General features: G+C 35.9%; 1 protein-coding gene across 1 annotated transcript; it reads right to left on the reverse strand.

Annotated features, from left to right (window-relative positions):
- Positions 1-30,016: 30,016 nt before the first annotated feature.
- SLC7A11 (solute carrier family 7 member 11) lies at positions 30,017-105,845 on the reverse strand. Its single transcript, XM_059395542.1, has 12 exons — positions 105,274-105,845; positions 101,665-101,791; positions 97,676-97,791; positions 90,082-90,207; positions 85,414-85,513; positions 77,817-77,861; positions 50,019-50,142; positions 47,788-47,891; positions 46,826-46,922; positions 45,133-45,282; positions 43,716-43,893; positions 30,017-32,608 (listed from the first exon to the last, which is right to left on the reverse strand). Exons 1-12 carry the CDS (start codon positions 105,548-105,550, stop codon positions 32,541-32,543), a joined length of 1,512 nt encoding a protein of 503 aa, XP_059251525.1. The 5' UTR covers positions 105,551-105,845; the 3' UTR covers positions 30,017-32,540.
- Between the last annotated feature and the right edge of the window lie 33,565 nt (positions 105,846-139,410).

The following is a 139,410-nucleotide window of genomic DNA, read 5'->3' on the forward strand; positions in this document are numbered from 1 at the left end:
AAGAAAAAAATGATGAAGAAAGATGAGGCCATGGGCAAAGAGTCAAAGAGTCAAATTAAGAGAGCCATTTGCACTACATTTTGTTTCAATTATTGGCTATTAAATATTTATTAGAGGTAGCTTCCCTGTTTATCTTGCCCCCAAAGTGCCAAAAAATGGCTGATTTGTCTAGTGTAGATTTGGAGTATTTGTGTGTTTCTAGGACTAACGCCACCATAAGATCACACTAACACCTTTCAATACTGGGAATTATGAGAAATATAAAAATGAAAAAGGTACTACACATACTCATAAATGAACTGGAATTAATTCTGATTTCCTTAATGCCAGTTTTTCCTAATAGGACTCTTTATTTTCTCTTCTATTGTTTTTTTTAAATTTTACCAAATTTTTTTCTCACATTTTATTGTGTTTTTTCTAAACACGAAAGTATGATGTATTTATTGTACAATAAAAATTTGAAAAATTTGGGAAACTACAAAAATAAAAGAAATAAAAACTCATATATAGTCTCCCAGTCTAGAGACAATCACAGCATTTTAGAGAACCTACTGGTTGAAGTCTAAAAGTTCTGCAGCTAAACTAAAGTGTTAAATAGGAAATTTCTTTCTACTTCTAGACCAAAGCCCAAATAATGGTCCCATGTGTTGCATATTCAAATCAAGGAGAAGGCCACCATTTCAAAAACAAGCAGAAAGAATATTTAAGATAGTCAAGAGAAAAAGAATAGTTACCTTGATTTTTACTGAGGCTGATTGGTCCTATCCCCATTCTACTCACCCATCCTACCTGGTTACGTGAGAAAAAGATCTAAAAGGGGGAGAGAGGGTAATATAATTGATCCAACCATCTCTAAGAAAGCAAATGCTTCAGGATGCTTCAGGCTACCCATCTTACCAAACCACTCTACTTCATCATGAAGAAATCCCCAACTATTTTAAAGTGAATGATAACATATCCTCAGGGGCTCATTAAATGAAGTATTTCCATCTCTTCTTGAATAAGAAGTCAAGAGGTTGTGTGGGGAAAGAGGATTTGAGCTCCTCTGAGAGGCCAAAACCATAGCCCAAGATGTGCCTTGAGTACGGATAATTAAAATTGGAGTAATGGCCAAAATTATTTAATATAAGACACTGGAAGAAGTGAGAGATGAGGGTCACTGTTTACTATGAGATCACACGTTATTACTCCTCTTCGCTCAGTGTCCCTCTTAAAGGGATGCTTCCATATTCTCACTCTTGTAAACTTGGACTTGTTTAGACCAATTAAGTGTGCATGAAGTGGTGTGAGTTGATGAGATGTAGTCTCTAAGAACCTGTGTGTGGTTTACCTTGTCTCTTTTCTCTCTGTAGTGACAACTTCCCAGAGAAAGATACCTCTATTACCCTGAATTCTAGAGGAAATACAAGAGTACTAGAGCTCAACAGTGCAGGACATTAACATAAGAGAAATAAACATTTATCATTACTAGTTAACAAGATTTTTGTGTTGTTGATTACTACAATGCAGAATGACTTATTCTGATGGATGTAGGCCAGGTGCCAAAGCTTTCAGGAACTAATGGGGGATATAATAGAGAACACTAACAATAAAGGGTAGTGCAAAACAGCTGTAAGAACTGGGCTGCAAAAAAGATTTGGTTTTTTACATAAGAGTAAAAGATACATTTCTGGAAGCTGTGCAGATTCAGTTTTTGCGCTATGTATTTGATTTTGACTCCTACATTATTTTTATTCAACATAATATTGTGAGAAGTTTTGGGGTTTAAACACTTTTGGAAAGCACATTTTTAATGGTTATGTCTTATCTCATTAATTTACTTATTGTGCTATTGACTTCTAGGTTGTCTCCTATTGTTTATCATCATCAATGACACTATGATTAATATCTTTATTTTGATACTCAAATTTGGAATGTAATTTTACAGCTTTAGTTGACTATGGATTTTACTTATTTAAAATATCTTTTTGTGTTGTACTTTGCATTCGATTGTAGCTCCTTATATGCACATATTATGTTCATTATTTTCTCTTAATTTCCCTTGATACTTATTCCAGTAAATTACACAGAGCTAATGCATACAATAATTATAACTAGCCAACTAACCAAATAGTACTATAAACATGCTTTTCTCTGACTCATAAGGACAACTGAAATGATGGTGGAACATTTTCTTAACAGTAGCTGCTATATGGGTGACCTAACTGCATAAATATTTACATGTATTTATAGGAAGGCTAATGTCAGCATGTGAACTGAGTTTTATTCTACATTTGGCACAGATGGCCATAGGTTTTCATCAGAATTCTTTGGAAGACACTATAAGGAAAATAGTAAAAGCCAATATTATAATATATTCAAATTCTTACTTCCCTCCTTATTCAATAACTAAACACAATGTGATTTTACAAAGTCAAGATCACGATTAATTCAATTGTGAAACAAAAGTAATGTAAATAAAAGAAAAACTGAAGTCCTAGAATTAATCGTCTGTAAACGGTACACATTTACACAATCTAGATGATTCTAAAAGGGGCTGAAGTGACAGAATTTAGCTTCGCCCTAATTACCTTGTATGCTATACAATTAAATGCTACATTCACTGAATGCAATGTATGAGACAGAGTTGAGAATGATAGCCAAACTTCTGATGTGAGCAACAAGATAAATGGTGATATCATTCTCCAAGAGAGGGAAACCCAAGGCAAGCAGATTAGGTAAAAGGGAAAAAGTCTCGTGTAGTTATGGACATGCATAAAAATGTGACAATGGGGTATCTGACAAATGGATAAACATATACATACACAACAGTGCGACAGTAATTTTGTATACTTATCAACCTAGTTGGTATAGGGTCTAATTCTGTTCATTAGCTAGTTACATCCTGTGATTTAATTTTACAAGAGAACAGAAAAAGAAAGTGGAGAAATAGGAAAATGTCTTACCAAGGCAGTAAAGTAGTGAAAATAAATGCTTACACAATAATATGCTTTAACTCATTTGGAGTAAGTGCTGGCCATTAAATATAGTCAAAACAGATACCATGCTGTGAATTACTGGGTCTTAAACATCCCTTTAACTGATATTTGACTTGTTAGAATGTAATGGTGGGTGGAGAGGGGACTATCACAATAAATAATAGAAGATAAATTTTAGGCCTGTCAGCAATGATTTCCTATGTGTTATTTTCACTTAAACACATAAGGAAATGACCAAGACATAAATAAAATGAAAGCCAACTTAATAAAGTCTTTTTTATACAGTTTAGTAACATTGAATCTAACCAGCTTCCAGGCAAGACAATTTGGCACTAAAATCAGACCTCAGGACTGGTTTGCTGGGATCAAAACTGAGATGCACTTCGAGTTGTCTTTATTGGAATGAGTCAAAAGGATCAGTGTCTTCATATTACCTACTTTTTTGCACTTTTCAACTTGATGGTGTCTGCAAAGTTCTTTTCCATTTTTAAGGTTTATTCTGTAGTTTAAGAAGGTGTGCTGCAGATTAGGGCATACTGAGACACTTCAGACTTTTGAAGATAGCCATAAATCCAACATAAAGAAACATTATGGATTTCCAAAGGTGAAAGGGCCTTCAGTACAAGCTAGTCTACCTTTCAGCTTCTAAAAGTCATTCTCTCTGAACTACCATTGATCTAAAGTTACGTTGTCATTGTGAAATCAAAGCAAGTCAAAGATTAGGCTGTGTTAACCTTCCATACACTCATAATTATCTAAGAACAAAAGTTACTTCCAGAAAGTCAACTGGTACTGGATTAATTCATTTATTCGACCATTACGTTGAGGATTTATTTAATGCCAGACACCATGTCATGTATTAATATAATTAAAATATTATATGTATATCCCTTGTCTCTCTTAGAAACCTAGATACATGGCTTGAATCACAAATTCTGAAAAACTAGGAAAGTCAAGTGATTCTTACAACTGCTGGGATTCCAGAGCCCTCCTTATTCCTGGCACCATCTATTTTCAGACCTATTAATACCTGAAACTTAGATGCTTTAACAGGAAATGCACACATTTACACACACATGCACACACACACATTTTTGCCTATTCTCAAATGCAGCAATGCTATTAAACATTGAGTACCCACAAGGATTGAATGACAGGGTAGAACGCATGGCTTCCCCCAGCTCTCTCACTCCCTGCCTCTCTCCCCATTTGAATATTCACCTTCCCTGCACTTTCATCTCCTCAAACCAAAACAAATTATTTTCCTTGTCGCATGCTTGACGTCTCTGTGTTATTTTATTGGAATGTTCTAACTCAAAGTCTCTCTTTAGCTTGTGACATTCTATTTCCCAATTGTTTCTTTAATTCATCAAGCAGTGTTGTTCAACAGAACTTTCTGCTCTGATGGGAATGTAGGATATTCATCTTGTCCACAGAATAGCCACTAGTCATATGTGCCTATTGAATATTTTAGATATAGCTAGTGCAAGTAAAGTCCTGAATTTTTATTTAATTTTAATTAATTAAAATTTAAATAACCATATGTGGCTAATGACTACCATGTAGAACAGCACCACTATAGCTGAAGTAAGCTTTGCTAAGCAGTCAAGTACTTGCTTAATAATTGAGACTATATTAACAACCAAGTTATTAGGCTTATCTTCGTAGACTTCATTTTCTTCATATTAAATATTCTATCCTCTTAATAAAAAAAGAAAGGACTGAACTATCAAACCAGACTCACATGAATCAGAATTTCAAGCTTTAGTAATAATTTTGAGTTTTAAAATAATTCATGACATGAGAGACTCTTCATCTCACAAACAAACTAAGGGTTGCTAGGGGTTGGGGTGGGGGAGAGGGTGGTTGCATGATGGACATTGGGGAGCATATGTGCTATGGTGAGTGCTGTGAAATGTGTAAGCCTGACGATTCACAGACCTGTACCCCTGGGGCAAATAATACATTATAAGTTAATGAAAATAATTAAAGAAAAAATTCATGACACAGGGGCACCTGGGTGGCTCAGTGGATTAAGCCACTGCCTTCAGCTCTCAGGTCATGATCCCAGGGTCCTGGGATGGAGTCCCACATCGGGTTCCCTGCTCAGCAGGGAGCCTGCTTCTCCTTCTCCCTCTGCCAGCCACTCTGCCTACTTGTACTATCTCTCTGTTAAATAAATAAATTAAATCTTAAAAAAAAAAAAAATCCCTGGTGTGGTTCCTCGTGCTTTCTCATCATTTCAGAATACCTTCTGGCACTGATTATATATGATGTAAGTAAGGATATATGTAACTACACTCCTTACACAGAAGAAATCTCTTTTAATTATGAAATATATACATTTCATGCCAAACGGCTTTTATGACATGGCCTAGAAAGCCATGTCCTCACATCCATAGATTTCATTCTCCAAAACTCCACAGACTGCCAAAGGCAATCATTGACAGCCCAGCTGCAAAGATGACAAAAGCACCATACAGGATGCAGTTCCATAATTGGTCTCAGTTCAACAATCGCAGAGGAGCACTGAAAATGAAATCTTAATATGGGCTGCAGGTTATCTATACTATGGAGGTCTAGAGTTTAGATGTCTAATATGGAAGCCACTAAACACGTGAGGCTATCGAGCCCTTGAAATGTGGCCAGTTCAAAATGAAATGTACAGAAAATATAAAATGCACATCAGATTTTGAAGATTTAGTACAAAAAAAATAAATAAAACATTCCATTGATAATTTTTATAATGACTGAATGCTTGCATGAAAATATTTTGGATATATTTTGTTAAATAAAGTTTATTATTGAAATGAACTCCACTTTTTATTGTTACTTTTTCAATGTAACTGTTAAGGACATTTAAAATTACATATGTAATTTGCTTTTTGTAACTCACATAATATTTTTATTGAGCAACACTGACCTAAAATATCTTATTTCAAATACCCTTCACCTCTTACAGTACAAAGCCTCTTCACAATCTCCTCAAATTCTCAGTATATTACATTTTCATGGCACTTTTGTCAAATACCTCCTCTGAACACACTGTTTCTATTTTGCTCCATATAAGCCAAAACTTCATTGCGTCTATCAGAATTAATTTAAAGAGAAGGATTTATAAGCATAGAAACATTATTGATAATTTACACACCAAAGGCGCATCATCATATCTGACTTCTCTTTAGGATCTTGCTTTTTTCCTTTATTCTTTGTTCATTCTTCCTTTCCCTCTCCCTTTGCCTCAGAAACAAAAAGTTCCTCCTACATAGCAGTTTAGGAAGCATCATATCACGTTTGAGCATGTTTATGAGGTCTGTCTCTCTCTATCTGAAGACAGGTAGTTTTCTTGTTAAGATGAGGTCTAGTGAACACATATTTCTTCATCTTTTTACACTTGCAATACAAAGAGGAAAGTCACTGGAGAGATTTTTAGTGTGTTTTCAGTCTACAGGGGGAGACATAGAAGGTAAACCAAAAAGGAAAATAAGAATGTGAGAAGGGCCAGGCTAGAACTGTAGCCAAGAAGCTCTGAGAACACAGGGAAGCAGTGACACTCGTCATCAATTATATAGATATATACAAGCAATCAGTAGCTGCACAGTTTTGGCAGGATGCTCTAGCCAAACAACCATGGGACATTCATCATTCACTCTACTTCAAACTCTCTAGAGGCTTTCCAAATGTAAATGCAGTTTTATCGCAAAACGCGTTACTTAAGTTAAACCCCAGGAAAAAATATAAACCAATTACCCAAATAAAAGCAGCTATTCTAATTGTGGTGAGAGCTGTGGAGTCCCATCTATGCCCTCCCTTTTCTATTGTGAAGTGCAGCGACCCCTAGTGGGACTTTGGGGAGCACAGGGGAAGCTGTAAGACACACTCTTCTCCAGATGTTCCATTTCTGACAAGTCCTCCCCATCCAACGTTGAGAGCTGACCATTATCCAAACACTCCTTGTGTTTCCTATTATCAATCTCTTCCTGTGTATTTTCCTCCAACATAGATTTATCTCTACTCTCTAGAGACTGAGAACAGGCAAATCTAAAACTCAATGCAGCTTTCCTCCAGGCTTCGGAGATGCTGGACATCTCCTATTGGCTTGAAGTTTAACAGGTATCCCCAACTCCACATGCTCCACACCTGAATGAGGTTTTCCCCCAGTAGTCTTCATTTCAGTTGGTAACATTTCTTAAAATCAGGTAAGTTAAATACCTGGGCGATTTCACTTTGTCTCTCCCTCATCTTGTACCATCTCCATAAATGACCAGTCTTCCCAAATACTTCTTTAATGTGTTCCCTTCAGTAGAGAGAATAAGGGCCTGCCAAAGATGCTGCATCCCAATCCCTCACTCCTGTGAATACATTACCATACCAAGCAAAAGGGACTTTGCAGATGTGATTAAGGATTTTGAGATGAGGAGATTATCCAGTATTATGTGGGTGAGCCAAATCCACTGTGATCACAGTCATTACAAAAGGGGAGCAGGGCGATCACAGTTGGAGGACACATGACAACAGAACAGAGGTCAGAGTGATGCAAAGAAGAAGCCGCAAGACAAGCCAAGGAATGCAGGAGAGCTCGAAAAGGCAAAGAAACAGATCCTCCCCTAGAGCAACCAGAAAAAACACAGCTCTGTTGTTGCCTTGATTTTAGCTCCCTAAGACCCACTTAAAACTTCTGAGCACCACAACTGTAAGATAACAAGTTTGTATTGTTTTGGAGCCACTAAGTATGCAGTAATTCATTATAGTACCAATAGGAAACCAACACATCCCCTTACCTCAAGCTCTATGCCCACAGCTCTGGTTTTGCTCTCCTCATGACTGGAACACTGTCACAACTTCTTCTTTGTAACCCTTCTTACATGTTGATTCTCTAGAATCTAGCCTCTGCTCAATATAGACATTTCTGAAAGCTTCCCCTTGCTTACCATCCAAAGGAGTCACATAAACAATGCTCACCATTGTTATAGGGCCTATGTGGTCCTGTACAACCTGGCCCTTGCCTATTTCTCTCCAGCCTCATGTCTTTCTTTCTGCCTCAAACTCAGCGTGAGGTCCCCGTGCACTCTGCACAATTCCTTCCCTCCTTCCTTGATAGTACACATGCTGAAATGCTTCCCACAATCACAATCCTTTGCGTTCAAAGGTAAACCTGTAACCCTTTGCGTTCTTAGCCATTAATGCTCAGTTTACAAATCATCCCTCCAGGATTTCATCTCTACTCTCCTTAGATGGAATTAGGTATTAGTATTATAATGCCCATGCGTGCTTCTACCTTAAAATATTATCTTAGATCTGTTTATGGGTCTCTTTCATCATCAGACTCAATTACTTGAGCAAAACTGGGCTTTACCTTTGAATGCACAACACTCAACCTGACCCGTCGTAGTGGTTTATTATTTGTTGAATGAATTAAATTTTTGAATTAAACTACATCATATTGCACATTTCTCATTTTCTAGCAAAGGGAAGGGGCTTATTTAGCAGCAAATTGGAATAATACTGAGAAACTGTGATAGAAACATATGTCATTGGCAAAAGAAATTTGAATGCATGTTATAAAACAGTACAACTTATTCTGTTATTTACAACCTAGAAAATTCATCTATGACAGGAAATGTTGTATAAAGCAAATCAGGGTTGCAATTGTACATTTCCTACTTAAAAGTATAAATTACCTTTGCACTTGTATTATGGAGATAAGACTCAAGTTTGGTAAATGAAGGAAAAAGATTTTATAGGATAAAGCAGTAATTTAAAATCCATATTCATACTGGAACTCAAATGAAAGTCTCTGAAATGATTTTCCACTACCACATTTGTCTTATTATATAGCTAAAAAGTTAATAAACTCATCTAAAGGCTTCTTTTTTTCTTCCTTTACTATAGAATTAAAGATAAATTGTGGAGAATATCTTATTATTCATATGATACTAGTACTTAAAAATTATACTATAGAGAAACTTCTAATTATTAGGTCAGAGATTCTGTCAGGGAAACTGAGAAGTAAGAAAGTTTGTTCTACACTTGGTTTTTCTCTGAAATCTGGAAAGCAATAGTGATTTCCCTGGACAGTGAAATAGTGAATGGCACTGATCTACAAGTAAGATAGATTAACCATCCTTTTTTTTTTTTTTTAACTTTATTTTGTTTTTTTTCAGTGTTCCAGAATTCATTGTTCATGCACCACACCCAGTCATCCATGCAATACGTGCCCTCCTTAATACCCACCACCAGGCTCACCCAAGCCCCCATTCCCCTTCCCTCCAAAACCCTCAGTTCGTTTCGCAGAGTCCACAGTCTCTCATGGTTCATCTCCCTTTCCGATTTCTCAGAATTTCATCTTCTCCTCTCCATCTCCCAGTGTCCTCCGTGTTATTCCTTATGCTCCACAACTAGTGAAACCCTAAGATAATTGACTCTCTCTGCTTGACTTATTTCACTCAGCAGAATACCCAACTTTCGTATCAACATGGACGGTACTTGAAGAGATTATGCTGAGTAGAATAACCATCCTTATTCTTCTTTATTTTTTCCTTTCTCATTTATGGATCTCAGATGCATGAATAACTGAAAAAGTTGGGGTACTTCACCACATATCTTGACAATGATCTCATCGGTAAATGCATTTCCATCATTGCACCTCAGCAACATTTTAATTTCTTTTTTTTTAAAGATTTTATTTATGTGTTTATTTATTTATGAGAAAGAGTGCAAGTGGTGGGGAAGAGCAGAGGGAGAGGGAGAGAGACAATTTCAAGCTGACTCCATGCTAAGTGCTCAGCCTGAAGTAGGACTTCATCTCACAACCCTGAGATCATGACTGGATCTGAAACCAAGAGTTAGTCACTTAACCAACTGAACCACCTAGGATCTCCTTAATTTCTTGTTAAATAACTTCCCTTCTTTTCTAAAAACCGATTTTAATGGAACATATTATTATTACATTATTACAGCTAATTTGCACAAACTGTTATCTTTTTAAAAAAATACTATTAGCTAGTTCTTCAGTTCATAATCAGAAGGGATAGTAGGCCTCCTGGTTTTAGAGCTGCTGTTATGCTGTGCTGTCCTTGAGATTTTCCACTATACCTAACTCTACATTCCTCTTTCCTTCCAAATTTCCTCCTTGGAGTGCTTCAGCTGCAGCCCAAAAATGTTGGCTTGTTTTCTTCATTACTATCTCATTCCAAGTATTTTGTAAATTTCTTCTACCTGGGAGTTTCTTAGCAGTCTATTTTTAAGATATACAAACTTTTTAAAGCTATCCTTTTATTACTGATTTCCACATAGTCTCTCAAATATTGATTCCTTGCAATTTAGTTGGTTTTCATCAAGTCTCAACAGAAACTCAGTTTTTGTGAATGAACCATGAATGATATTATTATTATAAATAATTAATAATAATATAAATAGATTTTATAAATAATATTTCCCTACTGGGTATTACATATATATACACATAATTTTATACATTAATATATAACCTACATATAATTATATGTGATTATATATAAATACATGATTACATGTATAATTCATTATGATTTTCAAACATTCTATATCTTCCTGTGTTGGGCACAGCAAAGATGGCGCTGGCCTGCCTTCTCTTCCGGCTAGAAAAGGCGCCACCGTGGCAGTATTGGCGCCAACGTGGCGGTTTTGGTTCCGCATATCTCTGATATTTCCTCCTCTCGCCCAACACACCGTAAACCCCATAGGCTCTCTCCCCGCTGACCTCATTTCCCATCCCCTACCCAATATAAGCTGCAACCCCGCTCAATAAAGTGAGATCCTGCTTCGACAGATCCCCGAGTCTGGTGTGGTTCGTTAATGCGCCTGGACTCGCGACACTCGCCATCCCGCTCAGCCCCAAGGGGAGCTACCGGCTGGCCCGGACGCTCTCCTTGTGCCTGTCCGCCCTCAAAACCTACCGGAGTCCGACAACTGGTGCCCCGTGTGAGGACCCTCTCCTCGTTCTTCTCGCTGACGGGCCAATCGGTCTTCGGGTGAGTGTACCCCCATAAATTATGGGGCAGTCATCTTCCAAAAGTGACCCTGCCCTCGAATCCCTGCGTTTCCTTTTGAGAAGCCGCGGTCTTTCCCTCACCGATTCCCAAGCCCTTAAGACATGGGAGGCCTTTGTTAAGGTGGCTCCTTGGCTTCCGGAAGGTAACCTTTTTGATTGGGACAAGTGGGATCGTATTGAACAGCTAATCCATAAAGCCCACGTAAACAGGGGGGAGATACCCCCTTTGGATCCACCCAGACCCCCAAAGGGGCTTAAGGAGTCACCTTGCCCCCTGAAATCTTGCACCCCTCCCCCTTCCCAATCCGAGGCAACCAAACTCCCTTCTGGGACGCCCACTCCGACTATATCAGACAAGCCACAAGAGAAGTCCCCCACTCCCGCCTCAAACATTCCTGACGGCCCCTCCGCTAGACCCAAAAAACTCTATCCCCCTCTAAACCCTTTTGATGAAGCCCCTTGGCCCCCAGATCTCCAACCCAAACCTCGAAGTAAGAGCCCCCCTGTGCGACCCCCCTCCACTAACCCCTTTATTCAGCCATCAGCGCCCACTCCTCCGCCTCCTTATTGTCCCCCCCCCCTCCAGAACATACCTCCCCTGAGCCCTCCAGTTGTTCTCTCTTCCCTGTTAATGTTAACCCAGGGGGTAACCGTCCAGCTCCATGGTACCCATGGGAGCCTGGGGACCTTAAGGAGCTTAAAAAGGCAGTGTTTTTGGACAGGCTTTAATGGTCTACTCCCCTCCGTCCTCCCCTTCCTGGGACCCATCTTAACCCTACTCCTCCTAGTTTCCTTTGGCCCCTGCATTATAAACAAGTTGGCCCAATTCGTGCAAAAGAGGATGGAAGCCATTCAATTAATGAATGTCCAAGTACATTATCAGAGATTGGCCGCCCATGATGAAGACACCTACTAATAGCGCCAACGACCTTTATCGGCCAATGACGGGTAAGACCCCATGAAGACCGGGGCAACCTAAGACAGGCCTTAGAGGAAAGTTCCCCTTGTAGCTGCATGATATTCAATGACGGGTAAGACCAATGGGAGGGACAGAACAACCTAAGACAGAGGACATACCTTTGCTGTATGACCCTCAATGACGGGTAAGTCTGTTACCTCACCACTGGCAACCTAAGACAGAAGTCATGCCTACAAAAACAAAAGGGGGAAATGTTGGGCACAGCAAAGATGGCGCTGGCCTGCCTTCTCTTCCGGCTAGAAAAGGCGCCACCGTGGCAGTATTGGCGCCAACGTGGCGGTTTCGGTTCCGCATATCTCTGATATTTCCTCCTCTCGCCCAACACACCCTAAACCCCATAGGCTCTCTCCCCGCTGACCTCATTTCCCATCCCCTACCCAATATAAGCTGCAACCCCGCTCAATAAAGTGAGATCCTGCTTTGACAGATCCCCCGAGCCTGGTGTCGTCCGTTGGTGCGTCCGGGTTCGCGACACTCGCCATCCCGCTCAGCCCCGGGAAGGGGCCTCTGGCTGGTCCGGTCGCCTCCACCCCTCCGAGGGAACCCCAACATTCCTGTCTTGTGGGTTTGAACCAAACAATTTCTGAAGAAGCATTAAAAATCTCCAACTAAAATTGGTAATTTATCCAAATCTCCCTGTTGTTCTATCCACAGGTCACCTACCAAAAACAAAATAAAACAAAAACAAAAACAAAACCACTCTGGAAGCAAGACACTAAGAAGAATATGGAATTGTTAATTAGAATGTGAAATCATTTTTACTAGTTATGGCTTCATGGCAGGATGTGGAAATGATGACTGTAATTTGTCCTGAAATCCATTACTATTTGTAGGATTTTTCAGTGATGAGAGAATGCCCCAAATTACACTTCCACTCCTAACATCTTCCCACAGCTAAGTAAGGCATTGTCCAGATAAACACTAGTATGTCCCATTACCTATGGATATCTTAACAAATCAGTAATATTCATCAGCTATACTCTTATTGATGGGATTTTCTTTTCCCTTTGCCCAGTATGCAAAGAAATTTCAATACTTAAAAACAGAGTGGAAAATAAAACATTTGGTGGTTGGAGAATAAGAATAATTTTAAATGCTTTATTTAAAGGCACCTAAAGTGTGCCAAACACTTCCTGTGTGACGTTGAACAAATTATTTGACTCCAACTTACTTCTGCTTCTTCCTAATAAGGTGGACCTAATGGGATGCCTGGGTGGCAAAGTGAGTTAAGAAACTGACTCCTGGTTTCAGATCTCAGGATTAGGAGATGACACCCTGCATCAGGATTTGAGCTCAGTGTGGAGTTTGCTCGAGATTCTCTCTCCCTCTGCCACTCCAGCTGGTCTCTCTCTCTCTCTCTCTAAATAAAATAAATAAATAAATCTTTGGGACATTTAGGTGACTCAGTTGGTTAAACATCTGCTTTCAGCTCAGGCCATCACCTCAGGGTCCTGGGATCAAGCCCCATAACAGGCTCCCTGCTCAGGGGGAGTCTGTTTCTCCCACCTCCTCCCTGCTTCCCCCCTCCAATAAATAGATAAAAATATATTTTTTTAAAGTGTGGACCTCAGAAAATTGTTATGAGAATTAAATTAGTTGTTTTTTACTTAGTGCTCACAATAGTGCTAAAGGCACATAGTACACACTTGTTAAACATTAATTATTTTTATCTTGTCTCTAGCTGTATCTCACAATTTCTATTCTTTCTAATTTTTTAATTTATTCATGCTATATATGCATGTACATCTGTGTTTGGGGGCAGGGGGACAGTATACATGTGTCCAGAGAAAAACCTTTTACAGTTAGTAAAGCGAATAGGAATTCTGTTTCCTCAAAACCCATGCACTTGTGCAGGGACCTGAGGACCATTAATGAATTCTGATTGGTGTTAAAATTAGTTACATGTCATTGTGACTAAAAGACCTATGGCGTCTCCAAGTATCTGGCCAGACAAAAGATTTGAGTCTTTGTGGTTGGGCAGAGCAGGAAGCTATGTCTATTACTTAAATGGAACTGCTAACTTGCTTAGTGTCTGGGTGGAATCATGGAATGGGCTCTGCACTGGGACAGCCCGACGGCTTTGGCTCCGAACTAGGCAGACTGCCAACCATGCTCCATGGCTAGACAGAGCCACTGGATTGGGTCTGCATATGGGCACCACTGCAGATAGGAACGTTGTCTGCCAAGATCCACGTGCTTGTTATTGTGAGTCTTGCTCCCCTTCTCCATTTCTAGAAGATTTCCCCAGTGATCCCTGTGAGATAATACCTAAGTGGGGCTCATAAGAAACTTCCCAGAATGATGGGGAAATGAGGTGTCCACCTTGAGCCTTCCTTTGCTCACTGGAGAAATCGTATGCCAGGGGACCACCCTACATGAGGTGTCACACTGGCCTGAGGAAAGGTAGATATGGTCAAAATGAAATCAGCCCTCCTACCCCTCTCATGTGATTTTTCTTGGATTTTGTTATCCAAGGGTGTGCTTCAGCCTCACCCTCAGGTTCTGGAATCTTCCAAAGGCAACTTTTCTATAGGCAGTTGCTAGTTGTTCTTTCTGCAAAGAGAATTTAAGTTGGGAACCATCTTTTTTGTCATCTTGCTCTAATACAGCTTTTTCATACCCAGGATTGCCTTACCTGAAGTTCCATTACCAGATGTTTCTCTATGCACTTATAGTGATATATTTATTTCCTTAAAAGAATAATTTGATATCATCCAGGTGTACCTAATGTTAAGAAAAGGTTAATGTAGAAAGTCTATGATTATTAGTAAAATACTTTCTCAAATTAAAGCTCTCAGATTTCAGTGAGAGAATATTGAATCAAAGAACTGAAAGGGCAGAAGAAATTGAACAATATTTCAATTTTGTAATAGACATTATTTATCATTTTCATTAAACTTTGTATTAGCCATGTGCTTTGCATTGACTAGAATACTCCTCACCACTCTTTATGAATAAGACAGATGACAAGTCTGACTTCCATTTTAGGATTAAGAAAATGCATCCAGAATAGCTAAAAGACTTGTCTAGAGCAACAGAGAAAGTCAAAGAGGTCAGTGTAGAAATTAAGATTATCAAGTCACTCTTAAATTTCAGGCTATTAAATCAAAACATTTCTTAGGGGGTGCCTGGGTGGCTCAGTGGGTTAAAGCCTCTGCTTTCAGCTCAGGTCATGATCTCAGGGTCCTGGGATGATTTCAGGTCCTGATAGCAAGCCTTGTGTCGCGCTCTCTGCTCAGCAGGGAACCTGCTTCCTCCTCTCTCTTTCTCTGCCTGCCTTTCCAACTACTTATGATCTCTGTCTGTTAAATAAATAAATAAAATATTTTTTAAAAATTTCTTAGGTGAAGACAGTAATTTTGTTTTACTTGTAAGTTAATTAGTCATTAAATATTTTTTGTATCTGCTATGTAATTAATAATACATTTTATGATATAGAAAATATACCATAATTTTTCACCCCTAGGAACTCACAGTAATTCAGCTTGGATAAAGAAGAATCTGTAATAAAGCACAGAAACACACAATATAAATCAGCATGTGGTTAACTATAAGACTGTGGGTTACAACTCACTAAAGCATATGAGTAGTGGGCTTTGCATTTGTCCTTAAATATTTGGAGAAAATGGTAAGGAGGGCAGAAGTTCATTTTCAATAATGTGTGCATGTGGTCTGCAATTTGAGAAAAGACATGTATGCCAAGTATACCATGTTTTGGGTTTCTAAGAGTTAAGTCTGGGTAAATTCAAGGCTTGTTGATACAGAAGAGTTGATTGTATCATGTCTGTTTATGGCAAAGCCTTTAGATTAGGAAAATGAGTTTGATATGAAGACTGAAGGCATTTCTGAAGGGAAAAAATTCAGTCAAAGTGGCTACTGAGCAAGGTTATATTGTCAGCTCTGCTAGAGAGTTTATGAGGAGAAATCTAAGATCAGCAAAATCTACCTGATGAGTATTTTACAAAATATAGGCATAAAGCCCAGATTGTGATCAGAGATAAAAGGGCAGATGAATTAGAAATTCCGGAGAAAAAAACAAGTGTTTGTGCTTGATTTATCATGGAGGATAAAGAGGAGAAGTCCAAAGAGACTCCTAGCTTTCAAGCCTGATTGAGCTAATGAATAGAGGAGCATGCCACTGAATAAGGCATGGCTGGTGGCAAACTTCTGATTTCTTTTCATGAAGTGATTGGGAATTTGAACACATTTCCATTGACAAAGAGCTGAGTTTGAGGTAGTGAAAATTCCTTCTGGATACAGCTCCTAATTATTAGGTTACAGGCAAATGCTCAGGTGAGAGGAGATGATTCAAGATACACATTGTTAATATTCCTGGGGAGGCTGATAACTATCACTTCTCTTCCCCACTTGACTTATAAATCAAGAAGCCATAAGTCAAAATTGTAAGGCAGAAAGGAGCATTAAAAAATCACCTTTAAGGGGTGCCTGGGTGGCTCAGTGGGTTAGGCCGCTGCCTTTGGCTCGGGTCATGATCTCAGGGTCCTGGGATAGAGTCCCGTGTCGGGCTCTCTGCTCATCGGGGAGCCTGCTTCCTCCTCTCTCTCTCTCTCTCTGCCTGCCTCTCTGCCTACTTGTGATCTCTCTCTCTCTCTCTGTCAAATAAATAAATACATAAATCTTAAAAAAATCACCTTTATTGCTAATACAGCTAATGTAGAAGAGTGTGATTCATAGCTAAGGGCAAGTGGACTTTCTAATATTGAACTCCAGAATTAGGAAGATTTGGCCATCCCATTACAAGTATTGTACCATTTCTTACCTCATCTCAAGGATATCTGACTCTGGAAAGGTATGGAGCAGCATGATAGAATTAATGCCTTCTGAGGTCCAGATGGCTCCCAAAAGAGAAAAGACACATAATTAGCTTAGTCTTTTTTTTTTTTTTTCTTTCCAAACTCACAAATAAAATTAGGACACTTCTCTTCTAGAATGAGGCTAAGAGTGTTTCCCTAACATGGCTGCTTCCACATGGAAGTACATATCAGATATAAGAAAGACCATCTCCTCTTCTCCCCTACCCATCACATTTAGGAGTATTCTGAGTAGAAATGCACCTTGAGTTCAGAAAACATGCCTTTTGTACTTTGTACCCATAATCTAACTCAAGCATGGTACTTAGAAAATTTCAGTTACTCAACAAATACTTTATGATTACACAAGCAAATAAAATTGACAGTTGGAGATGATCGCTGATGGCTTTCCATTGAAGCATGTAAAAGAGAAGAGCTTAGTCACCATGGAGTAAGCTTGCATGATTTGGAGAAGAGTGAAAGGAAGCAGAGGAACTAAAAGGGAAAAGAGCAGTGAGAACCTACTAAGACTTTGAATACAAGATGAATGTCTGTTTGGGATGATGACACTATATATTGCATTTCTTTGATGTCTTCCTCTATTTCTCGTATTTTGTTCAAGTTGGCAGCTATCCTGGACTTTGTAGTTTCAGGTATGTAGTTAGTGAAAATATGCCCAATGATAATTACTGTATTGTATTATCTTCTGCTACCAGGAGCAGTCAAAAACATACTCTCAGCCTTAACAAGTTCATTATGATGTATTATCTAAAACTTTTGGATGTAAGTAACACAAGCCAATTCAAGTAATTAAAGTAAAAGAGGGAATATTATAAGGAAATAACCATGTTTTAAAGAACCATTATTAGTTTGGCCTCAGAAAGGGCCCCAAATCTTGCACTACAAAGTTACAGGAAACCAGGAAACATTCTTTCTCCATTTCTTAATCTCTGTACTTTATGTGATTCTTAATAATCCTATTCTTCCAGGTACTAACCTCTGCTATAAAACAGTTAAGTTTATACATCTCCAATCAATAAAAATCTCAGACAAAGATTTAAATATTTTATCTAAGCACTGTAGAAAACCACTAAGCATGTCTTTGAGCCCTCCTGGTCAGGGAGGAAAGTCAGTGCCCCATCCAATTGCTGAGTATATTCTCTAGTCCCGCTTCAGCAGCAAGCCTGGCCAGAGATTCTGGGCAACTGTGGAGTCTGTTCTGTAGCCCTCCTCAGACTGAGTCAAGTCAGCAGGCTTGCCTAACTACAGATCATAACCTCTGGCACTGTCTACAATGGAGCCCAAACAGTGACCCCAAGCAGACTTGGACCTGAGCTGACGTACTGCCACAGCCTGTGGTCTCTTCCAGACACAGGGACCAGCCAGCAACCCCACCCAATCATGGAGCATAGCCAACAGCCCACACAAGTATAAGGCACAGCTGGTGGCCCTGCTTGACCAGGGACCTCAGCCAGAAGCCCTGCCAAAGAGTGGAGCATAGCCAGCATACTGCCAATCATGAAGCCCAGCCTGGATACAGAGTCTAGCCATTGGCACCTTACATATGGCTGGGGAGCCAAGTCAGATGAACATAGACTCAAAAATTACCAACAAAGTGCTAGCAAACCAAATTCAGAAGCACACTGAAAGAGTCATACACAATGACCAAGTGGGATTTATTCTTGGGATGCAAAGATGGTATAATATATGCAAATTGATAAATGTTATGTACCACATTAATAAAATGAAAGGTAAAAATCATATAATCTCAATAAATGCAGAAAAAACATTTGACAATAGAATATCCTTCAATGATAAAAACTCTCAACAAATGAGTATGGAAGAAACATCTTGACATAATAAAGGCTATTATATGACAAACCATAGTTGTCACTTTAATGGTGAAATGTTGAAAGTTTTTCTAAGACCAGCAGCAACTCTTACCACTCTTTTTCAACATAGTATTGGGAGTCCTAGCTGGAGTGATTAGGCAAGAAAAAGAAATAAAGGGAATCCAAATCAGAAAGGAAGAACAAAAATTTTCTGTTTGAAGATGACAAGATCATATATTCACTAAACTCTAAATACTCTATCAAAAAACTATTAGATCTAATAAACTAATTCAGTGAAGTAGTAGGATACAAAATCAATACATAAAAATCTGTTGCATTTCTGTACACCAACAACAAATTATCTGAAAATAAAATAAAGAAAACAATCATATTCACAATATTATTGAAAACACTAAAAACTTAAGAATAAGTTTAACCAAGGAGATAAAAAATTTGTACACTGAAAATTAAGAAAATGATTAAAGAAACTGAAGACACAAATAAATGGGATGATATGTCATTATTGGGTCAGAAGAATTAATATTGCCAAATGTCCTTATAACCCAAAGCAAACTATATATTCAGTGCAATCCATACCAAAACTCCAATAGCATATTTCACAGAATAAGAAAAGAATTCTAAAATTTGTATGGAACCCACAACAGATCTCAAATATCCAAAGCAATCTTGAGAAAGAAGAATGAAGCTGGAGGCACCATACTCCTGATTTCTCACTTTATTATGGCGCTGTAGTAATCAAATAGTATGGCACTGGCATAAACGTGGACACATAGATCAATGGAATAGAATCAAGAGCCCAGAAATACATCCATGTAGATACAGCCAACTAGTATTTGACAAGGAAACCAGAATGCTCAATAGGGAAAGATAATCTTCAATAAATGGTGCTAAGAAATCAGGATAATCACTTGCAGAATAATGAAATTTAACCTGTATCTGAAACAACTCATGCAAATTAACTCAAGAAAGGGGCACCTGGGTGGCTCAGTTGGCTAAGCATCTGCCTTTGGCTCAGGTCATGATTGAAGGATCCTGAGGTAAAGCCTCAGGTCTAGCTTTCTGCTGAACAGGAAGTCTGCTTCTCCCTCTCTTTCTGCCCCACCCCCACCCTGCTCTGCTCTCTCTGTCAAATAAATAAATGAAATCTTTTTTAAAAATTAACTCAAAATAGATTAAAGACTTGCATGTAAATCTTGAAACCATAAAAGTCCCAAAGAAAACAGTAAGAAAAATTTCCTTGATACTGTTCTTGGTGAAAATTTTATAAAGATGACACCAAAAGCAAGAGTAACAAAAGCATATTAAACAAATGGAGCTACAATAAAATAAAAAGTTTCTGCTCAGCAAAAGCAATAATCAACAAAATGTAAAGGCAACCTGTGAAAAAGGAGAAAAATATTTGTAAACCATATATTTGATAAGGGGTTAATGTCCAAAATATATAAGGAATTCCTATAACTTGATAGCAAAAAAATCCCCCCCAAATATTTTAAGATCTGTTTTTAAAATGAGCAGAAGAGAGGGCATAGGGTGCCTAAGTCATTTGGGTGTCTAACTCTTGATTTTGGCTCAGGTCATGTTATCAGGGTCCTGAGATGGAACCCCATGACAGGTTCCATGCTCAGTGGAGTCTGCTTGAGATTCTCTCTCTCCCTTTGCTCCTCTCTCCACTAATGCTCTTTCTCTCGGTCTCTCAAAATAATAAACAAACAAACAAACAAATAAAATAACAAAATAAAACAAAATGGGCCGAGGGCCTGAATAGACATTTTCTAAAATTATATACAAATAGCCAACAGGGACATGCAAATGTGCTCAACATCACTAATCATCAAGAAAATACAAATCAAAACCACAAAGAGATACCACTTCAATACTTGTTAGAATGACAAGTATCAAAAAGACAAGAAATAACAAATATTGATGAAAATGTGGAGGAAGTGTGTCCCTGTACACTGTTGGTAGGGATGTACACTGGTACAGTCACTATGGAAAACAGTTTGGAGATTCTTAAAAAAAAAGAATTACAATATGATCCAGCAATCCCACTTATGGATGTACATACAAAGGAGAAGAAACCAGAATCTCCCAGACATATCTACACAACCTTATTCATTACACCATTATTTATAATTGCTAAAATATAAAAACAACCTAAGTGTCTGATGGCAGATGGATGATGAAAATGAAATTTACTAAGAGAGTAAATCTTAAATGTTACTGCCACAAAAAAGTGGTAACTATATGAGGTGATGGATGTGATAACTAACTTTAATGTGGTGATCATTTTCACAATTTCTACATATGTAATTTCATCACATCATATACATTAAACTTATGCAATATTATTTGTCAATTACATCTTAATAAAGCTAGGGTGCGGGGGAACTGTATCAGATAATTCCCTGTTTTCCAAGTAAGTGTTCTTTAAATAATCTCAAATTTCTGTATTTCTCTAATTCTTTAAACAAATGTAATCTTGCTAGAAGAGTCACCTTTTATCCATTGTGAATCATAAAGAATAGAAAGCACTAAAAATCCATTCTGAGTGAAATAAGTCAAGCAGAGAGAGCCAATTATCATATGGTTTCACTTATTTGTGGAGCATAACAAGTAACTTGGAGGACATGGGGAGATGGAGAGGAGAAGGGAGTTGAGGGAAGTTGGAAGGGGAGGTGAACCATGAGATACTATGGACTCTGAAAAGCAACCCGAGGGTTTTGAAGGGACAGGGGGTGGGAGGTTGGGGGAGCCAGGTAGTGGGTTTTAAGGAGGGTGCGTATTGCATGGAGCACTGAGTGTGGTGTAAAAACAATGAATACTGTTATGCTAAAAAGAAATTTAAAAAAAATCCATTCTATTTCTACAAAACCAGAAAAACTTCAAATAATTTTACTGTACTCACTTTTATCATAATAAAATGAAAATTTTATTTTCTTCTAAGATAATAACTTTGTTGAATAATATGTCATGCGAAGTAGTTTTTGTTTAATGTTTCACTTGAGCAAAAAAAAAAAAAAATAGAAGTTAAGATTAAAATCTTAAAAAATTATAACACCAGAGAAATACTTCTCAAAAACAGAAATTACAAATTGGCCTTGAGATGAATATTGGTGAACACTTAACAGTATAGGTCAGATGTAATCTAACTTGAAAAAGGAAGAAAGGAGAGACAACAATAAAATTTCTTGGGGAAAAAAAAAGATTTCTGTTTGTTGATTATGTAATTCCTGCAGTTACTTTCCTTTTCAAAATATATGTCCTGAACTTATTTCAGTTTACAAACACTTTGGGCAGTGTAAATTAATTAGATAAAATATACTGCTACTACTACTACTACTAATAATAATAAATAATAATAAATAAATAAATAAATAATAAAATGGAAATTACGTTTTACTATTTGAAGAGATTCTATTCAGAGATGTTAACAGAGGATAAGATTTGAAATTTTGATAAAGTTCAATGTGCATATTATGTGTGATTTTCATTCGTCTAAGCCATCTCCATAACACTGGGTAAAAACCAATGTCTTGAACATTGGCTAATAAGTCTTCCACAAGTGCTCCTCTCTAGAGATACATTATGTATGTTGTCCCATGCTCTGGTTCCACTGGTCCTGCATTTATTTCCTTAAACAAGCCCTACTTTTTCTGGCTCAGGGCCTTTATCACAGTTTGCATTGCCTATAACACTCCTCATCCAAATTCTACTTTACCTATTAATGTGCACCCATCCTTCAATATCAAATAATACATCTCTAGGAAAGCCTTCACCAACGTCCTAGGACTTGATCACATCTGGGTATATTGTTTTATAGCACCTGAGACCCTAATTTTATCAATACGCTTGAATGACTAGGAGAAAAAAAAAATATTTGTACCCCCCCGCTTCAAGAAGCCGAGGTAATACAAATTGTCAACCGTTTTGTATCTCTAGCACCAACCATATGGCTGGCACTGGGTAGTTGCTTAAAACTTTGACTTTACTTACTTAAGTAACGAATTCTGACAGGAACATAACAATGGGAGAATAAAAAGTAAATATAAGTTTAAGGCAGAATTCAGAATATGAAAGAAATGTTTATGGTGTCTTCAGATTTTAGGAAATAGAATGCATGATGACAAAAGAACATGCAGTTATAGAATCACAATGTTAATTACTATGACAGAAGTAAGATTAGTTTCTCTTATTTTTAAGAAAAAATAAAATGAGAGGAAAATAACAAGCTTGCTCACATTTTTCTTAGGGTTATCCTCATTTATACTTCGTTATTTTATTATAGCTAGAGGGTATTTCAATTTTTGTAGTATTTAACCTGAATTAATAACTTTGAAACCCTGTTTCACATCTTTCAGAGATTAATAAATCTTCAAAGCTAAAGTTTTTAAAAGTATTGAATCATAATTATAGTTTTATTTCTGAATTCTTTCAAACATCAAACATTTCTTGAAAGAATGAGCCCATGACTGCTGGTGACCAGGTGTTCTTAAGCTTAAGACTATAAAAACAATAAGATGGCTATAAAGACCTGACCTTCAAAGCCAGATCTCCAGGAAGTCTGCAAATATAATTTTTAGGGCATGTGGAGGCAAAAGCAACAGTAGTTATCCATGGCCCAACAACCCCATCCCAGCATATATAATGATCTCAAATCTTTATACATTAGAAAAATTCAAGTAGACTAAAAATTCAAGTAGAAAATTATTAGAGGTATTCCAGAAGCAAAAGGATTTGCAAACCTAAACCAGCATGTTTAAGGGCCTAATGGTAGTATAAAAGCAAATTATTACCCATCATGTAATATCTAAGTTTTTCTGTATATTTTTACTAAACACATTTCCAGTCACATTCATTAACTTTAAAATAAGTATATGGCATATGGGATGGTTTATAATTCTTTTCAAAATAGTTTTAATTTAACAGGTGCCAAAGTTATTAGTTTACTTTTTATTTTCCTAAAGCATTTCAGCAGGGAAAGTGCTACTGAACCTCCTGCATCTACTTCAAAGAGAGTTTTGGTCATCAAAATTTTAGGATCTTTCTGCTCTACATTTCTGAGCATTTTTTCAACTTATTGTGAAAACAATACCTTATTGAAAATTAAAAAAACCAAATAACTAAGTGTCTTTCCACAGGAAAAGTTCATAGTAGGTCATTTGACTCTTCATTTCCTCCCTCAGGACCCACTTACTGACATGAACTGGAGATGGGTGCAATGGGAGAAAGAGAAAAAGAAAGAACGGGTGGGGAGAACATGGGATGGCAGAGACTGAAACTCCTTAGTTTTCTTATTCTGACGTTAAGATAGTCTATGGAAATATTCTTTCCATAGACTCTAATGGATTGCTTAAATTTAGAGGTAATAAAAACTGCATCTGAGAAAAACCTACCACAAAACCTAACGAATATAAACCATTCACTCATTCATTCACTCATTCACTGAATATATTAATTTAATAAACATTGAGTACTTACTATGATTTAGTCAGTGAAAGGCACACGCACATACACACACAGATAATTTCAAATCTAGGCAGAGGAGGGAGTCGAGTACTGCAATGTCAATGACGTGATGCATTCTAAAGAAAATGTGCACCTAAGATGGTGAAGGTATTCAAGGATCAATCTTGGGGAAGGGTTCTGGAAGAGGTGACTTTTAAACTTGGTCTTGAATGTTGGGTAGAAATTCGCTATGTGGAATGTAGAAGATAGCAATGGGCAAGAAAAATATAATTCCTATAATCTACAGTGTGTCAAATGAAATAATAGCATTTTTTTGTTGTTGTTAAACTACTGGGAAAAAAGAACATTTTCTATGGCTGCAGAGAATGTGGAAGTGGCCATTTGTAACTGCACAGAGAAGGACAGCAGATTATGCAAAACACTGTGTTATGCGGAGGAGTTTGGATTTATCTATCCAGAAAAATTAATAAGTAAATGGAAAGCCATTGAAGACTTTTACTCTATTTGTGTTTCTGCAAGAACATCCTGGGGAAACATGTGAAGGTTGAAATAGAGACAGACAAGACATGAGACTGCTAAGAGGCAAGAAATAAGACTGAACTACGACAGGGGACAACAGAAGAGAGAAGTTGGTACGATATTTCAGACCAGAGCACAGATGGACATAATCCATTAAGGAAGAAGAATGTCTGTAGTCTTTGTAGCGTTTGCCACCACTTTCAGTTTCTTGTATAGAGAATTGATGCCAAGGGAAATACCCAACAAATTCACAGAATCAATGATAGATAAATCCAATCATCAAAACCAAAGGCTTCAACTTGTTGGGATGGACACTGTTTAAAATTTAAAAAAAAAAAAAAAGCAAAACATGTACACTGCTTTTAAAAAAAAGCAAAATATGACTTTTTTATGTAACTATCAAATGTTTATTTCAATTCCATTTAAAATATTTTCAAGTAAAAAATACGGACAAAAATACATATACAAGGGTTGAAGCAACTAGAAGCATGATGGGTATACAGATACATAATACAAATGAAATTAAATTCATTGCAAAACGGAGTTACATCATATTGCACCAAAATTTATTCCATACAAAAACACACGTGTCAAGACTTTCCATCAGATGAAAGCACTCTTATTTCATAGTATCTTACCACTCACACAAATAGCCCATAAACACCATCTGGCAGTGTAATTGCTGCACCAGAACTCTCCCCAGAGGGAAATCATTAAATTGTACAAAAATCCATTTTTTTTCACATATCTCATGATGGTATAGGCATCAGTGCCAGAGAACCTTAAGAAACACAACACAATCCACACATGAAAGTCCCTTTGTGCCATTTATAGTTTCATAGTTCAATATCTAAATAAATCAGTACTCCTAATATGGTTGGAATGTAGACACAGAAAAGGGCTTTTGCTATTTAAGCATTTATCAATATAAAACATTGTGTAAAATTTGCACTAAATATACACAGACCCCTTTACCAAGTTTTATCATCATACTGTCAGAGTGAAGAAACCCCACCATAGAGGAGGACCATTTAGGATACTGAGGCTCATTCTTCCCCAAATGGATTGTTCTGTTCTTGTATTTTAGATGACCAGGCCAAATGCTATACCCCCACCCCTCAGTTAGGGGAATGGTACAAGGTCATGACAAATGCATTCCAGATTCATGTTAGGAGTTAGAGCTGGTCTATAAATTACAATTGAAATATACATCAAAAAGATGGCTGTCACAATCCTCCAGAGGATTTTGACTATCACTTTTTCCACTGGTCTAACCTGATTTCGTGGGTGCAAATTATTGATGCTTGCCATATATAATGTCAGAAGCATTTAAACACATTCATATACAGTACCTAATAATATGTTAATATGAACATACCAACACACATATTTTCTATCCCTTGATAATTGAAAAAGAAGTCACTGTTACTAGGCAGATTTAGCACAAAGCTCACTAAATCCATTTTTATATAAAGTAAATACAGATATACATACAATAAGAAGACACAAAAAATTCATCATGACATGAATTCTGAGTCAATAACTAAATGCCATCTCTACCAGTGCAACACTACCACCTAATCCATCCTACAATACATTAAAACAAACAAACAAAAAAAACTCTATGAAATCTGGAATCAAATATTTGTCAGAAAAGTAGGACAAATAAAGTTTGTCAAGCATTCAATGCAAGACACCATTTGTCTTGCTTTTTTCTGACTTGTGCTTATTATAAAAACACAGGTAGCTAACATTTAATATTAATAAAACACAACTACATGTCTGTTCACGAATTTGGCACAGAGAGAAGACTATATTTCATGGTACTAAACAATGAACTCCTAACACATCTAGCACTTATGTTTCCACAGTTTTCAAAACGTTGAGGGGTACCACTGAAAACTCATTACTATTACATTGCAACACATCTAAAAAGAAATAGAAACTTGAGGCTCATGCTTGTGTTCAAAATAACATTGGCCTCAAATATCCTGAAAAAGTAAAGTCATATATCCCTCTCTGTTCATGGATAATGTCAAAAGAAGAACCTGGTTTTCAACATTTAAGTATCAACAGTTTAGTTCCAGATTTATAGCATTGGTAATACTATCCACAATGAAAACTATTAAGTAAAAAATTTCTTCAAGGAGAGGATTAAAAAAAAATCCAAGACTACTTAAAATTTTTGGAGGATTCTTGTGGTTTATGTGATAACCATAGATATATAGATATATATGGGGGTCTTCTTTTTTTTTTTTTTGCTTTCAGAGCAATTAAAAAGTGCTATATGGTAGTGTATGAAATCCTTAAAACAGCAGTAGTTTAATGTAGATTACTCCTATTCTGTTAAAAGCACATACATTCATTTGGAACAATCTGTTTTATTTCCCCAAAGTATTATTTTACTTTAAGATAATTTTCTTTATATTACATTAGCCAGTAAATGAAAATTTTGAATGAAGGAGAAATTCTAGGGAAAAAAATTATTCCAAAATCTTTCAAAATAAGACAGCTCAAATAAAAAACAAGGAACCACATTGCATTGCCTCCAGGTCTGATACAAATGAGCTTCCGAGCATGTACTGAACATGTTAGCCATCTAACTAGTAGGAGTAAGTGAGGTCTATCTTTCACAATCATCATCTAAGTCAAATCCCTCCCAACCCAACCAGTTATACACATGTAACACCCAAAGGCCTAATAAGTTTTCCTATAAGATTTTGTGCAAAGTACACTGTCACCCAAGGTGCTCACAATACAATCCCATCTGCAAAAGACATAACTGTGATTCAGTCTTTTTGTTTGTTTCTGTAGCTTTAGCATGACCTTTAAAGACTTCAAGAGGAAGAACTCAGCAAACAAGTCTTCTAACCAATAAATTAATGTGCTTGAAAGTCATACTTAAAAAAAAAAGTCAGTAGTGTATAGGTGGAGTGAAGAACAAGTATATTCATTTTCAAACCATTGTGTCAATCTGCATGGCTCTCAGATGCCTACTACTCCACAGTTTTCTTGAGAGAATTTTTTTCTGTACAACTGTTAAGGCTGTTACTGATACCATAAATGCACCCTTGATCCAAGTACTTGAAGTATACACATGTAATAGATAACTATTGAGATAACCATCTCCCACTGATATTTTAAGGCCAATGGTAACAAAGACAAAAGAGGTGAGGACTCTCAAGGAAATAAACCAAGGAGCAGTTTCACACTAAGGATATCTAGGGTCATTGTGTAAGTTCAAATTAAGACTCACTCCCATCTCGAGGCTATCATGTCAAAATATGACAAATAAAACAAAGGAAATTATGGATTCATTTAAAAGAAAAAACAGAAATGGTTCAAATAGATCAAGCTAATATCCTTAGGAGGTTGTAAAGATAGACAATATTTCACAACATGGAGACCTGGGGAACTTTCTGTGAGACTGGGATTTACACCTTTGTGAATTTGTTGTGAATCTGAAAATAGACCAAGCATTCATTTTAGACACCAACTAATTTGAAAATGCAACAAAAAGAACTAAGGATTATCTTCAAAATTTAGCTGTTAAGGTAACTTTTTAAAAACAGTATTAAAACTACCTAGAGTTTACTTTGAGGTATTATATATATTGAGATACATTTAAAATACTGTTTATGAGAAAATTAACCTAAAATACACTTATAGGTAATAAATTTTTACCTTACATATAAATTATGTAAACAGAAGCTGTCAAGATGTCTCATTACCTATATATCCGCCACAAGTTTCTTGCCCGTTACACAATGTCATACTTTAATTCCTGACTTTGAATTGCTAAAATTGTTAACAAAGTAAAATGTGACTCTGTAAACATTATCAGCACCAACATACAGCATATCATGTTGGGTAAAATGAAGCAAGATTACATTTAAGTAAAATCAATCTTTTACTCATCTGCATTCAAATTCCAAATCTCACTATATTTCTTTCCTAAGAAAAATAATTACAATTAAAACCCTATTTGTTGCTTTTCTGTCACTCAGAACTGAATCATAAAATACATCAAAAGTGAACACTCTCCTTATATATCGCAAAATATAAAAATACATGAGAGCCATGTAAAATTATACATAGATACTTCAATTAACTCAAAACTTTATTATTTAAAGATATATTCTATAAATGGCCTGTGTTTATTTCTACTAGAAAAAGTAATGGAAGTTATTTTACTATACTCACAGGGACAGATGCAGATTTTGCAGGGCCAGAAATGTATACAATTCTGATCTTCTTCAAAAAAATTCATATAAATTTCCAAATACAACATTAGGAAGGGACATGTCTAAGTGAGGGGCACTGAAGCCACATTCCATTAGTTACTTGGGATATCCACTTACGCACTACAGACAATTAATTTTTAATACTTCTCTGACCATGCGGCATAATAAGTTACATTGAAATATCATTACTTCCAGTCACATGCTATCTTTCATTTCCTGCTACTCAGGCCTTCAGTATTCTATATTCTCATAACCTATACCTCAATTATAAGAAATCTTCTATAGGTCAAAGATGCCCTCTTTCTTGGTTGGTATTACATTCATCTACAAATAGAGGTAAAATAATGAGTTTCCTGAAGACTGATTACGGTTCATAAAAATTATGTTGAGTTAAGTAATTATACTCGGGTTAACTGTCTGTTAATATACCAAATAGCACTGGGGAAACATTTTCACCAGACACATAAAATAATACAGAAATTTGTTTCGACATACCTATTTTAGTGTTAGAGAAACTGCTATGCATTGCTAATGTAACCTAATAATCTATCCTACTTTTGTCCCAGCAGAGATGGGAAAGAATACAGTATAAGCACACATGTATATTGTGGGTGCACACACCTAACATTTATGTTGGGTACTGGAGTCCGCCATCTTTTCTAAGACAAATCTTTAATCTCTCGAAGAAAGATAAGAACAAGGTCTATTTCCAGCCGACCTAAACATTTATAATAGTCCAATTTTCCTCAACTGACCAAAGAAAAATCTGAGGAAAATAATCTAACATTTTTAAAAGTGAGTCAAAAAACATTTACTGAAATATTTGTAATTGCATAAGGAGAATCAGTCCATTTTTTTAATCAAATTTTTTTAGCTTTGTAAGTCTTTACTAAATCCGTTTAATTCGTAATTAAATACTTGAGACTTCATGTTACCCAAAAAGTAGTACATTTGAAAATAGTATATTTGTTGTCTTAAACAGTATTGGCCACTTTTACTTTTTGTGTTATAATAAACTCATAATATGTATATAAACATTTGAATATCCACAATGGTAAGGGTATAATGTAATGGTATATATATATATATATATATATATATATATATATATATATTATACATATTTATGTTCGGGAGAGTTTTCAAATAGAGTTGATTTGATATTATCTGAATAAAAATTATGAATATCGATTTCCAGATTATTGAAACCCTGCATCTTTTCATGGTGTATCCTAAAAATAAATTGAAGTACAACTTAGTCTTTATTACTTTTAAAAATATTACTGACTGGGGCGCCTGGGTGGCTCAGTGGGTTAAAGCCTCTGCCTTCAGCTCAGGTCATGATCTCAGGGTCCTGGGATCAAGCCCCTCATTGGGCTCTCTGCTCAGTGGGGAGCCTGCCTCCCTCTCTTTGCCTGTCTCTCTGCCTACTTGTGATCTCTCTCTCTGTCAAATAAATAAATAAAATCTTTAAAACAAAAAAAAATTCCTGACCGACTTACTCTCTGTCGGGTTAAAAATTATAGTAGCATTAGAAATTTAACAATGCAAAAATCATTTTTTTAAATGATGGGAAAAATAATGAAATGCATGCTAGTTAGCTCTTATGATGTTATATTTGAAAAGAAATTAAAACAAAAAATAACAAAATAAAATGAGACCTATCTGTCACTGTGGTTATAAACACATAATTCTCAGGAATAATCAAGAGCTATGTAAACCTCTCCATGTGATCTTACTATTCTTTTTTTCATTAGACAAAACAAACAACCAAAAAACAAACAAACCCCATAAAAACCCTTAAGAAGAGTTTTCTGGTTTACATTACATGGGCTTAGACGGTTAAAAAAAAAAAAAAGGAATATAAACACAACCAATTTCTACCTCAGCAACAGAGTGGCAAGAGATACAGACAAATGGATATAAGAAGCAGAGGCTACAGATCAAATTTGAAAACCAGATGGTAAGAGAAAAGGGAAGGAATTTTTATGAATTTACTTAAAGACCCAAACACCAGGTTTGGCTGAAAATAATGTCAATCTTGGATGTGTATTAAATGTTATCAAGAGCAAAAACTGAAATTGGTGACTTGGAATTGCCTCAAATTATAAATCATCATTTCTGCTTTGGTCAATTTTCTATGAACTCTGTATCAGCTCAATGATTTTAATCAGTGTAGTTCTTTCAAAAATTGTTACTTTTAAAATTAGAGGATGAAACATACTCTGGGATGACTATTTGATCTTAGATGTATGTAAATAATGGTTTACACATTCCATCATTATATTACCCTATTTGAAAATTCCACAATATTTTCTAAACGTAGCATAAAAACACCTGTCGAATACATACACACATTTCTCCTACTTTTAGTGAATTTGTTATCAGTTATCTCTTTTGCAAGCTGAATGATAATTAAGGTGAGGAAATAACTGACAAAGTTAAGATAAAGAAGTGGAAAATTTTTAGAAACATAAGTTGTAAATCTTATTTAGCAGTGACATTTCTTCCTCAATTTTTATGTAAATATATGCCTTTTCCTAATTAATCTGGACAGTTTCATCCGAAGAGCTATTTTAACAGAATATAAAATATATAAAGGAAATGTACAAACTGTCAAAATTTATTACCATGTAAAAATAGCTATGAGATTAAAAACTGTTCATAATCACTAACACTGCAAATAGATATGATTATAGGGTTGGGCATAATATTTTGGGTATTCTCTTTCTTGTTGATTTCTGTCTTATAAGGAAATTGTAATTTGAAGATTTAAAAATGCATATATTTAGCTATATTATCAAGGGGTAAGTTATTAGGGAAACAAATGATTGTGCTTAAGAGGCTTTAATAACAAATTGACTATTGCTTTCTCTAAGAAAGATGTTACATTCTTTCATGATCAAGTAGGCTGCCATGAAAACAAAGTGGGTTTTCCTGATAAAGAGAAAAAAAAAAATCTTAACATAATCAATTATCGGAATTTTTAGACAAAATTCCTGGATTTTTCTCATGAACAATAGCCCCTGGAAGCTCTTCTTTAATGTATTCATTAAAATTAAGCATTTTCTCTCTGTCATTTGTTCAGAATGCTCTAGGTGTAATGCAGTAAAAGATGAGTGATATCTAAGTTGGTGTCTAAGAGGAAGCAATGCAATGCCAACATAAAATGTATTTCTTTCTTTCCTCAGTTCAGAATGATGATGTACAATTTTCCCCCCAGAAGAGCAGAAAACACTTTTCACAGTATAGTCATCTACAGTGTATAAAAATTATTTCTATAAAAGCCATATACACAGAAAAAATCTCAGTGTTCATGATGAAATATGTTATAAAGATCACTAAAGGAATTGTTCACTCGGTAGTCTTTTTCCTCTCACTTCATGTAGGTATCAGAACTTCCAAAATCACGTGAACTCATTGAATACTTGCATAACACATCTGCTTTCAGTAACTACCTGGAGTTATAACTAAATTTCTTAGAAACCAGCTTAAACACATTAAAAGATATGAATAGCAACAACTGATTCCTTTAGTCCATCACCAAAGTTGCAATCCTCTGGATTTTCATAAAATGCCTGAAGATGCACATTTTGTTTCAGCCCTCTGGGCAGACACAAGGCCAAGAATAGATTGCCAATATTTCAGATGCATTAATTCATAATTTACGACAATCTTCTTCTGGTACAACTTCCAGTATTATTTGCAATGTTCTTGTTATTCCATCTACAAAGAAATAAAAAATAAATTAAACATGCACAGAACTAAGAAATGCATAAAAACAGCAAAATGTGAATTATTGGGGGTTGAATACTGAAAACACATAACCGTCTATTTCATAGAGCACTTTCAAGAACTGTTTACTTCATTAGAATCTCATCATGCTCAATTAATTATTTGTCACTTCTGTAACTTCCCATGATGGCTTCTCAGCAAGAATATATTAATATTTTGTATTCAAATAAGAACTTCTATTCATAAACCAGGAGGCTGAAAATATTTCAAGGCAATAGAACCAAGATAAATAAATTTTAAAAATACACTTCTTATTCCCTTTGAAATTAGTTTATTATTTTAGTACCTATGAGATTATAAACAATTCCTCAGAAAAATCAAAAGACTCATACTATAATGTCTGGCCTTAAACTTGTCACATATTACTGAGTAAAACACATTATGTCCCAAGGCCTTATTTCCTCATCTGCAGAATGAGGGACTTGGGAGTGCCATCAGCAAGATAGAGGGCTAGGAGGTCCCAACACTTGCCTCCCCACAAAACAAAACAAAACAAAAATGAAAAGACAAGGGAACCAAAAAATACACCAAGAACAATAAATAAACAGATATAAACTGAAGATAACAGATCAGGGAAATTCTAAACAACAAAGAAAAGGGGGCAAAAGTCTGACAGAGCTAAAACATTGAGGATGTCTGCCCAGAAAAGTAAAGGAAGAATTTTGCCTCCATCACTCCATCCCTCAGTCAGAAGCTGGAGAACTCCAGAAAGCCTCAGTGTTGTGGATGTATGCAGCTTTTGCTACAAAGGTCTTCCACGGTCCTCCTCAATGACACTGGTCCCAGACGATGGAGTAGCCTGGAGTGCCCCCACTCTGCATCTGGTCCCAGAAGCTGGGGCTGTTGCTGGGTCTTGGTTGTTGATGTGACCATTCTCAAGGACTGGGTGCCACAGCACATCACTTATACAAGACTGGAGATACTACTATTCTTTGCCCACTCCAGCCCCAGACTGGGGCTTTGTCCCATAATTACTGAGACAACCTCTCCTCACTTGAGCCCTGCCCTAAGGATCCCAAGTTACTCTTTGGCTGTCATTTTTGGGACTGTGCTACTGTCACCCTGAGCCCTCCTCCAACAAGACTCTGAACCATAATTACTGAGACTTCTGTTACTGTCCTGAATCCTCCCCTGGGTTCTAGGTCCCCGCTCAGACTTATCATTGCCAGGGGCATTGCCACTACTCTAAATGTCACTCACTTTGTATGTCCTGAGTCATACTTTACCTACTATTATCAGAACTGTGACCTAGAACCCACAGGACAGAAATCAGGGCAGCAAGAGTCCATTTCAGGAATGACAGCTCAGAGTCTTGAGCTGAGATGGGGGTTCTTAGAGCAGCACAGTTCTGATTCTTCATTGCTATGGGCACTGACACTACCCTGGGCCCCACCTCTCAAGTTTCAAGTTGGGGTTCTGACCCATGATTGCTGGGACAAGGCTACTACTGCCCTTGACCCTACCCTCCAGGTCCTGGGTTGCAGCTCCGAAATGTCATTACCAGGTCAGTGTTGCTACTGTTTTGTGGCCAGATCCCTGGGTCCCCACATGTACCTTAAAAAGACCACTACCAGAGTTGTGCTGTTGCTATTTTGTAAGTGTCCTGGTGCCAGAATTGAGGCTTTCACCCACATCCTTAGGCTATGCTACCATCACATCTTGTTATTCCAGGACACTTGCCACTGCTCCATTCCTTCCTACCAGGATGAGTCATAGTGGCGAGTCTTTGAGACCCAGTTACATGGGGTATCTGCATATTCTCACACTCCAGACATTAATGTCAGAGCCACAGAAAGCACACCTATGCCCCAGGATCCAGGCACTGTGATGGTTTCATATAAATCTGATCCTAGGATGGCAGCTCCAATACTGCTCTGAGGGCTCTGAGGGTCAGCATGACTGACCAGGTGCCAAGGAGGGACTCCTTAACTAGAGCTTCCTCCCATGGGCATAAATATCCCAGTAAGGCTATCAGCAGATTTCTCAGCAGAAAACTTGCAGGCCAGGAGAGAATGGGATTATATAGTCAAAGGACTCAAAGGGAAAAAAAAAAAAAAAAAAAGCTGCATCAATCAAGAATACTTCATCCAGAAAGGCTGTCATTCGGAAACAAAGGAGAGGTAAATATTTTCCCAGACAAACAAAAGCTGAGGGAATTTATAGCCAATGGACCCGCCTATAAGAAATGCTAAAGAGAGTTCTTCAACCATATGTATAGTAAATGAAAATATACGAAAGTAGAAAATTCACTGGTGAGGATGAATCTATAGTCAAATTCAAAATACTCTCGTGTTGATCAGAGAAGAAATAAATGAAATAGAGACAGAAAAACAACAAAAAAAATCAAGGAAATTAAGAACTGATTATTTGAAAAGATAAAACTTTATCTAGATTAACTAAGAAGAGGATTCAAAAAATAAAATCAAAAAGAAAGAGGAGGGGTGTTTGGGTGGTAGTTAAGCATCTGACCCAATTTCAGCTAGGGTCTTGATCTCACGGTCATGAGATGGAACCCTGCATTGGACTTCACACTGGGCATGTAGCCTATTTAAGATTCTCTTTCTCCTTCTCCTTCTGCCCCTTCACTACCCCTTTCTCTCCATCTGTCCCCCTCTCAGAAAGAAAGAAAAGGAGAGAAAGAAAGAAAGAAAGAAAGAAAGAAAGAAAGAAAGAAAGAAAGAAAGAAAGAAAACATTACAATTGATACCACAGAAATACAAAGGATGAGAGACTTCTATGAACACTTATATACCAACAAACTGAATAACCTAGAATAACTAGCTAAATCCTAGAAACATATGTTCTCCCAAGATTAAATCAAGAAGAAATAGAAAATCTAAATAAACCAATACCAAGTAAGGAGATTCAATCAGTAATAAAAAAGCCTCCCAACACAGAAAAGCCTAGGAATAAATAGTTTGTGCTGGTAATTCTAGCAAACCTGCAAGGAAATATTAACACTAATCCTTCTCAAACTGTTCCAAAAAATTCTAAACGAAGAAAAACTCCCAAACTCATTTTATGAGGTCAGCATTATGCTGACACCAAAGTCAGACAAAGACATTATTAAAAAAAATCATAGACCAATATTCCTAATGAATATAGATGTAAAAATTCTCAAAAATATTAGCAAGTAAAATTCAGCAACACAATAAAAGGATCAAATACTTATAGTCAAGTGGGATTTATCTCTGGGATGTAAGGATGCATTAAACATTACTGGAAGTCCTAGCCAGATCAATTAAACAAGAAAAAGAAATAAATGGCACTCATATCAGAAGGAAGGAAGTAAAATGATCTCAAATACAGAAAACCCTACAGATGGGTGATCTCATATACAGAAAACCCTAAAAACTCAACTAGATAAAAACTATTTTAACTATTAACATGAATTCAGTAAAATTGCAGGATATAAAATCAACATATACAAATCAATTGTATTTCTATAGAGTAACAATAAATTATCTGAAAGAGAAAGTACGAAAGCAATTCCATTTACAATAGCATTGAAAACAATCAAATACTTAGGAATAAATTTAACCAAGGAGTTGAAAGATATGTATTCTGACAGTTGTAAGACATTGATAAAAGAGATTGAAAAGATAAAAATAAATGGAAAGATATCTCGTGTTCCTAAACTTGAAGAATTAATATTGTGAAAATGTCCACATGACCCACAGATCTAATGGGGTCATATCCAAATGATCTACAGATTAAACGCAATTCCAATCAAAATCCCAATGATGTTTTTCACAGATATAGGAAAAGCTATCCTAAAATTAGTTTGGAACCCCAAAAGACCCTGAATAACCAAAGCAATCTTGAGAAAGAAGAACTAAGCCGGAGGCATCACAATACTTGATTTCAAGCCATATTACAGAGCTACAGTAATCAAAACAGTATGGTACTGGCATAAAAAGAAGTACATAGAGGAATGGAAATATATATATATATATCTCCACATGCAAAAGAAACCTTAACTTGTACCTGTACCTTACATCATTCACAAAATGAACTCAAAGTGGATCAAAGATTAAAATGTAAGACCTGAGATCATAAAATTCTTAGAAAAAACATAGGAGAAAAGATCCTTGACATTGATCTAGGCAATGATTTCTTGGATAAGTCACCAAGAGCACAGTCAATAAAAATTAAAATAAACAAGTGTGACTATATTAAACTAGACAGCTCTGGACAGCAAAAGAGACAATCAACAAATTGAAAAAAACAACATATTGAATGAGAGAAAATATTCACAAATCATGTCTGATAAGGGGCTGTTATCCAAAATACATAAAGAACTCATACAACTTAATAGCAAAAAATAAAATAACCCAATGAAAAATAAGCAAAAACTTGAATAGACATTTTTTCAAAGATTATATACAAATGACCAACAGGTATATTGAAAAGACGTTTAGCATTAGTAATCACCAGGGAAATACAAATCAAAACCATAATGTGGTATTACACCTGGCAGGATGGCTTTTATCAAAAAGACAAGAGACAACAAATATTGGTGGGGATGTGAACACTATTGGTGGGAATATGAATTGCTATAACCATTACGGAAAACATAATGGCAGTTCCTCAAAAAAGTAAACATTGAACTACCTATGATTCAGCAATTCTATTCCTGGTTATGTGTACTAAGAAGCTGAAGTCAGTATCTCAAAGGAATATCTTCACACCTAGGTTAACCGCAACATTATTCACAATAGCCAAGATACGGAAACAAGCTAAGTGTTCATCAACAGACAAATGGATGAAGAAGATGTGATTATGGAATATATTCAGCCATGGGAAAGAAGGAAATCCTGCCATTTGCAACAACATTATGCTAAGTGAGATGCCTCAGACAAAGACAAATATTATATAATACCACTTACATTATGGAATCCAAAAAATGAACTTGTTAAAATAGAGAGTAGAATGATGATTACCAAAGACTAGAGGGTTAGGAAATTGGGGAGATGTTGCTTAAGGGTACAAACTTAGGTATGGAGATATAATGCACAACATAGTGACTATACTATATAATAAATTATAAAAATTGCTAAGGGACTAAATCTGAACCATTCTCAACACTAAAAAAGAAATTATAAATAAATGACATTATAAAAGGTATTAACTAATGCTAGTATAGTAATCATATTGCGATATACAACTATATCAAATCAACACATAATACACCTTAAACTTATATAATGTCATAATGGAAATCATATCTCAATGAAAAAGATAACTGAGAGAAGAAGAAGGGGCTTGAACTAGAAAGTAGTTCTCGAAGTGTAATCCCTGGACTAGGAATATGAGCATAGCCTGAGTTATCAGAAAGGCAACTGTTCAAAGTGCTATCCCAGACCTACTAAATCGGAAACTGAAGGCAGGGCTCAGAAATCTGTGATTCTGCTAGACACTAAAATATAGAAACCAGTGGGCTGGATCATTTCTACGGTCTTGGCAGCCCTAGAACTCTGTGATGCTAGTTTCCCAGAGTTCATTCTTGTTCATCTCTAATCTTTGTAATCAATCCTTACAGAATCTCCTTAAAATGTTACTGATCCTGGAACCTCTGGAGCCTATCTTCTTAACAGTTTCAGACCCATATCGTCTCTCATCCAGACATGCAGTGTTTCTCCTCTTTCATGACTTGTCATCTGTAATGGTCCCTTTCAAGCAGTATTTCACATCACTAGAAGATGTATTTTTCATCTGTTGCTTTATAACAGTGTTCCCCCAAAGTTGTTTTTCTCCACACACTGATTTTTATAATGCACATTAATTATCAAGAGCTCAGCAAGTGATAAACTCCATGTAAATCTTTCTTGAATATTTATTACAGCGTACTCTACACTGAGATACAGGTGGAACACAAGGGAGTGCTCAAGAGTAATAAAAGTCCATGCTTACAGAAAAGGGAAGTGGTAAAATTATCTGAGATAAAGAGATGGTGGAAAAGTAAGTATCAACCAATAGTACGGAATATGTGAATCTTGTAATACGAGAAGGAGCCAGGGCTATCTGATAGGTTGAAACAGTAGGAGATTTTAGGCATCTGCAATGCTGGAGTGCAAAGCATTGGGGTTAAGTTTATATTCTCTCCATCTCTTCCTCCCTGAACTAATCTCTAAAATGACTGACATTTGAGTATTTGTGTGTGTGTGTGTAGTGTGTATGTGTGAGAGACTATTCATGCATGTATCTACTGAACAAAAGCCTTTTCTGAATGCCTGTTTCTGTGTTCTGAGCCCCTGTCCTTTGCTTTCTTAGATATCTTCCTTACCCATGTCACAACACTACATCAGCTCCAGGGAAATGGTTAGCAACTTAGAGATCTTGAAGCTTTGCTTGTGTGACATTCTTCTTTGCAAGCTTGATTTAGATCTTCTATTCAGCAGCACATAAGGGACCAAAGACTCTGTCTTCCAGTTCTCCACACCCTTTCTCTTCTTCCACGTTCAATCAGTCCTATTACATTCTCTCCTATGACTTTCCTATGTTCTCTCTTGGGATCTCAAGATTTGAAAAATTCTCATTGTGATGGAGGTTTGGCCACAGTGACAGATTTTGGCCCTGAGTAAGCTGTTGGAACTATACCAGCTTTTTCTTCCAGGTCATCTACCGCGATGGGGTCAGATAGTGGTACTCAGCAGACACAAATAAGCCTCTGTGGAAGCTTCCTGCTTGCCCAGGAGAAATGTGGTACATGTGTTATTCAACTGCATCCACGCTCATATAAACGTCTTGACTGGGAATAATCACCTCCATGATACTACATAATATATATAATATAATATATTATATATATTATATATATAATATATTATATATATATATATATATATAAACACTATTTTATTTACTTTTTATTTACTTGAGAGAGAAAGCAAGAGAGAGAGCACAAGCAGGAGGAGGGGCAGAGAGAGGGGGAAGCAGACTTCCTGCTGAGCAGGAAGCCCATTCAGGGCTCAATCCAGGACCCTGGGATCATGGCCTGAGCCGAAGGCAGACGCTTAATTGACTGAGATTCCCAGGCATCCCTCTATGATACTATTCTTTTAAACACAAATGAGCCAATGAGTCTACACTCGATGTTTTCAGTAACTGCAAGTTACAAGAACAAATAGTAATTGCAGTATTTTTAGCTTTACTTTTCAGTAGTAAAGTAGTTTTTGAAATCAGCTCAAACAACTGACCTTGCAAAATCGGATTTACCCAACCACACTTGGTACAAGCACAGGACCTACAGCCAAACTGAGTAACTCTATGAAGTATTAGCACAAAACCAATCTTCCCCACAGGTCATAGTTAAAATAATAGTAAGTATGTTGTTTTTCTATTTTTTAAAAAAGGCTTCCAAACCTTTTCACATGTATGGTCTCCTTTGATCTTTACAATGAAGATGGTTTAGGCCCCCAAGAGATGTAAGCAAGCTTAACTAATTTAAAATACTGCACTGCAGACTTCATGAAGAGCCAGTCAGATGCACTCAGGAGCTTCCAGTGCGGAATCTCTCATAAGCTAAGTTACCCATGATACACCATTAGCATCATATGCTTTCAGAACCCTGGAATTGCAAAGTCATTGTCTACAAAAATGGACTATGACCATTTTGCTGGTGCTCCCCAGTACGATTCTTCATCATCACAGATGCTGCCTAAACACAGCTGTCCCCCATATCTTGCTTTAGCAAGAGGGACCGACTTCCAGTCATCCCACTCATCTCAGCTGTGACAAGGTCTGGCTGGTAAAGGGAGACAGCCAAGCCGAACACCTACTGCAAGCCCTCACCAGAGTTTGCCAGGTCTAGCTACCTACATGCATGTGAGTATGTCAGTGGGGTATCTGCCCCAATTTTCCTTGGGTGAGAAACTCATGCTTCTGTAAATAAATAAATACCTAGAAAAATTCACTACTCTGTCACAGATGGCAGAGAACTGTGTTCTGTGTATCTGACTATTCCCTTAAGAGTACATTTTCTCCTCACCCTAGGAATGCTATCAAACAAACCGTGGTTCAATACTGGCATCCTGTGGCCAGAGAAATTCATCAAATCTAGGAAAATCTCAGATCCTTGGTTCTGAACATGCCTGGCTATCTGTACCAAGCAGCTCTTCACCATTTCCTGAAGGCTGTTCATCTGCTTCACATTGTTTGTGAAAGCCCCTTAGGTGAGTTATGTTTTGATCAATTCTCATTTTAGAAGGCTAATGCATTCATATACATCAGGGTGAAAAAAAAAAGATAATAGAAATTCTAGAGACTGTTACCCAACAACACCAACAAAAATCTAATATGAAATCACAGAAGCTCTCCAAGTTCACACTGAGCTTTTTCCTAACAAGGAGGCAGTTGGGAAAAGAGGCAAGGTGGTGGGCAGGACTCCGCTGTTCCGTGTGTCTATGTATGAGTGTTTTGTTTTGGCCAAAGGCGAGGAAACTACTTGCTATTGCAGCAATAAATATTATGAATTTTCTTTATTTTCCTACAAGAATGCTGCCTAAGAGGAAAATCAAACAAAATTATGGAGGATTGTTGTTTTTTGCTACTCACTTTCAAGGCGGCTATAAAGATAAAGGGTTACAAGGCTCGCAATTTAAAGGAAGAATTGCCATGCTCCCTGGTAAGACTTAATGGCATTTTGAGATCCAAATAACCATTATGGGACTACTGCATCGCGGCTGCTTTCACAAACGGCCATACTAAATTTGGAGTCCTTGGAGATGTTTGAAACATCATTAGAGATGGAAAAGCAACAAAAACCTTCAAAATCACACAAGCATGGAAAACCATCAAAGAAGGATCAAGTATGAAAACTGGCAGCTGGTAGGCACTGACAAAGAAAGGGTGAAAAATATGTACATGGTAGTGATGGGAAAGGATGTTTAGAGTGGGCGGCCTCCCGATGGGAGGAGCACAATGCCTACTACGAGGGAGAAAGCACAGAACCTGCTCTCTCATCACCCTCTGCCTCCTCCTCATCCAATTCTAAGGCTACTAGCTCTCTCTTCATCAATTCACCTGCTCTCCATGGCACTCAGGGGTTTCAAATGTCTCTAGCCAAAATAGGACACAGACACAGACCTCGAAATGATGAATGCCAATCTGTTCCCAACACTGGTAATGAGGACAGCAATTCTCAGGATAGTTATTGTTAAACTATATTCTTTTTTTTTTTTTTTTTTTTTTTTTTAAGGAAAGCCTCTATATCTATTGCCTGCAACAGAGAAGATGTAACTAAAAATATTCCACAGATAACTAGTGTGATCTAAAAGGAAATAGAGATTAAATACCCTGCCAGACAAGCAGTGTGCCCGGGTTAACCTTAAGGAGCACAACTAAGGAGAGTAATACCTCTTCAGGGAGTCAGTGTTGCTGGCTAAAAAACAAAATTCAGATATAAATAGTAGCATAAGAATATAAATTTCAGATACAAATACCAATTAAAAGCTAATGAAGAGTAGTAGCAAAAGTCTATTTTAAATGGCTGACTTCTAAATGAGTTTGGGTAACACACTGGAGGGTCAAGAGATATATATTCATATTCCGGGGTTTTTTTGTTTTTTAGTTTTACTAAATAATAATAAACACTGACATTATTTATTAGCAGTTTTACTGTTTTACCAGAAATATCAGAAATCTCCCTGAACTCCATACTGGGCTTTTAAAAATTAATTATGTTTAAAGAAGTAAATTAAAATGAAAGATAAGAACAATAGTTGTTTTCTAAACTCACTAAACTCACCAAACTGACCAGCAAGAACATAGATGTTCTTCTGGCTACTTTTTTTTTTTTTTTTTTTACTTCTTTCTTGTCTCCCAGGCACCCAGTTTAGAAAGAGCATGGACTTTGAAGTCCAGCAGATGTGGGCTCAAATCCTAGCTCAATGGTTTAAAATCTGTACACTTAAAAATAAATTCTATATCTCTCTGAGTCCTGGTTTCCCACCAGGTATAGAAAGAACAAACAGTATCTCACACAGGGAACTGTGGCAGATGGGGTGAGCTGATGTGAGTGAAAGGCCGCACTCAGCACGGCCCCTGACAGAGAGGCAGGCTTTCCACCGAGACTGCTCCTAGGCACCCTTTCTACCTACTCATATCCTGTATTTCCTCTTTCCCCAACTTACCTGGTCACCAAGCCCTTTGGGTTTTTCTTCTTTAACAGCTTTCACTTTCTCTTGGACCCTGCCAACACCGTCCCTGTTCAGATCCTTCTTCATCCTTGTGTAGGGTCACTGTAATTACTACCAATCCTGAGTCTTTTCAGTCTTGATCCTCTCTAATCCATCCTCACTGTACCCAGCATGAGTTTTATAAAATAAAACACTACCTGAGTTTGAATTCTAGTTGGTCTACTTAGTATCTGCATGACTTGGAACAACTCACATGAATTCTTCCATGGTATAACTCAAAAATCTCTAAAATGGGGATGAGAACTTTTGCTACCTCAGAAGGTTATTATAATGAAGAAATAAGGTCATATTCTGTGCTGACACACGGAAACCACCCAATAAATTGTGAATTGTTATTCTTCTCTTCATCGTTCCTGCTGTTCTTATGACCTTTCTGTGATTTACATGCCTATTAAATAGGGTTGTGTCATAACGCTAATATTTAGGACCCCTGTGGGTCTCTGTCTCACTCCGTGCCAAGTCTCATAATCACTCAGCAAATAGCATGTTATGATATAGAATCAATAAACTGAGTTCAACCCAAAACAAAAAATAAATAGGTAGTAAGGGATTTAGGAAAGCAATTAGGTCATTTATAGAACTGTTGATAAAATTCTATCTAAAAAAGCTGTTCTCTTCAGACGTGATCAGAGCAGCTCAAACTAAATATCCTGAAAGGACTGAGTGGCTGTACCCTAAACATCTTTCCCACTTTCCATCTCCTAGTTCTAATTAAAAGGCAATAATGTATTTGAACTAACAGTTGCCTTACTTCTATTCTTAGACTTTAAGGAGGGGAGGGGATGGACACACAGATGGGTTTCCTACAACATGGTCCTGAAACTGTATAAAAGTCTTACCTGACATTCTTCTAAACCACTTGGGTTTCTTGTCCCATATAATAAAGAGATAGTATGCAGGAACCCCAGTCAGAGTAATGATGAAGCCAATTCCTGTACTAAATGGGTCCGAATACAGGGAAAGGGCAACCATGAAGAGACACGTGAAGGAAAACAAAGCTGGGATGAACAGCGGCACCTGGAACACAGCACAGGGGGAGAAAAAACATCACTTCAAACAGTTCCAGAGACAGAAGATGGATTCAAGAGAAGGACATCAGTCAAAGGATCGGATGATCCCCCACTGGTCACGTGAGCAGGTAACAGGCACCATCCCAGCTTACCTTAACAGCAACAGCTTTTGATAGGGCACAGAGAATGTAGCATACTCCCTTAAATTTTTTATAAATCTTTAAATAGAATAAAACCTGAGGATAAACAAGTGTGTTTCATTAGAGATGTTTTGTTTAAATGGTTTGACTAGAGAAGTACAATTATGATTTATGTTTCTGATTTTAAAAGGTTGGCTCTTTGATAATTATGATTAGAATCTGCTTTAATGTAGAGTCAAGAGCACGGGCTGCTTGTTACATGTTAAAGCCTTACAGTGCATATTGATTTTCTGTTGGAGACTCACAATAAGAACTGACAGGAATAAAACAGACCAACTCCTATTCGACCGCTAATAAAGATGTTGCTCACATTAGACAATGGATGTAATTAGAAACAAATTCTGACAACATGACTGACAACATTATCTGTGTTATTTCTTAAAAGCAAATAAACAGTGAGGTCAAATCAATCCATGAACGTTCATGGCTAAAGGAGATTAGAAATATATTTGTCAACTCTCCCGAAAGGAAAAGCTTAGTTATAGTAAAGGGTATTTATTCTATTAAGTGGTATGTTCATACACCTTCACTTTCCTATGTAGTTACACTTTTATTCCTTCTAGAATATATAATGTAAAAAAGAGCAATGTCCCAAGTCATAACATTTAAGAATACTTAAAACGCCCGTTTTGTAAAGCAGCATCCTTTTTAGAGTTTCAGTTAGTGACAATTCCACATGGGTCTGCCTCCCTCTTTCTCAGCATGGCTACCCACAATTACTTAGCATAAAGATAAAAATATCCCACACTTTGAACACATCAGGTCATTCGACATATCCAAGAAAAAGCAACATAACAAATGCCCAGTGTATCTACCCCTTTTCAGAGCTATGACATACAGAGTTGAGTTCGTCACATAAACGCCAGGATGAATTATTTTTCCAAGCTCAAATAAATTCAACATGAAGGCACTACCTGCAAGAGTTAAACATTTTGTTCCAGAGGATGCTGCCCCCCCCCAAGCTCCTCATCATCAAGTTATGACAAAGGGAGGACTAGGTATTAGAAGAAAGATTTATGTAAACCCATCAAGATTACTGAGGTTACCTTGAAAGGACGATGCATATCTGGGCGTTTGTATCGAAGATAAATCAGCCCAGCAACCGCCAGCCCAATAAAAAGCCACCTGGCAAAACTGAGGAAATTCAGAAGACTGTAGAGGTCCCCAGAGAAGAGCATTATCATCGTCAAAGGGTGCTAGGGGGAAGCAAGGGGGCGAGAGACCAGACTGGGTGAGTTCAAAGAGAGCACAGCTGATAAAACAATCAAATCACTAAACATTATGATCATCTTTTTCATATGATATTTATACTGATAAACTACCGCAGTGATTAAAGCCTATATTCAACTAACTTCCTATCTATATTCTGCTCTTATACCCCATTACGCACCAGTGACGGCATGAGAAGGTCATCATCATTACCACTTAATCAGATGGAATGTCACATGGATGTTTAGTTCTTAGTTGTTTTTCATTTGACAGAAGAGAACATGTTTTCAAAGAGTGAAACACAGGATATTCCATGACTTAAATTTAAAGGCCCAGAGATTGAGATGATTAGCAAATAGCTAATACAAAGAATCAAAAGGGTACCCAATTAGAAAATTTGCTGAGCCCTCTGTAAATGGTTACTGACAAGGCCTTGGCTAAGCACACGCATGAAACACAGCCACTTCGAGGTGACTCTGTCATCCCCTGAATGCAAAATAGTGACCTTTCCTTCCTCCACACTTACTCTCCCCATGTGGCCATGTGTGACCCTCAAGACCACAGAAAAGAATGGAGCTCAGAGATCAGCATAGCAAGTCTCTGCAGCTGCACACGCCAAGGACAGCACGACTGATAGGAGAGGCTTAAAATGAAAGCCCTCTCCACCGAATAATACATTCTGTTCCCACAAGTGACGTTAACTTCCAGATTCCATGCAGAGAGTCCGCAGACTTTACAAAGAGATTTCAAGGAAACATTCTGAAACAGATTAAATGCATGAAACAAAATGCCCAATGTATTCTATGGTGTTCCTGACAGCAGAGTCCATTTGACAAAAATGTTACAAAAATAGTAGGTGAAAATGAATATAACATTGCCAATGGGTATTAGATCAGATTTTTATACCTTATGCAGTTTTTTTGTATCCCACGCTTCACAAAGACTTTGCTTTAAGAATTCTAAAACTCTATAATCTTTCACAATTCTACAAATTTCAGTTTGGGTGCTTTTATTTCTTCTCTTTAAGAGCTGGTCTCAAATACCTCACTTTTAATCATGGAATTCCTGCACTGTCTAGTACTTCAAGCAATTTTTTCTGTTAATTTTGCATGCATTTCCTTATAAGGGGCCTATGATACTGTGAGGTACATCTAGGTGTTTGGGGACTGTGACTTTTAGCTCCACTTTCAGTACACAGAATTGGGACTTGTTGCTCTATATCGTTTCCTGAGTGGCTCTGGGTCACTGACAGGAGCCTAGGCAATCACTTCCCTTAGACCTCGCAAATTTGGACAAAGGCGAAAAAGAAGTGGTGTGGTTATTGCCCCATAGCATCAGATATGCATCGCGAATACTGAATAAAGGGAAGCGATGGAAAATATCCTGCGTCCCAAACTCCACCAAGGTACACACAGAGCCAGTTCAGCAATGAATGAGAAAGTAAAGCATGATCTAACGTCTGCTTTGAAATCCTCCTTGCTAACCTGTTATTCAAGCTTATATCTAGGTATACTTTTTAATATGCATTACCAAAACAATAACAGCTGGCAGAGGAGTATGCTTGCGGACATGAATCATGGAGAGGATTTCTGGAAGGTGACCCTCTCGAGACGCAACATAGAATAACCTGATGGGAGAAAAATGTGGGTGGAATTGACTGTATAATTGATCATTTCAAAGGGAAAAATCCAGAAATCTATGAGAAAACTTGCATCTAATTCGATACCAAATGGTTTGGCATTTCTGAGGTGATTACTTCCATTTCATTGTTCAGGTAAGGCAGAGAATCATCAAGAGAAATCTGACTTCAAATTGCATAAAATCTGCCAACGTATTCTCTTATTCTTTGAGGAGAAACAATAGCAACATCTGACTCAGCATGGCTCTTGCTACATATAAATAGCTCTGGATTCCTAGGATTGTATGTGCCCTATCAATCCAATCCAGCCCAATATACAAACACATGCACACATACACACACGTACAAACACAGACATGCCCATGTGCACACACCATTTACATTTTTCTGATTGGATCTTAATCTTATGTTAAAATAAAAGGGGCTTTGGCATCAAAACAAAAGGTATACGGATGATGGGGTGGTGATTTCTGGTGTCTCTTACTCTACTTTTTTTCTTGTCACCTTTAGAGAAACGAAAGATTTTATCACCAGAAATAAAATACTGTTGTTAGACTCTGTAGACATACTGTTTAAAAAGAAAGAAAGAAAGAAAGAAAGAAAGAAAGAAAGAAAGAAAGAAAAAAGAAAAGCTCCACGTCTGGCTTCAGCATGGGCTATGAGTAGACAAGCAGTGCCCTCTAATGGGCAGAATGGGACGTGCTGTTGCTACTTGGACCAAGACTTGGATCTTACATGTCTCTTTAAAAACAACAGGTTTGGAGGCACTATTTCTTTTCTTTTTAAACCTACCCTTATCACATCCAATCTCAAAAACAGAAATGCATTTCTGGAAATGCTTGAACTCACTCACCTGGAGACAGCAAACACACCACCATTCATGGAGCCAAAGCAGGAGAGGGCAACAAAGATCGGAACTGCTAATGAGAAATTTCCCAGTAGCCGCTCAGAAAAGGTCTAGTGAAAGACAGAACGAAGCAAATTAATGCTCTGCCAGAAAGTGGAATAAAATGAAGCAATTTAGGCCAAACTCACTCTATGACTTTCTTTTAGCCTGCTGATACGTGTATGTTTTATAGTTCTTCTTTTTGGTTAGGGTCAGACTAACTTCTTAGACAATAATCAAAAGCAAGTACCATGGCATTGCTTCTTGCAAAACTATGGGCAAAGGTCTAAACAAGCACCTTCTCTCCACTTTCAAAAAGCAACGATCCATTTATTGAATCTTTATCAACTGTGGTATCCACATTCTCTGATTCTGGTAAGTAGAAAAAGCTCAGTTCTTAGAAGTTGTCCTATTGGAGACAGAAATCCTTCTGCAAAATGCCTTCTCTGTAGCCTGGAAAGCCACATTTTGATAGTGAAATACAAATGTCCACTGAGAAGTATCACAGATACTTGTTTCTTACACCAGCTCTCCTGTTATGACACAGAAGTACCAGTGAGACATGACTGATGACTCAATCATTTATACTGCATACACGAGCAGTTCTGAAAATCTTTTGCTCCAAATAATCACAGTAGCTGAATATCTGTTTATTGAGTCCCTTCCTCCCTCTCAGGTACTTGCCAGTTCCTTCTGTGGCTTCCTATAAAAAGACTAGGATATAAATACAAGTCTGGGAAAATCAAGCCACAGAAAATACGAAAGATAAACAACAAAACTTCTGGAATTTCCTTTTATGCCACGACATAGGCAACACTGCAAATTTCCATAAAGGATGTATTAAAAAAAAAACATACACACAATACACACACACACAAACTACATGGGAGGGGTGCCTGGGTGGCTCAGTGGGTTAAAGCCTCTGCCTTCGGATCAGGTCGTGATCCCAGAGTCCTGGGATCAAGCCCCTCATCAGGCTCCCTGCTCAGCGGGGAGCCTGCTTCCTCCTCTCTCTCTGCCTGCCTCTCCGCCTATTTGTGACCTCTGTCAAATAAATAAATAAAATCTTTAAAAAAAACTACATGGGATTCTCTGAGTTGTCCTTGATGCAGCCGTGTAATTAATGGACCACATTCCGCTCACAGAGTAAATACTGCCCTTTCTACTAAGCTGAAATGACTGACCTGACATCAGCAAGCTCTGGACACTGGGTTTCTGGTAGGAATTATAGCAGTGGCAAAGTCTTTTTTTTTTTTTTTTTTTTAATACAGTGGACACGTACATAGGTTCACATGAAATGAGATAATTTGTTCCCTATGGGTATTGCCAATATGAGGTAATAGTGACTATTTTAAAAAGAACTGACATCTAGTGATGGGAAGTTATTTTTTCACCCTTCATTGTTATGAGGTCATGAATAAATGCCCCCTTACCAGCTAAGTTTTTATACAAAAAAAAAAAAAAAAAGTATGTGTCACAGAATAACAGTCCGATAACATGAACTTTGAAAGCAAAGACGGTCCTGAAGTCAAATAAATTTTGGAAAATGCTATAAAATTATGAGTATCCACTTCTTACAGAGCTAAATTGCACATTAGTATCCTAAGTATTCTGATAAGTGCTATAGCAATGACATCTGTTTAACTTTGAATAACTCAATATTTCCAAAAATTAATAATATCCCATTACTGGTATTCGAAAAATATACTAGAACAAGCAAATATATACGGTCAATCCCTTGGAAATCCTTAAGTTGTACGTTGGGAAAAAAAGACTTTAAGTTAGCATTTGAAAAGTTTACAAACAGGAAAGGGTACAGAATAAATTACAATTTTCATACCAAAAAATACCTTCATTTAAAGTCAGGAACTACCCAACTGCCCACCTATCCTGAAAGTCATGTCGGAAGAACACTATCTTCCATTCAACATGCACACATAAAAATGTGTTTTCAAGCATGAATATGGGGAAACATTTTACACAAAATGGACAATGCAGAGAAATCATATAGGATTTGGGCTGTATCAGTTAAATGGAGTATGCCAAGGTGTACCCTAAATGTCTTAAGTGCTCATGACCATTCAGGTCAAGAAAAGATTACTGAATTTCAAAACACTTGCTGCTGGAGGGAACTACTATGAAATTGCATCAATTCATTAGCCTAAATTCAAATTGGCATTTTTCCAACTTGGACTTACCACCGCCACTGCATTGGAAAGCAACAGCTCCTCGGCACTAATGGTCGTAAAGTAGGCCACATTTGTTAGCACATAGCCAACGGTGACGATGGCCATGGATATACATATGGCAAGGGGGATGTTTCTGAAATGCACAAAGGAATTGTTTATTAGTCATCTTTTGTTAGTCATTCTCTGACAGCAAAGATGATCTGATAACAGGCTAATTCAAATAAAGAATAAAATAGTATGTATGATAATTACAGGCTCTGTTGTGTATGCATATTTTATCAGGGTGAAGTACTACAGAGTGCTTTGTAACTTAATAAGGTCATGGGACCAGGTACTTCATTTGTCTTGTCTGCTGCTCTACCCCCAGAACACATGGGTCCGTCCCATTCTTGTGCTCCATAAATGCTACAGTGTTTCTCACACTTGATCATGCATCACCTAGAGGGCTTGTTGAAACACAGTTTGCTGATCCCATCTCAGAGTTTCTGATTCAGTGGGATTTGCATTTCTAACAAGTTCCTCTGCAATTGAGCTGCTGTTGGCCAGTACCCAAACTTTGAGAACCATGGGCCCATATACCTTTCGAATACTAATTTACTGTCTCGACACCTTTCTAATCCTAGACCCCAGGAAAGTCTTTCACATTCAGCTTTTCCCCTTCAGTAACTTCCTTATCAGCAAATAAGTTGTACATTTCTAAATGTATGAGAGCAAGATGTATCTACCATTCCAAATGATAGTAATGATAATTTTATATATAACACAAAAAGCACAGAAGGGCTCGTAATAATGACTTTGCACTGCCCTGCTGTGAGTTCAAAGGAAGCTCAAGATCATGAGTATCTATTAAAGCACCAGTGCAGATAATCCCATGAAATTAGAGGTGACATGCTGTGAAGTACATATGACCGGACCGTGCTGACACTCTGTGGCAGCCACAAGTACCGGGCACAAATGCAATGTTATGTCTTCATTTAATGCACCGGGAAAGCCAGAAGTTACTGACCCTAATAATTTGATTCCATGTTACCGATACACATTACTTGCTTAACATAATCACCTCTTCAGACTCTTTCCAGTTCAAGCAACTTAAACCTTCAGCTCCCTGCACAAAGGCTGATGGGTTTTTTAGCCATACAGCTTATCGGCCCTCATGGAGCCTTAACCCTGCTGGGTGCCACTAATGAAGACCTCAATATCATTTCTTCCAAGATGAAAATATAGTTCAGAACTGGGGGGCGGGATGGGGGGGGGAGAGGCACAGCCTGCCTCACTCCCCAAGCTGGGTATGTTTAGGACACGAAGTCCCAGCTCATTATGCTGAACAGCACTATCCCCTGTTGAGAACGGGCAAACCTAGCCAGTCAGCAACTGCCATTCATTATGCTGCTTGGAGCCTGACACTTCCCCTGATCCCCAAAGCCTTAAGCCTTGATGGGGAAACACATCGACCTCTAAATCCTGGCATCCTAATATAAAAGTAGCAGATGTTCCCCTTCCCCAGTGTGAAGAGGGTCCTGTGGAATTTTCTGTTAACACTATAACATGCATTGCTAGTTGTGATTGATATATGCTAAATTTAAGGAGAGGAAATCACCAGGCCAATTAAATACAAAGGAGTAAGTGGCATGAGGCATATTAAAGATGAATTCTGTTTCTCTGAAAGAAAGACGAGATGTAAATGCAAAGGGCTAAGAAGGCAAACATGAAGGTATATGTGCAGCGTTTCAACCACTCGCAGTATTATTTTAAACTTGAATCTTTTCTGTTTTTATAACATCCCAAATGGTGTGTTAAGCTCCTTCTCTGGAGGAGAGAAGCTGAGAGGGAGAGGGGGAGAGAGAGAGAGAATCTCTATTCCTTGCAAGGATTCGGGATTAAGAAGTGTAAAGTTTCTGGTAATAAAAACTGAGGTGACATTGTTAAGTGCAGTGAAGCAACTGACCTGTCCGGGACAGGCAGTCCTGTCACATCGTACGGTGCTGCAAATTAGCAGGGACAAGTCAGTCTGAAACGTGGGCTGTGGCCCTCCCAGCAAATTCTAGCCTCCGCTCAGCTCTTCCAAAGAAATCTCCCTGCTTCCTGCTTCAAGATCATGGTACATCTGAGGGAAGTTTTCTAAATTGATTTTAGCAGAAGGAATCCTAAAAAAAAAAATCCAACTTTTTTTTTTTTTTTTCCTCCGTTTGTCAATGACAAAAACTATAGCAAATAGCTGCTGCCTTTTACTTGGTGGCCGTTATGTGCCGGATATTTTATTAGGTACTTTCCATATTTGCCTCATTTAATCTTTGGAAAATGCTGTGAGTTAGGAGCATCATCACCATCTTAATATGTGAGGAAATGAAGTCTTAGAGAGTCTAAATAGCTGTTTAAGGATATACAACTGGCAAACGGGAACCCAGAAGTCAGTTGATCGATCCTCGCGGAAGTCACAGCATTTTAACCATGAAAGCGTACTCTCTCTCTCTCCCTCTCATGCGTGTGGATCCTCAATCTCTCCACCCTTAATTTTCAGAGAAATCATAACTGTTGAATATGCTTACTGCAAATCTCCTAGCAAGACAGTATTTCTCATGTAGTCACTGAAAATGCAGTTTTATTTACCATAAAGGAGGAAAAGAGTTATTCCATGATTTTTATCATTTTTCTGCATGACACGAACTGTAATGTCAAGTGAATGTTTTCAAAAGTTTCAATTTTTAGAAAAGGGTTTTTTGTTTTGTTTTGTTTTGTTTTTTATTTTTTATTTTATTTTTTTAGATTTAGAAGACAACAGAAGCTCACTTAATAAATTTCCCTGGACAGTTTTTGCAGGAAAGGAGGAAGAGCAGGTACGTTCATCAGAGAAGCTGAAATGTACAGGTTATTAACAATTTTATTATCAGCCAGATATAATATACAGATACCAGAGGGAAAAAAATCAAAGGAGCTTAAAATGCAAGACAAAATTGAGAAAGGGTCTAACCTTGTTGCAATTTATAACATGCCCAATAATTCCTCTCTAAGTAAATTAAGCCATGAGAATTGGAAGGCGTGTGGCAAAAGAGCCACTATCTTCTGTCCCCATGTCCCATTTCACTCCGACAAAGGGAAGGAGGAGAAGAGTTTGTGGCTGCCTTGGCATAAACAGCAATCAATTACCAAGGAAAGCAGCTGACGTGTTCAGAAGGGCTTGGCACCATGTGGTTAACTCCTGGGTTTCAAGCATCAAAGCTTAAGAGCCACTGGGTGAGCTGATAAAAGCTATTAGGCCATGCCAGAGCAATCTTTCTGGAGGCTTTAGATGCAGAGGGCAGATAAGCACGGTTAGTAACTCAAGATTAAGGCAAATGGCACAGGATAATAAAATGAATTAAAGGGACTAGTAGACCACTGATATTTCAAAGCCTCTGTGTTATTGTGAGGTATCCTCCAATTCTAAGTGCAACAAAAGCACTGTCGGAATAAAAATGACCCACAATTATAAATTCTACTCTTTTTTGAATGTTTGTGCACATTTGTTATATTAACAAAATACATATGTATTAAAAGGGTTACTTAATCCTTAAGACCTCTAGTCATTATACAAAGTCTTTTCAATTAAAGGCCATTAAGTATGTGAGAATCCAATCACATTATTAGCTGCACTTAGTTTCAATCAAAAGGTCTTGGATAGTCCTCTTTTCCTGTGGGCTTACTTTAAATTGGTACCCATAACCCGTCTATGTCACATGTGGATAAATATTTGTTTTCTTTGAAATTATTAAATGGAGGTCTCTGCAACATCTGCTTAAAAGCATTTCATTCTAAGGAATAGACCTTCCCAGGAATCCAAATGGTCCCCAAAGAAATGGCTGGTAGCTTCTATTTGTATAATCTACAAAGCACTGACAAATACACTTTATCTTCAAATATACACATGCCATTCCAAATCCTTTGTGGAATGAGAGAGAATATGAACGAATAACAAACAAAATTCACATCAACTGAATGAAACAAGAGGTTGCTGAAGCTGTTCATGCCATTTTCAAATAAGGGAACCAAGACTCCGAAAGTTAAATGATGTGGCCAAGGTCATAAGTACAGTTAAGTGGGAGGGCTGAAACTTGAGCCTGGTCTTCCAGCTCTAAGTTCCACATTCACCGTATATCCTGTCGTGATATCATGGCTGCTTTGTGCCTGGTTTAACTCCGTGGACAAGGTCCCTAGGATTCTCATGAGCTGACAAACATGTGTGTTATTTTGTATAAGTAATATAAATACCTGATGGCTGAATGTAACAATGTGACACGTTTTATGCCAAGTGTATTTCTCCATGCATGGAATAGCCATTGCAAATAAACTTACAAGTAATGCAGCATGGGATGCATTTCTTAATATGCTTTGCAACTATACAATAGAGCATCAGAAATGACCATTGCTTCCAATGCTTTATATTGGCTAGAAAGACTCCTTGCTGCAAACACAGAACGCGTCATAAGCTAGCTTGATTCTCCAGAAGATATATGAGGACATCTGAAGGTTTCAGGGATTTCTGATTTTCAAACCTATATGTGTCATGTAGTCATTACTTGAATTTAGAATATTCCTAACATTGTTTTATAACTTGATCAAAATTTTCTAAGATTGGTGTGAACGAAAATAAGTTCCACACACTCCCCAGTTTTGCACACATACAATGGGGACCACAGAACTCACTCATCCTGGAGCATCTAAAGTTGTCTTTGAGACGGGGGACTGGGTGTGAGGACAGTCAGTTCTGTTAAAGCCTGTTCTTTTACGTTCAAGAATCTTCTAAGGGAAGTGACTGATGCTTCACACTTTCTATTTAATAATCATTAATATTTTAACACATGTATGTGACATTCAGGAGAAAGGATCAGGGGAGGGAGGGATTCAGAAGTGGAAGAAAATGGTAAACTTAATATGTGAGAGGCAAAAAAAAAGTAAGACAACTTTCAAAATATTTCTCATTTCTATTAATAAACTAGGCACTATTTATTCATATAAAATTGAAATGTAAGTGTGATTCATCCTAACACAAAGTATTTTAAAATTATATTAAGTACCTCTTGATTCCAAGTTTTTTAGAATCATACTTGTTTCACATTTTCTTTATAATTACACTATAAGACCTTGAAAGCTTTTCTATAGCTCTGACACAGAAATGACTCAAGCACCTCTTTTATTTCTCTTTTGTATCCAACAATCAATTAATTAATTTTTGCTGAATCATTCTGTTTATACACTGGTATTAATTTTATCTCACTCCTCAAACTTCAGTCATGTGTTATAGACAAAAAGATAAGTAATAGTGTATCTTAAAGAAAAATCAATCCATACTTTTCATTCACATGATTTTTCCCCCATACATTTTTGTATACTTTCCCTGACTCTCGCTTATACCAAATCCCCCACAGAGCTCTGGGCACAGAATCATCCTATCTAGCCATGTGATTTCTTTCTTTTTTTCTTTTTTCTTCTTTTTAGGTTTTATTTATTTATTTGACAGAGACACAGCGAGAAAGGGAACACAAGCAGAGAGAGTGGGAGAGGGAGAAGCAGTCTCCCCTCTGAACAGGGATCCCGATGCAGGATTCCATCATCACCTGAGCAAAGGGCAGATGCTTAACCAACTGATCCACCCAGGCGCCCCCGGCTATGTGATTTCTGACATTTCTAGCAGGGATTGAATTACAAATAAGTGTTTTCGATAGCTTTCCAGAATTGAAACAATTAGATGACAGATGGCTGGAATCACAAATTCCTTTGTGTGTTTTCAGTGATTTTGCCTCATTGTCATTTAGCTATCACTGTATCTCTAGTTATCCATGGTGAGTGGGAATTGGACTGTTAGTAACATAAAAGAAATGCACTTAAGGAGACATAGCAAGTAGTTGAGGGAAATGTGTGGGCTGTCACTGAAAGAAAAAAATATGTAGCAGAGGAAGCATCTAACTTAAGGACAATTTCTGGGCCAAGGATGAATGCAGAGATATGACAAGCAGATTGTCTCATAAAGATACACAGTCATCCCACTGATTTCAGGCATTAAATACCTGCCCTCTGCTCCTTACAGGATCACAGCAAGGCTATGCATGTTTTCAATGAAACGTTTTAAATTTCAATACCACTGATGTCTAATCTAAATCTCACCATTCTCCATTGTCCACAGATGAAGAAGTCCATAAACAGAAAGAGAAGACAGAGAGACCTGTAGAGAGATGTAAGAAATGAACAGACACAGATTACAAGACTGCAGGACTGAAGGAGGCTTGTGGGAGAATGTGAGGGAAGTAGGTACAGCAGCACCAAGAACAAAGAACTAAAACGGAAACTTACAATTCAGACACAGAGGGTGAGAAGCAATTAGAAGAACCATTCAATCCCTAAACACGCTTAAATTTTTATCCTATTTAAATTCATCACTAAATAAAATTAAGCTTGAGAGTGAATTTTCATCTGCTTGAATTTCATTCAAAAAAATTAATATGTAACACTTTTTCTCATTTTCCAGAGATTTAGAGTATGTCTTTCAGATACATTACAATTATTCATGTTTACCATGGGTAACGATAAAGATATTAGAAGGCAAGTTTGAATGTATAGAACCATGATTGGTTTCCAATACAATGTTAGCAATTAAATAACTGAAAAGATAAAAATCTTTTAATAACAAGAAATTACATTTCACACCAATGTTCATTCAATTCTTATGTTTGTAAAACTGTTTTTACAATACACCTTTTAAAATTTCATTATTTTCCTCAGGATTTGAACTGATATACACTACAATAACACAACATCTAAATGAACCATTCTTTGTAACAGAGTCCCTGACATTCAGATGTATGGCTGAAACATTAACTACCTACCACACAATTCTGTACCTCCACAGTACAAATTGTTCTTGAGAAGTCCTACCCACATAAACCACATTTGCCAGATGCTCTTGTATTTAGGTGAGATGTTGCCTTAACCTTGATGTCAATTGATGTGGCAGTTAAAGGTCCAGCTGCATAAGAAGTGGGCGACCTCGTTACCCACTTTGACTAACTGACTGCTAATTCCAAAGGGTCTCTAGAGAGGCAAAAAGCCACACTATGAGAGGAATCTAGGTCACAAAACTAACATGTGGATGAAGGCCCATCGGATAGCCAGAGACACCAACATTGGACTGTTACATGATATAAAAATTAAATTTTTGATTGTTTAAAGCCATTAAAAACTTGCAGTGTGTCTACTGTTGAAGTTGGCATTATTCTAACTAATAAAAGAATGGAAGTCCTCATTATATCAAGATTTTAATTAATTCTTTTGTATAAGAGTTGAAATGGGTCCTCATTAAATTGTCTCCTATATTACATTGTTTTATAAGGGATCAATATCTAATATAAAATTCTTCAAACAATGTCCCAAATTACAAAAGCCAAATGAAAACATTCATATCTGAGAATAGTAAAAATTAGTCATTATTCAAACTTCCCAGATACAGAGCAAAGATAGATTGCCTTGTTTGCCACTTTAAAATATAAAATCTCCTGCACTTATAACAATTGCCACCAATCCAACAAAGATCAAAGCACAACCGCTTCTTGTTTTGACCAAGGACATACAATAACACAATGCAATGTTAAATAAATATACTTTTATGCCAGGAAAAGGCCACATAAATAAATATACCCACTTTGGCATAGTAAATAAGAATTAGAGTCAAAATTCCCTCAGGCCAGAAGCACTATCTTGGAAGGAACAGACAACATTTCTCCTACTATACATGCATAAATCAGGTCCAGGTGCATTTCTGATCAGCCACGTGATAAGAAATGGAACAGATAAACATGGAGACATTCAGCCACAACGAATAAACTACCGCTCCTACCACCAAAAATCGCCTTCGACATTTCTGACCAACAAGGACCAATTAGTCCTTAGTAATAATTTCACATCTGTATCAGGTGGTCTTATAGATAAGTGACTTTCCAGTTGAGTGCTCTGGGAATCAGAACAGAAACGGGACACCTGGAAAGATTACAGACCACCCTGTTCTCACTCACTCCAACCACATCCATCCCCTCTTATTTGTTTGATGCGTTGATATTCTGCCACACAACTGAGGATTTCAAAAAGTTTTAAGATCACTCTTCTAGATTCTACAAGTTGAATTATGTCTTCAGATTCTTTTTTGGACCCAATACTGGCTTCCTAAAGTACAGTTTTGAAAATATATGGATTATTTCCATAAAGTAGCTATATATGAATGATTATACAGGTATGTATGTATATATTTGACCTTATAAAGTTGAAAATGATGTTTGTTACTGTAACAAGTTCCTATTTATACTCCTTACTCATAGGGTCATTCTTAGTAGGAAGGGTACAAGGTTGACAGATGAGCCAAGAACTATGGCCCGGCTTCAGTCCGTGGTAGATCCACATGAGAACGTGACACAGCAGGCTGATGAAGCAGTAGAGGAAGGCGACGATGAGAAGACATAGAATTGATGGGCCAAGTACCCTGCCAGTTGAGAGAGGTAATAGGTCATTGTCAAGAAAGTGATGATGAAGACTCCTGATTGGAACAGTTCACAGCTCCCCGAAAAGGTCACAGAGGCCCAGAGATTGGCAGAATTTCCTGCAAGCCGTCCCTCTCCTCTCTGCCGGCTGTCAGTTCACTGAGATTCCTACTCTCAGCAGAAATGGAAATTTTGTAATCTTTTATCTTCGGCTCAGAAGTTAAACCCTCTGAACAATAAGCTTTTGTGTTGTAGTTTATATTTACTAATGTCCTTTTTAAGACTACAAGGATTCTTAGGCAAACCTCTCGCTAGGAATAGTTTCCTTAAGTCAACTATATTGTGTAGTGGCTGAGGGACTAGGAAAATAGAAGCAGTCCTCACATTTGCCCACTTTATAATCCCCCCTTTCCTTTATATTTTCAGCTCCATTTCGCCAAATCCTACAACCAATATATATATATATATATACTGTGTGTGTGTGTGTGTGTGTGTGTGTGTATCATCCCAGTTGCAAATTACCTTTCATAACATCTTTTCTCTAGAGTTTTGCCTTTGATTTTGCCTTCAGCTCATAGAGTTTTGAAACATGTTCTGTACCCCAATCCGAAGACTAGGTCTAATCACATTCCGATCACTTGCAGAGACTCAAGGAGATACCTGGATCGCTCTAGGTTTAAACTTCTGTATCAGCTAAAAAGAGTATTGAATTGAGGCACGCCTCAGACTCTTGGTTTTGGTTCAGGTCATGATCTCATGGGTCCTGAGACTGAGCTCCAAGTCAGACTCCATGCTCAGCAGGGAATCTGTTTGAGATTCTCTCCCTCTGCCCTCCCTTGACTCATGAACACACAAACTTGCACATGTGTGCACTCTCTCTGTCTCTCTCGAATAAGTAAGTAAATATTTATTTTTTTTAAAAGGTATTGAGTGAATAGAGTCTAAAGTCTATTTTACCTGAAAGTTTATTATTCAACCACTTTAGCAAATAAAGCTAATCCGTGAAGATTGTTCAACAGAACATTTTAAAAACTCAATGGAGCACTTGTTCATGTACCAGAGCATTCTAAAGATATGCCTGCCATTGCCTTGTTCTGTTGTTTGGAGGAAGGAATAGGATGCCGCCGACTTTACAATCTCTTTTCATGGGCTCTGGAGATGATGATTCTATCTTCAGCCAGGAATACCAGCACATCAAAGCACCTTCTATCATTGCAACTTCAAAGTGTCACCCTGGCTGCAAATATTGATCATTACTAAAGACCACTTAAAGGAAAAGTGGTTTGTCCTTTCTTCCAGATTCTAAAATGATATCTGTAGATCAGGTCAGAGCTCTGGAAGGCCACCTTATAAGACCATTTTATCACAGACTCTCGTGAAATGTCTTTGCAAGTCACTATATTTTATGCCTCAGCTTTTATGAAAACGTCATTGTAAACACATTTTTACAGATCATCTGAATTTTAGGAGGACATTTGTAGTACTATTATCACTTGTAATCTCCCTCTATTCATACCCGCCTAATTTTACAAAGAATTTAAGGCCATTCACTGAGCATTGTAAAGTGCCCTCAAAGTGTTTCCTTTAAATCTGTAGTGCAAACATTTTGGAGAGGAATTGACAGGACTCCTTATTACCCTCAAAGATACCTCTGCTTTTCATTTAGCTTGTAACCACATATGGAAAGAGTTCCCAGCTTCTTTGGCTTCTTCTTCTTCTTTTTTTTTTTTTTTTCCTAATCAATCTTTTATTTCTAGGACATGTGGTTCATTAAAATAGGGAGAGAAGAGAACTATTTTGGAAGATACAACATAGGATTTAAGAAATTTTTAAAATAGAAACTTGTTTACAATAGGGATGGGAGGACTCATGAAAGTTACCAAATTTAAATTACTTCAACCAAACGAAGCTATCATTTGACTTTCTTTTACACTATGTTCACAGTCATGAGATAGAACTGCACAAATCTTCCAAAAGAAGACTTAAAAAAAAAATGGAAGTGAATGAAATGAATGGAATGAAATGAAATGAATGGAAATAAATAAACGGAAATAAACGGAATAAATAAATGGAAGTGAAGAGGAAAAAGGAAATAAAAAAGTTAAGAGGCAGCTTTAACAGAGAAAAATGAAATGTTTATTCCACCAAAACCTCATAAGAATTCTAAATTATCAAATCTCAGAGAACACCTGATTTACGAACAGGATAACACAGCCCCTAGCCAAAATCATTTTTAATAAAAGGCAGGAAACCTCCTGAAGTTCATTTCAGATTTAATATCAAACACAGCAGCCACGCATGAACATTTCCCCATAAAACACAAACACAGCACGGCACAATGGGCTGGCAGCCATCAGTGGGGTGTCAGCAGAACAAACAAACAGGGTGTTGGAACCATGGGAGGGATCAGGCCCCGCAATCAAAGTGAAGCAGCCAATGGAAATGGACAGACTGAGCTGATGTCAATGAGGGAGGCAAAGGGGCTCAAGGAAGACTCATTTCTAAATGTACTACGGCAGCCGACTCACAGTCCTGGTCAAAACACCGAGCCTCCTGGTTGGCTGCTGGACTTCAGAGAGCAACGCAATTGTGCTTTTGTGTTGAATTTGATGCATAAATTTAGAATATACCAAGTGAATGGGAACCACCATAAGAAAACAGAGGCTGGTAATAAAATATTCCAACATTGCCATTCTTGTTTTGTAAAAAAAAAAAAAAGGAGTAAACTGCTAAAAGATGTCTAAAAATGTGACTCCAATATTTTCTAACAGATACTTGGTTCAGAGATAAGAAAGATTTCAAGAAAAAAAATGTATCTTATTCTTTCTAATGTATTTTTGCTTAGGAATTGTGTTTATTACCCTATTTATAACCTATGTGGTAAAGGATTTTTTCTCAGGAATATAAATTCAACTGGTTCAAATATAATACAATATAATATACATAATACATAAATACATATATAAAATAATTAACTTCATTTATGTTTAATCCCTTACAGGGCAGTTTCAACAATTATAAGGATCATGAGGAAATTTTTTTGCATGTTTCCATTGCTATTTCCATTAATATTTTGACATTTGCTGTTTTGTAAAAAAAATATTCTGGGAAATAAAAAATCATTATAAAAGGAGCTCCATTAGTAGAGTTCAGGGATTAAAAAAGAAAGGCGAAAAGGGGAAAAGAGTGAGACTAATATCCCTGACAGTTATCTTGTAGGTTACTTTAATTAGTATTTTCAAAATGTGGAAGAAGAAAAAGAAGAAAACAAGTTAATAATTAACTGTAGGATACAGGAAAAGAAATGTTTGGACTATAAAGGATTTAGTCATACATGTAGAATATATCTTTATATACAGGGCAAATTATACTATAAGATAATACTACCAAGATAATTTGAAAAACTGAGTCTTAAATTTCAAAGCATTATACAAGTTTTCTTCCTATTCATGAAAAGCCAAGAGTAGAAACTGCTTTTGTACAAATATGTTATACTGAATATTGATTTATTCAGAGAGAAAAAATAGTAAGTAAGGCCATCTTTCTGTCCAGATAAGAAAGAGTATTAAAACTTTCAATAAAAAATTGTATAGTAATTGGCTGACATATCAATCGAAAGATAAGTCAAGTAGAATAAATTACCTCGAAATACAACTTAGTATATAACATAAAAACAACATATGACAATTGTTGTAATTTATGAGTTAGCATTATAAGCTAAGTAAGTAAATATAATAAACTAAGGGATAATATGACTGTTCAGTAAATGCAGAGATATTGAAAAATTGCAGGGGGAATCAAAAGCCTACATTATATCACGCTAAAAGAAATCCATTCCAGATAAGTGAAAAAGCTTAATGTCAAAAAGAAATCAGGAACAAACAAATAAACAAAAAATATGAGTGATGTTGCAAAAAGATTTATAATAGAAAGCCAATAAACAGAAATAGTTTAAAAACTTACATTTAAATGTAGTAAATTTAAATAGTTAACTAATTAAATTATTATATATAATAAATTCAAAGTTTTATGAACTGAATCATTAAGAAAACTTAGTTGCATGAAAAACTGTGACAGAATTTGGCAACCAATATAATAATTAGTACCCATACTATACAAAGAATTCTGTTGAATCACAAATATTCATGCCCCAAAATGTCAACCACATCCAGCTATTAAACATGGGGGAAATATTAAGCTTCATATGTGATTTTTAAAAATACAATTTAAAACAATGAGGTATGAGCTTTGCTTTTCAATTAACAAAGATTTTTGTAAATAATGACACTCAATGCTGATTAAGTACTCTTAATTATTGCCATTGAGTGAGGAAACCAATGTACATGCTTTGGAAAGCATCTTGGTAATACAAAGGGATACTTTCTAAAAGTTTATTGCATTTGACGTAGTAATTTTGATCCAGCAATTTTCCTAAGAAAATAATTGAATATGTACAAAGATTTATCTATTAAATGTATAACACAGCATTATTACACTAAAAGAAAAGCCAAGAGTAACAGAAAAATGAGTAAATGCTGGTACACCTACCCACCATTATAATGGTGTTTGCTAAAATTCACAAGATCTACGAAATCTAATGAAATTATTAAATGAAAAAAGCAGCATAGATCCAGATGACTCAAAAGCGCTAGAGCTGAGCTTGAGATCCAATAAATTGGGACGGCAGGACAGACTTCCCAGTGCCTTCAAGTTTTGGGGCATAGAGCAATGAATGACACAGCTGGAGGCCTGGTCCTCGCAGGGGAAACAGATAATACATAAACGAGTAAACTCATAATGTAATGCCAGAATGACGAAGAAAAGTGCATATGTACATTATCTCAAGTAATATAATGCAATACATACATGCAAAGCACATTACATACAGAGGAGAGAAAAGCAAAACATCAAGATAGAAGAAGGACTTCTATGTGATGTGATTATGAGATAACAGGTGATTTTCATTTTCTTCTACATAGTTTCTGGTATTTTAAAATCTGATTATCAACTGTTATTAAAATAAAAGGGAGAAAGACCCCATACTGTTTATGAAAATAGTATGAAAATCATAAAGTTTTACTTTCTCAAGCAGGGTATAGAAAACACAGAAAGAAGTTTTCATTTCTATAACTTGATTAAATAGATCGTTTGACCATAATTGCTAGGTGGAAATTTGCACCCTAGCTCCAACAAGAGGTGTCTGTTAGGAGAAATAGGAGAAGGAGATCATTAGGTTGTCTTGTGCTCCCAGGAGCCCCAAGATCTGAGCTGTGGAGCGGGGGAGGCCAGGCTCAAGAGGTGAAGGGAAGCCTGCAGGGAGATGCCTTCAAAATAGTAACTAAAGGAGCAGAAGCAGCCCTGTCTTTTGGAGAACAGGAACCTGTGGTTCTGCCTCGTCAGACTTGCATCAGAAACTTGACAGTTGGAAAACACCTCCATGCCCAGGCTGACACTGTCTCCCTCACCGCAGTTCAGAGTTCAGGTTGTGGCTCCACAAAAAGACAAAGGGCTCCGTGTTACCAGAGAGGGACATCGCAGAGTTCAATTTGCAGTTGTCTTCTCCGAGCATTTGCCACTGATCACCTCTCCTTGGCCAGAGGCCAGGCAAGAAGAGGATCAAATAGCAAAATACTTACATACATTTAAAATACATTTAACCTTTCCTCCACCACAACCTGAGCAGTTACAAATCAGTAGTTTAGAAGCATAAACTCCTCTTACGATCTATCTCACTCATTTATTTTGTCATTTTCTGGCTCAAAACAAAATTAATCATGTCTTCTATACCAGTTTCTCTTTTGCTTGCCTCAGGCCAGAATATGCAAGTGATATCTTTTTTTTTTTTAATATTTTATTTATTTATTTGACAGAGAGAGATCACAGGTAGGTAGAGAGGCTTGCAGAGAGAGAGAGAGAGAGAGAGAGGGGGAAGCAGGCTCCCTGCTGAGCAGAGAGCCCGACGTGGGACTCGATCCCAGGACCCCAAGACCATGACCTGAGCCGAAGGCAGCGGCTTAACCCACTGAGCCACTCAGGTGCCCCTGCAAGTGATATCTTGATTGTTTGATAATATCAATATAGGAAAATTAAATATTGCCCCCCCAAAGTAATATCAGAACTATTTTGAGAATCAGCATGTCAGTAAAAATCTTAGAGAAAATAAAAAGCAACTATTTCCTTACAATATCCTAGAATTTCAGCATTTCCTCATCATAAAGTTTCTGTTTTAATCATTTAACCAAATGACCTTCAATAAACAACCTGGAATAGATTATTTAATTCAGCTAGCCTAGGACCCCTTTCATTATGTGTTTGAAAAACAGCTTTAGAAAGTCGAATGCAGGCAAATGTTAATGCTTTTATACATTTTTAAAAGCAGTTTTGTTCCATTCTCAAATAACATTCAGGTCACTCTTAATGATTACATTCTTTCCTCAGCTAATTTTGAGGCTAAAATCTTGCCATATCCATCACTCTTAGATTTGTATTCAACAACACTAAGTGTTTGAAAAGAGGATGAGACCAGGATCAGTATTTTAAATATAAACAAACATAAACATAGACAAATTAACCCCTCTCTCTGGCTTCGGCTCTTTATCTTTACAATGTAAGGGATAGAAAATTTGATGGCTACTTCTCTCCCAACTCAAAAATCTCAGGCTTTGTGATATTTCCTCAAGGTCAAGTCCATTGTGTGTTTAATCATAATAGGTAGGTAGTCTAATAAACTAGGCCAACCATACTAATGTGTGACAAGTGAATGTGTGGAGAACTATTTGTCCACACAGGTAACATGAACAACTGAAACAATTTAGAAATTTAGAGACATTATCACATCCTTTTCTATCTATCCCTAAGAGAATGACCATGACAGTAGAATGTTGGGAAGAAAGGGAAAAAAAAAAAAAAATGACCTCATGAAAGGCCAACAGGAGAGACACTTTGGAGGAGGTGGGACATGAAATGTCTATAAAAAGCTCTGTGACAGCCAACCAACCAGGCTCTAAAAATAACTCTGCTTACAAAGTCAAACATGATAGTTTTTAATCTCTTGTTTTGTGTTGTATGACTATATATTATAAACTTTAGTTCTACATATTATGAAATATTTGAGTGTTATGCCATAGAGTTAATTTCATAAACCCTTGTCCATTCAATATCTTACCATATAAAACAGTAGCCATGATGTTTTATCACTGCATTCTCAATTAATATGCATTAGTATTGACTGTTATTAAGCTTTTGTCACAGATAGATCTCCCTATCTGTTCCACATATCTAACTTTAAAAGATAGAAAGGTGTGTGGGGGGGTGCCTTGATGGCTCAGTCGATTAAACAGCTGACTCTTGGTTTCTGCTCAGGTCATGATCTCTGGGTCATGGGATTGAGCCCCCTGTCTGGCTCCCCACTCAGCATGGAGTCTAGTTGTCTCCCTCTCTTTCTGCCCATCCTCCTGCTTGCACTCTCTCTCTCTCTCTCTCTCTAAAATAAGTAAATCTTAAAAAAATAAAATTTAAAAGAGAGAGAATGAGAAAAGGGACAAATGAGAAAATGACACAGTAGTAAACAATTAGTTGGGAAAACCATCTGACTATTAAAAGCCATGAGCTCATCTCTTTAGAAAATCAACAAGTTCTATATGTTTTGGAAAAGGAACCTTCAATATAAGAGATTAAAAATGCCTACTTCTGAGACTGAGATAATTTTTCTGCTTTCCTTGGCAAGGTGTTTCAAACAAGGGTGTCTTTTCCCTTGTCACAATGAATTTCAAATCCAACATTTAAGCAGTGCAGAAAAAAAGAAACAGTTTCACCAAACCCTGATCTGATAATCCCTCTTGGATTACAAATGAGCTAATGACACTTTTCATAATAAAAATAAAAAGTAAGCGGTCTGTCATGAGCAAACTATGTCTACTATGTCTACTATGTCAACTTGTCTACTATGAGCAAAGTATTGTCAGAGACATCAGTATATAATTTCTAATTCTCACAAAAATTATGCAATATAAACATTAGAAGGTCCACTTAACAGATGACTACAGGAATTAATAAACATTTTTACAAGTTATTACAAATGTCGCTCTCACTCTTCCTTACCCTTTCTTTCTCTCCTTAGGTAGGCAACATAAACTATTTATTATTCTAAATTAATTAATTAAATACTAACCAGACTATTAGAAATGTCTAATGTTTAAAGTATTAGACCTATCAGAGATGATACCTCTCTGCATAGGCAATTCTCTCACCAATCTGTTTAATTTTTCTTGAGAAAATATGAAATGCATAGAAAAAAAACTAGTATGAACAACATTGTGCATGTACCACAGAAGGTTATAGACCATTTTATACCTTCTACAGGCACATAGGATAAAAATAGCAAGCAGAATCTTGGATTCACCATCACACATGTTACTGTACATTAACAAGTATATTAGCACCTACCAATGTCCCTCTTGTTGCACTCTACACATCACAAGATTTTGTACTTCATGTGATCCCACTGAATTAGATTCCACAGCTTGGTTCTAATCCTTGATCTTCAGATCTAAAAATTAAGCTCTGATGTGGTAGAGTATCACTCTGGCTTTGTTCTCCCTCCCCTCCCCCACCATTTATCCATTCAATTTATCATTTCCTGAAATAACTTAGAAAGTTATAGTCCTACCTAATCTCCCAATCATCATGAAATCTAGAAACTGGCTGCAAAATCCCTTTCTGTGTGTGTGTTTTTCTTCCTGAGACAGGTCTCTTGTCTGAGTTTCTCTTCATTGGTCATATCCCCAAATGATATCTTCATGTCAAGTAGGTAATTCCAAGTCATCTACAAGAAGAATAGAACATACTAGAGTTGGAAGGAAACTCAGAATTTGATACTCTACCATTCCATTTCCACAGCTGAGAAATCAGAGGCCCAGAGAGGATAAAGAACATAGCTGTGGTCACAAAATTATGTATCTCCAGAACTGGAAGTAGAACCTTAGTCACTTGACTCCAGGTACAGAGCTTTTTCCACAACACCAATGTGAATCTCACTGTGCTTGGTAGTGCCAGTTGCTTTCCAGCCCAAATCTTTCCCTTTACTGGCATTGCTATTTCCTTCTCCTCCTTAACCTACCCTTTCCTCGAATACTAAATGTTTGAAAGCCAGAGCTTTGACACATGTTATTTGAAATATTTCCAAACTTTGGCTGAGGATTCTATTTGGCCTTAAATTTTAAGTAAGGATTTCCTTTATCTTCCTAGCATACAACACCTCTCTGGTAACATAGACCTGTAGGGTAGTACGTGATTCCCCACATTGGCTCCCATATACTCACAATATAAAAATAGAACCAAAATATTATAGAATTAGAAGCAAGCTTAAGCAATGGTCTCCCTCATTTTTCCATCTGAGTATCTAAAGAACCATAGCTAAATGATCATTTCTTTGATCTCTCTTTTGCAATTTCCAATGCCTAAACAAATTCTCTTGTTTCATTACTTTTGAATATAATTTTATCTTAAAATGAACTTTCTTCTCATTTAACTTGATCTCATTTGCTCTTCTGGCATAGAGAAAAAATGATCCCATTTTTTTTCATTAAAAGAAAAAAGGACCAATCTATTTTTTAAGAGAGTATGTAAACATCATGTTGACTCATTCATTTTCTCTAAGCAGTTTGGTTCATATATTTGAGCTGGGACAATGTGGCCATTATGATGCTATTTGCTAGAATTTTCTGGCACATTATTTGTCACCACGTCTGACTATAGTAGTGTTCATATACAGAAGGCAATTAACTTTTCAAAAATATTTGCTTTTATTGAAAATAAATGTATAAAAGAAGACTGAAATGTGACTTTGTGGATTTTAACTCTCTTTAAACTGTACATATGTTGCAAAAAGAAAATCCACTGAAACTACCCACAGTTTCATCTTCCCTAAACAACATTTCGTATATACCCCAAACTTACAACATACCCCGACTCACCCCATCCCATTGGCTACTGGATCAGGTCTAAAATTCTTACAATGGAGGCTCACCCCATATCAGCATCCACATCTTACTACCATTTTGCCTTCTACTCTTTTTTACAATCTTTTGCTAAACCTAGAGAAGTCTACACATTATTCCTTGAAACTATGGATTTGTGTATGCCCATCCCCAACTGAGATGGCTTTACTTCTCTATTCTGCCTTTGTAAATTCTACTTCTCTTCCAACTTCCTCTTCTACAGCAAAGTTACTTTCTTAGCCATTACAACACCTTGTACACACATGAGTCACTTCTGCTTTGCCTCTTAAAGACACCAGCAAGCATGCTGTAAAGAGTACGAGCTATAAAGCCAAACAGTCCATGCACTATATTAACCACAGATTATAATCCTAATCTTCTCACTAATTATACAACTGTGAAAAATTACTTCACTTCACTTTAATTTTCTCAACTGAAGAATGGAAATAGGGGCACCTGACTGGTTCAGTGGATAGAGGATCTGACTCTTGATTTTGGGGTAATGAGTTTGGGCCTCATGTTAAAAAAAAAAAAAGAATGAAACAATATACATCATATTACTGAAAATAATCTGAAGTGCTACTTTGTAATCCATCTATTACTCAGATAAAAAATACTATTTATATTTTTAATAAAGGCTATCCATTTTCAGTTAGATGAAAATCCATTAAAGAAAAAAAAAAAAAAACATGGGGAGGGGTAAACCAACACTTGTGTCCTCTTGTCTTATACCAACTCAATAACTTCTTTTCTGGAAATAAGAATAAAAATTTAAATACATGACACCAGTCACTCAGATCAACCCTTGTTTGTCAGATTTCATAAAGGAGTTTCTTGGTAAGGCACTGAACCTAAAAATAAGTGACTGCAGTGGAAGTACAAACAGTCCATCCATTATATCAGCACCATCAGCCCACAGTATGCTGGTGACAGTGTGGGTGTGGGCACACAAATATTTGGTTTAGAAGGAAAAAAAAAATCTGCCAAGAAATTTATCCTGATTATGATGCGTGAGCATATTGCCACCTAAGGGAGATTAGAGACTACTAAATAAAAAGCAGTTCTCATCATCTTTTGAACCTTTTAACTACTAATAATTGGGTACTTTGCTGATGATGCAGAACAACTTTTCAAGCTGATTAATAGGTCATTTGTGTAGAAAAGGCATCCCTGTTCATAAAACAATTATGCTAATCCTCTTTTTTCAAAAATTATAAAATATTCTAATCTTTCAAGAATATAGGTTTGAGTTGCAGATGGCGTTTGCATATTACTTGTCAAGCTCATTAACATTTTTGAATTTCATATATTTTATCCTCGCAACCCCATGAGAACTCTAATATGGGGATTAACACCCTCTATTTAAAACTGGCAAACAAAGATTCGGAGGCAACTTAGAGGCCTGCCCAAGGTCAAATAACTAGTTAAGAGGAGACGGTCTTAGCATTTTGATTTTCTAAACTAGTGCTATTTTCAAAGACCCAGTAAGTAAATATTTTCACAGTTCATAAACCTGAAGGAAGTCTTTCTTCACTGGAAAGTCTCAACTTCATTTGCTTCATTTTAGATGTTTACATTGGTAATACAGTTTTAGCTTGTGCCCATACAAATTCAAAAGTTACTCATTTTCCTGAGTAGATCGATAAGCTGAGTCAATGTTTGATTATGACTAGAACAAAATTATCAAAATTATGCCAGTGCATGACCAGTGTAAATATAATGGCCTGGATACATCTTGGCTCTCTGCATAAAGAACAACATGGGCTATTATTCTACTTTTGAGAGAATCTGACACAACACTGAATCTGAATGAATGCCAGCAGCAGCCCACACACTAGCTATTAGTGGTCTAAAGAAATTGTTCACCAAGTATAACCCAGCATGTAAAACACATTTGTGCACTACTTTTTGGGTACGATCATTAACATTCAAATCCAGGCACAGAGAAAAGTAGTTTATTTGCATAAATGAGAATATGGATAAGGGAATCACTAAACTGTGAACTCAAAAGCAGGAGACAATCTAATGACTGACATTTACTTCTGATTGTAAAACGTATTTCCTTTCAGATAAAAGGATTCTAACTCTGTAACCTCTGATGTGTGTCATTTAATTTTTCCTTCGCGTTGTACCTATTACAGTCAAAACATCTGCCCTACCCTCTCTGTGCCACCCAGCCTACAACTTATCAAAGCTTAAAATGGTCACAGAAATGAACAGGTTGCTAATCAACATGTCAAAGCAAAAAATATTGGTAGCCCAGTGTATGGAAGGATAGCCACTTTCTCATTTTACTTTATATAAGTTACAGCTGTATAAAGATATTATAGAGGAGATTCATGCCTCCAGTGGAAAGCTAGATTACATAGTGTCCAGGAGCCCTCCTCATTCTGAAACTTCATTATTCTACTCATTATACCATTTCTGGTCTCTTATTTTATGAATAACTAAGGGAAACAGAAACATAGGGTAAATTTAGATCAGCCACGATTACTTCACCTAAAACATTAGCTCATGATTCTAAACTCAAAATATAAACTTCAATAAAATTAAAATTAAAATTAAAATTTAGAAACAAGTAATATGAGGGCACCTGGGTGGCTCAGTGGGTTAAGCCGCTGCCTTCGGCTCAGGTCATGATCTCGGGGTCCCGGGATCGAGTCCCGCATCGGGCTCTCTGCTCAGCAGGGAGCCTGCTTCCTCCTCTCTCTCTCTGCCTGCCTCTCTGCCTACTTGTGATCCCTCTCTGTCAAATAAATAAATAAAATCTTAAAAAAAAAAAAAAGAAACAAGTAATATGAAAGGATGTAAAACCGTCAAAAGCACTGACCTTCAAATTTTTGCCACATAATGGGATTATCCTTAAAAACCAAAAGAAAACAACAACAAAAAACAAAACCTAAACAACTAAAAGCTTCCACAAAGCACTTGAAGGACTAATATCTGTTTTCCTTAATTACTGCTTGATAAAATATTATAATATAATCCTATAATTTCTGCACCACTTATTTGACACTTCAGCTTTATATGAACAAACTATTTTTTAGCCAAATGTATTTTTTATGCATATGTGAAGCTAAGAAATGCAAGAATTTTGATCCTAGGTTTCATCAACCACATGTTCCATCACTGACAAATTTTTAGACTAAGCAAAGGCAGGAAGAGTAACTTAGTGACCTTGTTCTCTGAACATAGAACCATCTCCTCTCTGTGACATCAGTGGCTCAACCACTGTCATTATATATGTATTTTGAAACATACTTAAAAATGGATATGCCAAATTTTAAAACATATTTCCAGAAGAAATGCGCAAAATATAATTATTTTAATTTAGACATCAATTATTTCAATAATTGAAGAGAACCATTGTCACATATTAAGATAATTCTAAAAGTTCCTTATTGTTATTAATAAAGAGATACCTCATTTTGCCAAAGAAATCTTTGTAACTTGAGTATAAATTCAATTTAGGAGTACCTGGGTCGCTCATTTGGTTGGGTATCTGCTTTCAGATTGGGTCATGATCTCAGAACCCTAGGATCAAGTCCCACATCGGGCTTTCTGCTCAGCGGGAACCGTGCTTCTCCCACTTCCCCCTGCTCATACTTAAAAATGTTTATAAATTAACTCAATTAGGAGACATCACTTTTAAGAAATACATTCAGCAAATACTTTTACAAATTAATTCTGTTTAATAATTCAGATTTTTCTATATGCATTTATTTGCAGTGAGCAAATTTTCTGTGAAAATTAGTTTACATTCCTTAAGAACATATATCACTTGAGTATTTGTAAAATAAACTTTAGAAATATTCTAAGAATGCAGATTACATTGTTTTGTAATTTTAAAAAATCACAACACATAATACTTCTGTAATCCACACATATATAGTCAAAACATTATATGCTATTTTCTAGCAACTGTTAAGGTAGAAAGCTACAATGTATATAAAGATGAAGATTTGTCTCTCATAGAAAACTGAATCCCTAAAATGACAAAATGAAAAAAAAAAAAAAAAGACCTCAAATCAGCCTTTAATGTTCTGTCCTGCAACCTAGCTATAGTGCATTTGGGTAAGATTTTTAGATTGGTTTATTTTGCTGTGTCTTTAATCAGTTTAACAGTTTTACATGTCCTATAAACAATAGGCCTTATAAAACAGTATACTGTTATTAAGAAATGCCTTTACACTGACTTAATACAAATCAATAAGGATAGAAACACATATACTAAGAACTTAAAATGGCTATATCTGAATTGAATGCAAATAACATGATTATGGACCCTTTATGATCCAGTCTGATTAATCACACTGCCCTAAATATAGGTCTTTGGACATCTTCCCCAAGCCAAGTTTCTCTTCTTCTAAGTTATCATTGGTACAAGGTGTGATGACTTTCAGGCATCAATTAATATAAATTGGAAGCAGGCAAAGTATTAATTAAACATGACACTCTGATTATTTAAACCTTCTATTAAAGCTGATTATTCAGACCATGTTGATAGCCTGTTCTTTAAAAATGACTGATGATATCAAGCTTTACTGACTTCCACCAAGCCGACTGTTTCCAACTCTTGAAGACAGAGGGAATAAATGAAGTGAGAAGAACAATGGCACAAGTCTAATAGACAAACCGACTAATCTCAGACCCCCAAGGTCAAAGTAAAGCAATTCATTTCTTGGCTTTCATCAACACAAGACATGATTGATCAATCAAAGAGCAGGATTACAAACATTATACATCTCAATGATATGTTCTTTGCACTGTGTAACTTTGGGAACAATGATAGATTGCACAGTCGCCATGCAAGTAATATCATAAGGCAAACCTCATTATATTTACAAAGAAAAACACTTTACTCTTTAAAAACAGAGGTACACACTAGCTATCCTTACTACTACTGGGCATTTCATTTGATGGGGGAAATTTCAAAATTCAGATATTCTTTGGGATCCTATCACCTTCCTGGTCCAAGCTTTGAACATACTTGCTCCTCAAAATACTATTTTTACTCTTATGGAGTCAGCCACCATGTTATAGATAATTACAAATTGTTACAAAAATTTCCATGATAATTACTGTCATTTTACATAAATATGTTAAATGCCTCTTAAAGAATTGCTACTTCCATTGACCCAAAACTACTCTTAGAGAAGAAAACATTATAAAAAGACACTGGGAATATTTATAGCCTTATAAATGTAAACATTTAGTAGGAATTTTGCCCCTATTTTTAAGATTAGTGCTTTACAAGCTTTAAAGAGAAAGTGAGACATAATACAAGAAAGAAGTCATGAGCTAGTTATTTTGATTCTATTAATCTCCCAGTTTATCTCTCACTTGTTCTAACACTTAGGGAACTGTTCTATAAGTCATGCTTGTAATAGCGGTTCTGGAATTACTCCATGGAGTGGCGTTAGGTAATCTGAAAGATTTCCACTGAAATTAAATTATATGTAAAGGGTAGTCAATTGGGATCATGGAAACTTACTCTACATTCTTTATATTTAAAATCACATTGTTATATTCAGTGATATAAATTAATGATCACTTTTCCTATTAGGTCACAATTTTAGCAATATTGTATTGCCTAGTTGGAGGAGGAGAGTAAAAGGTGTTGTATGTTCAGGGATGATACATTTCACCAGCTGCCAGAAAGTTACACGTTGCAGCACACCTGGACACATGCATTTGTGACTGATTGGAAAACACATTTATCTTGGCATATCACAAAGGAGATGGAATTATAATTATTCTCCCTTGTAACTAAAGATATTTTGGAGCTGTATCTACGTACAAAATAATACAAATTACACATCTGGACAAGGTTCACGTAATTTTACCATCTGTTCTCTATGTTCAACCATAAATATTTCCCAAATTTTTCATTGTGTCTAAAAAATAAGATTTAGTTTTTAAAGACCTGGCCTGATTGTCAACGTTATAGAGAAATGTTACTTTTAAAATTAAGACACTGAATAAATTGCTTAAAACCCTGAATTTCTTTGGTTGATAAGTACACAGTACAAATTTAATCTTTGCTTCCCATTAAGGGGATTTTGTGTATTTCTCACGTTCTTATTTTGAGAAAATAAACATATTAGCTAAGTTTTACACAGAATCTTTTGGGCAAAAACTGAATACTCAAGAACCTAGGATAGCAGAACAAAAAGTACCAGAGGTTTCTTTTTTCTGCATAAGTCTTAGCAATTACTAATTATCTTGACCTAAAATTCCATAGATTCTTACTTAATCTATCCTGAGAAGTTCCTTAGTTTAAGACCTTAAAATAATCAAATTAAAAGTGTTCCAGAAATATTTCATGACATTTACAGAATCATGATTTTCAGAAAATGAAAATATTTCATCTGGCATAACCACTGATAATCAGTCTAAATCAGCTTTGATAGTGACTTTTAAATTATTATGACACTCATATCTTATTTATTCCTTTAAAAATGCATTTTTCACTAAATATAAAAAAATTAAACAAAATCTGTACACAAGAGGAGAGATCATAAAATGCATATTCAATTTCAGTCCTGAAAGTGTATGGGATAGGCTTCAATATGGTATGAAATAATTTTTCATATTTCCTTCAAAAATACTGGAAAAGGAGAATTGCTTAGGATATTGTAACCAAGGAAATACTCTTTTTTTAAAAGATTTTATTTATTCATTTTACAGACAGAGATCATAAGCAGGCAGAGAGGCAGACAGAGAGAAGGGGAAGCAGGATCCCTGCTGAGCAGAGAGCCCAATGCGGGGCTCAATCCCAGGACCCTGAGATCATGACCTGAGCCGAAGGCAGAGGCTTTAACCCACTGAGCCACCCAGGTGCCCCCCAAGGAAATACTCTTATATGAGTAATACTTCATGTTGTTCATAAAATCATAATATAATTACAGTAACAACCACCAATTATGTAGAGGTTAAAAAGTACTGTCACTAATCTAGGTACTTTGTACACATTAACTCATTACCATAACCCAATGAGGTAAGTGCTGTAATTATTCTCACTTTTTTGAGATGAGGAAACTTCTTTGCAACAACAATGACAAAACACTGAATCAATAAGAAACTCTTCTCTAGTAGTTGTACATATTGAATCAGAGACCTCATCAATATGTGAAACTAAGACCCTTAAATTAAGAAAAAGAGAGAGAGAGAGAAATTCTTGAATGGCATACATTTCCAGTAGAATGCATCAGAAATTCAGATCAAGGTAATCATGGCATAAATAATTTTAAAATATGCTTAATATATACAATACTATTATATGTACAGCAAGTAAAACTGGACTTAAACTGTTAAATATCGGGGTGCCTGGGTGGCTCAGTGGGTTAAAACCTCTGCCTTCCACTCAGGTCATGATCCCAGGGTCCTGGGATGGAGCCCCACATGGGGCTCTCTGCTCAGCGGGGAGCCTGCTTCCCCTTCTCTCTCTGCCTGCCTCTCTGCCTGCTTGTGATCTCTGTTTGTCAAATAAATAAATAAAATCCTTAAAAAAAAAAAACTGTTAAATATCATTACAAGAAAATCTGAACTATATCTATGCCACTGATGTACCATATAGCAAATATCACACTATAGGTTCCATCCCCAAATCTACAACTTGCCATTTTTTCCCCCAAGAAATATTCTCTGATACTAGATTTTAGTAACTGGGCTCTTTAAAGAATCTTTAGACTTAAAAGACATAAACCATAGTAATCTCTTTTATAAAATGAAAACTCAATGCATATTTTACATATACATATATAAAATCTAGTATGAGTAGTATGTTCTCTGTGTTACCACTTACACACTATTCTCAAAAACAGTAAAAATGGGACAACCTACTTATCTCCATAATTAATAGATTTAGAGTCATCAACTGGCTTATTATTTCAAAGTAATGCTAAAAGAAACTAGTTCCTGGTAAATGTGTGTTCTCTACTACAATCCCAGTTATAAATATGAAAGTACTGTCATAAATTTCTCATGTTTCTCAATAAAATAACTTTTTCACATGTTTAAATTACATATTGATTTGCATAACAGTTGAATCAGATAGTATGAAACATCATTTTAACCTCAATTGCTGGTTTGCAAGTTCAAAATTCTGACAACCCAGGTACGTGGCCTGATCTAACCGCTTACCATCTCCCTCCTGATATACTTAGTGCCAAAATTTGTCTACCTTAATGTGAACTGTGAACACTTGAATTTATTCTCTGATACTTAAGCAATTTCACACTGATTCACCTTTGTACATGTTTTATTTCTTGAATGTCTTTCTCTCTTTTTCTTTCTCTCTCACCCTCACCCTTCCTCACTCTATTCTAACCAAAAAACACCTGTTCATCATTTGACACTCTACATAATAAGCACATCTCCATAGACAGAGTTAAGTATTTGCCCCTTTACTCTGTCAGACGAAGTTAAAAATCTATTATGGCATCATATGATGTTACTTTCATTTGTTTTCACATTCGACTAACTGACTAGACCATGAAATCATAAACACAAGTCTTATTCATCAGTTAAGAAGATCCTAGCACAATGGTTGAAACATGGTAGATGTTTAATGAATGCCAGATGAGTTAAATTACTTTATAATTCAGTCCATATCTTATGCGGCACTTCTTAAAATTTCCCTCTTCTGCCCATAGATTATGTTGCTTTCCTGTATAGAGTCAAATGTTTTTATACAAATCACAAAATTCACTTATCTAAGTTCTGAGTTAAAAAATAATTCAATTTAGGAGCAATATATAAATCATCATTAAATTACCTCATCATCAAAAGGATTACCTACAAACAAAAAGTAAAAACAATCATCCAGCTACAAAAATTTACAAGTTCTTACAGTATTCTGCACTTACTTTGCAGCTTTCAAATAACCAGCTATTCATTAATTGCACTATTCTCTTTAATTGAACAGTTATGAAAAAATTCACATGAATTATTAAAAATAATTTTTAGACTTCACGTTTCATAGAACATTTGTGGGCAACTGAAAGTCCATGTTAAGTTGTATGCAAGTTTTTATGAGATGGATTACCTAAAATATAACTTTATTATTTTATACTTTCAGGTTATCAGATAATTTAGTTTTTAATGTGGAATATACAATAAAGTTTTTTATATCTCATTTATAATGAAGTCAAATAAAATTTATCTACCTAAGAAAATGATGATGATGAGGAGGAAAAGGATAAAGTTAAATAGCCCACACTGAGGACATTCTTTAGCTCTGTTTTTTCAACTGTCTAAACTTATATTTTATTCCTTATAAATATTTCAGAGTAAATATGGTCACTTACTTTTCAGGATTTTCCACTTCTTCAGTAACAAAATTGAGATAAAACCTAAAAATATATAAATGAATTATAAATCATCAATATATTTTACAATTATAACCCAAAGTGTCAAATTTTAAATATGAACCTTCCAATTCAGAATTATTAAACATTTAAAAACCAATACTTATTATAAGATAAAAATATCCAACAATCAAAGCTCTCACAAATCATTTTTCTATTAAACCATATGTATGGAGTTGTTTTTTATTTTTTAACATTTTTATAGAGGTATTAGATGAACAGTAAAGTGCACAAATCTTAATCTACAATTTGATGAATCTTCACATATTTATACACTTATAGAACCAACAAAAAGATCAAGAGATGAAACATTCCTAGAACCCTGGAAGTTTCCCTTATGGCCCTTTCTAGCCAATACCATTCTGTTGTCAAGGCAACCATTATTTTGACTTTTATCACCTTTAATTAGTTTTACTTCTTTCATCACAACAGACTAATATTGGGGCACCTGGGTGGCTCAGTCAGTTAAGTGTCTGCCTTCAGCTCAAGTCATGATCCCAGGGTCCTGAGATCGAGTCCCCCATCAGGCTCCCTGCTTAGTCTGCTTCTCCCCCTCCCTCTGCCTGCCTCTCTGCCTAATTGTGCTCTCTCTCTCTGTTGAATAAATAAATACAATCTTAAAAAAAAAAAGTAGACTAAACATTTGCTTGTATTACTACTACACAATAATTACTTGTGTGTGTCTGGCTTTTTTTCTGGACTTTTCTTTGGGAGTCTTATCCACGCTGTTTTATATAGCCATAATTCATTATTTTTATTGACATTGCACATTTTATTACACCATCCATTCTACTGTTGATGGTTTTGGATTACTTCCAACTTAGAGCTATTATAAATAGATACCATAAATATGCCTGTACATGTTTTGGGGGGACCATGCAATCATTTCTTTTCAACATATACTCAGAATACAATCACTGGGTTATGGGGTAGATGTATGTTTACTACCAAGCTATTTTTTTCCCATTTTTGCACTCCCAGCAATATAGGAGATTATTATGTTTCAGTGGAAGACAAAGCTGGGTATCCACAGTATTTCTCCTCAAGGAGCTCACAGTTTATAGAATAGCCTATAGAATAGTGGGACACAGCGCAGGTGTCACTGCTGGACCAGCACAGGGCACAATGGGAGCCAGGGACAAGGCCTAACCCAGACTGGCAAGTTGGGAAGGTTTTCTAGAGAAAGCATCACCCTAGTGGAGTCTCCAAAGATGCCTAACATCTATCCCTGGTGAAGTGGTGTAAGGACTGTCGAGACTCAGTACACTGCATGAGCACAGGGGTAGGAGCAACAATGTACAATATTTTGCAGTGCGAAGTGTGGCAGAAGCAGTAAGAACAGAATTTAAGTACCAAATGGCCTTTGGCTTCCAGGAATCCAGGTTTTAGTGGTGTTGGCAAGTCAGTCGAAGCTTGTAGGGCAAGAGAAGTATTACAACACAATAGCATTTCTCAGTTTTAGGGAGTTGGCGATATATAAGCACAAAAGGCAAGTAGGAACCAACAATGGTATCAAAGATATTAGATTCTCAAGGTGCACTTTTTCCTTTCCATGCACTGTTTTCTGGTATATGCTCATCCAAATAACCTCAAGTCACAAGATTATGAAGTTGTTTTTTGACACATTGTTAGTCGCTACATTATTAGTGGATAAGTAAAGAACAAAAAGTTTTGGACACTTCTGCCAAGTTCTGAAGACTTTTATGGGCCCCTTATATGGCAAAAGGTATTCTAGACATACAATATTTCACTTTCAAGTTTCATAAGATTACAACTATTACCCTAAAGTTATGACCCTAGACAAATTCAGATTCCTTTCTTTCACTTTGTGACTCTACTTGTTCCACCCAGAAAATGTCTACCACCTTTCACCCTTATTTTTCCAATCAAAAGGGATGGCTGGAGAGTCTCTGAAGCCTTTAGAGTTCTTTATTGTTATTATTATTATTTTCAGTTAGCCAACATATAGTTCTTTTTCAAGGTTCCAAGATGTACAGTTGAGGCAGATTCCATCCTCAAATAAGCATTCATAGATGACTGAATTATGAAGATGGGAAAACCAAGGGCTCATACTGGGAAAGCTAAACATATAAGGACAAACACATTTCTACCTCTTCATTTGATAGGTTTAGGCCATTTCCACAAAATAAAAGAGTCATATTTTCAAAACATTCTTCTGTTCTCTTACCATTCTGCAGAAGGTAAAACAGCCATTATATATGTACACAGAAGCTTGGGTCTGTAAGTATGAATTTTCTTCTACCTAAAACCAAATGGCTAGAATATTAGCCCAACAGACTTAAATATATTTAAAGTATCTTGTAATTTAAAATAAGAAATAGAAAATCAGTTTTATCTCATTTTTTTATAAAAACCCATCTAAATTCTAAATTTTTATCTCATTATCTCATTTTTTATTAAAACCCACCTAAATTCACAACTAGGAAGTTGACGTTCATGGTTGTCAAAAACTAGACAATAAGTCCAAAATGGAGTGCTTATGCATAGCCCTGCAGCACCAAACCAAGACAATTCCAGTTTCTGCTCTCCCAGTAAAGGAATTTTAAACCAATCAGAATCACTTGATTGGTACTAGTTAGGTAATCTGCCTGACAGATCCCCACCATTGCTTACATGAAAATAACCTTGCAAAAACCAACCTGCTTTCTTGCCTACACAAACTTCTTTGTTCCTGCTCCCTCCTGCCTATAAAACTTTCATTTTGTACAGTTCCTCAGAGCTCCTTTCTATCTGCGAGATGAAATGCTGCCTGATTCAAATCAACTTTTGCTCAAATAAACTCTTAAATATTTTAATAGGCTTCAGTTTATCTTTTAACAAGGTTAAGGCATCTAATATTTTAAGCACTATGTCTTAAGTAGAAATATTTGAATAGCTGACAGAACAGGAAGAGTAAGGTGATCTAACAAGTTAGCAATCAAGGGTATTTTTTAATGACTAGAAAGTAAGTTTTCTAAAGATAGAGGCTATAGTTATACCAGGAAGGCAAGCAACAATCAATACTTATGTCTGGGATATGCACTCTGAGGGATTTCATGTGTTTGTTATAAGGCTTAAGCAATGGGAAGTACAGGAAGGACATGTAGGCAAAAAAAGAAAGAAAAAAAAAACATAAAATAAACACGTGCACACACAGAAATGTTTCCAGGCTTCTCATGTCAAAAATAATCCAGTTCCTTCTTAATAGTTGTTTTAAAAACTGGTGTTTTCCAACAATGTTTATAGCAAGAAAGGAAATATTTGTGAAAAAAGGAACACAATTTCAAATACTTGCCATAGCTCCAGAGAATAGAGAAAAGGAAAGGGCTTGGGGCAGGGTGGGGGTGTGAAGGAGAAAGCTTCTTATTTTGGTCCAAACATTCACATCCTGTGGGAAATACACCTTTATGCTTTCCTAGTCTCCAGCAATGAGTCCATAGCATTCTCCTTGCTTTACATCTCCTCAAGGCCTCTAGAGAACGTTCACAAGATCTATTGTTTCAGCTTTTCCATAATGGTGTATAAAAGTACCACAAAGCTGGCAATGCATTCCAGTACCCAACTATGTGAATTATTTTTAAAAAGAAGCTTATTCTTTAGATTAGATTTGACACAATGGTACAAAATAATCCCAGCAGGTGCTTTAGAAAGACTAAATCTACCGAGGATAGGATTTAAAAGGGAGGAAAAAAGACACTGAAAAACTTTCTATTACACAGTTTTAAAAAACCCCACGAAGCAATATTTAGCTTTGGATCAGGATATGGGACTGAAATTGGTTGAGTTCCCTTGGGCCACGAGAAAGACTAGCAGACCTATCTCTCTGAATGCAGACATTGGCAATAATATTAAAGTTGCTCTGACCCAACTCTGTGACCTGGCTGGGTTAATGATTTCTTTCCCCCTAATCATGTTTCTGTGAAGGAGTTTTCATCATTCTAAAAAGGTTCTGCACTCCTCATAGCCAAAAGCCTGCTCTATTCAGACCCAAGTGTTGGCAGGGTCTTTTTCCTGAATTCACCATGTAGAAGTTGAATTGCTAACAGAGCAAGGCCTCCTGGAAAACAAAGGTCTCCCTGCTTTTACTTACACCCTAGGTGGTTAAGTTCTGATGACAGTAGCTGCTTCTGTCTGACTTATTTGCAATGCCCCCCACACGTTTTATTTGCATCAAACCTTGTCAGGGCAGCAGCACCGGGAGTGAAGACTCATTTACGGTGCCCCATTTATAATTCCACCATCTAGTTTTGTCATTATACTGTGAAAGACAGAGAGAGGTCAGACAGGCAGGATCACATTTAGGAAGGGAATGAATAACCCTCTCTATGAACTCCTTTCGTCTCCATCTTGCTCCATTTACAAGCAGACATTAGCTTTTCCTCGGAAACTCTGAACCCACAGACTATTTCTTCTAAACATGGCGTCCTTTTTTCTAAAACTGATGGCCGTAGATTAACAATCAGATTATTTCTAGGTAGATCCACAAAGCAGCATCTGGGTAGTATAACCACCCGGATAGAGAAAAGCAGTTACTTTTCTGTCTCTGCAGGAGGCACTTGTATCAGGTAACATTTCATTTAAAATCCCAGCCTTCATTACCAGCACAGTAATTCAACCTCCCTTAGAGAGGGATGAGGAAACGATGAGAAATCAACAGTTTTCTCTTCTTTAAAATAGGGAGTGGAGAGAAAGATCACATGGGTAAAAGTATAAACAAAAGTTCACATAACACCCGCGTTCCCTGTAAAGAGAGTGCTGAAATACATTTCTAGGCCCAAAACGGGGCCACTTAGTCCCCAAACGCCAACTCTGGGATCTATACTTATTTCCTTGTTCCTTATTCATTTTCTATTTTTCTCTTCCTTATTCTTTGAAAGAATTCTATAAAAGCCTAGCCTATAAAAGCTTCCTGTCTTCCACCCCATTCTGTGGTTTTGGAGATTCTTTAAAGTAGAGACTGCCCACTTCATGAATTGTTAAATAAAGTCTGCCTATATCACCTAAATTATTTTTTAAATTATTTTAACACGAGTAGCACTTTAGGTTCAGCATCAATAAAATGGAATATTAAGATAATAAAATAATTCAAAGTGAAAAGAGTGAGAAAAATGGAAAACTCTCTCAGCCCTCCAAAGCTGACAGAAGTAGAGAAGGTTTTCTCAACGTGAAGCTGCTGACCTGAATATCTGGTGCTGGGAGCAGGAGAGTGAGCTGGATAGAAGAATATTTTAAGATTCCGTGGGAACAAACGCACGACACTCACAGGCAAAAGAAACTTCATTCAATAGAATTAATCAGATCTCCCTTGTGACTATCTCCACATTCCACATTCCTGATTGAATATTGCTGGGCTCCCAACACTTGGCTCTAGCTGAAAGCTTTTACCACCTCCCCACTTCACTCTGGTCTCTGGGTTACCCTCCCAGTAGCTTGGCTGCTGCCCCAGGGCACCAGAGCTTTGATCCAGGCTGAATAGCCATAGAATAGTTGATTCTGCTACTAACCCTGTGATCACAACTCTGTTCTTCCTTGCCCAGCACCACATTGTGCTTTGGACAAAAATAAAAAGACTTCAAATGTACTGTGTGATTCAAGATTAATACTTACCCACAATGGCTGTAAGAATATTTCTTGAATATACAAATATTTTACACTATATCATTTAGAGCTACAATCTTCTAACACCTTTCAAACGTACTTTGTTTCAAAAGCTAGGTTAAAGTTTTAAAATCCTATACCCTCTTAATTTTCCTCTAATGCTATATTTTCACAATTCAGTGAGATTAATAGGGTAAATACCCTATTTATTTTGAAACATATATTTATATTCCATGCACTAGCTGGAAGGTACGAATCAAAAAATTAAAGAAACAGAAGTAAATAGATTTTATATTAAATGCATTTGTATAATTTTTGAGTTAGTGTGGTTTTGATACTATTTTTATGTTCATAGAACATTTTCGCAGCTAAAGCTCTACAAGTATTAGCTCTATAAATCATTTTTAAAAAGAGATTTGGCTAATTACTCCAAAAGAGTGAAATATAATTTTACTACAATGATTTTGATATTTAAGCAACACTCTTCTACCTTGTGGGCTTTCTTGTAACAGTCATTCCCACTGACTCTTAAGTCAATAAAATTTAATTAGTAAAAAAAAATCACTCTTCTCCATGATTATTGTTATTCAAATTCCTGAATAAAATAAGTCATAAATACAAAGTTCTAATGCATCAACCAGAATGACTATCACAGTTGAACATGCACAAAGGAAATGAACCCAGGGTATAGTGATTTTAATAATCTTTGCTGCATATTTTGTTTTTCAAATGTTGAGGAAATTTTAAAGAATTTGTAAGAACCTTTAATGTAACATTATCTAGTATACCTGATTTCACTATCTTAGTTCTTCCTACCCTGCTTTTAGAATATCATTTTACCTCCTGGGAACATCTCACTTATTTCTATATCTGAATTATTTCATTCTCATAGGAAAGTAGAGAAAAATCAATTAATCACTATTCACAAATACCCTTGTAGCTTCAACTGAAAGGCCTTTTGACAAACAAAAAATTAATCTTTAATTTCTCATGGCACTATTATATTTTCACTGATACAGACTTATAAGTGATTTGTTTTGGTTCTTAATGTCAGTTAGTTCCCTTGCTCAGTTGTAGACCCTAACAGTTAAAACCGGAAATAAAACCATTTAACTCATGCTCTAACAAAACTTATTGTGCTTATTTCTTGTACTTTCTTGAGGCACAAAGACATTTTGCAATGACCAAAACATTCTAACCACTGGACCAGAAAAGTCCTGATAGTAACAGAATGCTAGAAGACCACAAACCCACACGACTCCTTCCCTACCCATGATCATAGGCTGAACACATTCCCACCCCACCCAAGATTATGTGTACCCTGTCTGCTCTCACACTTACCCCCTAACCCCGAACCTCTCCCTGTAAAACTCTAGGTGTCCATCTTATAGGCAGAAAGGTCAGCTGTTAAGGATTGAGCCCAAGGTGCCAGCATCTGAAATAAATTTCTCTCTTTCTCTTTTCCAAACCCTCATTGCTTGAGTTGTTGGTTTCTCTAGCAACAGGTTCATCAGAGTTTGTTCAGCAACGATATTGGCAAGCCCAGCTAGGAGCTTCCGATTTGCCCAGTCCCCTCAGGATTCCCCAAGATGGAGCAGTTGGCCCTGGCAATGTGCACCAGGGCTCCCCATTTGTTTCCTGAGTCAGTGTTCATAACAGATTTTTTGGCAACATTAAGACCTAGATGTGTTTGTTTTTTATATCAGTCTAAATTTAATGGTCAACTTGACTGAAAAACTCAGTTATGCTTACATTAAGCCATACGCACAGTAACTGGCCAGGGGGAGGAAGCAGCACCATCCTTCCCACTTCAAGAAAGGCAGATTGTGCTAGATTGTGACTATTCACACTCTTCGAGCACCTTGCCTGGCACTTAACCAAAGTAAATGAAGGAATCAATGAAACATGCAAACCAACAGATCTAGAGATATCAACTTACCAGCCAGCGTATGCATACATCCCATAATAAAAAGCCAGTGGCAACCCCATAATACTCGCGTCTCTTCCTGAGAAGGCATCTTTAAAGTGATGTGTTTGCCCTGCAATGAGAACAGAAAGATTTTAGGACTTTTCAAAGAATTGTTTATTATTCATATTTTAACCATAAACATGGAGAAAGAAATATAAGGGTTGGGAATGAACTATACTGTTTCAGATTCATATTTCTCATTCCCTGATCATTGTCAGATGCATCTATTAAAACTGTCCATTGTAGAGGAGGAGTCCCCAAAGCATATTGCTCACCATTAATGCTATTTCATATTTCTCTTTTAATAAAATTATAGCAAAGAGCAAAATGGTTCCTGTCTGAGCATGCCTCTACTCTTACAGAGTTTGAGCATGAAAGGAGACTAAAGAATACTCTGTAAGCTATAGTTGATAGGAGTATGATAGAATTCTTTTAACTAAAGATAATATAATGCTTGTGTTGTGGAAAAAGAATTTTCTCTGCCCTCCATGATCCTTCTAGCCGGACTAAGAATCAAACTAACATAAGACAGATTAATTGGAGAAAATCAAATTTAATACTGTACATAAGGGGAACCCCCACAGAGATGGAAATTCCAAAGACAGGGAAGCAATATGATAGTTACATGAACTAAGAAGAGGGGTAGTGTTCTGAGGGTATAAAGAGGAGAAAGAACATTAGCGGGAAGGTAGAAGGAGAGTTTGGGAAAACAAAAGTTGCCCTACTATGTAAGATGAGTCTCTTAAGTAAAGAGGAATCTCTGCTATTAGCTCTCTTCCTAGTATAAGCAGGTAGTTGAGGGGGAGGTAAAGAGCTTTTCCTGAATCTGCTAGGTTTTGATTGCTTTTAACTCAAAATAATGTTCATATCAAAGTGGCCCATCTTGGGGCAGACTGTCTTTGGCATCTACACTTGGAAAGAAATATCAACAGGTCTACTCTCAATGAGAAGGAAGCAAAAAACCCAAGAACCACCTTCTCATATCATTTAACTTTCATTCTGTTTTCTGTTTTCCCCTATAGTCTATTAAGTACTCCAGTGGTACAAAACCCTGTGGACCAAATCTGCCTTCCAATGCTTCTTTTGAAAAATAAGTTTCATTGGCACACAGCCAGGCCCACTTAGTTGTGTTTTAGGATTGATATTATCAGTCTATGGCTGATTTCACTCTGAAATGGCAGAGTTGGGTAGTTGTGACAGAAACTGTATGGCAAGCAAAGTTGAAAATATTTACTGACTGGCCCTTTACAGGGGAAGTCCACTGACTCTTAGAGAATGGCATGGTTTCCTTCTAGAAACACTGAAAAGAAATTATGCTGAATTTTGAAACAGATAGATCTTAGCAAATTTTACATCAGCATGTAGATTGAATGCTTTAATTCATAACATTTTTTCCTATTTTGTGAATCATACTGGGCCTTTTCTTATATATCCTTTGGATGATTAAAAAAATTCAGACTTAGACAATATTCAAAGATAAGCATTAAAAGTCTCTTTCTCGAAGAAAATAGCAAATGAGATCACCCAAATGGGAAATGTGACTTTGCTTCAAAATTGGTCTTCACTCAAGTAAATAAAAGAGGGGTGAGTATATGAAAGATTCAGAATATTTATCACTATGTTATTTTTCTGTAGAAATCATTTTTTTTAGTTTAACTGTGTCCCTTGTAATATTTGAGATACACTTATATAAAATAAAATCCATTGTTTATCTGGGGGGAAAAAAGGGTTGGAAGGTAGATAATGTATCTGATTATGATGCTCTCTCTTCACTGAAACCTCAGTTGTTGCCTGGGTTGTACAGACAGCAATTTATATTAATACAATATGTATGAGCTTTGAGACCAAAAATGGAGAAGGTTGAGTTGTACAATAAATAACTTTGCCTCAAAGTATCCAATTCCAAAGTATAGTTCATTTAAGAAAAATGACACAGTGAATTAAAAAATGCCTATTTTACTAAAACATCTCTGTATCCTCATACAGGGGAAATATAAATACTGGAGCTCAGATAAAAACATCTGTTGAATATTCTTTTATCATGACATATGGTCTCCTTGGCCTAAAGAGATAATATTCTAAGAGTAGAGTACTGAATAAGCAATAAGAAAAACCAAACTTTATTAAAGATCAGGTCCTAAAGCATAAATCCTAAAAAAAAATGTCATTTTGAGAGTATTACAGAAGAGAGGCTTTTCTAGACTTCAGGAATATTTTGGATGATTATTACTCTCAAAAATATGAGAGTAATAATATTCAAAGGAAAGTTTTTAACAAGTCCTCATAAGTAAATGCAGAACATACAACTGTTTTCAGGATCTGATTAGAGTGGAAATAAATGTACTCTCTGTATTAGTAAAGTTTTTCTCTTCCTAGAGTTACAAATTAATGTGAGTAATTTGTGATTGAGTTAGACAGAAAGAAAAATCAACATTTTGTATTAATAGAGTAAATATGATTGCTAAGAATATTCCCCAAAATATTAAAATTTTACTTTAAATGTAGTAATATTCTTACAGCTGTTCCCTGTTAGGTGGGCTATAAAAGGAAGCCTGTTCACATTAAACACTGATAGGTATCGTAAGTATTAATTAAAGGATCATTCTATTTTTAGTGTTGAAAAAGATCCAAAAGATACATTATAATCTCTGTTCTTAAGGAATTTGCAATAAAATAACATTTGGGAAACCTCACCTCATCTCACATTCATATATAAATAGGTGGTAAAAAAATGACTACAGTCTTACATTAGACCAAAAAAAAAAAAAAAAAAAAATCTTAGCTTTAAAGGATACTATATCATCTTTTGGAACCTAAACTAGAACTTAAGTAGGGTCAATGAGTCAGGATCTCTGTATTTTCTAAAAATGGAAAAAATGCCTTACAAAAATGGAAGAAAAGACTAAAGAGTTAGCCCATAAAAAGGAAGCACTAATAATGTTCTCTACATTTCTAAGGGATCAGATAAAATGAGCAGGCCAGCTCTGTGGCAGCCAATGTGAATTAGAAGAGCAAGCTCACATATTCTCTTTAGTGTAAGCCATAGCATTAAAATCTTTATTGTGTTTACTCTGAGTTGGCTGAAGTTGCTGGATTTGATACGACCATTTAGCCCAGAGAGTTCTAAGATCTTCCATTAGTAAATGGACCATAGCTGCTCCCTTTCCCTAACTGCAGAATGACAGCTCTTTCAGTGTTATTGTTTGATGTCTCTATCATCAGCCATGATTTTGCTAAATTTTGGTGTTTCCTTTTGTCTTGTGTAATTTTTCTCCTGCAACTTCACAAAATTTCTCCCTAAATTCCCTTTCCTGGAACAGATCATATCAATGTAAACATTACATACTTAACATGCCCAAGTTATATGTCACTCTTTCATAATTTCATCTCACTTTTTTAATTCCTACTATCAAACCCATTGTTAACTAATCAATTCACCTGGACCTCCTATTCTTCCAACAACTTCCACTGAATCCAAGCAATCACATGTTCCTTCTTCCCTATAACTCTAAATAACATCACCTGCTCAACCATCTCATCTTTTCCTATTTCAACTCTACAAATACTCTCCCAAGATGATATTACATTTCCCATAGAAATGCATATTTTACTTTAAAAATAATGTAACCAAGATGCCCTTCAATGGACGAATGGATAAAGAAGATATGGTCCATATATACAACGGAGTATTATGCCTCCATCATAAAGGATGAATACCCAACTTTTGTATCAGCATAGATGGGAATGGAAGAGATTATGCTGAGTAAAATAAGTCTAGCAGAGAGAGTTAATTATCATATGGTTTCACTTACTTGAGGAACATAAGGAATAACACAGAGGATATTGGGAGATGAGGAGGAGAACTGAGTTGGGGGAAATCAGACTGGGAGACAAACCATGAGAGACTGTGGACTCTGAGAAACAAACCTAGGGTTTTGGAGGGGAGGGGAATGGGAGATTGGGTGAGCCTGGTGGTGGGTATTAAGGAGGGCATGTATTACATGGAGCACTGGGTGTGGTGCATAAACAATGAATTTTGGAACACTGAAAATAAAATAAAATGAAAAAAAAAAGAAAAGAAATAAAAATAATGTAACAATAAAAATTAAGTTTTTACAAGGTTTTTTTTGGTCAGATATTTGATTTTTAGGAATGTTACTCCCGTATCTGCCTCTCCTTCATTCAAGACTATTCTCAAGGTAAAAGTTACAATAGCTATAGAGTAAAAGAATTTTTGGCTATCTTATTTTCCAGTTATCCTTTTTTCTTTAGTCTTTATTACTACTAGTGAATGATTTTAAAGTAAATACAAGGGGATATGGTTATCTGTCATTAAAACTAATGGCAGATTTGTTTTTCCACTTGGAGTTTTCACTCCAAAGCATTTATTTGGAGAGAATTCACTGATGCCTTATTTTGTTGCTTGGCCCAGTCTTAATTCTCTTGTTGCCATTCAGCTGTAAATACCAATGCACCCCCAATGCGGCAGTCTTTCAAATCAATTAGATGACAGTATAGAGTCTAAGTTCCACAAACAGAGACTAATTAAGAGATTCTGCTAGTACAAGTGAAAGTTAGTGCTAGGAAAGATCAAAAGCAGATACGTGTTTTAAAAAGCATTTACTTTCCAGTCCATACCTTTAATTAGCTGCATAACTCCAGGGACTATAATTATCAGAATTGCTGTGAGCTTGCAAAAGGTTAGGAAAATCTGAATCCGGGCACTCCAGCTGACACTCATGCTGTTTAGGACCATCACTACAGCTGCAAACAAACAGATGAAGGTACAGAAGGTGAATTCTCATTGGCATGAAGACATCTTAAGTCCTTGCTATTCACATGCCACCCATTAACCAGCAAAGTTGGCATTACCTGGGGGCATTCTGGAATGCAGAATTTCAGGCACTGCCCTAGACCTAATAGATACTTTTCAACAAGATGTCTAGGTGATTTTTAATGCACATTGAAGTTTGAGAAGCTTGGACAAAACTATCAGACAGTAAAATTTCATTTCTTGGTCTTTGTATATGTCAATAAGAGTGGGCATATACTATAGTTTCCTAGAAGTCATATAAAAATATCTTCTAACCAAATCCTGAAGTCATCATAATATGCAATCAAATTGCTGAACATGACTCTGCAGCTTGGTAAGTCAGGTAACTCTTTCCTACTGTAATGATGTTACACATATGCACCTGCCAGAATGGAAAGGAATGGAGAGACTCAAGAAAGATGTCAAGAATTTGGTTAGGACCTTATTCTCTACTCTCAGAACTAGCCCTAGTGAGCACTCTGGTTTTCCACTCCACCTTCCAATCAGCACATGAAGGAGAGACTTTCAACCTACCCTAAAAAATATAGGCTTCCAAGATGTGTTTAGGGACTTAGACAAAAAGAGTTATAGGTAATGAGTCCTAAAGTGTTCCCGGACTAGGACACCCCTTGAGTGTGAAGCCAGCAGACTTTCTAAATGATGCCATCTACAGTTTCCGGAGTAACATTCAACTATCCACTTTCCCCACATAGTCACCCATGATAACCCAGAGGATAGAACAAGCATTTTCTATCTCTGTATTGCTAGTGTCCATCTCCATGCTTGGCCCAAGAAGATAATCAACACAATTTTGTTGAATGAATGAATGAGTTGGATCTTCAGCTTAAAAATAAACTGTCTTTCAGCTACGAAGGCATGAAATGAATGATGATATTCTAAGACCAGACTTCTATACTCAGCTGGAATGACTTCCAGAGGTTCTTCTAGACCACAGGTTTCAACTTAATGCTCTTTCCAGAAGTTTATATTCATTGTTAGCTCTCCCACCCCTGCCAAAGCTACTTCCTGCAAACTACCTGATGTTTGCAGTTATCATCTATAAGCTTTATTTTTTTAAAAGGTGTATCCCTCTTAAACAAATAACACAAATGTATGAACATATTTCTCAGGGGACAAAATAACACACAAGACTTTTATAATTCCAGGTGCAATAGGAAGTTTTCCTATTATACAGTCATCGATTATCTTCATAGTCTCCATTGGCTTATACAATCACTAGCTCATTTCAGAACTTTAGAATCAGTGCAAATGTTACCAACACATAACATATACAGTAATGGCAAAAATTTTAAAATAACCTCGGGCCCTAAAGGAAGGCTTTTAATGATTTATTATGCAGCCATTTAAAAATCATGGTGCTGCTAGATATGTATTGCATGAAAGGATGTTCATGATATATTACTGATCAGTATAGCAAGTTACAGAGAGAAGGATGAATGGATGGATGGATGGATGGACAGAGAGAGAGAGATAAAGGACGCAAAGACAGAGAGAAATGAAAGAAAAGAAATCTGAAAGAGTCTTTACCAAAACACTAACAGAAGGTATCTATAGATGACCGAATGTTGCATTTTGTTTTATTTTTATTTATTCTTTCTGTATTTAATAATTTTTATAATGAACATGCAGCATTTTAAGTGAAAATCAGTAAAACAACTTTAACTTTTGAAAAATTCAAGGATGGGAAAATAAATCAGAGGATCTCATATAAAGTTAAATAAGGGTTTACTAATGATGAAGTGTTGCAAAGAAGTAATGATGAGAATGATCAGAAAGGCTGGAACCTCAAATGATCTCCATGGAAGGCTAACAGAAATATTTTACCTATGTTTGAAGCTAAACACATAAAGAAAGACAGGTCTATTGTTAATGGCAGAGTGCTTTACTTTATCAGAAGAAGGATAAAAAATAAAATTACTTTTCTTTCTCCAACATAAAACACTTACGTGCTGAAAATAATTTAATGCAACCCTGCTCCCCACTTCATCATCCAGTTATTCTTTTTTTTTTCTTTTTTCTATGCAAATGACTCTGTGATAAATGAGTCATCATATGAAAGCATTATTTTTTTTAGTTAAGGAGATGCACCATTGGCCTGAAAAAAATTGGACTCATGTTCCCACCACCAACAAAAGAGCACTGTTTCCTTTTAAATAGAGCTCCTAAAACCTAAAACACTATTTCTGAAAGTACTTCACTATAGAAAAGAGCTGTTGTATAGAGAGAAAAAAAGGACAAAGGAAAGAGAAAGCGAGAAAGGAAAGGAAAGGAAAGGACAGGAAAGGAAAGGGGAAAAAGGAATGGAAAGGAATAGAGAGGCGAGGAGAGGGGAGGGAGGGGAGGGAGGAAAGTTAGGAGGAAGTGAAGGTGGACACTTAATAATGAGTGGAATGCTAATTATTTGGTACACCCAATTCCAGCTGCGATGTACCTCTATGACCCTAAAGTACATGGCTTAACAAGTAACAAGGCAGCCAGTACAGGGGGACCATGAAGGTCCTCAAGTGACTAGAAATGCTGTTTCATCATGTGTCTTTACACAGAAACTTAAGTCTACATATGTCGCTTATCCAACAATATTGAAAAGGGGCGTTGGGATTCACAAAATGCAAGAGCTTTCTGGGTTTCTGCAACGAATACTATCTATTTTGTTTTTTATAGATTATCTACCCACATTGTAATAAAAGAAATTTGAGTAAGTTCTGTGGTCCCCCCTAGCTTTACTTCCTTTGAATAATAAATGCAAAATTCACACATTAGAAACTATATTTATATTAATTTTGGCCTCTTTTTTCTTACCAGAATAAAAATACAGGGAGATATAATTTTTAATTACTTATTTATAGTGCAGTTTTCTAAGACTGAAACCCAGCCATAAAAGCTATATGTATAAATACTGGAGACAAGAAATACATATTGGAAGAGAGCTGTTTCTGAAGAGGATCTTTAAGGAAATGTGAAGGACTGGACTGGCAAGTGTTTCCTTTTGTACTTCTATAATTCAAGTCTGTCTTTGGATTTGTTGAGTAAGATTACTGAGCCTGAATATATGGGTTTTTCTCCCAGATTCAGGTTCTCTCTGGCTTCTTACTTCTGACTCCTTCATGCTAAATTGACAAAATATATGGATACCATAGGTAAGCCATGTGGTGGGTTAAAGTGATAATTCCATGGTTTTTTTATAACAGCTGCCTGGGTTACCTTTCTCTTTGTTAGCAGTCATTTCCTGGATGTATTGATCTCAGAGAAGATAAACACCTCTAGCCATAAACATCTTTATAAAGGACAGACAGTCTATGTCGAGGATCTTGATATTAAAAATAAAATTGGTAAGCATTACATAATTGTAAACTGTTATATGGCAGGCATTGTATAAGGACTTTACATGGAAAATGTTATCTAGTCCTCATCTCCCTATGATGGGGACACCATCATTGGCTTTAGCTTCCAGATGGGCAGCTGAAACTTGGGTTAGTATTTAACAGGCTTACATTCACACAGGTAAGCATAAAGATAGGACTGGAGCCTAGGTAAACTGATATCAGAGTCCACACTTTTATTCCAAGCTCACAAGTAACAATAAGGAAGTAGCTCAAAAGACACACATGATCTCACTAGTATACCTCGTTCCTTCAAACTCCTAGTGGCCCTGCCTCTCTGCTAAGATACATGATTATCTTGGCTAGGATTTCAAGATACTTTGATCCTACATTTTATTTGTCATCCTCCTGAAGGACATGGTTATTGATTTTCAGTGCTTATATATTTCAATACCAAGTATACCTACCTAGGTATGGTAGAAAAGGGGTGGGTAGAGCCAGACTTCAGAATATTTAAGCAAAACCACTCCACATGCTGTATTTGAAATGCTGGCCCAGAACGGATCCTTCATTTTCTTTCATGTAATTCAATGATGCCAGGAAAATGGTATGGAAAAAGCAAGTACAGTGATATAGAATTTTTTATAATGCAGCCACAAGTGTTCTTTTCTTTGCTTCTTCTAATTATTCCCACCAGGCGTGAGAAGCAGGGTGGAGCTCTTTACTCACCTATACCCACAGTCAGTGAGGAAGGAAATGGTGCTCGGAGACGGTTAGGAATGGATCTGGGATGAGATTTCATATTTTAAAGAAAGTATTTTCGTTATAATATTTTGCCATTCAAGTGTATATTATATAGGGAAGAGTTTTAGGAGACCAGAACAAAAGATTGGATATCATTTTACATATCGAACATCCTTCAGTGCTTGCCAAAGCTCCATGGGCAGGGAAACTTGCTGGTGTTGCACGGGTGTGAGGTTCAGACTGGGCTAGAGGAGAGCACCTTATGTGAATGTATAAGATGTCCCAGCTAGACTTCCCTGTGCCTGACATCTTTACCCAAATGGATAGGAGTTCAGATAAGCAAAAACTTTCCATCCTTATTAAACTGACAGAGTACTTTCGAGTACTTTCAACAAAGGGCAGATAAATGAGTATTTAGTAACTACCCACTCCTACCCCACTATCATTTCTCAAATGGCTGGTTAACATTTCACAAAACCTGAAATCCCCTTTTTTTCCTGTGACTTGATTCTAACAAGATCCTTCAGGTTTACACTTCTTCTACACTTGAACTAGAGATTGCAAACTACCACAAAACCTTTCTTCCCCTAAGAAATACAAGGAAGCAATCCAGGAAATTAAACTCTGTTTCCATACCTGACCAACCTTCCATCCTTCACAGGCAGAAAATCACTGATACTCACTTTCAGGAATACAGAATAGGAGAGATTTGCCCCAGGTAAATTTCTCCTTCTCCATCTCCATATCCACCCTGTTGCTCCATTAAAGCTAAATTCTTCTTATAGAAGGTCTCACTCTCCCAGTGAGGCCACTGACTTACATTACCTACCACTGGGTCATACCAATTCCTTGTTTTCCCTTTCAGTGCTTCTAATTTTAGAAATATATTTCCTCAGCATCTCAAGCTTGCAGACTTAGAGAACATTAAAATATATAAGCTAATGTTATAATAATGGCAAAAATGAAGAAAATGTTCAGGTTCATTCAAGATTTACTCAGGCTTTGTGAACTCTTCCATCACGAATCTCTACTACAAGAGTTTGGTAGACCACAACTTGCTTAGTTAGCCTCACCTATAATTGCACTAAAATTTTGCTTTGAACAGTTTCCATTTTCTCCTCCAAAATACAAATTTTCCCTTCAAAAAGTTAATAGCACTGGGATAAACAAAAAGAATCATCCAGACTCTTTCATGTAGTAGTATGTCATGACTATCTGTCTCATTTGAAGTCCAAATTAGGTAATATTTGCAGACTTGTAAATGTTTACATAAAATCTACTGAAACTTTGCTAATTCTTTTATTTAAGTTGATAAATACATAAATACATTGTGCCTAAAATAGATATAGTTTTTAAAACTTCTATTGTAAATATACAAACCTCCCAAAAACATTATCTCTATCTTCTTTTCAAATATAATGATCACGGTATGATTCTGCCTCAGTGATTTGAGGGACAAGAATATAATGGTTATAATAATGACTGTTAGTCCAAGTGGGAGACCAGATTTATCAAGAACTTTATACAGATAAGGCATTTTGCAAAAGGCCTTAAAAATCTGACATAATTTCATCTTTCTGCAGTCATCTAAGACAGATTATCTTTTCACAGATATTTTACCAATAAATAAAAGTAATGCTTAAGAAGTTTTAATATTTAGCTCCAAATCACAAAACTAAGAAACTGTCACAAATAAATTTCAATTCCAGCCTGTTTGCCTTCAAAGCCAAAGCTGTAACTACTATGCTAAGACAGTTCATCCTACAAAAGCTCATGGTATTAGATCCGAAGATTACATTGAACAAATTCTGTTTAATTTACCACCATTGTCCTACTGCCTGAGAAAACTGAAGATATGTAATCCTCCAGGTTTAACAAGTAGATTTTTCTGTTAAAGAAAAATTCTTCGACCTCTTCTCATAGAATCAGTCAGTCAACAAATATTTATTAAACACAAATACCACACACAGAGCCATGTGAAGGGCTAGAAATACAGCAGTGAAAGGGCCCTTGGTCTTATGGAACTGCCAATGGTGTTTTCTCACAAGAGTATCAATAGTTACCATTTTGCAATTTGTTCTTAAGAAATTGCAGGCATTACCCAAACCACTATACATATGCTGTCTTGGTTAATATCATTTAATCCTCACAAAACACCCTATGAAGACTCCGGTGGATTTACAGGTAAGAATACTGAGGTGTGGAATGGTTCAACGAATTGTCCCTGAGTCTCACATCCGTAGTGTATGTTAAGGGCATGATGAGCTAAGCTTGCCATTACCTCTCCAGAACTCAGAAAGGTCTATCTCGAGTATTTTTCTTTGTCTTTCTTCAAAGATTTCACAGAATAATAGTGTGTGCATGTTTAGTGGATAAAGTAGCAAATCCAGAATGAGCCTAATTTCAAAAACATATGTATCTACACATAAGATATTTTTATATGTAATTAACTCTTTCCTGTAAACAAAACACTCACCTCTCTACTGGCAAATGCGCATTGTTCTCTTCATTGTTCTACTGAAACACTTTAGCCATGCATAACTGAAATTTTCTTCAAGAGTACCCAATTCAGTTATTCTTGTGTTGTTTACTATTTCCAGATAGTTCTTATTCAAAAATGACCATACTGATTCTTAAAACTGATTTAATTAGCACCTGGTCTTAATTTATTGTTTCCCATAATATTGAAAGGCGTGGCTTCATATCACTTATGTAATGCTATGTATTTTCCTCTTTTATTTCTTTCAAAAATTGCCTAATATTTGGGCACATTGATAAAAATGAATAAATTCCCAATCTGGAGACCTAATCTAAGAAGTGGTACTAATAATCACATATTAAAAGTAGAATTTTATCATGACCATCAATGGACAGCTAAAACTACAACACTGAGGGTGACAGTCTGCTAACACTATAAAATGCACAAATACAACATACACAACCTACACATGAACAGCACTCCAGGAAGATAAGAGAGTTATCATTCAACATATTATCAGTGAGGAAGGATAAATTTCGAATTCAAAAATCCATAAAATCGTTGGGTTTTCATCTTTAAATTTCTACGAATAAGGTGGTTTTTGTTTGACCATCTCAGAAGGTTACCCATCATATCTATTGATCCATTGCAAAACTAGCATGTAATGTAATACCAGGGATCACTCTGAATACTTATTTTTTTTCTTTATTTTCCAACATGAATTTGTCAAGGAACTGAAGCCAAAGGAGCAGGATGTGGAGAGCAGTCCCATCATGCAAAAAGTTTACAGAAACTTTGTCATTAATCACTTGTGCTTTTTTTTCTCCTTTCCTTATTTATATCAATGATACTCACTTATGCCCACAGCTGTAATGAGCTTGATTGCAAGTTCAGGAATTTCACATTGAATAAAAAAGGGTTCCAGAATGTAGCGTCCAAAGGCCAGAGAAATCACAGCAGTGGCTGCCGGGCTGGGAAAAAACAAACAAACAAACAAAAAAATAGGTTAACAAAGGAAAAAACAAATAGCATCCTCATTAAACTTTTTCTATCTTGAGGTAATGTTATTCAACATAAAGAACATGTTAAATATAAAATCCTGTAATTTTCCAAACTTCGTATTTGATTAGGTTGTCACAGACATTCCAAGTAAAATATGGCCTATAACATTGGTGGTTAGTTTAAACTTCTCAAATGCATGAAAGCAAGACTTGGTCCTATCAATTTTGTCCCTGCTTTCCTAGATCTGACTTTTTTTCCCCCTTAAAAATCTAGTTTATTATTTGAGATCCTGATGGAGCTGGGCTTTACAAGAAGCAGTCCTCTCAATAAGTCAACAACTAAACTCCAGCCGCAAGCACAAATGGGGTAAGGGTACAGTGCTAATGAATGGAGCATGGTCAGGAGAATGAATACAAAACCCAACTTCAGAAATTATTATTCATAAGTGCTCATTGAAAATATATGCTTTTGATCTTGACATTGTATTCTTCCTATTTTTTCCAGTACAAAAACTTGAAGAGCCAAGTGATTATTCTTAATTTCATAGAAATATTCAGATGCAAAGTATAAGTTAAAAAATAGAAATGCTGTTATGATTTTACACAACTGAATAAATACCCAGAGATAAGAAAATTAAATAAGTTCAGGTCTATAATAAAAGAGGTAACAAACCACTCTACTTTAATTCTTCAAATATTTCTAAGAGAAAATTGCATGTGCCTTTACATTCACTTCTATAAGAATGCATGCTCTTTAGATACACAGGTAAATTCATGGAATTATCTAATTTCTCATACCAATCTTCACTTTCAGCTTCTCTTCTCATAGTTACTCAGCACCCATGCTCAATCCCTAGATTGTCAGAAAAACCAACCACCATTATGTTCCAAGGTCAGCCTGCTTGTACTAGACAGCACCATATATTTTTTGATTTTCTTTTTTTCCTAAAGACCCTCTCCTCTTCCACCCTCAAAAGATGATTTTTCTTATTCTTCATCATTTGCAAATTTTTAATGTATAAATTAAAATCTGATCACATCATTTTAGTGCTTTCAAAACATGCTCAGGATATGCAAAATCCTTTAGTTACGGCTCCATCTGGTCTAAGCTTTCCCTTCCTCTTGGTTTGCTTCTTCCCACTAGAAGGAGCTGAATACTCTTTGCCAGGAGCCCCTGCGACTTATTGACAATTTTTTTATACCTCATATCTTTGTTCAATCTTTTTATGTTCAAGGAAGTTCCTTTAATCTTCCGATTGGGTGAGAGTTCCATGAGTACACCCTCTTACCGAGTCTCATGGTTTCCCTTTCATGGTCCTGATCACAGTAGCAACTTTATCCTCAGTATGTGATTCTTGATTGATAACTATTTCCCTCATGTGACCCTGAGCTAAATGAATTCCAGACTCTGTCCATCTTTTTTTTTTTTTTAAGCCTTTATTTATTTATTTGACAGAGAGAGACACTGTGGGAGAGGGATCACAAACAGGGGGAAGTGGGAGACTGAGAAGCAAGCTTCCAGCCAAGCAAGGAGCCCAACATGGGACTCGATCCCAGGACCCCAGGATCATGACCGGAGCTGAAGACAGATGCTTAACGACTGAGCCACCCAGGCGCCTCTAAGATTCTGTCCATTTTAATCACTGTTTTATTCCCAGTGTTTAGTACAGTATCTATCCTAAGTAGAAAACCAATAAATATTTAAATATGTGGTTAATGCTTAAGTTCAATCTAATGACCTCTGCTATGTACTGATGTATGATTTTTTTTTTCTTGAAATCTATGTTCTACAGGTTATTCCTGGAAAGTCTGAATCATCATTTTAAGTATTTAGACACCATGGGTGCTGTCAACAGATGAGAAATATTAAAGTACCTAGGCATCTTGTCAATCCTCAAGACATTCATTATTCTGCTTATTTGGAAGACCAACCAAGCACTGTGAGTCCCTTATTACAAAGCAATAGATGAACCCTTCATAATAAGCTTCTAGAATATATCTAGGTTATTTCCTCTGTCAGTACACACACACACACACACACACACACCAGAAGCAGATCTTTTGCAGTTAAACTAAGGTTTAATTATGTGCTACTTGGGAACAGGAATTGTGGTTCATTCCACTTTAAGATCTCTTTAACATACCACTAAGCAAACTCAGTAGCTGTTTAAGGAATGAATAAATAAGTGAATGAGCACTGTATCTGTACTACTGTGAACAGAGAGATTGTGTTCATTATGATGCTAAGCAATGAGCCAAAGCCATGCAACAAATACATAGCTGAAGAGGAATTCAAGTGCAGCTATATCAGGCGACAAAGCCCACCATCCTGATAGGCCAGTGCTCAGAATAAGTAGTGTCCTCATTTGAATACTGAGAATGTTGTATTCAAAATATTGAAACTTAAACTTTTGGTCAAAAAGAACTAAATTACTTGAAAATAATTTAATATTGCCACTCAAAAAGAATTTACTGTGATACTCAAGACACTGATTAAGAAGTATAATGGTTTCAAAAAGTGTGAGTTGGTTTTATGTACTTCAAATACCTGCAGTTCTGATGGGAGAAACAGAACATAGACACCTGGAAATACTAAGTAAGAATACAAGATATGCTGAATGTCAAAGAAGGAGACACTGCATTTTTTCAGAAGAATTAAGAGAGAAAAGAAATATAAACTACGGTGAACAGGAAATGAACTGTGGAAAAGACAGGATTTAAGTTAGCCTTTGAAGAGTAGTATTCAAATAAATCAAAAAAGAGCTGAAGGTATATATCCCTGGCAAACCCCAGATTTTAGAAAAGGACAAAAATACTTCTATATCATTATTCCATTATAATGAGTTTAAAATAATGCTGAATTGTCTAAAATGAGAACAGACTTATAGGAGTAAATACTATTCTAAGCTCTTTGTTAGAAAAGAGATACCTACGACTATAAAAATCATGCTTAGTGTCAAATCGATACTTATTAGCTCCGCATTTGCCCCTTCTGCCCCAAGTGTTAGGATAAAAGCTCACAGGAGCTCTCAGCTGCATATGTCTGATAAGTTTACAGTAAGAGCAAGTTTCTCCAGCTATTTCTGTTAAACTCTGCAATCAGAATGTCCAAGTCACATTTTATGGTAGCAGTCAGCCTTAAGAAACTATGATACTCTACACTTCTCAGATGACATCAAAGATTTCCCACAAAGGTAAAAGAAATTTGCTATTCAGAGTGACTTAGCACTATTTGGTTTGAATTTAAGCCAAGATAATTAGAAAGAAGAATGTATCTTACAACAATAAAATTTTTTTTCGCAACTATAGTTCACTGATTTGCCTAACATGAGGAAGTGAGTCACTCAAGCTTTGTTTTGTTTTGTTTTTTATAAAGTAGTAAACTCAGTGACACATTAAGTTGTTAGGCACAGAAGTTTCCTGGTCACGATACAGTGAAGTTAAAGAACGATGTAATCTACAAGAAGAAAACTATTAGCATAGCATTCAATTTTGTCTGGCCAGCCAAAAGGTATGATTTATCAAGTCAGATTTTCATGCTTCAGATCCTTTCAGGTCAACATATTTTCTAGAAATGTCAGAGAATAATTGAACATTAAAGAAAATTAGTTACCTTAAAAGTCTGGCATGGTTCGAGAACTACTGCCAGTGACAAAACTGCATAAACACAATAATTGACAGAGGTATTTCATACACATTTCAAACCCTGAAACAGACATGTCTACAACATAGTCACATGACATGCAGATTCCTAATCAGTTAAAAATAATTAAGATGATTTAGAAAGGGTATAATAAATGGATTTACTTTTCCTTAATTTTTTTTTCTTATTTATGCTCTTACCGTATTATGAGCAGTTCTACCCAGACTCGTACAAAAGCTGGTAATGGGCCAAAGACCTCCAGGATGTATGTATAATGACCACCAGATTTCTTTATACTTGTTCCCAACTCAGCATAGGACAAGGCTCCTGTGAAATGTACATAATAAAAAGGTACAAAGTTAAAATAGTACCAAGTCATCCAGTAGTAGAATTTATATAATAATGTTTATGTTATATGAGATGTTGTGACATCATTTGGTATGAATGAGATCCTTATTTCAAAAGAAGAAATAGTCATTTGATTGTTAGAAGCCACCAAAATCTTTTTGTATCTTCCTCATATTTGGGATCGAGTTCATTGTATTCAAACAGTATAATTTTGTTTGCAATGGTAAAGATAAACTTCTAAAATAGTACCATATTATTAAGAATTTTTAATCTCAAATCTGAGGAAAAGTGAAGATAGATGCCAGTAACACTAACCTATTTTTAAAGTAACTCACACCAAGACAAGGAAGTGTCTCAAATTGACCTCATTATATTAAGAATCCTTTTAATGATATTTCTGTTGCACATCAAAATTAACAAGATTAATTTGTTCTTCATAAAAATATAGACTCTAGGCCTTGCAAGACCTCACTTAATTTGTAGGATATGGTTCATCAACAAAATGAATTTTGACTCCCATATTCTATTTCTAGAAAAGGTTTTATTGGACTTTTTTGAAGTGCACACTTCTGGGTTGTTGAAATAACATACTGCTTAAAAGAGATGCTATAACTTACGTATATTAGGTAAAATTAATTATAAACAGCTAGCAATTTCAGCATTTATCAATACAATTTACATGGACCTGAGCAAGTTACATAGCCTCCCCAAAACTATATTTCTTCCTTGGTAAAAGGAAAATCTCGGTTCTCACCTCATAAGAGAGTTGTGTGTATATATGTGATAATGGGCTCCAAAGACAGTACTGGGCCTGATACATTGAGGACACCTCATGAAATATACTTATTAATTTGAGTAACTAACTATCAAGAAAATGACAAATACATCTTGATACTATGTAAAAAATTCTCTTCATATTGCAAAGTACTCAAATGTAGCAAAATTTTTGGCTGAGCTACTTCAGAGTCTGAAAGTGTGGGAAATTATTATTGATCAGAAAAGCTTTAGGCAGAACTGTCCAAAAGGAGCAAAATTTGGATATTCAGTGGAATCTTACTATCATTTATCCTATTCTTGAACTTAGCTCTGTATCAGAATCACCTGTAAGTAAATTTTTATTTAAATACACATAAGGAATAAGGCCCCACACCTATTCTCTACCAAGTGAGTCCATATCTCCAATAGAGGGATCCAGAGAAATCTATTATTTTAAAATTTGTACAGATGATTTTAAAGGTAACTAATCTACAGTTTGATATTGAGGATCACTAATATAGCTTGTTTATTTGTAACTACCTGCAATTTACTCTGTTAGTAACCATGTTGGTAGTCTGTACAAAAAAAGCTTCCAATACAAAATGTTATTGGGAAGTCTTAAGTACCTCACAATTTATTGCCAGAGAATCAATACCTAACCTGTGTATGCTTTGCTGAAACTCCAGGATAGTTGCCCTAGATTTAAATAGAGTTCTGGAGGAATGAGATTTTCATTGAAAAGTCCAATCTCCATAACCATTTTACCCAGATGAAAAAAGTGCAGAACAGGATGTAAAGATCCATGTACTGTCCCTGGCTTTAAAAAAATTGTAAACCAAATACACAGATTCTTTACTATTAGTCCCAGAGTTCTAGAGTTTTAAGAAAAAGATTTGTTTTCCTTACAGTTTACTTTGCTTCCTGTTATAAAGGCACTCCTGTCAAAAATTCCTAGGAATTTAAATGACAAAATGTAAATATAGATAAGTAGATTAATCCAGGAGCATGCGCCCTGTGATTAGTAACCAAAGAATATCAGCTCAAGTGTCACCAAGCGAGTCCTTTTAACTTTTTTTTTCCCCTGAGCATCTGAGTTGGTATACTTACACAGAACCATATTTTCATAGCATAATAGCATTTTAACTAGTTCAATCCTCAGACCAATCCATTTTATTATACCTGAATAACTTTATTTTGTACACACATCCAATCACAGAGTAGGAGCTGCATGTATAGAAGTATGAAAAGTCCAGGAAATTCGTTATGTTTTTTCCTATTAGACATCGATTTATTCTCAATTTACCAAGTATTTGTAGACAATTAAAGGTTAAAGGTGCACAAAGTCATTTAAAAAGCACAAGAGTTAGGTTTCTGTTTGTCTATTGATGGGCATGCTAGACCCACACAGAATACCACAAACTTTCTAAAAACTGAAAAACAATTCTTCTACAGATCTTTCTATACTAAGGCTCTGTTTTGACAAGTTTTCCTTGAAATACTTTCTTCCTAACAATGGATATTTAGGTTCTCTAGATGAACACCCAAAGTAACAATTAAAACATGACAAGGCCTTAAGAATGGAAGGATGGGTACACATAGGACCAAGAGATAGGACTCAGCCCTAGAGTTAGGGCAAATCTTTGGGTTAATACCTTTACAGAGTAGAGCCTTTTAGAATTAAAACACACTAGTTGCCACAAAAGAGCAAATATATCTTAGACATTTACTGCACAGTGTAAGCAAAACTTAAATATTTTTGACCATCCACCAGTTTTTGTCACCTCTATAACTACCTCAGGTAGGTTTCTAGTAATTTGCCGACCCCATAAAAGAGATTTATTATTTGCTATTAACATCAATCAATAAAAGAGATCTAGATTTGGAAGCAAAATTGATCATCATACTTCTAGTAGTAGTTCTGTTCAGACTGACTTGGCAGACAGGTAGACAGGTGAACAGGTTATCCATGTCCCTGAAGACCCAGTGAACTATAAATGAAGGAAACAGAGCACAGCAAGCTAACACCCAATTCCAATTTTACTCTTCATACTTTAAAAGTTTACAAATGTTAGGGAGAGATGAAAGATTGAAAAAAAATTGAAATATGCTCAGACCCTTGCAATATTCCCACCTATCACAGGAATCAAGTTGTGTGCCAACACACACTATATCATGGCAAGGACTGTTGAGAAAACATTAGGAACTGACAAGCACGCGAGGTTAAAAAGTTAAAAAGACTGCACCCCATCCCCCCTGGTTTGTTTTGGCAATAAAAACACGATAACACTGAATGCTGAATGCTCAGTTCTGTGTCTAAATAGGCCACGCTGGGTTTCACTTCACAGGTGTTTCATTCAGCGTGCCGGCTTCCAAGACGCCTCAAACATACGTAAGGAAGCATACTGCCTGGTAGATTTTACTGGGTCATCAGTTCGCATTCGTTCTCACCGCCACAGGGAAGTCAGAAACAGTCTGTCTTAGTCAGGAAAAGGGACTCCGGGCTGCAGGAAGGAAGGTGGTGGAATTCAGGGTCCTGCCAACAGTGAACACTGTGTTTGGGCAGTTCGCACACTTAAACAAAAATCAGAAAGTTTGACGTAGTCTGTGCCATTCATCCACTCCTTAAAAATGACTCTTTGCTTTCTCAGAAAGTAAACTGCCCAGCACCACAGACATACCCCCCCCGGAGAAGAAGCTGCACTCACCAAATAGTGACAGGACCCCACAGACTGTCCAGATAATCAGAGACATGCCCACGCTGCCCGTGTTCTGGAGCACGCCCTTGGGAGAGATGAAGATTCCTGCTCCAATGATGGTGCCAATGATGATGGAGATGCCCCTCAGCAAAGTGATTTTCTTCTTCAGCACCACTTTCTCCTCCCCAGGGAGCTCCTTGCCACCCAAGGAAGGCAGCTTCCCATTAACATTCCCCTGCAGGTAACCTCCACTGGAGATGGTGGACACGACAGGCTTTCTGACCATTGTAGTGACACACAGGAAAAATGAAATGGAGGAAAAAAAAATAAAAATAAAAACCCCGAACTTTCAACTTTGTGTCTCTTGGTGGGACTGACCAAACCTCTTCCTCTCTGCTTTCAGACTGTCTCTTTCAGCGCTATTGTGTTCACAGGTAGGAACTCAAAGGTGTATTTTCTCCTTCACAGCTATCTAATTACTCCTCAGAAAACACCTGTGTGTTCATGGTGCTCCCGCTCCTCCACCACCTCAGACTACCTCTGCTGCTTCGGCTGCTGCTACCGCCCTATGATTACAGACCAGCTCAGCTTCCTCAGGGGCTGGTATTTAAGCTCCTGCCTGTCACACCAACTTATTCCAGCTTAATGATGATGCAAATTCTCCAGGTTTGCATCAGCCACATGAGAAGGCTCCAGCATTACTCAGCTCTTTAAAAAAAAAAAAAAAAAAAAAAAACAGCATGTTGCTCAACTGACCTAAGCTTTTCAGAGAACAAAGCACACACTTTAAAGGGATCTTAACCAATCCAGAAGTAGTAAATTCGGAACAGACTTTCTCAGAGATTTAAAGCAACTCCTAGTGAGGGACAAAAGCTCTTCATGCGAAAAGAAAATGAAAAATGAAACAGGAAATGATCACTGCTTTGTGAGGAGTTTCTTTTTTAACTTACGGGTGAAACATATCACATGCAACTACTTTGATAATAGAACACAACCCAAAGCTGCATTGTTTGTGACAAAAAGTTTTTAGATTTCATAACATTTCCTGCTGAGGTTTTTTTTTTTTTTTTTTTTTGGTGGGGAGAGGGTATCTGAGTAATACAGTCAAATCTAGTTTTTACGAAGCTAGGATGATTCTGCATAGCTGCTGTCGTGCACAGAGCAGTTGTGAGACTTACTCAACATTAAAAAGATAAAAATGATTTCTTGCTACCTGTAATAAATGTATATTTAAAACCACCACCTGAGTGTAAGAGATTTAAAAATCATAGTGACTCCAGAAAATAGCCATTTTCTGATTCTCCTAAACTCTAGGTGATCCCCAAAACTAAGTCAAAGATACACATTCTTCATTTGCATGTTGTTTCATTGAATTTCCAAAAAAATCAATTTCAAAATTAAGCAATGATTACAATGACATAAAACTATGCATATAGCAAAAACCTGAAAAGGAACACATAGAATAATAGTTTTGGAAAATGTGATATGTATGATTTTTTTTTCTAAAGTGTATAAACTTTGTTATATCATGATTATAAATTTAAAATGAATTGGAAGTGTAAGTTAATGTTAAAATGTGCTGTTAAAATTCTTAAAACAGTAAGAAAGACAAAACATTTTAAACCCCACTAACTTTCCTAATTTAGTGTCCATAAAACAAACACCAAAAAAAAAAAAAAAAAAAAAAAAAAATCCTAGATTCCTTTTGGCTGTGGTTATACACGGTTTCGGATTCAGTGAGAATTTAACATTATCATTACCCTGAAGCTACATTTACAAACACCATTAAATACACTTCTAAATGTCTGAACAGGAATAACAAACAAAAAGTGTGAGAGAGAGGTGGAGATGAGGTGAGTGGGAGGTTCAGGAGGGTGCAGGAAAGAAACAGCCACTAGGAAAGTTAGCACAGAGAAGGTCAGAATCATTTCTGTTATTTTGGCACCTGAGAAAATTCTACCACCTCCAAGCTCTTCCATCCAAATAATTGAGCCTTTATCACTTCCTTTGTATATTATCACACCTAAATCCTGTCTAATTTGCTTTGGGTATTTCAAGTCAGGGTTTTTATACAGCCAAAATAAAAAGTTTTTCCCAGCTGTTACACTTTTCATAAAGTAAAAATGGGTAGTTTCCCTCATTCAATCTGTGGACACTTCTATAAAAAAGGAAGCTAAGGGAAGATTCTTCTTCACTTCTCCTCTCCCTACCTGTCTTTCCCCTCACACAAGTGAGGAGTGAGCTTTCTGTTTCCCCCCAAAAGAGAACTGATTAGTGCTGAAGAAATATAAGTTAAAATTAGAACACTAGAAATCCCAGGGAATAACTTTTTATCTTTACCTCACACGGAATGACACTTTGATTTTAAATTTTGTGCTAAATGACTGAACTAATAAATTGAGACTACAACCCCACTCAGACAGGAAGTCAGGTAAATTCTAAAAGAAGAAAAATATGTTCTTTTAATATCAAATAACTTTGTCCTCTTTTGTAGTATTATGAAAAACTTGAAGTTTGACTAATGACCAAAAAGACTGTACTATCATATAAGAGAGCCATATTCAAAAATTTTGCAAAGCTGCAGATAATCACCAAAGACACAACATACCTCTTCCGACCACCCACATATTTGCAGAAATTTCAGGTTCTAAGGAAAATGTTGAGTAAACATCAACATTAACGAACTCTTCTAATCTACAGTCTTAAACTTTGTAAACTAAGAATTTATAGTCTTCAAATACGTGTGTATCATAAAAATGACTCCTAAGCCAGTACATTTATATTCCTCCTAATTAGGCTTCATTTTAAGCATTCCTGTCAAATTAGTGCTATTCACAAATATTTAGCTAGTGCTTTCTATGCACAATGGATACCCCCAGCTCTCTAAAAGTATCTTAGGAAAAAAACAAATGTGATATACTGTGGTTGGTTCCCTTTTCTGGTAATAATTTCTGTCTCATGATTATAAATATGTGCATGTAGGGACGCCTGGGTGGCTCAGTTGTTTAAGTGGCTGCCTTTGGCTCAGGCCATGATCCCAGCATCCAGGGAGTCCCACATTGGACTCCTTGCTCAGCAGGGAGCCTGCTTCTCCCTCTGCCTCTGCCTACCACTCTGTCTGCCCGTGCTCGCTCTCTCTCTCTCTAACAAATAAATTAAAATTAAGAAAAAAAATCTCAAAAAAATAAAAATAAATATGTGCATGTAATGGCCAAAAGTAATCCTCTTCCTGGCTGCCAGGTATAAATGTAACCTGAGCCAGGACATTACTAAACAGAATGAGATTTATCTTTCCTCAACCAGTGAAAGTGACTCAGAACAAATGGTGACCATGTGCCCTGCCATGTTGAGTAAGTCCTCATGAAACGAAAGAGAGTATGCAGAGATGAGAGACACTTTTAAAGTCCTGAATCATCAAGGCCTGATTTCATTCCAAAGGGACCCAGGTTGGCTCGAGGTCCTGAAGATTCTCCTTCAATTCTAGAAGCTACATAGTTTCCTTGTTAGATATGCTACTTCACACCACACACACAAAACAGTGACATGGGTGGTAGAGCTAAAGGTAAATGACGTATCATTAAAGCTTATCAAATGGGTTGATTTATGATGCTCATTAGCACATGGGATTATTAGCACATGGGATTATAAGCACATGGGATCATCAGCAACTGAAGCATGGCTAGGCCAACTGGGATGTACTATACATGTAAAATAGTCACTAGAATTTGAAATTTTATTTTTAGAGAAAGAAAAAACTTCAGTTGATAATTGTATCATTCATATTAATTTCACCTGTTCCTATTTTTTTAAAGAGGCTACTTAAAATCAAAATTATACATGTGGTACATGGGGCACCTGAGTGGCTCAGTCTGTTAAACGTCCAACTCTTGATTGTACCTCTGGTCACAGTCTCAGAGTTATGAAATCGAGCCCCATGTTGGGCTCTACAGTAGGCATGGAGTCCGCTTAATATTTCTCTCTCTCCCTCTGCCCCTCCCACCCCATGCCCTCTCTCTCTTTCCCTCTCTCAAATAAATAGATAGATAAAATTATATATGTTGTACAAATATCTGGCTCCCATTATATCTCTAATAGACAGTGCTGATCTAAAAAAAAACATAAAATGTGTTCTCAACAGGTATAAGAAGGGATTTCTTAAAAGGGACATACAAAGTACTAATCACAAAAACAAAATATATTGTAATATATTAAAATTAAGAATTTCAGTTCATCAAAAGACATGATTGAGAGATTGTAAAAGTGAACCATAAAATAAGAGAGAGTATTTCCAACTGGCAAAGATCTCATATCCAGAATAAATAATAAATTCCTATAAATCAATAGGAATAAGATGGGCAACCTAATAGAAAATCCGCAAAAAATCTGAACAGACACTTGATAAATGGCCAATGAATTTTTTTTTTTAAACTGCAAAACCAAATTAGTCATTAGGGGAATTAAAACTAAAACTACAATGTGGTATTAATTCCCATGATCATAGCGGCCCACATGAGAAAGATGACAACACCTGGAACAGTAAGAGTGTGGCACAACTAATAAAACCTACTAAAGTTAAATGTACACATATGCTTTGACTAATAAATTCCATTTCTAGGAATATAAACCAAAAAATGCAGGACATTCACATGCCAAAAGATATGGATGAAAAATATTCATAGTAGCTTTATTTATAATGCCAAATAATAAAAATAACACAAATGTATTGTTGTATTTTTTCAGTGAAATACAACAAGACAATAAAAAAGGAACAACAGCTATGTACAATAATATGGATAACTCTCACATAATATTAGACAACGTATACAAAATAAAATACTATATAATTTAATTAACATATAAAAAAAACAAGCAAATGACTCTATAGGGTAAAAACTCTGATAGTTGTCTTTGGAGATAACTGGATTCTAGTGATTGGAACGACACAAAGGCAGTTCCAGGGTCCTAGTAATGTACTATTCAACAACTTTGGTAGTAATTACAGTAGTCTTTCAACTTTGTGATAATTCACTGGGCTGTACACTTGCATTTTTGTACTTTATTGTATCTATGTCAAAATTCGATTTTAAAAAATTAGCATTTCAGTTGAAAATTTATAATAGCCTCTCAAAAGCAGATGAAGCAGATTAATTAAGCAAAACATGAGAAAAATCTGAAGAATATAATTAATAAGCTTAGGATAGTAGCTCTATAGAAAACTTCCTATCCACCAAATAGAAAACACAGATTATTTTAAAGTGTATATAAAGCTTTCACAGAAGAAACTGTGTAGATCTATGATAAAAGGAAACTCTAATACATTCCAAAGAATTAACACCAACACTACATTCTTATCACAATGCAACAAAATTAAAAATAACAACTGTTAAAAAATTTACATTAATTTATAGTAATTTAATTTAATTTTAATTTTAATTTAATTTAAAAATATATTATCAATTTATCTTTACATTGAAGAAGAAACATGAGAAAAATATACAAATTACTTAAAAATAAATAAGAAAGTATATGTTCAAATTTGTGAGACTCAGTAAAAAATAAAGAAAGAAAAACATTCAAAGCTATAAGTTACTAATCCAAACATAAGAAACACTTAAGCACTGTTGGGAGGAGTGCAAATTTGTGCAAACACTGTGGGAAACAATATGGAGGTTCCTCTAAAAATTAAAAATAGAATTACCAAAGGATCTAGTAATTCGACTACTGATTACTTGCTGAAAGAATATGAAAACACTAATTCAAAAAGATATATGCTCCTCTATGTTTACTGCATCATTATTTCCAATAGCCAAATTATGGAAGCAGCCAAAATGTCTATGGATAAAGAAGAGATATATTAATATACAAGTTTATATATATATATATATATATATGAGACATATATACATATATATAATAGAATATTATTCAGCCATAAAAAAGAATGGAATTATGCCATTTGTACAACATGGATAGATCTAGAGGGTATAATGCTAAGTGAAATAAACCCCCCAAGAAATACAAATACTCCATGATTTCATTCATATGCAGGATTTAAGAAATAAAACAAATGAACAAAATTAAAAAAAAAAAGATTAACTAAAAATCAGACTCCTAATTATAGAGAACAAACTGTTGATTACCAGAGGGGAAGTGGAAGGGCAGATAGGTGAAATAGGTGCAGAGATTAAAAGTATACTTATCAGGATGAGCACTGGGTAATGTTTAGATCGCTATGTTGCATACCTGCAACTAATGCAACACTGTTTGTTAACTATGCTGGAATTATTTTTTTAATTTAAAAAATTAAAAATGGGAAAAATTTAGATCAAATAAGCCGAATATCCAACACAGAATTTGGGAGAAAAAGACTATATTTAAAGAAGAAAAGAAAGATAATTCAAGGAATCAAGAAATTAAGAATGAAAAGATGAAAGAAACTATTCCCACAAGCAAATTTTAATTATTTGTAAAGACCAATATAGATAAAAGTCTGACAAAAGTAAACAAAGAAAAATTAGGAAGTTAATTATATCTGGAATGAAAAAGAGAAAATACCGTGGAGAGCTAGACAGTTTTTAAATAACAAAGGGTTATAATGAACAACTATATGGCAAATAATACGAAAACCTAGTGTAAATGGACATATTCTGGAAAACAAATATTAGAATTTGAAATGGCACTGAAATAGAAACATTGAATAAATAAGAAAAATTGAATAACAATTTAAAGTGATAATCAAAGATAAGCTTGACTCAAAAAATCCAAACAACAACAACAAATAAAAGTTAGGCCCCATTTGTTTTACATGAAAACCTACCAAATTTTCATGAACTAAATAATTCCTTTCTTAGAGAAGTTATTTAAGAGACTTAAAATTCTTACTGTAGGAACAGGCCAGGACTTTATCTGAAATTGTATCTTTATTTTATGTATCCTCCCTGACCTGCTTTCTGTATGTTCTTACATACAGTACTCATTAAAACATTCTTTAGTAGATCACTTGTATGTGATTCTTCATCTCACAGTATTTGTCTGGAGAATCTGATCTAAGATGGTTGATATTGAAAGTAGTCTAGAATCCGAACTCTAGGAAAGAGATTTGTAGTTTACTGCTCACCTGTCAAATAGCAGTAAGGACCCCAACATTAGAAGGCAAGTAGAATACTTACATCAACTGTCAGGCTATTGTATTGCAATTGCTAAGACTTTCCCCTGAGGTGAACTGGGATAAAACACAGTTGGAAAGGGATGCACTGCCTTGCACAAACTCTTTGGTATTTGGGAACAGTAGAAACATTCCTCTTAATGTTAGGAATAAGACAAATTTACTGTCACTGTTATCATTTAATATCTATTTGGTACTAGCCACCTCATTAGATAAGAAAAAGAACTTAGGCATTAAAAAAATGAAAAATAAAGGCAAAAATTCTCATTATTTTTTAATTACCTGGAAAAAATAAGACATTTAACAACAGCAATGAAAAATTACTACCATAATCAAAGTATTATAAGGTAATGAATAAAATTAAATGAACAGAAAAGCAGTAAATTTCATACATTGTATATATGTGTGTTTATATATAAAAACAATTATATGAAATAATGAAAGCACTTATGTCATTTAAAATAACAATGATGAATTTAAAACTAAAATGAAATTAACAGGAAATTGGTAAAGCATATACTTAAAAAACCAGCTTGAGCAAATGAAAAGGTATGTTATGCTCTTGGATTGGAAGACTAATATATAGCTGCCAATTTTTATAATTAATTTGAAAGTAGAATACAATCCAACTGAAAATGCCAAATATTTAACTAGAAAAAGTGATTGTGCAGTTATATGAGAATGCTGTCTCTTAATCCTGAAAAATAAGAGCATTGAGGGAATTCTAGACTATCAAGATGTATTATAACTCTTTAGTAGTTAAAACTCTGAGACATCAGTATTTTTAAAAACAGAGTTATAGAATAGAATACAAAACCCAGGAATTGACCTAAATACATTCAGAATTTTATCAAGTGATGAAAGAAGAATCAGTCCTACATATCTTACAACAGAAATAAAATCCTAATAGATCCAGGGTGTCAATGTAAAAAGGAAATTACACAAGTCCTATAACAAAACATAGTAGAATTCCTGTAAAATCTAAGAGTGGAGAAAGTTTATCTAAATGACACAAAATCCAGAAGCCATTAAAAAAATCATAATATTAGGAGAATACAAATTTTAAAATCCATGTTGCAAAAAAACATAGTAAAAAATGAAAATGGATAATATTTTATATTATATTATTATATATTATATTGTTACAGCCAAAGATCTAGTCTCTTTAAATTTAACAACTTTATACAAATCAATAGGAAAAAAGATACCAAAACTAATAGAAAATTAGCAAAGAATATTAATAAATTCTTCACAGAAAAGAAAATACAAATGCTTTCATACATATGAAAAGACACTCAAGCTTACTCATATTGAGAGAAATGCAATTCCATAAATCAAGGATGTGCTTAATAATAAGTAGAGCTGGTCAAGAAGAGAAGCTTTCTTGAAGCAGCTCTTAGTGTTCAAACTTGGAATAATTTGAGCATCATGAAAGATAATGATTGCAAAGAAAAATAATTTTTAAAATAATTTTTAAATCATTTTAAAAAATGATTAAGTGTAGTTTTCCTAGGAGAGAAAGAGGGAAGGGAGAGAAGGGAAAAAAAGGAAATTTGTTCTTTAAAGAATCACAGCTAATATACGTAAAAGGAGTGAAGAATTAGAAAATCAGTTATTTTGCAATTCATTGCAATAATTGATTCATATAACAATCACTATGAGTGCAAAAACCACCAGGTGAAACCTTGTTGAAAGAATATTTACATAAGCCTGAATTATCTCTCCAAAAAATATTTATAATTTTCAAAGAAGGAAACAGACCTTTTACAACACAGAGATATGACTGTCACTACCTTAATTAAGTGTTCAAAGTAAATACCATCATAGGGCCTATAGATGTAACCAATACTGATAATCCAATATTACCTATGTAGAATTCTTGCCCAAAATATTTAACTTGAATTCAATGATGGGGGAAAAATTAGAGACATCCATAATCAGAGAACATTTATTTAACAAGTAGCCTATGATTTTTTTAAAAAAATTCAAGGTGATACAAGACAAGGGAGGTGGGGGACTATTCTATATTAGAAGAAATTAAGGAGATATTACAACCTAAGGCAGTCTGTGAAACTTGACTGATTCTCAGATTTTTTAAAAAGGATATACTAAATATATTTGCAGCAACTGAGGAAGTTTGAATAACAATTATGTTTTGGATAATATATGGAATTTTGTTAATTTTCTTAAGTATGACAATAAAATTGTGATTACATAGGAAAATATAATTTTTCTTTACAACTGAATATATAATATATATGGGTAAGGTATCACGATGTATCTAATGTATTTCTAAATGGTTCAGCAAAAATATGTGTAAAGAGAGATAAGTGAAATGCAGAAAAATATTAACATTGTGTTATAGTTTGTGGTAGCCAATGTTTCAAAAACATCAATGCCCATCAGAACTGGAATGGTCAAATAATTATCCAAATATACAACATAATACTAGCCAGCTATTTTTAAAAACCCCAACCTTCAAATTTCTTAATGTCAAGATACATAGATTTCTAAATTATATATGCTAATAAGTAACAAAGGAAGAACAATCATTGTGTGGGTGTGTGTATAAATATGACTACATAAAATCTCCGCATGGAAATTGAGTAGATGGGGTCAAAGTAGGAAAGAAATTCTCACTATATACTTTTTTCAGTGCCATTTGATATTTAATTTGATATTTAATCACTGTGAATGAATACTTATTGTAGCAACAACAGTTTTAACAAAGTACAATAATATAGAAAGCTCAAAAATGTAGAAAGAAAGAAGATAATAAGGCAATAACAGAAATTGGCATAAATGATGATAATAACAAAAAAGAAACATTATATGATTCTATGAAAAACTGACAAGCTAAGCATACTTTTGACAGGATGGATTAAGGTATAAACTAACAAGGTAAAAGCAAATCTTCATGAAAGAAATATAGGGGTCTTAACCACCAACAAAATACAGGCTTAAAAACTAATAAAGTGGTCCAAATTCAAGCTAATTCATTTGAAAAAATCACATTAAACACAACTTTCTAGAAAAATCACCATCACCAAAATGACTCAAGAATAGAAATTTTGAAGTCTTTAATAGTTAGAAACTAATCAGCAGTTTAACAATCATATATAATGAATGAACAAAAAATATACAAGTAAATATAGGAAAATCTACATTCAAATAAAACATAATTTGTGGTGGCGCCTGGGTGGCTCAGTGGGTTAAGCCTTTGCCTTTGGCTCTCGTCATGATCCCAGGGTCATGGGATCGAGCCCCGCATCAAGCTCTCTGCTCAGCAAGGAGCCTGCTTCTCCCCATCCCCGCCTACTTGTGATCTCTGTCAAATAAATAAATAAAATCTTAAAAAAAAATACTTTCTGTCTTAGGCAAATTGTTACCCAAAGTAGAAAGAGAAAAACTAATCTCCAAAAAAAAAAATGAGAGTAAAAACAAGGAAAATGAGGGTCCAGTTTTACTTGAAACACAGATAAATGCATGCTGAAGTATTAACATAAATCATTAAATATTAGTTAACTATAATCAATAATGTATTAAACAATTCACAATAATCAAATCATGTGATCTCAACAATATAAAGTAAGTTTAACAACAGAAAAATCAGTGCAAATTTTAAATTATGTAATTAATGGATGCTAATAATTATAAATTTCACATTTTTATGTATGTTATTTTATATATGCTTATATAGTAAAATATACACATACATATTCTATTCAGTATTTTATTGAAATTCATAACCAACACAAAAAGGACAGAAAAGGAAGTTGAAAGTATAATAATTATTTTTAAAATATCCTGGTTATTCACAGGTGATATTACTGTCTAAACAAAAGCCCAAGAGAACCTACAAATCAGAATATTAAAAGTAAGAAGAATTTTCAGTACAGTTGCTGGATATAAGATTATTACATAAAAAATTACATTTCTAAACATAAAACAAATAACTATAAAATATAATCCTTTAAAAAGTATCATTAATTGAAATTTGCTAAGTGATGGGTCTGTGACAGAGAATTAAATATGCCAATATATGGAAATATATATTATTTCCACCTAGCAAGCAATCAAAAGTGAAATGTCAAGTTACCCCTTCTAAAAAAAATGTGTCATTAATGATTTTTTAAAAATGCAGAATACCTAAAAGTAAGTTCAAATTTTAGGAAAAAAACTGTAGTATTTACTGACTTACAAGATTTATTGAGCAGACCTATACCCTCTTCTTGAATGACAAAACTCTTTATTTTAAAGATGTCAGTTCTCACTAAATGAGAACTGCTATATCAAACTAAAATCAGAACTTAGCATTTTATGAAACTAGATAGCTCATCCTCAAATTTATGTTATGGTGAAAAGCCAGAAATATCCAGGACACATTAAAAAAAACAAAAAACAAAAAACGCTAGTATGAAGAGGATTCAACCAACTGGAAGTCATGACTTATTAAAAACACATGGTGACTAAATTCACAAGATACTGGTACAAAAACAAATAGACCAGTGGAAGAGAACAGATAGGTTATTAAAAAGACTTAATTATATACAGAGTATTGGTATTTGACAGGTAGCACTACAGCACAATGGAGACAGAGTGGTCTGTTTAATGCACAGTATAGGAAAAGATATCTATGCAGAAAAGGTTGAAATTATACCCCTACCTCACATCACACACACACACACACACACACACTCAAACGCACACACGCACACACATACACACACAAATATTTTTGACAGATAAAGCTTTAAACAATAGAAATCAAATTTAAAAAATATTTTATAAGAATATATAGGAGTAAATTTTATGTCACCACATTGTGAAAGATTTCTTACACAAGAAAGATATCTATATGGCTTACTTCCGCATTTGATGAGTTCTCTGCTCTAATGTTACCTTATAATAAAGGCCTTCTTTGACCACCAGATATAGAATACTGGCCCCCATTCTTGACGCTTGATATTCTCTATATTATTATCCTGTTTTAGTTGTCATCACAGAAACTGGTACCACTGTTGAGATGGGAGTAGGAACTTTATAGTGTTCAGTCCTCTGTTCCCAAGATCTAGTAGCTCATACATATTATTCTCTCAATAGCATTTGTAGAATTATAAAAATGCAAAAAAGTTTTAAAAAGTATTAATAAATTTACCACAGTGAGCTCAAATTTTTGTATATAAATCTTCATCAACATAGAAATAAGCTATATCTGAAAGATATTTACATTCCCCCTAAGAGAAGGACTTAAAGTCCAAAATATATAAAGATATGTGCAAATCTATAAGAAAAGAAGAGTATGAAAGATAAGATTTAATTAGACTAGTCACAGAAAAGAAGATCTACCAGGCAAGTAACATGAAAATGTGTACCACGTTAGGTACACAACCACTTTACTGACAAATGGTAATAGTAAATATGCCACTTCCAGCACCGCTTCAAAAAATCAAGTGAGGCTTACCTACCTAAAACACAGAGAAGGAAGCGAGTGCACCCAAGACCTACCTCAGAGATGTCAGCTACATTCTTCAACAGCGATGGAGGGTCCATCTTACCAGGGGCAGAACAGAACATGTGAATGAGAGAGGTCCCCCCTGGCTTTCTGTTTGCATGACATCCACTCTCCAGACCTCGCCTGACATAAATAATCCTGGACTACTTCTACATGTGAACTAATCTGGGTAAGTGCCAAAACCACCTCATCTGGGCCAGGTTTATCTCATCAATCTCAGAAGTATACAATCTACAATATGATTGCAAGTTACCCTGTGTTACGCCTAGACATGAACTATCTTCATCCAGCTTCCTCACCCACCCTCGGCTAACATAGTTTCATCCAAACTAGAATCAGAAGAAAAAAACACATTATTCTTGAATACATATGCAATGATTATCACAGCTGACCACACACTAGGCCATAAAACAAATCTCACAATTTTTCAGATGAAAGGTATCATACAGGTCATGTTCTCTGACCACAACACAATTAAGTTATAAGTTGTGCATAGGAAATATAAAGACCCATTAAGAACTCATTGGTCACAACATAAATGGTAAGAAATCTAAAAATTTGAGAGATTAATAAAAATGAAATTAATTAATAAAAATAAAAATGCTATATTTAAATTTAGGGACATTGGTTAAGGTCTCACTGAAGAGAATACACAGCCTTAACTGTTCATGTTAGAAAAGAAGACTAGAGAATTAGAATAAACATCTAACAAAAAATTAGAAACAAATACCAAGCTCATAGAAAGTAAAGGAAATCATTAGAAAGATGAAATAGGGACGCTCCATACACGTGTAAGTCAGATCTCTGAAAGGTGACAACATAGAAGTATAACCTCTTATAATGCTGAGGGATAAGAAGAGAAAGGGAGTACATAAACAATATGAATGATAAAGGAGACAGAATACTAATAATGCAATTGAAATTAAAAAGGTAATATACGACTATTATCAACAACCTATTCAAATGTAATCAAAACCTAGGTGACAAATATTAGAGAAAGCTAGCCTAACGAAACTAACCTGTGATGACATGAAATGTCTGAACGGTACTATAACTATTAAGGAAACCGGAGAGTTGCAAAAGCTAAAGAGAGTAACATAGATCAAGATGGTTTCACAGGTGAGTCTTACTAAACTCCCAAAGAGTAGTACAATTGGTAACTTGCATACCGTACAACTGGTCAATTCTACTCATAGCAGTTTAGCTAAGAGCATTGCTCACACATGTGCACTATGAGATGTTCACCAAAAAAAAAGCAAAAAGCAAAATATTACAAAAAATGTAAATTCCCTCTGCTGGAGAATATTTTTAAAATTACATTTTATAAAAAAAATAAAATTGTGTTTTATTCACACAATGGAATGTGAGAAAGTAGAAACTATAACTGCTTGCAACAACATGGATGAATCTTATATAATGGTAAGTAAAATTAAGTCTCCAAAATCGTTCAATATGATACTCTTTTCATGATGTTCAAAAAAGCTAATGCAAACACACACAAATGCACATTTCCTAGAAAACAAGGAAATGATAAACACCTTAAAATTCAGGGTTATAAGAGATAGAGGTTTAAAAGTTCAGCGGTGTCCATAACATTATCTGCAATTCTTTTAGAGATCCTAGGAAATAAAGGGGAGTAGCTCTATCTTCTCCTCTCCTAGTAACAAATCTTTTTTTTTTTTTTTTTTTTAGGATTATTTATTTATTTATTTGACAGACAGAAATCACAAGTAGGCAAAGAGGCAGGCAGAGAGAGAGGAGGAAGCAGGCTCCCTGCCGAGCAGAGAGCCCAATGCGGGGCTCGATCCCAGGACCCTGGGATCATGACCTGAGCCGAAGGCAGAGGCTTTAACCCACTGAGCCACCCAGGCGCCCCTCCTAGTAACAAATCTTACCCAGATATTTTATGCAGGGAAATGAAATAAAGAGGGGCTGTTTCACCCCTCCCAGGCTGACGAATATTTAAGATGGATAACTTCCACATGTTGGTATAGATATGGGGAAAAATAAACCTTAATGTTAATCTGAGAGCATAAAATTTATACAACTTCAGAGAACTATGTAGAAATACCTAAAAAAGTTAAAGTCGCACTTGCCCTATGAGTTACAAATTTCATTTCATAATTCCCATACAACTGCTCAAAGGAGACAAGTACAAGGGGCCATTCCCTGCACTACTGCTTACAACTGCAAAAATGTGGAAATGCCCATATATTCTTCACAAGGAGAATTTAAGGTCCAGTTTATTCTATATAACTGATAAGATGTGTGAACTAAGTTTGCATGCATTAATATCTCCAAAACATAAAACAAAGTTGCACTAGGATTCACACAGTATAAGCCATTTCTGTAAAGTTTGAAAGTACAACTGGGGGCCTGTCAGTTGAGAGATCAATTCTTGGTTTCATCTCAGGCAATGATCTCACTGTCATGAGATCAAGCCCCACATTGAGCTAGTGCTCACCAGGGCAAGAATCCTACCTTCTCCTTCTGACCCTCCCCCAGCTCACACACTCTCTCAAATAAATAATTTTTTTTAAGTACACAATACAATTTTGCGTATTGTTTATGAATCTAGTCCATGTGTAATAAAAAACCCCAAAACACATAGAGGGGTACAACTAACTCCAGAAGAGTGGTTTCCCATTTACTTTTGAGGAGGCAAAAGAGGAAAGGGTTACAAGGATGAGGTTTTGTAGGGATCTTTAATGTTTCATTTCTTTCAAATAAAAATAAGGTGTGAAAAGGAAACATGATAAAATAATACCTGTTCAATCCAAATTGTGTACCCTGTGTTTGTTACATTATTTTTTAAATTTTTCTATAGGTCTGAATTATTTCAACAATAAAATTTCATTGAATTCTGTAACAAAATAATTTGACATCTCAACCTTTACCTAAAGTCCCATAACCATGATTAGCTCTAGTGAGAATTTGTAGCACACATAGAAGGGAATCACTGGAATCCTTGGAATGGTAAGATACGTCCAGTTTTGTTAGTAATTATTTGACTCAACTTAGCCTAAACTGTGACATGAAAGAGATTTTGGTAAGATTACGTGTCCTCCTATAATATAAATTTTTATCAGTCATCAGGGAATAGCAGAAAGTACTTTTTTATAACAGATGGTTGAGGTTATATTAAAAATAAACAAACTAAAATCATTCATAGATGAGCAATTTCAAAACACTTAAAGTAATTAAAATCTTCAATTTTTCTATTGCAATTTTTTGGAAAACATGTGAGCTCCAGAGAAAATTTCAGAAGCAATGAAGGGGAAATTACAAATGTAACTTATACATTTAAATATGGGTCATTTGTACAACTGAACATGATTCTCATGGTATTTCCATTTCAATAATTGATACTATAAAAAAAAAAGTATGTACTTTGATTTCAACCATGATATAGAGTCATCACAATAGCTACGGGCAAGTCTCAACTTGGATTTCTACTCCTTCCTCTTTCAAGAAGCAGGAAATCTTATAATCTCTGAAAAGGATACACCCTTCATTACTACTGACGGCATCTCTACAATATGGTTTATGCCAGCATTCATTGGAATAATTTTTTAGAGATGCTATACTTCATATTCTGTACTGGGAAAAAAAGCTTATTAAAGGAATTTGCAAGAGAATGATTGCAAATAAAATGAAAGCATTCCTGAAGGGAGGGAAGGGTGGAATCCTGCCTAGAACATAAATAAATTTATATATTCATCTATTAAGCAAAACAACTAATGAATTGTGAAATCAAGTGTAGCTAATTCAGTCATGAAGTTATATGAAAATCTCCATGTAAAATTCAGAGTCAGAATTCGCCTAAACAATTTCTATAAAATGGCTGACTCACCAGAGCAGGTGTTACAAAGATCCATAAATAAATTGTAAAATCAAAAAATACAAAATTCATTTGCTAAAACTGAATTACTTTTCAAATACGTTTATGTTAGTAAACATTTGAATTAATTTTGCTAAATAAATCCTTCTTCCACTTTGAACATCCTTTAAAGGCATATAAATACCATACAGTCACATACCTGACTATATACAGCCTTTAGAAGAGAATATCCTCTTTGGAAGACCCAGACCCATTCATTGACCTCTTCAATCTGTGCTTTCCTCCCGAGCCTCTGTCCATTCATTTCTTCCTTCAGCAAATATTCAATAAATATCTCCATGTGATGCACATTATACACATACACACATACACATTATTCCCACAGGTGGGAATATTTAGTGGATGATGGTGATGTTATGTTCAGAGACTGTGTAAGCACTCCATAATTCCTACTTTCATGAAGATCACAAGCTAGTAGAGAAGGAACAACCAATAAATTAATTACAATTATAATACATACCAAAAAGGAATCTTCTGGGAGTCAAAATGACAGGGGAGAGATCTAAGAGTCAGGGATGAGTTCCCCAAGAAGGCACAAGAACACTCTTGGTTTCCAGCCATTGTTTTACCTTGCTCCAGTCGCCCCATACAGCTTTTCTCAGGAAGCCAAGGCCATACCCCTATAGGCTTTACTCAGCCCTTTCCTCCCTCTTAGCCCTTTCTTCCCCACATCCTGATCTATTCTTTCATAATGAGCCGTGTCTGGCCTCCATCTTCAAGTTTTCCAAATATACTTCATCCATTTAATATGCAGAGACTCCTATGGGCACTCGACACAGTTATTTCCTTGCGTCGGGTAAGTAAAAAGCCAAGAGAAGCAGCGATGGCCAATGGAAGGTTATCTTCTTTCCAAATTCTTACATGTCACTCCTACCCCTCAGTCTGTTCCCTTTTATTGCAAAGAAGAAAATGAGAGCGGAAGCCTATAGAGGAGGAGGGAATGAAAGAAGAGAAAAAAGAAGAGAAAGTTAAAAGGGAATAAAAGGAGGAGAGAAGAGCATCACCGGCAAGTTCATGATCAATTTTAAAAGCACAGGTGAACTTTGACATGCCTTTTCCTCCCTCCCGTTGTTTTTTCCCTTCTCTCTTTCACCTTTCTCCTTGTGTCCCTTTTTATCTTCTGTGGCCTCAGGACACATACATGCGCAGTTTAAAACTTGTATCATGGTATTACTAGAAGCAGAGATCTTCCGCCATACAGATTGCGCAGCAATGCAAACATCAGCCCCTGGATGCAAGAAGTGCTTGATAGTTTTGAGGTCCCCTTGTCCCTTAAGTAAGGCCTACCAAAGCTCTCATATCAGGTGTTTCACCTACAGATTTGGAATGAAAAGAGGGCAGCACCTATATTTCTGCCAACTGCCATTGGCACTGGTTACTTCTACTGAATTTTACATCACCTTTCGGCCTTTGCTTATTACTTTGATTTTCCTCCCCTCTTCACCCCATCCTATTTGGACCGCCCTAACCCTTTCACACACATACCCAAATAGCAACCACCCAAAGTTATCTACTTACATGCATCTAAAAAACTAGAGTGAAATTTTGGTGCAATCACAGTTGGAGGTGGGGGTTACCGACCAGAGCAATAGAGAGAACAACTTGAAATTAAACTTTAGACACAGATGCTTTTCAAATCTCTTAGCTACACCTGGCACTGGAAAATTTGCCTGGCCACCCTTCTTCCACATAGAAAATTGCTAACTGTCCTGTCTTTCCTCACCTAGTTTCATCTTTTGTCTCATTTTCAGGATGCAGGAACTCTAACTTCTTATTTTGTCATTCAGAGGAACCAGTTTGCCTTTGCCTCAATCCTAGCCCAGACTATTCCTTTTTAAGATTTCATCTATTTACTTGAGAGAGAGAGTTCAAGCAGGGAGGGTCAGGGGAGAGGGAGTCTGAAGCAGACTCAACACTGAGCACAGAGCCTGACATGGGGCTTGATCCCGCAACCACAAGATCACAATCTGAGCTGAAATCAAGTGTCAGTCACTTAACTGACTAAGTCACCCACGTACGCCTTGATCAGACTATATTTATACTGAAAGACAGCATTCTACATCCAAATGGTCCTGAACAACACTTAAGAAATTCATTTGTTTCACTGCAGAGGACTTCCTTCCTTGCCCTTAAGCTAACAGGTTCTTTTTTCCTCCTTGTTACAATTTTGAAAGCATAATTGTACATAAAAATAAAGCAAAAGCAAACAAATCAATCTCAAAGGAATAATACTGAAAGGGAAAATGTGCTATAATAAATATGTCTAAAAGTTCTGGCTAGTGCCTTGTAGTAAAAGTGCTTTATTAAAATAATTATAATGGAATTCCCTCCAACTAATACAGCTTATCTAACACTACATATGTGTTGTGTATACCCATCATTTTCTAAAATAGTAATAAAACGTCTAATATATGGCAAAAATACAATATGAGGAAAAAATAAAAAGAATGTTAAGACTTTAGATAACAGACAAGCCATGTCAGAAACCTCAGAAATGCAAGCATAATGACTCCTGGAAGTTAAATACATTGTCCAAGTCTGTTGGCTGGGTGAGTGAGTGGGGGCGGGGGTGTGGGCGGGAGGAGAGGTGTTAGTTGAAAAGATGAGGGTAGTAAACGTGAGAATAGCTAAATTAACCACTGAAATGACAACCACATGAAACATCAGTGTGGTATATTTGTTCCGCCTTCCACGGAAACTCTGAAGTGGTTAATCACCCAACTTAATGAGCAAACCACAACCTAGCAGTCTGTCCCATCCAACCCTACAGTGATCCAATGCACAATGTCTTCGGAAAGAACCAAGAAAGAAAGCGAGGCTGGAGCTAACCAAAACATGTATCATGACCTAGGAAAGTGTCAATGAATCCGGAACCAACCCTTTTTGAAAAATGTTACAGCAAAAAGTATCAAGACCTGACAGGTGTTCATGAGAAGGTTGAAAAAGGGAAGATGAGAAGTAAAGCTGACTTCAGACTCAGAGTATGTTAAAAATATTGAATTAATACCCATAGTTATCCTATGCTTAGGAATTATATACTCAAATACAACATGATTGACAATAACTTAAATTTACATACCTGTAAATTGGAAGTAAGTTTTTAATTTGGCAAAGAAACCTTTTCCCTCCACTAATGTCGAGTCAAAATGCATGTATCCAGCTGCAACATTCAGTGCATTTGTCATAACTAATTATTTTCACATTTTGGTGTCATGGATTTCTCAATAAGAATGATATGAAATTTGACCAATGATAACTTCAAAGTTTTGGTATTCAACATGCCAAAGAAATAAGGATTCAAACTGTACCTGTTAGTGCCATATATCATTTTCTAACAAACAGTCAATGCTAGTTTGCATTTTAAGAAAGAAGAAAGGAAGAACAGTAGGGGAGGAAGGAAGAGAGGGAGGAAGGAAAGGGAGGGAAAGAGGAAAGAAAGAAGGAAGAAGCTCATTCTTTGAAAATATACACATAACTGCAAGTTTTGTGGTCATTTTCATTGAGAATGCCATATGAGGAAAGTGTCTATAATAACCCGTTCATCTCCAACACTTTTTAAATATGAGAGAAAGAAACTATAAACAACCATATTTATCATTTTGACAGAATCAAAATATTTTTGCTGGTTTCAAAGATGAAGTACAGGCAATCTGTGGCATCCAGAGTCTTCCCAAGAGAAGATTCCCCGCAGCGCACGTAGGAAAATGGTAGATGAGGAGAAAACTTACTGCTGACATCCTTTGGCCATCCTTTTCCCTCTTTAGCTGAATATTTTGTTACATTTTGGGTCTGTTGAAATCCCCCAGCTAAATTCACTTTTTACTAAAGTGTCCCATAACAGAAAATAATCCTTTCTCCAATGAAAACTCCCATTCTTTTATAGATAACAATCAAAAAAGCAATCTGACTGAAGACATTCATACTAAGTACAGATGGGGCTGATACAAGTCCACACATTAAAGGTATATTTTCTAACTAAAATCAATTGATGGTTTGGTATGTGTAGGAAGATCTTTTTGTCTATTTGTCTCATTTTGTTTTGTTTTTGCTTTTGTTTTGCTTGTTGCTTGGCCTGGAAACTTCCAAAACACTTCTTGCTTACTCTGACAGAGTAGTCCCACTCCATGTATTTTAAGAATAATTACACAATAATTCAATAGGGTTTTTTTTTAATTCAATAGATTTTTCTAACAGGTTGTTAATTCTTGCTAAAAATCAATAATACTCAATAATTGCTCTGTTTGTAGCACACTGGTCTTGTTTTTTTTTTTTCCACAGCACTTGTCCCTCTCTTAATCATTCCAGGCACTACAGAAGACAAGTTGTGAATTTTCAGCCTCACTCACTCAGGAGTTAGAATGAGAAAGCCTTGACCCATTTTCCCTGTAGGCCAGCAAGAGTGATTCCTGCTCATCCACATGCTCATCCTGTTACTAAAGTTCCAAACCTGTAACATGCTAGCCCAGCCCATGCAAATAATTTTCTGCCTGTTGCTCCACATGTTCTCTTCTGCTATAATTAGAGCCCTACCCTGACTACATCTTTCTTGGGAGCCCTTGTCTTTGCACCACTCAGAAGCCAGGGTTCTGTAAACATCCCCACTGACCACCTTGAGCAAACCAAACATACTCAGCCCAAGTCTCTGTATCTGTCTCGTGTGGCTAACATACCCTCATAAGGCTATGTAGAATACGTGACCCAATACACCAATTACTCCACACAGCACCTAACATATAGTAAATGAAATAGCTTTGACTTCCCTTCTAAATAAGAGTGGTCTGTCGTAAGAAAATGTTAAATAGAAGTTTGTACTGGGCCAATAGTTTATTCAGTAAATGTCAATTTAAAATTCTAGGTGCAAAATCTCCACTTATATGAGGTGACTAAAGTAGGCAGATTCATTGAAACAAAAAGGCAAGTGGAGGTTGCCTAGAGCTGGGAGGCATAGATTTGGAATCTCCCTGAATCCCTGACAAACAACAAGCAATACATATTCTTTTTTTCTGTTTCTCCAAAACTTGTTTTAAAAAAACAAAACAAAACAAAAAAATCAAAACAACAATACAAAGCTCCATTCCCAGATTTCTGAATATTTAAAATGATATTGGAAGATTCTGGGAAGAGATGGTAGCGGAGGCATAGATTTGGAATCTCCCTGAATCCCCGACAAACAACAAGCAAACACTCAAAACCCTCAGACAATATCTACAACAAAACTAAGTGACAGAGTATCATTACACATCCCAAAATATGAGTCAGTGGCCCCCAGACCACCAAAGTGGGAAGAACCACATGGCATCTGAAACTGTTGAGGAGAAAACAGAGGTAAGGCCCAGGGGATTTCTGAAGGCCTTGAGAACTTGAGAAAACAAATATTGCCAAGAAATACTCATTGGAAAGCTTCCTAAGGCCAACTATAAACAGACACAAAACTTCAAGTGGGCTCTGCAGGCTTTGCTCTACGGATGACAGCAACGGGGTCACAAGAAGTTTTGACTGTGCTGAGCTAGCCTCACCCCATGGACTCCTGAAAGCAACCAAACGAAGCTGCCTTCCAAGACTACACTGCACTAAAGAGAGACTCCACAGCAGAGTCCACATGAAGAGGAAAAGGTGCTATGGAGGTGGTGGGTTGGTAGGAAGAGCATGCTTATTCTATGTATAGAGTTCAGGAAAAGCTTCGGCGGTGAGAGAACACTGAACAGAGACTGGAGGGAAATACAAGAGTGTGGTAGTTTCCTAAGACTGCTATAGTAAATTGCTACAGACTTACTAGCTTCAAGTGACACAAATTTATCCTCTCACATTTCTGGAAGTCAGGAGTGAATTCAACAGCCTCACTGGGCTAAACTCAAGCTGTCAGCAGGGCTGGTTCTTTCTGTAGGCTGCAAGGGACAATCCATTTCCCTTGCCTCGTTCAGCTTCCAGAGGCCACCTTCTTCTCTTGGCTCCTGGCTACTCTCTGCTCACTCTAACTGTTGCTTTGGTCCTCACAGCTACGACTCCTCTCTGATCTCCAGCCTCCCTCCTCTAAGGATCGTTGTGATTGCATTAGTTCCACCTATATACTCCCAGATAAACCTCCCATCTTAAAATCCTTAGCCACATCTTCAAAGTCCTTTTTGCAGTGTAAGGTAACATATTTACAAAGTTCAGACAAGGATTTGGACGTCTTTGGGGCAGGGGTGGGGGGGGTTGATATTATTCAGCCTACCACATGGAGCACGCAAAGAGTAACTTTTTTGTATGAAGGCCAAAGTAAGATACACCTTCCACTTGCTTAAAGCTATGATGGATTATTATGTTCATATTTTCACTAGGGCATAAACTAAACCACTTCCTCAGGGCTCTCAAAAAACCTTTAGTGTTTTGAAAAACAATCACTGCACTTTGGAATTTAACTGTAGCACTAGAACCTGGGCAGAAGACATTTGAAAGATGAGGCGAGGTTTAGATTAAAGGCAAATATCTATTCACTTCAAGCCATTTCAAAATCTGCTGTTTTCCTGGAAAGGCTTAATTAGGATGCCAAATTGTGTGTCAAAATGAAAAAAAGGAATACATTTTACATCAAAACCCAGCATGTCTGTTTCACCTATACTAGCTAACAACTGTCAAGACATAAAGAGCATACATTTATGAATCAATGTTTTACATATCTTCCTGTTGTTTAGCATTTGTATGTTAATTTAAGTAATATCTCATATGATTTACAGATAAATGCTAACCTTCAGGCCTTGTGACAAAAGATACTAGGTGGAAATGTGAAAATATTTTCATGTACTCATGGTTATCAATATGAAAGACAATTTATTTTATTAAAAACTAATAACTAGACCTCATAGAAGAAAGAAGATAGAATTTTTTAAAAAAATTTAGGGGCACCTGGGTGGCTCAGTGGGTTAAGCCTCTGCCTTCAGTTCAGGTCATTATCTCAAGGTCCTAAGATGTAGCCCTGAATCAGGCTTTCTGCTCAGTGGGGAGTCTGCTTCCCCCTCTCTCTTTGCCTGCCTCTTTGCTTACTTGTGATCTCTGTCATATAAATAAATAAAATCTTTAAAAAAAAAAGAAAAAATTTAAATACATATACACATAAATCTGTACACACACATAAGATTTCAAAATCTCACCTAATGTCCTACAAAGAGAGGCATATTCAAGTCCTGACTCTAGAATCAAATCTTCTCCATGTGACTCATTAGCACTATGATCTTAGCTGTAATGAGTTATAAACTCATTTTCCCATCTGTGAAATGGGGTTAATATAGGCACCACCTCTTACATTAGTGAGGATTAAATGAGATTATGTAACATGAAATCTATGCAAGATTTAACCATAGGGAAAATCTTTCAAAAAATATATGCTACTACTTTTATCATTTTTTTTTACTTTTATCATTTAATCTTCAGGTTTAAATTTTAAGATTTTTAAGATTTATTTTATTTATCTATTTGAGAGAGAGAGAGAGTGTGTGTGTGAGTAGGTGAAGGGGCAAAGAGAGAGGGAGAGGATCTCAAACAGACTCTGCGACGAGCATATAGTTCAATTCAGTGCTCGATCTCATGACCCTGAAATCATGACCAGAGCCAAAACCATGAGTCAGATGTTTAATCGACTGAGCCACCCGGGCGCCACACAAATTTTAAGATTTCAGATAAATCATTTTCCCTATCATCTTCATAGATCACTGAGAATCTGAAACACAGAAGCTAGAGTGTTGTGGTTAAGTTAAAATGTTAAGTCCTATCAGGTCTCTCGTCTGGTTTCTAACTCATGCCAAGTGAAAGCAGAAGTCCTTACAATGGCCTAGAAGCTTCTGCAGTCTCTCTGAGGGCATTTACTCCTCATCCCCCTTAGTCTCTTCCCCTGTTGCTCTACCTGCTATTGATGGGAATGCCAGTTCCTTCATGCCTCAGAGCATTTACCTGTGCTCTTCTGTCTGGAACACTTAGCCCCAGAGGTTTACCAGTGCCTTCCCTCTTTCACATCTTAAGCAAAAGGCCTTCCCTCTTTACCCAATGAGCGTTCCTTACCACCTTCAGTTTTTTCTTCAAAGAACTTCTTCCATTTCTATTATAAATTTAAAATTACCTATTTATCATATCTACCGTCTGTCCTCTTCATCTGTATATAAACTCTGAGAAATCAGGAAATTTTTTCTCTTTTATTCATTGCTCTATCCCTTTGCCTAGAACAATGTCAAAGGTATTCAGGTACCCTATTTAAATTGATGTTTTCACTTTTGTTCTGTTGAGAGCCACACCAGGGCCCAGTCATTCATTACAAACTTCTAAGCCATATGAACAGAATGCTCCCCTCTACTACATCCACAGGCAGAAACAGGTAGTTTGTGGGCCTTCCAAATATGTTTACACATAGCTAGATTATATACTTTACTTCTCAATTCTCACAGAGCAAGACCAAGTATGATTTTGTTAACTGTTTCCTTTGCTGTGCAAAAGCTTTTGATCTTGATGAAATCCCAATAGTTCATTTTTGCCCTTGCTTCCCTTGCCTTTTGCGTTGTTCCTAGGAAGATGTTGCTGCGGCTGAGGTCGAAGAGGTTGCTGCCTGTGTTCTCCTCAAGGATTTTGATGGATTCCTTTCGCACATTGAGGTCCTTCATCCATTTTGAGTCTATTTTCGTGTGTGGTGTAAGGAAATGGTCCAATTTCATTTTTCTGCATGTGGCTGTCCAATTTTCCCAGCACCATTTATTGAAGAGGCTGTCTTTTTTCCATTGGACATTCTTTCCTGCTTTGTCGAAGATTAGTTGACCATAGAGTTGAGAGTCTATTTCTGGGCTCTCTATTCTGTTCCATTGATCTATGGGTCTGTTTTTGTGCCAGTACCATGCTGTCTTGGTGATGACAGCTTTGTAATAGAGCTTGAAGTCCGGGATTGTGATGCCACCAACGTTGGCTTTCTTTTTCAATATCCCTTTAGCTATTCGAGGTCTTTTCTGGTTCCATATAAATTTTAGAATTATTTGTTCCATTTCTTTGAAAAAGATGGATGGTACTTTGATAGGAATTGCATTAAATGTGTATATTGCTTTAGACCAATATGAATGGAATATCTTTTATAATGAAAAAAGCTGCAAACTTGTCATTGTAATTTGATAAATTTTTCTTCTCTCTCAGAACTATCATATCTTGTCATTATAATGTTTTATTCTGCTTAATCACACATATCCCATATGATGCTCCCAATGACTTTATGGGAGAAACAATCCCTGTTTTACAGATGAGGAAGTAGAGTCTCAGAGAGCTTAAGGATCCTGACAGATGGTTAGAAAGCCTCATTAGGAGCGATTTGAACTTTGAGCTCTCTCCAGAGTAGAGAGTACTTGGTACTTGGTACTCTGCTATATGGCCTCTTCAACTGTAGAAGACTGAACATTATTTTCAAAGAATCTTGAAGTCTAGAACCACGTTATTTCTTAAATCCTTAGAGACAAATTAGAATTTGAAATATGTGTGAAAGTATTGTTATTCTGTACAATTGCTCATAAAGACAAAGGTTTTGTTTTTGTTTCTTATAAAATGTACTAACTTCAAATATAGCTTTGCAGCAAAACATTCTCTGTATCACTGGAGAAGGCGGTCATCCATTCTGCTGTTAAAGGGATGGCGTAAAAATCATCAGTATATCCACTTAAAATTCAAGTTGGCTCCAAGTAGAAACTGACTTATAAAGTTGACTAAGTTAGTGAGTCAACAACTGAAAGAGCCACTCTCAAAAGAATATACATTACACTGAAAAGAAGGCTAGAAAAAAACCCACTTGAGTCAAAATAGATTCTCTGTACCAAGAAAGAAATTAAAATAAGAATGGAGATAACATCCTCTGTATGAAAAAGAAGCCTTCAGGATGAGTATATCAGATCTCATATACTCTCAGAGTTAAGAGTTAACTCTCAGAGTTAAGAGTTGAATCAGCATCAATGGATTCTAGAGGGATTTATTAGTCGACAAGTCAACATGTATATTACATCTTGTTAAAGAAAAAATGCTCAATCAGAAAGAGCATTACTTGAAGCCCAGCCAAGGAGGTAACTAGTTTATAGGAACACAACCTATATTTTATTCCCGTATTTTTACTCAGATCATTATTTCAGCCAAACATCTTTCAAAATTTATTTCCTCTTCTACATTTTTTGGGTTTCTGAAAAGTATCAAAGCTTAATTTCTCCTCTTTTATAATATGTTCTTTAGGTTAGCATATTATCTCTAATAGTTAAGCCCCAAAAAGTTGCAACATAATCATAACAGAAATAGACGTCATGTTGAGTTGAACCTATTGTATAAATTAGCCCCTAACAGTCTCCAAGGATATTTTGTAGCCAGGGATTCATACTATTCCCCTACTTAGAAAAGGAATCTAAAATATATCCTTGTGTTTCCTGGGGGGCTCAGTCAGTTAAGTGTCTGCCTTTAGCTTAGGTCATGATCTCAGGATCCAGGGATGGAGTCCCGTGTTGGGCTCCCTTACTCAGCAGGGAGTCTGCTTCTCCCTTTCCCTCTGTACCCCACTCATGCTGGCTCTCTCTCTAGTGCTCTCTCTCAACTAAATAAAAAAAGGTACATTCTTATAAAATAAAATAAAATAAAATAAATCCCTAATATTTGCGCAATTATAGTTCTCTCCAAGAGAGTAATCATATGCCTATTGGCAAATCACTTTATCTTGTACTTCATATTGCATTTACTGATTAATAACTATTCAGCTGACTAAATTATAATATACCAATATCTCAAAACAAAAAAAAAAAAGCTAAAGATTTTAAAGTGACAATTACACCTCAATCAAAAAAACCACAAAATCTAATATGAAAAGCAAATCTATTTCTTTCTTATCTAAGGTAATTCTTCAGGAGGAATTTACCTTTGCCTTTTTCTTCATTTGCAATTGACATAGGCACCAGTTCATGTATGTTATAGTAGATTAGTATATTTACCTTACTTAACCCTAGCTGCTCTATGTCACAGACCAGGGAGATGTGGAAACAAATCTCAGCTTCATCTAAACTCATTAACTTTCAGTCCCTTAGAATCAGCACCTGTTCCAACATGTTGGAGAACGTTGACCCAAATTATTTCGTAAAGTTCTGGTATGAAGATTGAGATTTTCTGATAGGCCTTGACACAGTGAGAAAAGATCATCAAAACAACTGTGGACAAGGAGTGTAAATCCTTAAGGAATCAACTAAATTCCACCATAAGATTAACACATTTTATTACAAATTACATTTATTTTAAACAGAACCAACTAGCCAAGAACAAAAATGTATTCATTAGAAAACCTATCCTCAAGGCATATCTGTGTACAGTAAAAATAGACACTTCCTGAAAAACGAGGAACAAATAAAAATAGTTGACCTACAAATGTGAAGCATCACCACATTGATGGGATGATTTATCTTGATCTTCAGATACTATAATGAAGTTCAAATTCACAAATAATTCTAGCTGTAACTGTTCATTTACTTTCTTGACATTGGCAATATCACGACTAACAATGACTTACTAGATTTGGATTAAATGTATGTCTTTTATAATTTCAAGATCATCTCACTAAGATGACCCTAACTGCTAACCTTTTGGCAATTTTTTAAGTTCACTTAAATGCAGGAAATTTAATTGTCCCTTTAATCTTCATAACAAGAGCATTAGAAGTTTCCTCGGGGAGTTATCCTGAGGTCTAACAAGTTGATATATGAAAAGTGTTTATATCTTGTTCATAATAAGATTTCAAAAAGTACTATTTGGTAAGTGGAATTATTCTCCACATTCTAAAGTTAGAGAGAGCACTTAAGTTATGAAGTTCCCAGAATCTGCTCTTGTCCATAATTCCGTGTTTAGTGTAAACTGTATGAAATTAGAAATCATGAGCATAAGAGAGGACGCCCATCTCTCTAACATCCAATTCCCTTCCCATACTGTTCTATTCCCATGATACTTTTTCTCACTAACCTCCATTTCATATCCTCTCTGACAGTATGTTTTCTTGCTTCTAACACCTTTGAGTCCATTCACAAGCTCTTCCTTACTTCTAGAACAACTTCCAGGAATGCATGTCCCATCTTATGTCTAATTGTTTCAACATCCACCCATTTTCTGAAGCTTTCTGAAGATTACTTCACCTCTTTTCAATATCTAACCTACCTGGATAATCCCTGACCTCTTAATATTCTTCATTTTTCCCTCCTTTGGATAGAGAAGTATGCTTGGAAACATGCCTGTTATTCTCCCTATTGGATTTTTAGGAAGTAGCTACTGTATCTGAAATCTCAGTTGTTCTCTGCAACGCTCCATTTTATAATAGATTGTAAGTTTCTGAGGACACCTGCATCAGGAAGCTACAATTTGGCCAACATGTCCCCAAAATGATACTCTTACCAAACAAAATGATTTTTAAAAATTTGATTACAATATTTGAATTCCTAAATATACTAAATATTGTATAACTGTGAAATCATTTCTTTTCTCTCCATTGAAGAGATTTAAGTTCAAAAGCAAAAGCATACCTTCTATCCGCTAACACATTTGTGCTGTGCATCTGATAACTGAAATAGAATGTGCGATGACATGAGGAGTGTGCAACGTTCAAATAACAAATCACCTCAGTATTTAGAAAGTATTGTGCTATGAATCAAAAACCTCATTAGAATCATAAAGTATTTTACTTATGTTACATCAGAGTGACTGTGAAACATTACACGCGTTTTCAATATGAAGTTAGGTAAAAATTTCCTGGCACTGGATTTACATTTGATACATATTACTATGTCAGTCTTACATCCTAGAAGGATTCCTGCTGTAGAGAGTGAGTGTAATCCATGAACAATGGTCTTGTTGCCCATTCTACAACAAGTCCTGTTAGGATATGAGGCAGATGATTTATCTTGTCACCATCTCAATTTTCTCATCTACAAAGTGGGTGGGTTGACACAATCCCGACTCGTTTCTAAACCCTATCAAAAATCCCTAAATATTCTGTATAATTTTCAAAAGATTGGTAAAATAATATTCCTCAGGATGACTTAATTTAGTGACCAGATTGTATATTTAATATCTATGATGTTCATAACTGAAACTTTCATAATTGAAAATTAGTGCTACAGTGCTATGCTCTTGATAAAATTATATTTTAGGCTATGCTACTCTAAGCAGTTTTATAATTTATCCAGCTTGAAATGTTTTTATAATACAAATTTCCTTGATCCTTATAGAAAAAATAATCTCTCTATTAAGAAAACTTTAGGGAAGAAACTGATAATGTGCGAATGTTGCACATAACTTTCCATTGCGCATTTTTTAAATTAACTATTTCTTAGAAGTGGTTACAAAACTTAAATATATTTCAGAGAGGCAGGAGTGTTTTATTCTATTATTAGGATGCAAATTTTCCTACCAAATTCTCCTCTCCTTTGCTTCTAGGGCTCTATTTTCTATACTCAACTTAGAAATGTTGCATGAACTGAGAGACATACCAGAGAGCAAACACAAGTATATCAGAGTAAATCGTATCCATTTCCAAGCATGGATATTAGCACAGTTTTAAAAGATGCTTCTTTTATAATGATCTCTGCCCACATCACCTCTGCTTATCAATGATTTTAGAAGACATCTTCAGAAAGGAAAGTCATTCTACACTACAGACCAGGATGCTAGGGTGGAAAAATGACTTGTTGCAAATAATCATCTTAGATCATTCTGGAGATTTATTAACCAGATGCTCCCGGGTTCTGTTCTCTAACAGTTGTGCGAGTGCAGCTGTAGGACCTGCCTTGGCAATGCTATCAAAAACAAGAGCTTTTAAACATTTTTTAAATGGTTGATTTTTTTAATGGAAGGGAAAATATCAGAGAGAGTGGAAATAAAATCATTTTTTGCTTTTCCCTTTCAACACTTTAAAACAGATTTGGAGGTTATTTTGCTAAGGATTTTGCTAGTGACATACAAATAACTCCATTTTCAAAGGAGAATGAACAAAAATGATATGACTATAAACACATCAGCTACCTTTCTGAATATCTCCTGGTTTATCTCATTACCACGTTTTTGCTTGATTTAAGCTTGATGATTCTTATTTAGGACTTAATACACTGACAGAAAACATGATTTGAAAGGGAAAGCTAGAACAAAGATCCAAGTTACAATGTATGAGAAGGAAGTCTCCATTGGGCTCTGCTGCTTTTCTTTCTACAGTATTGATCTTTATTGTTTACTTATAGACTTTAAGAGCTAGAAAGAAAATGACATAATTCTCTAACTCAACTGTCTATTTTAGAGCAAAGGAATTTTTGTTTCATTAATGAAATGCAAAAATCATTGCTGCCTACAGTAATTCAATATTTCCTATTATGAATGTTCCCTGGTTCCGTCTCTAATATTGTTATTTACTCCAAAGAATATTCTTTTTAGCAAAGGAAACCTTAAAAGTGCATAGCAATTGGCAACATCATTTTTTAATATATTTTCAAATAATACCATCCAATTTTGAAGCCCAAGACTTGAGAAAGTATGTGCAGAGTTTTTTTTTACAGTTATTCAGTGACCTTAGGACAGGTCACACCTCATCAAACTGGTGATATTATATGCTGCTCAGCATCAGGCCTGCTGGATCAATCAGAATAGACGTAAACCAAAATACGGACTGTGTCTTGCTAGAATTAAAAATCAGATGTGATGTCTGTTTTTTAGTTTGATACATTCCCTTGATCTTCAGCTGTGAGAGCAACTCTTATATTTATGGTTTAAAAAGTATTTACAGGTGTCAGACCTCAATAATTTTTAAGCAAAGCGATTATTTTTTTCCACAGTTCAAGTTATCTGATAAATAAAATGCTTTATTTATAAAGTATACTTTACTCTTAATACTGGGACATCATCCTAAGATAGCAAAATAGAGGTCTCGTCCTTTATGGTCCAATGTTTACAAATTTATTTACACAAATATAGGTAGACATTTATTGTTTATACATATATATATATCTCCATCCACATTTAAATATATATTAATTATGTTGCACACTTAAAGTTAACAATAGTGTGTATATTATACAATTTGTAAGCTAAATCCAAAGTTTGACAGTTTTTAGACATATGAACCACATATAGGCATATACAATAATCAGAATTGGAGTTTTTTCTTTTTTATTTTTTCTGGATATTAATCCTGTGGAATTCATTCAGAATATCAAAATAAAGTTTGGGGAAAAATATAACCAACCAGGAGCTATCAACATCTGTGATCACTGTCTTCCATTACAGAGAAGAATGTTTTAATAAAATTTATGGGAAATTAACACTGTCAAGATTGTTAACAAGCAGGCAGATAAGAATGGGGGAAAAGGTAAAACATAAGCTAACACTGTATTGAAGTAAATCTTTACCTTGCATTTTATTCCATTGGATTTATTCAAGCCTGTTCAAAAGTATGTCTTTATTGGTCTTAATTTTTTTCCCAGTAAAAACCATCTTCAAACATAATATTTGCTAAAATCTGCATAGTTCTAAAGTGAAGTATTTTTAGAAAACCACATTCAACTTAATGGGAATAGTTAGAACCATGAGGTTTCCAAGAAATTTTTTTAATCCATTTAAATCTTTGTGAATTTTTAAAACAAGAACTCCTGCTATGCACAAATTATTTGGTCAATATTTATATTTATATAGAGCGAGACATAATTGTAAAACGCAAGCATAATTATTTTGGCTATAGCATTTTAACATTTTCCAAAATGTTTTAATGTACTCTACCTTATTAGACTGTCACAACACCCATATATTATAGGTAAGCTAGTAATTATTATACATCTTAAGCATCCCCTGTATTCTAATTTTTCTTTTTGCTATCATCTAGCGTTTTGCTTGTTCTTTTCTCTGGACAATGAAAGAAAAAAGTCTGAACTTAACCTGGTAGGGAAGTCATAAAGAATTCACTTTATATGTATATGTGTCTCAAGTTATAGTTGAAGTATTAGCGGTCTCACCTTAATCTCTGTCTTAAACATCTGAACACTAGTATGGCTAGTTGTATGGGAAGACCATTCACTGCTAGTAAGAACATAATATTGGTTTTGTTTAAAAGGCTGAAAAAACAGAAATCCTTTATATGCATGTCATATATGCAGCACACATCTGCATATTTGTATGACATCATGATTTAAATCACAAATTTAAAAGTGCAAAATAAGCAACAGCAGATTTTCATATGATGAAGAACATATTATTTTCAGAATCAAAGACTTCTGGACTTTGATATTCTTCCCATAATTTGGCAGAATAAAGAAACAACAATTCTAATCTGAGATTCCTTAGATGCTGGTCTCTCTTAAAATTACAAACATTATCAGATCATTCAAACGACTTAACAGTAAAATCATCAGTAGTCCAAAGCGATTTCAAGATTTAAGTCTTCATCCAGATGACTAAAAATGAGATTAATATAAAGATGTGCAATATATAAGCAATATTGGCCAATATTATTCTAAGAGCCCTCCTGATGGTTGTCACCTGAGCAGATAGACAGTCTGAGGCATCCTCATCCCAGTCATCCTGAGGTTTCCTGTCAATCGTGTGTCTGGGTTTCCTGGCCAACAGAAGACTGGGACTCAAATCTCTGCATTACACAGGTGACTTCACCCCCAAGTATCAAGTTATGCCTGTAGGTTTACCTGAGAGCTGAATGCCTTCTGGAGGATAAATGAAACTTACAACTTTGTCCTTCTAAATAACTTCTAAAGACTATGGGGCTGGGAGCAGGGGAGCCAAGGGACCCAATATTCACAGATGCTATTTCCCTGAGAGAGTTGACTTTATAAAGGCTGAAGAAGACACCAAAGGATGCTGGATTTAATAAGATGACCTGAGCCTGGCAGGAGAACTCACCACATTCAACCATACAGGAAGCAATTGCATGCTCCAAGATGAAAAGGTTGGGAAACAGAGATGGGTTTACCATGAAGCAAATGAGATTTAAGCTTCAAGGGCCCTCAATATGCTGAAAGAGTCTAAAGAAGTGTTCACATGTCATGAATTTTGGGAAATTTAATACAAATAAGATATTTAACCTCAACTACTATAGACTACTACTTCCTTACATCCCAGCCTTCTCTGGAGTTGGGGTGGCTACAGGCATGTTTAAGATACAATGAAGTAGAAGTTGAGTCAGGTACATTGAGTTTAATGAGATATATTTCTGTGGTTCTCAGTCATTCATGTGTGTGATTAGGTTATTGACAGCTGGGAGAGGCCTTTAGGAACACACTATTATATAGACACACCTAGTTTCATAACACAAACATACAGGTCCAAAAGTCAAATCACAATGTGAGCAAGTTCTATAGCACCTGGAACCAGAGTATTTGAGCAGAAAAGAAGCAAGATGTGAAGTGTACACAACCAGAAGGTGGACTGTGGGAATATTTTCTAATCATAAGTTAAAATTGTAGGCAAAGAATTTAATTCACTTTGACATCTAGTCAAAAATAATTGACTTACATCAAGCATATGCTTGATGGGTAAGTGCATACAATTATAAATACAATATAGTGT

Source organism: Mustela nigripes, chromosome 1 (genome assembly GCF_022355385.1).
Source record: "Mustela nigripes isolate SB6536 chromosome 1, MUSNIG.SB6536, whole genome shotgun sequence".
Classification (NCBI taxonomy): domain Eukaryota; kingdom Metazoa; phylum Chordata; class Mammalia; order Carnivora; family Mustelidae; genus Mustela; species Mustela nigripes.

Excerpts from the sequence above, each read along its gene's own strand:
- SLC7A11 (XM_059395542.1), bottom strand. The coding sequence starts at position 105,550 with ATGGTCAGAAAGCCTGTCGTGTCCACCATCTCCAGTGGAGGTTACCTG. Across the intron at positions 85,514-90,081 it reads AGTTATGCAGCTAATTAAAG|GGCAAACACATCACTTTAAA; the intron begins GTATGGACTGGA and ends TTCTCATTGCAG. Across the intron at positions 45,283-46,825 it reads TGCCAGCTGTTATTGTTTTG|CACCCTTTGACGATGATAAT; the intron begins GTAATGCATATT and ends GCTTCCCCCTAG.